The sequence below is a fragment of the Centruroides sculpturatus genome, unplaced genomic scaffold (assembly GCF_000671375.1).
Source record: "Centruroides sculpturatus isolate CEXI.00-Female unplaced genomic scaffold, Cexi_2.0 scaffold191, whole genome shotgun sequence".
NCBI classification, from domain to species: Eukaryota; Metazoa; Arthropoda; class Arachnida; order Scorpiones; family Buthidae; genus Centruroides; species Centruroides sculpturatus.
Genome location: NW_019384365.1, coordinates 415,996 through 520,002, shown reverse-complemented (window position 1 = coordinate 520,002; position 104,007 = coordinate 415,996). Strand labels below are relative to the sequence as shown.

Sequence of the window (104,007 nt, the reverse complement as noted above, 5' to 3'; positions counted from 1 at the left end):
TTTATTATATATATATATATATATATATATATAATGTGCTACAATTGGTATGAGATAATTAAATAAACTAATTATATCCGAAAAATAATACAATTCCTACGTAAAAATGCGATTTTATTGCTTATTTTTTTTCTAATTTTTATTTATATTTATTTATAACTTAGTTTTTTCACTGTAAACTCGAATTTAATTAAATAGATTGCATGATGTGAGCTTGTATAAACAATTTGAAAGTTCTTCTAGTAAAATTATTTTTCTTCGAACATAAAGAAAAATTGAATCTATCCATGCTTTCAACTAAATCTATAAAAGGAAAATTTACGTAAATTATATAAAGTCATTTCGAATTTCGTAAATATAAATAAACATAAGTTGGGGTTAAATTTGAAAATATTATTTAAAAATAAATAAATTAGAAAATACAACTACATAAAATACGTTTTTTTATAATTTTTATATACAGTAAAACTTGTCTAAAAGGGAAACCTGCCAAAACGAATAAAATTCGGTATCGTGCGATTCCAATTTACATCGGTTTTACTGTATAGTACGTACGTAAACACGCTTATGTTTACAATATATATTTTAAATTGGACTTACAATTAATTTCTAATGTTTTATTGATAAATTATATATATTAATAAAGAATTTATTAACAACGAGTATTATTTATTGTCACATCGTCACAATTCTTGACTTCAATTTTTAATCATATTTTAAAATTATTTAATCTAATTTATATGCTCTCGATTTTAGTAGTGTCTTGCTGTTTATCATACTTTTCCTGTTAACAACGGAGTCATGCCGGTTATCTATCTAATTCCGTTTTGAAGAAAATATTTGAATTAAAATAACGTGACTCCTGGTTAAAGTCGGAAGTATATGTATATTTTATTGGGGCCTCCTGCCCCTATTCTTTCTACACCTGGTCTCAATTTTTATCTGTCTCATCCCGTTCTTGAGATTAACGAAGGACAGACAGACATTCAGACGGACGCCAGTGGGAATTTATAGGTCTGCAATTTGAAAATTGCAATCCGAAAAGAATTTGGATAACGATAGTAATTCATTTCCTTAACAAGTATTTAATACATTGAGCCCTCGTTTAGTGTATACAATATTAAATATATTGTTATTGGAATTAATAATTTTCTCTTAGCTCCATATTTTAAATACAATAAAACCTCTAAACAACGGCCACTGACGCGAATTTAAATTTAAAAAAATGGCCGTTCTTTGGAGGTTTCTTTGCATTTTCGTTCACAGAAAAGAACGTTTCTAAACGAATGGCCGTTTTTGGAGGTTCGACTGTTCTATGATTTCCTCTTAATATACAGGTATATTAAAATATTGCTGTAGTTATTACTAATGTAATATTGTTTGCAAAAAAGAAACTTTCTAATTAAAAAAAATTTGCTTATGTTATAAATGTATTTAAAAGTTTTATTTCGTTTAAACTTTTGAAATATATTAAAAGATAAAAGTAAATATGCTTAAGCTATTATAGATACGTTTAAACTGAGAAAAAAAGTAAATGTGATGATTATGTTAATTAAAATAATTTAGTTAATTGAATAGAAAAATTTTCGTTTACAATGTTCTGTTTGCAACTTCGAATATTATATTACACGCTTTTAATAAAAATAATATAATTGATATAATAACTTACAAACGTTTAAAAAATATACTAAAATGGTTAAATATTGGGAAAAAAAAACAATTTAAAATATATTATATTATATGTCTTATATCACAGAAAATCTTTTGCATTAAATAATTTTAAGCATAGAAAAAAAAAATAAAAATATCAAGCAAACAGCATTTATACTATCGAATATCATAATAAACTACTTATAAAATCAAATCAAATTTTTATGTAATTTTAAGTAAAAATTAGAGTAAAATATTTTAAAAATAAAAATTAAACAGTTAAAGGAGTGAGTTTTGCTGTTACTTAATGAATAACATCTACATAAAATTCTTGTGTAACGTTAACTTTATAATACAAGCTTGAATGTATAAATTTTTATTTTTTAAATTTATTTAGTTAAATTAGTTTAGAAAAAGATAACATTTAAATTACCGAAAAAAAGATAAAAATACAAAAAATATTGGAGGAAATTGCGTGAAAAGTTAAAAGAAAGTTGTAGATGTAGAAAAATATATATATATATACGAAATGTAAAAAGTTTCAAAAATGTCAGAGAGCATAGAAGTGTAAAGATCGTAAGTTGCAAGCATGAAAAAGTATAGAAAANGATGTAATTATCATAATTAGTGGCAATCTACCCTAAATTTAACATTTGATTTGTCTTGCCACGATTATTGAAATCTTTTCAAAAATATCTAGAAAATGCTGATTAGTACAATGTACAAAAAGTAAAAGATGATAATTCAATACATTAGCTAATAACACATTCTTTCCCTAAATAAATTGAGGTTTTTTTCCTTTAATTAAACAGACTTTGTACGATTAATTTGATTAATTTATTCTCTTTGGTTTCTCTCGAGAATGAGTCGTTACTTGGGAATTTTTTCTTGAATTTTTTTTAAATTTTATGAGTAGTGTTGATTCCATATATACGAAATGTAAAAAGTTTCAAAAATGTCAGAGAGCATAGAAGTGTAAAGATCGTAAGTTGCAAGCATGAAAAAGTATAGAAAAGGAAAGTATATACACATTTCAAGCGTGGATGTATATAACAAGTTAGAGAGTGCATGTTTGTTGTGTAGCACAAAATAGACGAGTTCGGTACAGCAAACAGTCCGAAATAATAACTTCAGACTAGAATATTATTATTTTTTTACGGTATAATAACTACGATATAAACTAAAATTCTTCAATTAAATAAATAAAAAAAATATATATATAGTTTCTAGCCAAAATAAATCACTAAATTTAAAAGAAAGTAAACAAATTTAATCGTTTTTTATAGTATAAATGAATTATAAAATATCTGGTAAAAATGGATATAAGTTTGAAACATAAGAAAGAAAAATCTCTGGATATAAGTTGCAAGAGTGAAGAGATATGAAAAATCAGTTTGGAGAATAAGTAAAAAATATAAATCACGAAGAGTAAAAGTTGCATTGATGGAAAAAAACTATATGAAAATATATGTTGCCGGTGGAAAAATGTCAGATATAAAAAGAATAAGTTGCAAGCATAAAAATATAAGATATTTACATTGTGAGGAATATGTCTGAAGTCATGAAAATGGAAATATGAAAAAAAAATTATATAAGAGTTGATAAATAAAATATTAATTTATTATTATAAAAAATATACAAGAGCTAATGAAAATTATTTATAAAAAAATCCAGAAATTAATTGTAAATAATTTAATAATTATTATATGTTAGAGGGTTATATTTTAAAGTTAAAAAATTTAAAAACTTCTCAAAATAACAACGAGAATAATAACTAAATATTCTTAAATTATGAGATTTTACATAGACTACAACTTTCTTCTAAAAAGGAACCATATTTGTTAATTTAATATTATAATTTTAATTCAGAAATTTATATAAAAAATTAATTTATTTAAAAAAGTGTAATCCTAGACGGATATTTAGGAAGAATAAAAACAAGAAAAAGAGATAAAGAAATCAATTTAAATATATTCCAAAAATAGAAAGGGATTAACGAATTGACCCAATTCAAAGCGCCATTTTGGTAATATGAAAGATAAAATCAATGTAACATCGCACCTTGGCTGGTATGCGACAAGAAGAGAAAAATAGCAGGAAAAAAAACCGTGTAGATGTTTTTATTCGCATCAAGTTAGCAACTTTGCCTCTCTGGTATCCCGAGACTTGCTCTTAGAAACTTATTGATCAGCCGAGCCCGAAGCAATATCGGTCTACACTGACTGAGTACAGCTCATTTCTTCCTTGAGCGTTCTCTGCTCTGAATCACTTCAATTTCCTGTCATGTTGTAGTAGGAAAATTTGACTGCGCGAATTAGAAGTCAGCTTGAAACTCACTACATTATCGGATAAATTGTTGTAGCCTTGTCTGCCGCCAAAAAGTATCGAAACTGAAAGTTTTGACGTGTGCACTTCTAAACTGCAGATAAGATTTCTATCCATTTTCGCATAGATTATTTATGATCACCTTGATGTTTTATCTGATTGATTGAAGTGCTGATTCCTGCTGTTGATTTTAATCTTGTCCGCCGGATATTCTGGATGGTGATATATGCATCTATTTTTAATCTGGCTGAAAAATAACTCGCCTTTCTTCGCTTCCTTCGGTTTATTTTAAAAATTTAATTTATTTTACTTAGAACAATATATATAATGCGGCTAAGAACTGTTGCTGAATTTATAATACTCTTAACGATGTGTATATGTATCATCTATCTTAAGAGCAATTAAAATATCTATAATTCTTCTGTTAATAGCATTCGAAAATTTAAGTAGATTGCCCCATTTTTAAAATGGCGTAAGTCTGATGAAAGTTTTCTGAATTATTAAATACCCATTAAAAATATTATATTCGAGCTAATAAAATTCTCTAGAAGAAAACTATTAAAGAAATAGTTCAATGCCAATTTACAGTTTGCTACTAAAGTATAATGGATTTTATTGCATTCCATCATTTCTTCCAAGTGGTTTGTTTCTATCGAGCTTTTCAATTACTACCAAGAGAACAATCGCAATTTCACACTTGTTACTAAGATAGTTTTGCTCACCGCTAACCAATAACTTTCAATATTATTTTCCTGGACTACGATCATTAATAATAATAACATAGATAAAATTTATGTTACTCGTTACTGTAATTCAGAATCTGGTTTTAGTTCGACATAGCGATAGTTCAAATAATGTTCAAAAAAATTCGCTATCAAGTTTGAAACTGGCCAAGTTTTCGCTTCGATGATTTATAAAGCAATCATTATCAAGTATATTTTTTCAGTAAGATGGTTAACATCACGGAGATGTCGAGGAATAAAGCAATTTCTTGCCATTGTCAAAAACATACTTCTATACCAAGTGTCAAGTATCAACACCAAGTATTGACAAGTAAAGTTTTTGTCAGTAGAGATTTCTGAAGTTTTCCAGATAAGAGAAATATCTATTGATAAAATTTCACTCTCCACTACTACAGCAAAGCGCTTGTTATTCTAAAATGATGAGGTATCGAACCAATTACATCGAATTTATTCCCCTAGAAGCATAGTTATTATCAATTTTGATCACAAAGCTTTTTTTTAATCATTGCTTCCATCTCTTATCTATACTTAGAGCAATAGCTGTTCAATATAAAATTATCGATTTACTGACAAATTAGAGATTTTATTAATTATGTAAAAATGTTAAAGCGCTATCGCAGCTTGAAAAGTTAATAAAAATGAATTTTTTAATGTGATAATGAAAGATTCACTTAAAAGTGGATTTGGGATATTATCCAAGAGTGTAATAATCGTTAGATTGATGTAATTATCATAATTAGTGGCAATCTACCCTAAATTTAACATTTGATTTGTCTTGCCACGATTATTGAAATCTTTTCAAAAATATCTAGAAAATGCTGATTAGTACAATGTACAAAAAGTAAAAGATGATAATTCAATACATTAGCTAATAACACATTCTTTCCCTAAATAAATTGAGGTTTTTTTCCTTTAATTAAACAGACTTTGTACGATTAATTTGATTAATTTATTCTCTTTGGTTTCTCTCGAGAATGAGTCGTTACTTGGGAATTTTTTCTTGAATTTTTTTTAATTTTATGAGTAGTGTTGATTCCTTGATGAAGTACGTTTTTATTCAAAACCGTTTGTTGAATCTGAACCATTTCTCGTGTAAATTATTTTTTAAATTTGTATAAAGAAAAATATTTTTATTATTATGTTCTATTTTCAGTATTTTTAAAAAGCAAATGTGTTAATTGAAACAAGTAATAGATGGTTTTTGTTCTAATAACTCTAGAATTTCGGTATGGAATGAAAGAAAATGAATTTTACTTAACATTTCTTAATGGATCTCATTGAATTTTTCTTTTTGAATTGTACAAATGTACAAAAGTCATAAAATTGCTGGCTAAAATAGTAACTACGTTTAATTTCTATAGAAGTTGCTTTTGATAACAATGAAAGCTTAATATTATCAATTCTTTTATGAAAATACATTTAAAAAATAATAAATAGCTGTGAGTTAATTAAATTATTTATTATTTTCTTAATTATATAAAACTTAAAATTGAAAAAATTCAATTAATTGCTGAAATAATTCATAGTTTTATTAAATGGTTATGTCTAGATAATTAAGAAATGTATGAATTATACTTTTCGCTGGTCATATTTAGTAGAAAATTTAGAATCCCCTTCGTAAGATATTTGAAATTAAAATTAGAAATTTTAAAAATTCTGTTTTTAGAATGAAATAATTTAAAATTAATTTTTTAACACATTCAAGATAATTATATTTCTTACTCTGTATTCAAAGAAATAAATATGTAAAGCTATTACAGAGAATAATTTAAAATTCTTAGAAGAAAATTTAATTGTTTGAATATATAATGCTTTCTAACATTAAAACTTTATATTATTCAAGTTCTCTACTCTTTATATTGTTCATTCTCTATTTTTAAAGTAGCAATATAATAATTCTTTATATAAAGACAATCGATATAAAATTTTCCTTCTATATACAATTTGATTTAGAAACTTCGTGGATTGAAACAAAACTAAGATTTGAAAACTTATTTCTATAAAAATAGATATAAAATTAAATTTTAAATACAATTTTTTTCATTATAAAGATTTTTAAAAAGATTCTTTTAAAATAAATGATTAAGAGGTACTAGATTGAAAATTTTCTTCATAGAAAATTTTCAATGTAGTTCCTCTTAATCTTTCTTGTTTGTAATGGAACCAAAAATAAAGTGAGAAAAAGAAATTGATAATCCGGGATGGCATCTTTAAAAGGAATCAAGGAGACACATCACTGAATGCATTTCAAGTAAAGTTTTGTACTGGTGCTTATTCCCTTTATTCCTAGTGGCAGGTGTCCATTTCTAGTATGCAGTTTGAAGAGAAATCTTTGTTACTTCTATACAAGTACAATATCCCCGTTTAGGACCAGATGCCTTCCTTCTTCGAGTTTCTGTATTCGTATGATGCTTCTGGTTACAGCCGTAAAAGCAGAATAGAATTCAACTCCACCCACGGTGATGTGCAACCGTTCCAGTTCATGGTATCGGAGATACGGTATATGAATATTTAATTCGTAGCCCGAGCACGATCACAATGCCGGATTGAGTGTCAACACGTGATTAACAATGGGTGTGATCGCGGCGCATCGACTCTGATGCACTTTGGCATAACATGGCTTATTACGGAAGAATGGTGTGTTTTGGTAATGAGAAAGAATTAATATTCTTCGGCGTAGATTAGCAAATTTTTTCTTCATTATTCTGATTAAAATGCTTATAAATCATGACTTTTTATAGACAAGAAACAAAATTTCTATTGGTTAAACTAAACTGAAACAAGTTTACTCGTGCGAAAAACTTTTCTTATCAGCTAAATCTATCAGTAATTCTCCTATTAGTGCTTGTTTTAGTAGTAATCTTTATAATATCCCTTGTGTTTTGTTATATCATAAACTTTCTATTATTGCTTATATTGCAGTAATAACAATAGCATATATAAAATTTACTTGTATTCTCGGTTACTTATGTTCGTAACTTTGCCTATTTATCCTATTATTTAATAATAATAATAATACTGCTATGTTATAGGATATAGTATTTAGTAACAATAATTGATAACTATGATGTATAATTCGGTAATAATGTAGAAGTTACGTCATTAATCGGATTATTTCAGAGTCTCTTACTTCTTTCTCTTCATATAATTTTTATTTATTTTTTTTTTATAAATTTAGAAACTTAAATTGAGTAATATTAGGTTATACGAGTAGTTTTTTTATTATTAAAATTTTTATACTTCAGCAATTTATATCAATTTATTATTATATATAAACATTATTTTTCATATATTTTTAATTAATGGTATTGTTTAGTGTGTATTTATATGTATAAACATTATCAGCTGATTATATGATGCTGCGTAAGAATCTTCCTTATCTTAATCCACAAAGTTTTTATTATTATAAAAACTAAATGTTTTTTTAAAATAAATTTTGTTATAAACGTTAAACTTTTGTAATCTTTTCTAAGCAAAAATCGCGTTGTACCTATTATTCCAGTGTAAATTATTTAAAAAATGAGACATAATTTATTAAGATTGTCATCTAAATGGTTGCTTCTCGGATTTATAACTTTGTAGCAAATGTAAAACATCTACTTTTGGGAAATTATTACGTAAAACAAACAAAATATAAAACTATTTAATTTAATAATTTAGTATAATGTTCTCTTTGCCTGCTGCAGATTCATAACATAGCCAAAAAAAAGTTCTTGGAAAACTATTAAGAGTTCTTAAACTTCATTTTTCGGTTACTTTTCCGTTATCTTAAAGATTGAAGGATAGATTAAAAATCGAGTAAAACCTTAAGAAGAGTTTAAAAAATGCATTGTGTTACTTAAAATAATTTCAAAATTAAATAAGTGGAAATTTCAGGAGAGGTCATTATATTTAGAGGCAAACGATTATCATGTCAGCTGCAAGAAATAAGGTTGCCGCCTTTGAATCCATTAGCAACCTTCATCAGATGGTTTAGCACACTCAATAACTGACATTTGCACGGAATGAAGGCTCGTCTATATAATGGACGATGATTTCGTCTAATTACATTATTTTAATTAGATATCAACCTTGTGATGTTTGTGTATACAGCTCTTTTATGTTTAAGTGCTGCTGATACATCTTATCAACAAGGTCCATCACTCAAAATGCAATAAACTTAGTCGAGATTTTTACTAAATGTTATTTTTCTAATTTATAAATCGTTATGAGTGATTAAATCTGTCTGTGCAATGCCACTGATCGTCAGAGATTAGGTAAAGAAGTTTCTGTAATTAGAATTCGTTTCTCAACTTTTTTCTCGCGTGTTTACTGCTTAAAAAATTAATTTGCTCCATTGGCTACGTGCGTTTTTATTTTCTTACCAGCCTAATATTAAATGAATGTAAAGGTTGAAGAAGTCAAAGTGATGAACGTTTCTCAACTTCTTATTTCCTTTCTTGATTTACGTTAATTTCTTTAATTTAAATATTTAAAATTTAAAATTTTGATATTTCTTCTTACGTGTTGCATCTTTTACTTCTATTATTTTGAGATTTTATGGAAAAAAATTGCAAATGTTTATACTATTGTAGCGATAAAAGCATTGTTAAAGGTAAACAAATGTGAAAATTAAATTTAATTTTAGCTAAATTTCTTAATACAATTGAATTTATTTATTAGAAACTAATGTAATTTTATTCCTTTAATAGTATTAAAACTATAAATTTCATTTACAAAGAATAATCAATACTTTTTTAGAAGTTTTTAAGCATACTTTTCTGTAGTAGAATCCTTTACTAAAAGCTGAAAACTTATTTTTCTTATCAAATTATAAAAGCGAACATTACAAAAACATATTTTCTATAATTATTTTTATATATTAAAAAGTTTCCTCGTTTAAAGTTTAAATTATAACATACAGCATATCAATGGAATTAGTAAACATCTCGAATGATTACATTTTTAGTATTAACCATTGTTGGTCATGTCTGCACTAGAAATTGAAGGGGAAAAAATTGAGAAAAAAAATGCAAGAGGAGTATTGAAATTCAGATTTTTCTATGTAAAACTTCCAGTTCATGCTTGTTAAGAATATAGTAAAAATTTCTTATTTTAAAGTCGCTATTGATAAAAGAAATACAACTCCCAATGTAGGTTTCTTTATAGGAAAAAGTTTTCTTTGCATTTTCCGGTTTCTTTAATGGTATCAGCTTTAAAATCTTGTTTCCATGATTGATTTCTTGGTCTCTAAGAAGTACACTACTCATACTTAGTCAATAACTTAAGAAATACTTTGGATTGTGCAAGTTTCTTCTTCAATAATAATACCAGTTTTTACTTGTATAACGATAAAAATTCTTGGTTTAATAAATTTACAACGATTTTTATACAAGAGGAATTTTTGTAAAAGAGATAATTGGATTACATTTGTTAAGTTGTCCTTTTGTTTATCGTAATAAAAGTATTTTTAACAAATTTTAACAAAACTTCTTTCCTGCAAGAGTGGACAGGCTAATATTGTTAAGTCAACATTGTTTTATTTCCTTTTCTCCTACTTGACTTATCAACTAAGTAGCAAAACATATTTGACTTGTGTAAACTCGTTTTATCAAAGAATTTACGCTAACGAAATTTTTCAAATGTGATTTACCTTTCTCGTAATTTTTTTTGTAAATCGGGCCAAAGTGAACTTCCTATTTTCCTTTCCAAACTCGTACATTGCTACCAATTAGCGTGTGCAACAGTATTTTTATTAATTTGTATATACGAAATGCTTATAAATCCTTATCGAAATAAGGTTTCCTTTATTTTGATATCTTTATTTGAACCCTTATTTCATATATCAAATTGACTAAAATTTTTCAGTAAAGTTTATCATTTAATATTAATTAAATTCCTACAGGATAAAACGGTAAATAACTATAAACGTTAGACAAATATAAATTTATTTATGAGTCATTTATTGAGAAATTCTCTTATGGGCTTGTCTAAGAATCAAAATTTATAAATTAAAATTTGCATTAAATGTTTTTTTTGGACTATTCTCTTGAGAAAAATCATGTAATAATAGATAAATTCGCATTTTAAACTTTCAAACAGGAGTATAAGGCTGTCAACATGCAGATCTTAGAAATACGTAAAGTGTAAATCAATAAGAGTGAGACAGTGCATTTAAAATGGAACAATGATTGAAAGTGCAAATAAATTCAAATTTTTCTTTTATTTTCTACTACTCTTTCCTTCCTTTTTTTTCAATTTTCAAAGACTAGAATCTTAATGAATGCAGCAACTTTTAAAAGAATATATTTGGAGCTAGCGTTAAATGATGTCAAATTATTCGAGTAAAAAAATAAAAACTTTCTAAAAGGAAGCCAAATTTCTCTTTTCATAAATTAAAAGTTTTACTGGGTCTTTTATGCGGTTTTATTGGATCAAAGATACAAATGATAACAACTTGTGTAATGTTGATTATTGTAAAGATCTTCAATCAGCAATTTCCTCAGAGCATCTTTATTGAAATATCGAACAATGAAGAAGTACAGACAAAGAACGAATACACAGTAATGATTTCTCTTGATTATTACTGAAGAAGAATTATCGATATAAGCCTTTCACTTATTTTCTTGATTATCCTTATTGATTTAACTCATTACAAAAGATATATTTTTTCCTCATATCATTTTTTAAATGTTTTATTTAATTCTAATTATCGTACAATGTCAGTATGCACAGTTTTATTACTTTCGAACTTTTAATGTTATTATACTGTACTGTACTGTACATGCCTATAAATCGATAATTATAATAAGGGAGATTTATCTTCTAATTAATAATTAAATAAGTATTTTTGAAGAATTATTGAAGAAATTGATGCATTAAGAATAATTTAATAACAAGAATAAGTTTGAATTAAATTATACCCAGTTATTAAATTATTCTTAATGCTCTCGTATAACTAATCTGTTCGTGTCTTTAATTAATGTACTTCGGTTTTCCCTCTCCACTTTCTCTACTTTGTTAGTCTTTATCTTATAAATATTAATATTTTAATGCTATTTCTCTGTATTATATAAATTTGTAAGACATTATTTATCAATTTTTTGATTTTTTTTTCTTTTTTTTAATACTTGTCTTTTTGCTTGTCTCATTTATTAATTCACTTTTATTGATCTGTTACAGTTTATCTCCTCTTTACATTTCTTTGTTTTCCTTGTTGCTCATCATCTTCATTTATTTTATTTCATTTACTCTAATTTTTCTTTTTAGTATTTGACACCAAACTATTGTTTTCGAATAAACTGACAGTGAATTGACTTTTGTTTTTTTCTTTTAAGTCTACATTCTGTTTACTCCTCCTCTAACCATACATATCTATGTTCATTTTTGTTTACTTTACAAGATGAGTTTTTTACGTTTTCCTGACTTTATACACTCAGATTTTTTGTTGTTTTTCCTTTTGTTCCTTTGTTTTTCTTTCTTAATCATTCAATTTTATTGCCATCATTATTAAATGAACCAAGAAATATTTTATCCATTTTCTGTTTCTATATCTTTCTCCCTCGATATTATGTTTTAGTTTTAAACATTTCTCGTTTATTTTCTTAATATGTTTATATGTTTACTAACGTTTCCGCTCTTAACTCATTTCTACATTTTAACTCCTTTCATTTAATGCTTAATGGAAGTCGAAAAATAAAAATGCCAACTCATTAACATTATTTCTTCTCTTCGAGAAGTTTTAACTTTTAAATATCAATGGGATTAAAGTAGCACTTGTCTTATATTTATCTAGAAATGGGTAAACACGTCAAGAACGAAACTAATCAGTTCTAAATTTAGAAATTATAGAATATTACTTTCATAAAATAATACATTAAATGATAATTATTAGTATTTAAACAAAATCCCATATCCATAAATACATCATTTCATAAATGATTCGTTAAATCAAAAGTATGTGAATTAATGTTTATTTATGGCATAAATCATTTCTTTTGTGCCATTTTTAATTTATTTCACGTATTCAACAAGCTTAAATTCATTAGAATTAATAATTTTCTAGCAAATGAAGATAGGAAAAAAACGAAAGTTTGTTTGTCTGTCTGTCTCCTTATTTACCGTACTTAATGAATATTCAAACTTCATCTCTCATTTAACTCTTTATTATTACTATAAAATTGTTAGTTAATTTGTACGTGATTGCACTTTTAAACTAATTTTATTAAGTAGTTTAATTTGACTTCTTCAAAATCTTATTTCAATAATTTTACATAACACAGAATGAATAATTAGTTAATGTAATATTATTCGAGTTTCTAGTTTCGGCGTTACGTATCTTGAAAATTTCAAATTTATAACGTGTAAAACAATAATTGAAAGTGGAAATTAGTATAGATCCGTCTGAAATTACATTTACACAATTGTTTTATCTTTTGTTTTCATTTTTTTATCTTCTCTTTGAAAGTGAATTGCCAAATATTTCGTATCTTTTAACTTGTGCTATCGATTATTTAGCTAGCTAAAATAAAAATTACATATATAAAAATATAGATCTGTATACATATCTCATTGCAAATTAAGGTTAATCAGTTATTTAATTATTACTCTTGTGATTTACATAGGAAATATAGTAAAATAACCGAAAATAAAAGAAAAATTCTATAGTTTACACGAATATATATGATAAAACGTCGAAAATAAACACGATATTCTTTAGAAATTATAGAGAAAACAGCTTAGGTAGTTCTCTACAAACTGTATAAGATGTAAAATGAAAGACGTTTTAATGGCGATCGAGAAAAGAAGAGAGAAAGCGGAAATAATCTTATCTCTAACTTGTTTTTACTTCTTAAATCATTACCAGAGCAACCGTATGCTTGTTAAAATGGATTTCAGCTCTTAAATAGATCGTAAACACTATAAATATTTACTGTAATTTCTTAAAATAATTCTGTTTTTCCACGTCTACGAGATAACGTTGCATAATGCAGTATATTGTGCAGAAAATACCATATATCTTTAAATATCATTTACGTTAATTGCTAAAGAGAATGTATATTTATAATAAAATTGATTTTATATGCAGAATATTAATCTAAACCGAAAATCGAACTCGGACTCTTGTTGAATATCGAACGACGTCGTGTCGCTCGATTTTCCGTTTACAAGTATCCAATATTATTGACATTTATGTTATGTATATAAGCAAATAAAATCTTAAGTTTAGAATATTTTTGTTTCAATATATAGCTAAATGTAAAATCCTTACAATTTTTAAAGTATTGATTTATCCGAGTAAAGTTAAATGATTCGATATTGTTTATTCATTCGTATAAAATGTAGGAAAATGTCTATTGTTTAGAACCGTGATTCAAATTGCATATTTTCATTAAAATATATTAAATGAAAAAGAAGGACTTTGAACTTTACATTCACAAAATGGATTTAGCATTAATATTTTATGAAGAAACCAAACGAATTTTCAAAATTGCTGCTGAAAAATTAACTTTAAATCAAGCATATTTTAAAGACTTTTACTAGTATTCAGTAGTCTTATCTTTTATTTAATTCGCTGCTCTTTAAATAAATTATAACTAGTTGCATAGTAGATTCCATTAAAAATTAGCAAAGATTGTTTTGCCTTTCTATAATACGACAACAAGAACAAATAGTCTCATTTATATAATAATTTTCTATGATTAAAGCATGTATATTTTTAAATTATTTAATAACATAAATAAATTTCATGATATATTAAACTTTGTTAATGCGGTCCATCAGTTTTCATGAATCATTCAGTGCTTTTTTCCTACGTAAGTAAAGGTCAAAGCCCAGAAGACCATACTCGTTTCATCATCAATGTTCATTAAAGTCACTATATTCCATTATTCTCCCATCTCTAAACGATAGAAGAATAATGGAATATGGTTGATTATAATGGAATGGATAGCGATACCTCATAGTTAAGTTGTCACAATAAGTAAAGAATCTTCAAGAAAATTTCTAACAAAAAAGTTTTTGTACGAGATACTCTCTTTTTCTATCAGTCTTTTAAGAATTGAGGAAATCTGCAGAGTCTAGTATGGAGCATCGGTAATGAGATAGAAGAAAAATCTTCTGTAATGCTTTAGAATGCTGCAAACGTGATAGTCCTGTCGCTGTCATGCGGGAGTTTCTACTACTACATGTGCATTCGTGACAGACTTACCAATACGTTGAAAAACCGAGAAACTGCTTTATACCATCATATCCATGGAAAGATACAGAATATGGGTTAGAAAAGGAGTTATTTAAGGTTGAACTGATCTGAAAAACGTTTCCTTTCAAACCTACAACCAATTTCAATTATAATTCTTTCTTTTAATGGAAGAAATCGCAAGAAGAATTTTAGAAAGAGGAATTGATACTTTTCTTTACTAGAAAAATTTTCTTTTCTGGGGGTTATTAACACGGTGTCAAAAGGATTTCTTTCAGGATCGATGGAAAGTAATTAAATGTCATTACTCTTGATAGTTTCGACTTTGCAAAATTGAATTGGATTATTAGACTCTGCAACAGCTTTTTGGTTTATTTGCAAATTTTATTATTGAACCAGTCGTTTTTTATTTATTTTTGGCATATCTACTTATACGTCAGGATTGTTTCACAAAGAAAATTGCTTGTAATAAAATAATTTTTTTCGAAATTTATAGACCTCGAGTTTCAATAAGAGAAATTACATCTATTATATCGAAATAAGGTTTGTTATTTTTTAAAAATTAAAAAGTTATGTTGTACGAAACAAATAATCTAACAGTAATTAATTCAAGAAAAGGTAATTTATAGAAAGAAAGCATAGCGAGAAGGTTTAAAAAAATAAATAAATAAATTGCATATCTTGTCGCGGGCGATAAGATAAGCAATTAGTGAAAGCGAATTATTTCATTTTTCCTTATTTACAATACATTAAATAAATTCTTTCATATCATCTAAATTTTTAACATAAACGCAGGCATCTTATTAATTTTTTTTTTTCGTTTATTAATCTTAAAAATCATCGAGAAAATGCAAGTTTTGCTCAAAGCGAAACTCAACTTACAGGTAATCTTTGTATAATAAGCCAAAACAAAAGTGAGAAAAAAGTAATTATAAACAATCAGCATCCGTGACTGTTAACGTGACAAGTTAATTTTATTCATTTTTCTAACGTTACGCATTGAATAATCTACAAGTTCATAATGATTTGCGAAAGAGAAACAAATGAGACTTGTTCACTTCTTCCTAACTTCCTAATGACGTGCAATTTTTCATCGTGCCAAAATTGTTCCTTTTATTGTTGAAGAAAGAAAAAAAATATAAAGGGGAAAGAGAAAAAGAAATCGAAAAGAAAAGTAGACTGAATGTTCCACAATTAAAATTCCTTACAGATAATGCTTTCTTTCCAGACTATATATATGTATTTTTTTCTAGTTTTGTATTAGTTGTGTCGTATAGTATTCCACGTTATCTCGTTATAAATGCATTATACACGAATATATACATGTCGAACCGAGTGAAAAAATGTAAAAAAGAAAGAAATTCACAAAAATGCAACAGGATCAGAAATATTCCACGACTCTTTTGCAACCATCTAAATGTTGTATTGGATAACATGATAAGAAAAATAGCTTGGGGTGAGATTGTAAATAGATATCCGATCAGCAGTTGTAAAATTTGCAAGCAGAATAATGATTTTTTTATTATAAAATTAAAATATAAATTAAATGAATTTCTGTAGAATAATCCTGGCTGTTAAATTTACAAAACTCGATTTGCTTTAGTAATATAAATCGCATATAAACTGTATGAGTCATTTTTTTAATAAGTGGAATTGTTAGAAATTTGTCGAAATTGATCGTATCGTTTGAAGTGTATTAAATGTTAAAATTCTGTATATATTTATATATATTTAATCCTGAAAATGTAACGCTCTAGTGAATTTACTCCGCCCAAAATGATTTTAGAAAGATTATCGTTGCCGCTGGAATTCAAATTGCATTTCGTCTTCGTCGATTATTATTTAATGAAGGATATATACCATGTGTATTAACTAGATAATTAGATAATGGTAAATATAACTTACTAAATTTAATTCGTATCCAGTAATGTCTATCTTATTTAGTTTGAATCATTTGCATTTATTATCTAACTCGTACATTCTATAAACCGTTACATAACAGACTTTATGTAAGTTTTCTTGGTTTAAAATCGTGTAAATTTCTCCCCTAAATTAATTTATTTAAGTAAAAATTTAGTCAAATTCCTATCATTATAAGCTATATGTAACATTTAGTTAAAGATCGCTGTCATATAAACTAACAGATCATTAATATTTCGAAACCTATATCGATAATTTGCCAACTAAATTGTCTAACTGTACAGATGAACAGATCGCTGCAAAGATAAATTGCTTAATGCTTATGACATCGATATAACGTCACTATTAGGTAAATCCGATCCTTTAAATGAAAGAAAAATTCTTCTCAAAAAGAGGAATTCGACCGAACTTAGAAGAATTTTATTTTATGAAAAGAGTTTCTTATAAAGATTCAGAAATCGATTGATGGATAGCTTGCAAGCCAGTTAAGCAAAGGATTGTGGCGTGCAAAGCGAACTTTTACAAGGAACATTTCTATGCATTATCCAATATTGTCCGGAAGACTTTAAGAGGAGGGAAAAAAAATAGATTGATATATCTCTTCAACCTCGTAAAAAAGCAACGAAATTTTTTTACATGAAGAGAAATTAAAAGTTTTAAATCTTTAATAATTACTTGGAAAGTCTTCGCATTAAAATATAAAATTCTTCAGAGGAGAAATTAATTAGAACGTCAAAACAAGTAAAAGGAAAAATGAAGTAGCATTTATTATTTATATATTTTTATTTTTATTTTTTCGTTTTTTATGATTTTAATAGTTTAGAAAGTGTAAGATTAAGTGATAGTTAAGAAAGTGTAGATTTTTATATCTTTTGTCAGTTGCATATGGTTAAAATTAGTCGAATGCTTTTTTTTATATTTGCAAACTAATGGCATTGTATCATTTTATATACAGGCAAAAAAATGTCGTAGTTTTTTATTTTTTTATTTTTTGCTATATAAGTTATACTTAGAACTTATCCTGATCGATTATACAGATAACTCTCTACTCTAGATTATCCTGATTGATTTACTGATGGCTTATACTGATATGTTACACCACTGCACTGATAAGTTGTATTACAGATTGGCTTGATTACAACTGTGTAAATCTACATTTTGCCGTGTAATCTATATTAGTTTACAAAATTATATTGTGCATTTAAATATACTAAGCTTGATTATTAATAAAACTTTATATATTTAGAAGAGTTTAATGTGTAGATAAACAATTTGTGCTTGTTAATGCGGAGCTTAGAAGACTTGTTAAGAGGAAAAGCCTACATTTAGCGAATTTAATTTATAAGGTGGTATTAAATGCATAATGCATGAAAATAATTTGACAATTTTAAACAAAATCTTAAATATTTAAGGTAGTGTATTATATAAATGTTTTAAATTAATTTAAATGTTATATATTTTATATATTTTTTTGTAATTATTAAAATTGATTGACTTTTTATTAATTATTAACACGAGGAAAAAATCACTAAAATAATAGAACCCGCTATAATGAATAACGTATAAAATTTATCAGCCAACCGCTAGTTATTTTACTTATATACAATGTACCGAAATTAAATTTTAACAATGTAATCCAAAGTGGAAAAGTTCGATTCACCACATTTCCAACTTGATATTAATTATTAATTTATATATTTAATAAAATTCTATTCTAATCCTAATTCTTATACAAGACATAATTCTAAATTTGTGAAGTCGATGAGTTGTCACAAATAAAATGTCAATCCTTATTACAGAGGTTGGCATGTGGAGACAAAGAGCAGCGAATTATGAAGAGGAATGACATCTGGGACGAGGGATAGCTTTTACTCTCGCATTCTGTATAATTGGGCAGTTTTAGATGCCACCTTGAGACATCTGTGTCGCGATAACTGAACAGTTGCTACTACACAAACATTTATTTCATTCAAAATCTTCCCGACGGGAAAACTAGATAGTGAAATGTGTCTTGACAGTTCTAAATTTTACTGTTTTGCGTATTACAAATTAAAACAATCTCTTGATTTTATATAATTCCATCTTTCTTTCATTTGTTATAATTTCCTTTTAATAAACATTTAATAAAATTAATCAAATTTTAATTGTCTTACGGAATATATTAATAAATAAAATATGAATTATTTTCATTTCAGTTTAGTTTCTTTCCTGTTTTAGGTGATTTTTCAATCATATAAATTAATATAATCGTTATATTTAAACAGATTTATTGTTAAATAAGCATGAAGCTGTAAATAAAGATAATATGCACATATATACACTCATAGATCTATAACATTATATATTTTTACTCGTACACGTAAGTATATAATGTGTAATGCATATATAGATCAGTGATAACGATGGATGAAATTAACTATTTTTTTTATAAACAAAAATATATTTAAAGATGAATTGAATTTCGAAAAATATTTTATTTATTGATTTATTAATACAAGATACCACACATTAAGACTACATGGCTGACTACAGATTCGCTCATAAGAGTTAGACATTGCTCTCGGTGGAATAGTTCAGATGGAGAGAAATGGAAACGATGACCGAATCCGCACTTTCTATGATAAAATTATCATAAAAATACGGAAAAGTTTTAAGTTTTGAATTCGGATCCTCGTGTTGTCAAGCTGATACTTTACAATACAAATCCTTTATTCCAGAATTTTGTGTAATTTTATTGTAATTAAGATTGTACTGTACTGTACATGTCTAATCAATCTTCCTTCAAATTTTTGGTTTAACGTGTCATATAAGATTATCTATAGTCAGATAATTTTATTTATTTATTTATTTATTAACATCATATTTAAGCAAACTCAGAATATTTGTATAGTGGTATAGTTTGTCCACACCACTATACAAATAATCTGATCCATATTCAAATAATCACTATCCATAGAAAGTAGACAAAATTAAAATAAGAAACATAAACGATGCTTTATCAAATACTATATGAAAAAGTATATAAAATCTGTAAAATGTTAATGAAGATTAATTAAAGAACAATTATATTTTTTGATTTATTTCCACTCTGTAAGCACTAAGAGGGCTTTTTTCAAATCTATCATGGGTTCGAATAGCCACACAATGTGTTTGTGGGGACGGACAGTCGGGTGATGAGGGACGGAATCCTATATGTCCGGAACAGAGCACCTCCCGAAAAATTCATGAGGTTTCTCAACCGCCTGGATTCGATTCCGGATCCCCCAGAGCGGTAAGCGAATGCCTTAATCACCTTTGTCATCCAGCCTATAAAGTTATACTGCTTTGAAACGACAGTGGAAATGAAAGCACTACTACTACATTGATTTTATTTCTCTCCAATTATGAATATTGCATAGGCTTATATGTGCTTATTTCCTGAAACTTTCCAGTTATTCTGTTCATTAATAACTTACTTTATGTATATTTATATAGATTTATTTTGTTAGATTATATCTAATTCATGTATCTATCGCAGAACTTTCTTGGATATAATGCACACAAGTCTAAGAATAAATAATTATAAATAATGCAATAAAAATATGAATATTAAAAAAATATAAAACTTTATTCATAAAATTTTAATATTGTGTTTTGAACAGCGAAAGAATAGCGTTTCAATAAATATAAACAGTTCACGAATCAATATTATTATTTTGAATTATAGAAAAAGTTTTATATTAAAATGTTTTTCAATAGTTATATCGGCCTTCTTATAATGCATAACCTTAAGTTATTAATATTTTAATAATTTAATATAAAACATTTTCTATAAATAATATAAGATAACTTCTGTTGTAACCTGTTTTACCTGATATTAAACTGAAGCTCAATTGTGTAAATAAAAATATTTTATGATATATAATAAAATATTAAAAATATTAATCTATATATGTTTGTTGAAGAAACTGGAGCAGAACTATTATACAAATAGAAAACTCATATATTCATAACGTTTTGAATTGTATAGCTTATACACAGCAGTATTACCTAAGTGCGTTTATGTATGTATTTATGCATGTGTATAATATGTATTTAATATACTGTACGTATATATAGGAGTAGGATTATTCAAGAGTCGAGAGGGTCATATTCAGATGTCCGATTTATGATGATGTTTAAATATGCCATATATATCTATACTTAGGCCTATAAATGAGAATGTTTGTTTGTTTGTTCGCTATATACTGCTTGGCCGTTCGACCAATTGTTACGAAACTCGACAGTTACGTTAACATACCCCTAACTTAAACAATGCCGTACATCCCCCACTGAAATATTGATTGGATTTCTATTATTAATCCTAACATATTTAAACAATATTATAGCTTTATCTGAAACAATTGCAACAATTCGGAATATTGTCAGAAAATTTTTTAGTAATACTGTGCACTGTAATCTATATCTATAAATGAGGATGTTTGTTTGTTTATTATATGCCCTATATTATTACTTTGATGAGTAGCACATAGCACGCACCTCTGTGTAGTCGAAATTGCTGCACGGGTCATAGGTTTGCACATAGCCAGCGGGCTGGCCACATAGTTTCTCGAGTATTCTTCACGTTAGTAACATCAAAATATGGACCAGTTTCCCCATAAAACTCCTTTCGGGAGGCATCCCCCTCAGCAGATCGCCACATGTCGTGTTGCCGTAACCAAATAAACCAAACTAATTGCAATAATTTATGTATAAACTTGCTATTTACGAGGACATACCTCCACGTAGTTATTGGGCATTCTAATAATTATCTTTAAATGGGTTTTACCACTTACATTTTTTAAATTTACAATTAATAACGCCGGGTGTAACAATTACTTCGAAAGGTACAGTACTTTATAAACCCGAGCGAAGCCGGGCGTAACAGCTAGTATAGCTAGTATATATATATATATCATATACAGTGTAAACTCGATTATCCAAACTTAATGGGACCAAGACTCTTCCTGATGAACCAAATTTCGGATAATCCAGAAAACCCGTGTTTGTTTCGAGAAACTTTAAATGCACAGTACAGCACTGTGCATTTAAAGTTTCATAAACTACAAATATTGTGATGAAATTACAGTATTTAAAAATAAACTAATTTACTCAAAAGCTAACATAATTCCATGTATATGTGACCTACTTTCACGGCGCTTCAATCGACAGATAACGTAATAATTTCCAGTTAACGTGAAAAGTTTGTCTCTTTGTATTATACTTTATGTTATGTACTGTACTGTACAATGCTACACGTTCTAGCTTTTTTTTTTTAACCGTTTCGGATAACGGATTTTCTACTATATATTGATTAAGATTAAAATATTTTATATTTTAATGGGCTATAAGCACTCATTTACCGTAAGTTTAACTGTAAAGTAAATATGTAGTACAGTACATTAATAACGTTGCGAAATAATATCTTAGTACTGTATTGATTTACATATACTTATATATACAGTGAAACCTGCTAATGTGACAACTAAACGGAAGTGGTCATCTTACACAGGTGGCCACCTTATGCAGGTGGTCACATTAGCAAGTTTCATTGTACTTCTTTGACATGAAAATATAAATATTTAAAGAATTTCAAGCGCAACAATTATTGAAATAAATAACTAGTGTTGCGTACGGTACATAATTATATTTTTACGATTGAAAATGTAAATTATACCTTCATTTTCCTGATAGTTATAGAATATTCATTAAGAAATATGTTATACGAGTATTTCCAGCTTATATAAATTATATAAATTTTGTATATAAATTATTTATATAAATTATGTAGGCTATATATTATGAAATTTACATATTATATTAGAGCGAAATTAATAGGATTAAATAGCCAAATTAACTAGAACTACAAGTAAATATTTAGAGCCATTTGGCTAAATTATTGTTATATTAATGTAACTAGGAAGGTCATTAATTTTTTCCATCATTAAATATTAAAGTTATATTATATAATAATACAATAAGTAATATTTATTAATATTTAATTCAATTTTTAATTTATAATTAACAAAATAGTTGCATATTACACTGATTTAATTGCATTAATAGTAAATACTGTAACTGGAGTTGAGTGGTTTTTATGTATAGAAACTAATAATTAATTCATTAATCGTGTTCAAGAGCATGCTGTTCAGCAATAAGAGCTTCTTTAATTTATTTAATGGCATTTCATTATTGGACTGCAATTTGAAAAAATGTAGACCTATAAATTCTCACTGTCGTCCGTCCATCCGCCCGTCCGTCTGTCTATCCTTAATCTCAAGAACGAAGTTAGATAGATGAAAGCTAAGTCCAAATATAGACAGACACCTTAGAGGCAGAAAACCCGATTAACTATATATAAACTTTCGCTGAAAACCAGAAGTTACATTATTTCAATTGAAAATTTTTTCCCTAAAAGGTGTTCGATAGATAACCGGCACGACTCTATTGTTAAAGGAAAAGTATGATGTACAGGGGCAAGCCACTAGTAATTTGAGGTGGAGAGCATATATTTTAAATTAAACAAATTAAAAATATAATTAAAAATTGCAGCCTGGCATTGTGACGATGTCACAATGAATAATTGCTCGTTAATAACTCAAAAATATTGATTTTTTTAAAATTATAACGATATCAAGACGTTATTTACTTAAGCTACAGTATTTTGAACTTGATAATCAAAGCACATGGGCAAAAAACTCGTACGCTATTTTCAATCACTTCGAAGATAGTTCTATTTCTGTAAATTTCGTTGAAGTTCACATGGGACTTCTAGAAAATGTACTTTTTAAGACAGGATTTCAAATGCTTCTATCGCTTTTATAACTGAAAAAAGTCGGCTTCTTTTAAGAATTTTGTTGAAATACTTCACCGTTCTTCCAATTTCATATAGTTCTACTTCATATAACAACAATTTAATATTACTAAAGTTTTCTTATGTAAGAAAATTATAAATGCATAGTAAATATAACCCTATACGTATATATATATTTATTATATATATATATATATATGTTGTGGATATTTTTAGAAGTAAATTATTATATATATATGTTGTGGATATTTTTAGAAGTAAAATGGAAAGAGGAAAAACTAACTTGCACTACGAATTTGTATTCTCAAATTGCAAATATCCGAATGACATAAATAAAGATATCGAATGTCAAAAGCTTTAGGCAAATACTTTTCTAAAACCAAACATTTTTAATGTTTAGAAGGGAATTACTACAAATTTAATTAAAACACCCAAGTCATACCACAATGAATAATTATGGATAATTTGATAGAATTCAAATAAGTTTTATTAAACAGCATCGATTTGTTTTTCACTTTAGAAAAAGTATGTAACAAAGAATAAAATCAAGAAGTTATTTGACCTTTGTAAATTGAACCTTCTAATCAATAAAATAGCATTTTTAGAGAATTGTAAATTTGTAAATCTACCCCATTAAATTTCATCTCTAGAAAGCATTTAAAAAAAGGGCACAATTTTACATTTTCTCCTCATATTCTTGCACTTGCATGTTCAGCAAAAAACGTCTTACAACTCGTGTTTCCTCAAATTCCAGTATAGAAATAACTTAGTTATCCTATTTCAAATATGGTATATTGTTACACCTAGCACATTTTTGCTAAAATAGCTAGAAAATCGAGTGGGATGTATTTTATTCTACTCGTTACGATTATTCGAAAAGCAAAAGTTCAACTTTCCTTTACAAGATTATTTTTTCCTGTGAGTAAGAATTTTCTAAGACATGATTTATGTAAGTTTGACAGTTAAATTTAAAAAAATATATATATATATGCAAATATTAGGAAAATATGTTTTAATTATAATTATTTTAAATCAATTTTAAGCGTGTATAGTTTAGTAGAGAATTTTTTTAGTAAATATTTGATGTTTATACNCTTACCTACGGGGTTCGAATCGATTACCCCAGTCACTTATCTTCTATATAAATGGCATTTATACCTTTAATATCCTGTTATTTACGTTTTCGGTCAGATTATGTCATCAACAATCGAAAAATAATAGTTGAAAAGTTTTCGTTTTTCTAAAAAATTAAATTTATTGTAATTTTTTTTATTTTTTCTTTTATCAAGTGCCTGAGATAGAACCAGAATTCTCTCAAGAAATACCAAATGTTACTGTAGCTGTAGGTAGAGATGCTAAACTTCCTTGCCACGTCGATAATCTAGGTACCTACAGGGTAAGTACAATGTCCGGAAATGTCATTGTATTGCTCTACCTTAGCTAATTGCTATCGAACAAATTTTGCTAAAGTTCAGCTAAATTGATTATCGAGTTTCAAAAAGATGGAAAACATAAACTCAATTTAAAAATTTTCTACTGCACACACACAAAAAAAAATGTTTTAATTAAAATTTTTAAAATTACCCTAAACGACCCGGAATGAATTCTATTGTTCTCGAAACAATTCCACTTTTTTTTAATTCTTAAATAAAATTAAATAAAATAAATTAATAATTACATTGAAAATAATATCGTATTTATATAAAATTAAGATTTGAAGTCGAATAATTAAATTGGATTTTAGGTAATTTTTTTAAATATAAAGTATGAAAAAAAAGTTTTAATTATAATTTAATTATAATAATATAATTAGTATGCAGTAAAGTTTCGATTATCCGGTTTACGATTATCCAGCTTTCCGAATTATAAAGGATTTTAATTTATTTTATGATAGACACTTTTAAAAAGTACTTTTGATTTAACTCGTCCAGTTAAGAACTGCGTGCAAGCATCCAGGATGTTCATCCTTCTCTAAACAGAGATTTGTTTCCATGAAATCGCATGTTCATCATATACGTTCCCGTACGGTTGAATATAACTGAATGGAGATTTTTATAAGTTTTTTTTATATTTTATTATTGATCGTATATAACAATATATTTTTAAATACAGCTCACAAATTAAACACGATTATGCTTTACCCACCAGCTCGAGTTTAGGCTGGATAACCGAGATTTCATTGTGTATAAACAGTTCATAAATTAATAAGAACAATATTGCAAAATTTAGCAATTTATTTTTCTGTTAATTTCGTAAAAAAATACATTAAAATTGTTAAATAGAAGTAAAGAATAATCATACTGAATTTCGCTTACAATTATTACAATTAAAATATAATTTTAACACCGTCCTTTACTTACCGTTTGATTATTTGCCCTATAAATTCCTTACTAATGCTATAAATTTTAATTATCTTCAGTAGGAATTGTATGATTTAGTAGAAAGCTTTGATATTTATAACGATCTTCCGATAGCAGTTCTTCTAATTTTACATAATAGATCTAACTTTATGATACCTTTATATTATGTATAGTGTTAATATCATTATATTATGAATAATGCATTAGCATCGTAAAGTGTGCAACAGACTATTAAGCCATAATATCATAATTTTCTAAATAGTATTAATTCTTATATTAGTAATATAATAGCATCAAAACTCTGACGATCGTTTCAAATTTTAAGTTTATTGAGTTTGTGCTATTATATTAGTAATATAATTTATTCTTATTGCTTTCCATTATTAAGGTTTAAGTCAGAACATTATCAGAATCTTTATTGAGTTGAAAATATTTATATAGACAGTATTATACCTTTAACATTGCTGAAATTTTGATTCTTCAAAGTAATTCTAATCGATAATGCTATAAAAGTATCATTAAAATAGCAAAGAAACTTATATGCACAGTAAAACCTGTCTAAAACGGAAGCTGAATAAAGCAAAAACCTGTCGAAACGGAAAAATATCTTCAAAACGGAGCGATTTAGAAAACCTGTTTATTTTCGGCTCCTTTTTACGCAGGTTTTACTGTATAAATTAAATTAAATTTATTTTTAATTTAAATTATATTACGTTAAAAATAATTTACATGATAAAATGAATAATAAATTTAGCATGTAACACTACACTAACTATTAAAATAATTTATTAATTTAATTTGTATAAGTTATTTAAAGAACTTTTAACTTATTAACGAAACAAAATTATAATTAAAATTTTTATTTTAAACTATATCCTGTTATAAATAGTATTTTCAGCAAAAAACCTTTTTTTTTATTTAGACAGAAGTTTTTAAATTTAATATTAGAAAAAATAAATAAATAAAAATTTTTACGATTGTTATGTTCATATGGAGTAGAAACATTGAGAGTCGAGATTGTTTTATTTGAATATTTTCTACGAAGAATTTATATTGTTTTTTACAACGATGACATTAAAAATATGAATCGGGATCCTTTTCTCTTATAAAAATTTTAATGAAATTTTTAAATTTCGTATTCCGCATAAAGACAATCATATTTTTTTTATTACTTAGATTAAATTATGGCCGACTTTCAAACAGGATTGAAAATAAAAACCTTGAAATTCAACATTTATATCTAAAAGAAATATAGAAAACCTTCCAAATAATATATATAGACCCCATATATATGAATTATTTTGGGAATTTTTATAAGAAATGCTACCCTAGCAACATCATTTGGCATTAAATAAGAGTACCATACATGTGAGACGTATAAATCTTTTAAAATCCAGAATAAAAATATTTTTGCTTTAATAAACTTTTAACATTTAGAAACTTTTATAATTGATATTTTATTTTTCATCAGTGTATTATTTTGTAAGAATCTAATAGCTTAATTCTTATAATTAATAAACTTCATAGCAAAATTAACCATTATAAACTGAGAAAATCGATATAAATTTGTTTAAAACTATAGTAGCATTATATTTTAATAAATTAAATTTTAATTTTAAAACTTGTACACACATTCATTATGAATAGCTCTACAGATTCGCAAGAGAATGGTTTCCTTTAAGATTAAAACAAAATGTTACTATTATACTATTGTAAATAATTAATTATAATGGTAAATATACTGTTTAAATAAAAGGTTAAATATAGTTTTATAATTATTTTTAATCTATTCAATGTGAATGTTATGTATAATACGTTAATACTAAAATACAGAAAGGGACAGTAATGGTTTCGTAGTAGAGGTAGTAAAGTGGATAAAAAGTTTGTGAGGGAGTGTACGTCTGTTGGACTGTTTGATTTGTTTCTAGTATGGAGAGAATATATGTGGACGCAACAAATCATATAAGAATGACTACATCAAGACAGCAGCATTTGCCTGCGAATATTTGTTTTCGGAACAATACTTGTGTTGCTGTACCATCCATCTATTTCAAAACTCTTCTCTGTTCCAGCTGATGTCATTGACATTTAGAGTGTCGGAATTCTCTAAAGATTTACGACATCTCTTCTGGTCAATGCCTTATTTTTTTCCCCTTTCTTTGTGCCATTGAATTTTTCGTTCTGTTGCTAAAACGTTTCTGCTTCTTACGAGTTGCTCCTTTTGTCGTCTTTTTTTCTTACCTACGGGGTTCGAATCGATTACCCCAGTCACTTATCTTCTATATAAATGGCATTTATACCTTTAATATCCTGTTATTTACGTTTTCGGTCAGATTATGTCATCAACAATCGAAAAATAATAGTTAATTAAAAGATTTCTATAATTTATTTCTTTGTTATTACTCTCTTGCAACTTTTTCTTTGGGGTTAATAATCTAATTAAATTTACTTTTATGCGAATTTATGCATAATTTGTCACTTATTTACTTGAAAAATAACTGTGTCGTAAAGAAAAATACTGTTTTTTTCGGATTTTAATCGTTATATTTTATTACTCTGTAGATAATAGATAAATTTTGACACTTTTATTGCTAATGTTCCAAACATATCTTCTATAGTTCTATCGAAAAAGGAGACAATAAATTCCTCTCTCAACTTTATATCAACAGGATTGCTTTTCAAATAATTACGACAAATTTTTTCTGCAGCTAACCAATAGCGAAATTTCTTAAGAAAAATTACATACAATAGTTAATATTAACATAATTGAAATAAAATTTACTATTGGCTAAACATTTTTAAATTTCGAAGGCCTATTCGCTATTTATAATCACGTGTCTACGGAAATTGAATTTGCATAATCTGATTGGCTCGTCGTAATCATGTGACGAATTTTTAACGATTCAAACGAGTAAATTTAATTAAACGTTTTTACAGAATTTCGCATAAATTATAAACGAAGTAAAATTCTATTGTTTAACAAAATTAATTAAATACAAGTCGAAATTATTTAAATTTTCAAATATATAAGATTATGGAAAGGTAACAAATGGGTTTCATATTCAAAAATCGAATAACAAAGCGATTAGATGCTAATAATAGTGACAAGAAGAACGATAAAAATTTGAATTTGAAACTTCGGCTTATAGATTAGATGGGGGAGAAAATTACGTGACACGTTGAGTTCGTTTAAAATTTACAAACTTCAATTCATTAGGACCACCACGTGACAGGTGCAAATCGTATTTTTAAAATTTGAAGATCGATGCAATATTTTCCTGTCCAGCAAGGACACCATTAACATCAAATATCATTCATTTTGCACGTTTGGTGCTTAAAATATCGAACGACGAAGCCGTAAACCTGAACGTTGANTATGAAAAAAAGTTTTAATTATAATTTAATTATAATAATATAATTAGTATGCAGTAAAGTTTCGATTATCCGGTTTACGATTATCCAGCTTTCCGAATTATAAAGGATTTTAATTTATTTTATGATAGACACTTTTAAAAAGTACTTTTGATTTAACTCGTCCAGTTAAGAACTGCGTGCAAGCATCCAGGATGTTCATCCTTCTCTAAACAGAGATTTGTTTCCATGAAATCGCATGTTCATCATATACGTTCCCGTACGGTTGATTATAACTGAATGGAGATTTTTATAAGTTTTTTTTATATTTTATTATTGATCGTATATAACAATATATTTTTAAATACAGCTCACAAATTAAACACGATTATGCTTTACCCACCAGCTCGAGTTTAGGCTGGATAACCGAGATTTCATTGTGTATAAACAGTTCATAAATTAATAAGAACAATATTGCAAAATTTAGCAATTTATTTTTCTGTTAATTTCGTAAAAAATATATTAAAATTGTTAAATAGAAGTAAAGAATAATCATACTGAATTTCGCTTACAATTATTACAATTAAAATATAATTTTAACACCGTCCTTTACTTACCGTTTGATTATTTGCCCTATAAATTCCTTACTAATGCTATAAATTTTAATTATCTTCAGTAGGAATTGTATGATTTAGTAGAAAGCTTTGATATTTATAACGATCTTCCGATAGCAGTTCTTCTAATTTTACATAATAGATCTAACTTTATGATACCTTTATATTATGTATAGTGTTAATATCATTATATTATGAATAATGCATTAGCATCGTAAAGTGTGCAACAGACTATTAAGCCATAATATCATAATTTTCTAAATAGTATTAATTCTTATATTAGTAATATAATAGCATCAAAACTCTGACGATCGTTTCAAATTTTAAGTTTATTGAGTTTGTGCTATTATATTAGTAATATAATTTATTCTTATTGCTTTCCATTATTAAGGTTTAAGTCAGAACATTATCAGAATCTTTATTGAGTTGAAAATATTTATATAGACAGTATTATACCTTTAACATTGCTGAAATTTTGATTCTTCAAAGTAATTCTAATCGATAATGCTATAAAAGTATCATTAAAATAGCAAAGAAACTTATATGCACAGTAAAACCTGTCTAAAACGGAAGCTGAATAAAGCAAAAACCTGTCGAAACGGAAAAATATCTTCAAAACGGAGCGATTTAGAAAACCTGTTTATTTTCGGCTCCTTTTTACGCAGGTTTTACTGTATNTAACAATGTAATCCAAAGTGGAAAAGTTCGATTCACCACATTTCCAACTTGATATTAATTATTAATTTATATATTTAATAAAATTCTATTCTAATCCTAATTCTTATACAAGACATAATTCTAAATTTGTGAAGTCGATGAGTTGTCACAAATAAAATGTCAATCCTTATTACAGAGGTTGGCATGTGGAGACAAAGAGCAGCGAATTATGAAGAGGAATGACATCTGGGACGAGGGATAGCTTTTACTCTCGCATTCTGTATAATTGGGCAGTTTTAGATGCCACCTTGAGACATCTGTGTCGCGATAACTGAACAGTTGCTACTACACAAACATTTATTTCATTCAAAATCTTCCCGACGGGAAAACTAGATAGTGAAATGTGTCTTGACAGTTCTAAATTTTACTGTTTTGCGTATTACAAATTAAAACAATCTCTTGATTTTATATAATTCCATCTTTCTTTCATTTGTTATAATTTCCTTTTAATAAACATTTAATAAAATTAATCAAATTTTAATTGTCTTACGGAATATATTAATAAATAAAATATGAATTATTTTCATTTCAGTTTAGTTTCTTTCCTGTTTTAGGTGATTTTTCAATCATATAAATTAATATAATCGTTATATTTAAACAGATTTATTGTTAAATAAGCATGAAGCTGTAAATAAAGATAATATGCACATATATACACTCATAGATCTATAACATTATATATTTTTACTCGTACACGTAAGTATATAATGTGTAATGCATATATAGATCAGTGATAACGATGGATGAAATTAACTATTTTTTTTATAAACAAAAATATATTTAAAGATGAATTGAATTTCGAAAAATATTTTATTTATTGATTTATTAATACAAGATACCACACATTAAGACTACATGGCTGACTACAGATTCGCTCATAAGAGTTAGACATTGCTCTCGGTGGAATAGTTCAGATGGAGAGAAATGGAAACGATGACCGAATCCGCACTTTCTATGATAAAATTATCATAAAAATACGGAAAAGTTTTAAGTTTTGAATTCGGATCCTCGTGTTGTCAAGCTGATACTTTACAATACAAATCCTTTATTCCAGAATTTTGTGTAATTTTATTGTAATTAAGATTGTACTGTACTGTACATGTCTAATCAATCTTCCTTCAAATTTTTGGTTTAACGTGTCATATAAGATTATAGTCAGATAATTTTATTTATTTATTTATTTATTAACATCATATTTAAGCAAACTCAGAATATTTGTATAGTGGTATAGTTTGTCCACACCACTATACAAATAATCTGATCCATATTCAAATAATCACTATCCATAGAAAGTAGACAAAATTAAAATAAGAAACATAAACGATGCTTTATCAAATACTATATGAAAAAGTATATAAAATCTGTAAAATGTTAATGAAGATTAATTAAAGAACAATTATATTTTTTGATTTATTTCCACTCTGTAAGCACTAAGAGGGCTTTTTTCAAATCTATCATGGGTTCGAATAGCCACACAATGTGTTTGTGGGGACGGACAGTCGGGTGATGAGGGACGGAATCCTATATGTCCGGAACAGAGCACCTCCCGAAAAATTCATGAGGTTTCTCAACCGCCTGGATTCGATTCCGGATCCCCCAGAGCGGTAAGCGAATGCCTTAATCACCTTTGTCATCCAGCCTATAAAGTTATACTGCTTTGAAACGACAGTGGAAATGAAAGCACTACTACTACATTGATTTTATTTCTCTCCAATTATGAATATTGCATAGGCTTATATGTGCTTATTTCCTGAAACTTTCCAGTTATTCTGTTCATTAATAACTTACTTTATATATATTTATATAGATTTATTTTGTTAGATTATATCTAATTCATGTATCTATCGCAGAACTTTCTTGGATATAATGCACACAAGTCTAAGAATAAATAATTATAAATAATTCAATAAAAATATGAATATTAAAAAAATATAAAACTTTATTCATAAAATTTTAATATTGTGTTTTGAACAGCGAAAGAATAGCGTTTCAATAAATATAAACAGTTCACGAATCAATATTATTATTTTGAATTATAGAAAAAGTTTTATATTAAAATGTTTTTCAATAGTTATATCGGCCTTCTTATAATGCATAACCTTAAGTTATTAATATTTTAATAATTTAATATAAAACATTTTCTATAAATAATATAAGATAACTTCTGTTGTAACCTGTTTTACCTGATATTAAACTGAAGCTCAATTGTGTAAATAAAAATATTTTATGATATATAATAAAATATTAAAAATATTAATCTATATATGTTTGTTGAAGAAACTGGAGCAGAACTATTATACAAATAGAAAACTCATATATTCATAACGTTTTGAATTGTATAGCTTATACACAGCAGTATTACCTAAGTGCGTTTATGTATGTATTTATGCATGTGTATAATATGTATGTAATGTACTGTACGTATATATAGGAGTAGGATTATTCAAGAGTCGAGAGGGTCATATTCAGATGTCCGATTTATGATGATGTTTAAATATGCCATATATATCTATACTTAGGCCTATAAATGAGAATGTTTGTTTGTTTGTTCGCTATATACTGCTTGGCCGTTCGACCAATTGTTACGAAACTCGACAGTTACGTTAACATACCCCTAACTTAAATAATGTCGTAAAATCTGAAATATTGATTGGATTTCTATTATTAATCCTAACATATTTAAACAATATTATAGCTTTATCTGAAACAATTGCAACAATTCGGAATATTGTCAGAAAATTTTTTAGTAATACTGTGCACTGTAATCTATATCTATAAATGAGGATGTTTGTTTGTTTATTATATGCCCTATATTATTACTTTGATGAGTAGCACATAGCACGCACCTCTGTGTAGTCGAAATTGCTGCACGGGTCATAGGTTTGCACATAGCCAGCGGGCTGGCCACATAGTTTCTCGAGTATTCTTCACGTTAGTAACATCAAAATATGGACCAGTTTCCCCATAAAACTCCTTTCGGGAGGCATCCCCCTCAGCAGATCGCCACATGTCGTGTTGCCGTAACCAAATAAACCAAAATAATTGCAATAATTTATGTATAAACTTGCTATTTACGAGGACATACCTCCACGTAGTTATTGGGCATTCTAATAATTATCTTTAAATGGGTTTTACCACTTACATTTTTTAAATTTACGATTAATAACGCCGGGTGTAACAATTACTTCGAAAGGTACAGTACTTTATAAACCCGAGCGAAGCCGGGCGTAACAGATAGTATAGCTAGTATATATACATATCATATACAGTGTAAACTCGATTATCCAAACTTAATGGGACCAAGACTCTTCCTGATGAACCAAATTTCGGATAATCCAGAAAACCCGTGTTTGTTTCGAGTACAGTACAGTACTGTGCATTCAAAGTTTCATAAACTACAAATATTGTGATGAAATTACAGTATTTAAAAATAAACTAATTTACTCAAAAGCTAACATAATTCCATGTATATGTGACCTACTTTCACGGCGCTTCAATCGACAGATAACGTAATAATTTCCAGTTAACGTGAAAAGTTTGTCTCTTTGTATTATACTTTATGTTATGTACTGTACTGTACAATGCTACACGTTCTAGCTTTTTTTTTTTAACCGTTTCGGATAACGGATTTTCTACTATATATTGATTAAGATTAAAATATTTTATATTTTAATGGGCTATAAGCACTCATTTACCGTAAGTTTAACTGTAAAGTAAATATGTAGTACAGTACATTAATAACGTTGCGAAATAATATCTTAGTACTGTATTGATTTACATATACTTATATATACAGTGAAACCTGCTAATGTGACAACTAAACGGAAGTGGTCATCTTACACAGGTGGCCACCTTATGCAGGTGGTCACATTAGCAAGTTTCATTGTACTTCTTTGACATGAAAATATAAATATTTAAAGAATTTCAAGCGCAACAATTATTGAAATAAATAACTAGTGTTGCGTACGGTACATAATTAAATTTTTACGATTGAAAATGTAAATTATACCTTTATTTTCCTGATAGTTATAGAATATTCATTAAGAAATATGTTATATGAGTATTTCCAGCTTATATGAATTATGTAGGCTATATATTATGAAATTTACATATTATATTAGAGCGAAATTAATAGGATTAAATAGCCAAATTAACTAGAACTACAAGTAAATATTTAGAGCCATTTGGCTAAATTATTGTTATATTAATGTAACTAGGAAGGTCATTAATTTTTTCAATCATTAAATATTAAAGTAATATTATATAATAATACAATAAGTAATATTTATTAATATTTAAATCAATTTTTAATTTATAATTAACAAAATGGTTGCATATTACACTGATTTAATTGCATTAATAGTAAATACTGACTGGAGTTGAGTGGTTTTTATGTATAGAAACTAATAATTAATTCATTAATCGTGTTCAAGAGCATGCTGTTCAGCAATAAGAGCTTCTTTAATTTATTTAATGACATTTCATTATTGAACTGCAATTTGAAAAAATGTAGACCTATAAATTCCCACTGTCGTCCGTCCATCCGCCCGTCCGTCTGTCTATCCTTAATCTCAAGAACGAAGTTAGATAGATGAAAGCTAAGTCCAAATATAGACAGACACCTTAGAGGCAGAAAACCCGATTAACTATATATAAACTTTCGCTGAAAACCAGAAGTTACATTATTTCAATTGAAAATTTTTTCCCTAAAAGGTGTTCGATAGATAACCGGCACGACTCTATTGTTAAAGGAAAAGTATGATGTACAGGGGCAAGCCACTAGTAATTTGAGGTGGAGAGCATATATTTTAAATTAAATAAATTAAAAATATAATTAAAAATTGCAGCCTGGCATTGTGACGATGTCACAATGAATAATTGCTCGTTAATAACTCAAAAATATTGATTTTTTTAAAATTATAACGATATCAAGACGTTATTTACTTAAGCTACAGTATTTTGAACTTGATAATCAAAGCACATGGGCAAAAAACTCGTACGCTATTTTCAATCACTTCGAAGATAGTTCTATTTCTGTAAATTTCGTTGAAGTTCACATGGGACTTCTAGAAAATGTACTTTTTAAGACAGGATTTCAAATGCTTCTATCGCTTTTATAACTGAAAAAAGTCGGCTTCTTTTAAGAATTTTGTTGAAATACTTCACCGTTCTTCCAATTTCATATAGTTCTACTTCATATAACAACAATTTAATATTACTAAAGTTTTCTTATGTAAGAAAATTATAAATGCATAGTAAATATAACCCTATACGTATATATATATTTATTATATATATATATATATGTTGTGGATATTTTTAGAAGTAAATTATTATATATATATGTTGTGGATATTTTTAGAAGTAAAATGGAAAGAGGAAAAACTAACTTGCACTACGAATTTGTATTCTCAAATTGCAAATATCCGAATGACATAAATAAAGATATCGAATGTCAAAAGCTTTAGGCAAATACTTTTCTAAAACCAAACATTTTTAATGTTTAGAAGGGAATTACTACAAATTTAATTAAAACACCCAAGTCATACCACAATGAATAATTATGGATAATTTGATAGAATTCAAATAAGTTTTATTAAACAGCATCGATTTGTTTTTCACTTTAGAAAAAGTATGTAACAAAGAATAAAATCAAGAAGTTATTTGACCTTTGTAAATTGAACCTTCTAATCAATAAAATAGCATTTTTAGAGAATTGTAAATTTGTAAATCTACCCCATTAAATTTCATCTCTAGAAAGCATTTAAAAAAAGGGCACAATTTTACATTTTCTCCTCATATTCTTGCACTTGCATGTTCAGCAAAAAACGTCTTACAACTCGTGTTTCCTCAAATTCCAGTATAGAAATAACTTAGTTATCCTATTTCAAATATGGTATATTGTTACACCTAGCACATTTTTGCTAAAATAGCTAGAAAATCGAGTGGGATGTATTTTATTCTACTCGTTACGATTATTCGAAAAGCAAAAGTTCAACTTTCCTTTACAAGATTATTTTTTCCTGTGAGTAAGAATTTTCTAAGACATGATTTATGTAAGTTTGACAGTTAAATTTAAAAAAATATATATATAAATCGATTTTTACATGTTTTGTATACTCAAATTATATCCTTAATAATATAATTAATATATCAATATTTTTCTTACTAATTACAATTAAATGACTTTATATTTAATTTTTAATCAAGTTAATTGTTATTATAGAGTATATATACAGTAATTTATTTTATTTAAACCAATAACTGCTGTTGTTAGACGAAAAATATTGTCAATAATTATCATTAAAAATGATAAACAACTGATTTTTTTAAATTAAAAATAATAACAATCGATAATGATTCTTCTAAAAATGATAAACAACTGATTTTTTTAAATTAAAAATAATAACAATTCTTCTGAAAAGTTTTCGTTTTTCTAAAAAATTAAATTTATTGTAATTTTTTTTATTTTTTCTTTTATCAAGTGCCTGAGATAGAACCAGAATTCTCTCAAGAAATACCAAATGTTACTGTAGCTGTAGGTAGAGATGCTAAACTTCCTTGCCACGTCGATAATCTAGGTACCTACAGGGTAAGTACAATGTCCGGAAATGTCATTGTATTGCTCTACCTTAGCTAATTGCTATCGAACAAATTTTGCTAAAGTTCAGCTAAATTGATTATCGAGTTTCAAAAAGATGGAAAACATAAACTCAATTTAAAAATTTTCTACTGCACACACACAAAAAAAAATGTTTTAATTAAAATTTTTAAAATTACCCTAAACGACCCGGAATGAATTCTATTGTTCTCGAAACAATTCCACTTTTTTTTAATTCTTAAATAAAATTAAATAAAATAAATTAATAATTACATTGAAAATAATATCGTATTTATATAAAATTAAGATTTGAAGTCGAATAATTAAATTGGATTTTAGGTAATTTTTTTAAATATAAAGTATGAAAAAAAGTTTTAATTATAATTTAATTATAATAATATAATTAGTATGCAGTAAAGTTTCGATTATCCGGTTTACGATTATCCAGCTTTCCGAATTATAAAGGATTTTAATTTATTTTATGATAGACACTTTTAAAAAGTACTTTTGATTTAACTCGTCCAGTTAAGAACTGCGTGCAAGCATCCAGGATGTTCATCCTTCTCTAAACAGAGATTTGTTTCCATGAAATCGCATGTTCATCATATACGTTCCCGTACGGTTGATTATAACTGAATGGAGATTTTTATAAGTTTTTTTTATATTTTATTATTGATCGTATATAACAATATATTTTTAAATACAGCTCACAAATTAAACACGATTATGCTTTACCCACCAGCTCGAGTTTAGGCTGGATAACCGAGATTTCATTGTGTATAAACAGTTCATAAATTAATAAGAACAATATTGCAAAATTTAGCAATTTATTTTTCTGTTAATTTCGTAAAAAATATATTAAAATTGTTAAATAGAAGTAAAGAATAATCATACTGAATTTCGCTTACAATTATTACAATTAAAATATAATTTTAACACCGTCCTTTACTTACCGTTTGATTATTTGCCCTATAAATTCCTTACTAATGCTATAAATTTTAATTATCTTCAGTAGGAATTGTATGATTTAGTAGAAAGCTTTGATATTTATAACGATCTTCCGATAGCAGTTCTTCTAATTTTACATAATAGATCTAACTTTATGATACCTTTATATTATGTATAGTGTTAATATCATTATATTATGAATAATGCATTAGCATCGTAAAGTGTGCAACAGACTATTAAGCCATAATATCATAATTTTCTAAATAGTATTAATTCTTATATTAGTAATATAATAGCATCAAAACTCTGACGATCGTTTCAAATTTTAAGTTTATTGAGTTTGTGCTATTATATTAGTAATATAATTTATTCTTATTGCTTTCCATTATTAAGGTTTAAGTCAGAACATTATCAGAATCTTTATTGAGTTGAAAATATTTATATAGACAGTATTATACCTTTAACATTGCTGAAATTTTGATTCTTCAAAGTAATTCTAATCGATAATGCTATAAAAGTATCATTAAAATAGCAAAGAAACTTATATGCACAGTAAAACCTGTCTAAAACGGAAGCTGAATAAAGCAAAAACCTGTCGAAACGGAAAAATATCTTCAAAACGGAGCGATTTAGAAAACCTGTTTATTTTCGGCTCCTTTTTACGCAGGTTTTACTGTATAAATTAAATTAAATTTATTTTTAATTTAAATTATATTACGTTAAAAATAATTTACATGATAAAATGAATAATAAATTTAGCATGTAACACTACACTAACTATTAAAATAATTTATTAATTTAATTTGTATAAGTTATTTAAAGAACTTTTAACTTATTAACGAAACAAAATTAGAATTAAAATTTTTATTTTAAACTATATCCTGTTATAAATAGTATTTTCAGCAAAAAACCTTTTTTTTTATTTAGACAGAAGTTTTTAAATTTAATATTAGAAAAAATAAATAAATAAAAATTTTTACGATTGTTATGTTCATATGGAGTAGAAACATTGAGAGTCGAGATTGTTTTATTTGAATATTTTCTACGAAGAATTTATATTGTTTTTTACAACGATGACATTAAAAATATGAATCGGGATCCTTTTCTCTTATAAAAATTTTAATGAAATTTTTAAATTTCGTATTCCGCATAAAGACAATCATATTTTTTTTATTACTTAGATTAAATTATGGCCGACTTTCAAACAGGATTGAAAATAAAAACCTTGAAATTCAACATTTATATCTAAAAGAAATATAGAAAACCTTCCAAATAATATATATAGACCCCATATATATGAATTATTTTGGGAATTTTTATAAGAAATGCTACCCTAGCAACATCATTTGGCATTAAATAAGAGTACCATACATGTGAGACGTATAAATCTTTTAAAATCCAGAATAAAAATATCTTTGCTTTAATAAACTTTTAACATTTAGAAACTTTTATAATTGATATTTTATTTTTCATCAGTGTATTATTTTGTAAGAATCTAATAGCTTAATTCTTATAATTAATAAACTTCATAGCAAAATTAACCATTATAAACTGAGAAAATCGATATAAATTTGTTTAAAACTATAGTAGCATTATATTTTAATAAATTAAATTTTAATTTTAAAACTTGTACACACAATCATTATGAATAGCTCTACAGATTCGCAAGAGAATGGTTTCCTTTAAGATTAAAACAAAATGTTACTATTATACTATTGTAAATAATTAATTATAATGGTAAATATACTGTTTAAATAAAAGGTTAAATATAGTTTTATAATTATTTTTAATCTATTCAATGTGAATGTTATGTATAATACGTTAATACTAAAATACAGAAAGGGACAGTAATGGTTTCGTAGTAGAGGTAGTAAAGTGGATAAAAAGTTTGTGAGGGAGTGTACGTCTGTTGGACTGTTTGATTTGTTTCTAGTATGGAGAGAATATATGTGGACGCAACAAATCATATAAGAATGACTACATCAAGACAGCAGCATTTGCCTGCGAATATTTGTTTTCGGAACAATACTTGTGTTGCTGTACCATCCATCTATTTCAAAACTCTTCTCTGTTCCAGCTGATGTCATTGACATTTAGAGTGTCGGAATTCTCTAAAGATTTACGACATCTCTTCTGGTCAATGCCTTATTTTTTTCCCCTTTCTTTGTGCCATTGAATTTTTCGTTCTGTTGCTAAAACGTTTCTGCTTCTTACGAGTTGCTCCTTTTGTCGTCTTTTTTTCTTACCTACGGGGTTCGAATCGATTACCCCAGTCACTTATCTTCTATATAAATGGCATTTATACCTTTAATATCCTGTTATTTACGTTTTCGGTCAGATTATGTCATCAACAATCGAAAAATAATAGTTAATTAAAAGATTTCTATAATTTATTTCTTTGTTATTACTCTCTTGCAACTTTTTCTTTGGGTTAATAATCTAATTAAATTTACTTTTATGCGAATTTATGCATAATTTGTCACTTATTTACTTGAAAAATAACTGTGTCGTAAAGAAAAATACTGTTTTTTTCGGATTTTAATCGTTATATTTTATTACTCTGTAGATAATAGATAAATTTTGACACTTTTATTGCTAATGTTCCAAACATATCTTCTATAGTTCTATCGAAAAAGGAGACAATAAATTCCTCTCTCAACTTTATATCAACAGGATTGCTTTTCAAATAATTACGACAAATTTTTTCTGCAGCTAACCAATAGCGAAATTTCTTAAGAAAAATTACATACAATAGTTAATATTAACATAATTGAAATAAAATTTACTATTGGCTAAACATTTTTAAATTTCGAAGGCCTATTCGCTATTTATAATCACGTGTCTACGGAAATTGAATTTGCATAATCTGATTGGCTCGTCGTAATCATGTGACGAATTTTTAACGATTCAAACGAGTAAATTTAATTAAACGTTTTTACAGAATTTCGCATAAATTATAAACGAAGTAAAATTCTATTGTTTAACAAAATTAATTAAATACAAGTCGAAATTATTTAAATTTTCAAATATATAAGATTATGGAAAGGTAACAAATGGGTTTCATATTCAAAAATCGAATAACAAAGCGATTAGATGCTAATAATAGTGACAAGAAGAACGATAAAAATTTGAATTTGAAACTTCGGCTTATAGATTAGATGGGGGAGAAAATTACGTGACACGTTGAGTTCGTTTAAAATTTACAAACTTCAATTCATTAGGACCACCACGTGACAGGTGCAAATCGTATTTTTAAAATTTGAAGATCGATGCAATATTTTCCTGTCCAGCAAGGACACCATTAACATCAAATATCATTCATTTTGCACGTTTGGTGCTTAAAATATCGAACGACGAAGCCGTAAACCTGAACGTTGAACCTTGTTACGTATAGAGTAACGTGTTTGCTTTCTTATAAATACGTAAACACGTGTGACAACGTTAACATGAATAAAACAGTACGAATATAAGGGCACAAGCCACCAATCCAGCAATGATAAATGAGTGCTAATTATTTATAAATAGAATAATGCATGTGTGTAAGATGTAAACACGAATAAATGACGTAAATCGAGGTTCAAATAATATGTAAGCACTCAAAGGAATATAATCATTTATGTATTTTATAAAATATTCATTTCTTAAAAATGCATTTTTAATTACAATATTTCGGTTGTTTTCGTAGAAAAATAAACAGTAAAATGATTGATTATGAGAGGAAAGATGCATTTTTCAATGAATAAATCTCAGTTTGGATGGTTATTATATAAGTAGGATAAATGGGTCGATTAGTGAACACACACAGATATTTAAAGGGGAGAATGGACGAATCCTGAATAGATCTCGATAAATGCTTTCCTTCTACATCATTAAATAACTATTTTTTAAGGAAAATATTAAATGTAATATATATATATATATATATATAAGTTAGATGAAAGATATAATTAATTAAATAAAGTATTCATAAATTTTCCTTTTTATTATTAAAATAAATAGGGGAAAAACGTAATTTTAATGCAAAAACTCTGTAAAAATTATTAATATTATGTAAAAAATCATTAGATATAGTTTACTATTATCTAGTTAAATGAATTTAAAATTTCGTATATTTTCTATTTTAAATTAATTAACAATGCAAGGATATTTAATTTATGTTAATCAAGCTCTTTAATTTTTTTAAAATTACTTTCACATCTAAATACGTAAATTAGATGCTATTGTAATACAATAAATTAAAACAAAATTTGAAATTTAAATATATAATTGTTACATTAATACGGATAAAATAAATAATCGAGTTTTAAATTCAAAATTGAATTTATTAACCAATGAGCTCAAACTTTGACACGACTCATTGTTATCAATTAGTCAATTAGTTATAACATTAAGTCGCTTCGTTAACCAATTAAACTGCGATATTTAAATTTAAATTGTACAGCGTGAATTTTGTCATAAAATGATAAAACGATTCGATTTTTTTTTTGTTTTTTTAAAGAAACTAAAAGAAACAGGAGTAATTTTAATAATAAATTGATAAAGTAGATTGTATGTAAGACGTAAACAATGTGAATCTATTTAAATAGCAAACCATTTATCTTCCACGACTACTTATTGGTAGTGACTTGGTCCGTAATATTTGCCATCTATAGCTTGTGTAATGAATATCTCACTATCGTTCGGTAAGTATTAAGAAGAGCCGCAGTGGGTAGAGAAGGATTGAGAATCATCACGGAAAGACCATTATATCAGTTCTATTGAGCTGCAAGGATAAAGGATGACATGATGCCTATCTGCTAACCTTCCTATGATGACAGTAAATGGAGTAATCAGAGTTTCTGCTTGATATTGTGATTTACTAACACTGTAATTCCACCAACTTTATATATATGATAATCAGTTATCAGGAAAATTATTTCTTCTCGGTTTCAATACGTGTTCGTGAGACCGCGAATGTTATTTTCATAGTTGATAGATTTAAATTTAAATTTTAATTTTTCACGCCATTGATTGGATAAATAACACAATTGACTCGCGTTACGATCTTGTAACTGATATTTCTTCGCTGGTTTCTTTTTTTTCCAATTTATAGCATGAAATAAAAGAAACGCTTTAAGATAACATTTTTATGCATAAATCATGTTTATTTACAAGACAGAAATTATAATTTTCTTTCGTATTTAGGGGAAAATATAATGTAAAATGCTAGCAATTTCTATGTTAATGTTTCATAACCAAAAATATGCAAGTAATGCATTTAACAGTACACAGCCCTGAGAATTATAAATGGCAGAATATAGTTATAACAGTGATTACTTAACAAGTGAATTTGTGCAGAACAAATAAGCTCGTGTTTACCAAACATGAAAAGAAAAAGAAAAAAAAAAAATAGATTAAATTTACTTATTCATTTATCCTATTCCGTGTTTTCTCCATTTAAATTTAAAACTAACCTCTGCCATCGCAACCTTACTATTGAACATAAACACCAGTAGTAAATTTAAACTCATCTTTTTCATTTCGAGACCTCATTGGTTAGCAGAGGTCACGTGGGCAAAATTTCACTTTCAAGCTCTTTTTCAATGTCCCGTGTAACATCGACGTCTATAAATATTAAAGAAGCAGAAAGACACTATCCTGTCATCTTTACTTCTATCATCTCGAGGAAGGGAAAGAAACAAAAAGTAAAAAAATACATGTTTACTACAGATGGACTTTTCGCCAGAATGACCCAAAAAAAACTAAAATAAAAAAAAGTCCCTATACACATCCCAAAGGATCACGATTCGGTTTTGTTTCTCTTCTTTTTCCGTGTGTATGATACTTAATCACGAAAAAATGAAAAAGAAAATGAAAACAGGTCAACCATATTGTAAAAGTTGTCATTAGAAACGAAAAATATCATATCACTGACAACATTCGGAAATGAAAAAGAAAAGAAAATTTTCTGCAGCGGAATTAACTATATCTGTATCCTTTCACTATCCACCTATTCACGTAAGAGTAGCAGTCACTCTTAAGAGATATACGATATATCCCCGTATTATAATTAAAAGTTTTGAACGAGTGTTTTTGCTGTCTTCTACCTGTGATTACATTACCTTAATTAGATCTGTTTTAGCCTCTTAGAATTGCTACAAATTCTTAAGCATTTGCTTTAATCAAACAAATTACCTCGGGGATCCATTTTCTAAATTTATCCCCTACAACATCGTCTTGCTTCGTGTTTTCTACGTCTATTTAAATTTTTAACTCACTTTTTACTTAAAAATATTTAAATAATTGTAACTTTTTTGTATATTTGTCTATATTTATAATGAATGGATGTAAAAAGGAAGAGAATAATAAGAAAAATATTTAATTTTTCAAGATATTATACAGAAAAAATTAAACTTTGTAAGTACGCCACAAGTGGCTCGAAGCTTTGAGAGCATCACAAAAAAAATAAAAATAAGAGAAATTAAACGTATTTTTTGATTAATCTAGCATTTAAAAAATGAACGTTAAGTGCATTGTAAAGAATAAGTCATTGGAAGAAACGTTTAAAGGGGGGTAAATGGTTATTTTCATAAAGACAATAGCGAGTAATAATCAATGAGTAAGAAAAATCCCAACTGCTGAGGATGCACTGGGTGTTTAAAATACCACACTTAACAGAATCTTGGAGGAAGAGAATAAGAAAAGAAGAGATGTACCCAAGTGAAAAAATTCTTTTGACCTAAATGCGTTTTAAAGTGAAAGAAATATTAGCTGTAATTATGTTTAGAGAAAAGGAAAAAAGAATGGAGAATGCAGTAAATGCGTCAGCTTAATTGTTAAAAGTAACGTCGGCCATGTTCACAGTATACTAATTAATTCAATCACATATTTAGAAGGACAGTAGAAAAGTCCTAATTACTGAGTATCGTCTATCCAACAACAGAAGAGAATAGTATTGTATCCAGTTTATTAATTATGTGGTAGAATGTTAACTTTATCTCACAAATTGCACCGAAAATCTATAATCTGTTAAGTTTTTTCAGCAAATCTACTTGAAGGTGTATAGTACCTCTTTTTTTTTATTCCTTTACGATTTATGAAGCGGAATAGGTCATAGAGATCTGGAATCGATTTTTTTTATTTGTATTTGTCGCTATATTTGATTCCTTATCGCTTAAAATATCAATTTACCTCAGGTTGCATTAGAGAATTATGAGATAAGAAGCCATATTTTCGTGAAAGAAGATTATAGCTAATAAGATCAATAAGTGTCGGTAGATCGTGATAACTTTAAACATATTTGGCTGATTTAAGTGAAATTTGAAGTAATTAAAACTAGAATTCCAAGTTTCTACTTTTGCTAAATATAACATAAAGCCTGTTTTCTGGTTTACTCTGTTGTAGAGAATGAATTTACCATGGAGAAGGAACTCGAAGTATTGCATCTTACAAATATGTAGACATTCTGTTCAGAGACGTTTCTCTAGAGAATAAAGGGAATTTCTCGTTAATCAAAAATCTTCGGTTGTTTTTTTTTATTATGAAGTGGATTAGTTTTTATTCTATTTTTTTAAAAATTTAATTTACGTTAATTTTAACATTTTATATATTAAATGAAAAAAATTTTTAATTAAGTTTGTTAAATTAATTTGCTAATTTTTTAATTACTTAATTGTGGATGTCTCGAAAGTCGGTTAACCTCTAAATTACAATTTAAATATTTAATTATGTTTCCATCAAGTTTGTTAAAGAAAACACTAAACTTATTTTGTGTTTCATATTCACAAGATGAAAGATGAAACTTTTGGGCTACTTTATATTCCTTCAAATACTTAATTGTAAATATTCAGAATGTAATAAAATAATTTTTAGTAAATATTTTATATATTAGGCACAGAAATGTCAAAAGTATAAACACTTTTAAAGAGTAATTGATGTATAATCTGCACTTGCTTAAGATGTTTTCTATGGCCGATTTCTAGTAAACGTAACATCAGATAAACGTTAAACTTTTACAATATAAGGGGTATTTTGCATTGATATCCGGATAGTTTCCTTTTAAAAAGAAATATTCAATTATTGGAAGGTTCATTACTTCGATTCTAGAATAATGTATTCGGTAATTGGATTAGTTGGATGAACATTGGAAGAAGTCAAACACGTATTGATCATCTGATATCTTCTTTAATTTTCAAGTAGCTCAGTTTATGTTTAATTTTCATCTATGGTAATTCGATAATTTAATATTTTTGTTCTAGATTAATTCCGAAAAGTAAAATTATATCCTACACAGGACATTAGCCATTAAGCAGGCTACTTTTTTTTTTATACGTTGGAAAATATCGATTTTTATTCAAAGTTTTTTCTCCTATATTTTATTTTTTTATAATTTAGTAAGCTAATCTTTCTTTAAAAAATTATAAACTTAAAACAACAATTTTTAATTAAATCTTTCTCGTAAATTAAAGCTATAAAACATGAGGTAAATACAAAGAATTAATTGTCTTTACGAACAAAACTTATTATTTATTCTAGCTAAAAATACATTATTGAAGTTGATTTAGATCTGTTTTTGATGTTTTTAGAATGAAGTTAACTCTAGACAGACAAAACAAGGTGAATATTTTAAGAGTTTATTTACTTTATACTATTTTTCCTAAAGATAAAAGGGAAAAGTACCATTGCATTACTCATAATTTAATAAATTTTCTAGGAACCACTTTTTAATATATTAAAAAGTGATTCAAATCTTGCAGTAAAAAAGAGTAAAAAATCTTTAGGGATTAAAGGCAGAATTTACTCATTTTATATTAAATTTAGAATTTATATCTGTTAGAAAGCAATATTTTTTAAATTCCTACTGGAAAAGGTTTGAATATCCATCATATTTCTATAAATGATTGAAACTATTTTTTCTAATTCTAAAGGGAACGTGGTTTTTAAGCTTATAATCTATACGAAATGTAGATAATTTTTAAAAAAAATACTTGATAAATAATAATATTAAAGAGCTTACTTTGTATAATAGATTATGTAGATATGTTATTTGCATCTGTATCCGTAAGATAAAATTGTTAATTTTATTCTTCGTACGAAATTATTTACTCCATTCTACTTAGTTGCTGTTACTATAAAAGTCTAAATATAATTTATTCTACATTCTGTACAAATATAATTACTGTATATTAAAATTGAAAGTGATTTTTTCTTTTATATAAGGAACAAATCGCTGTTAACATAAAAACTGAAGAAATTATTGACTACAATTTGAAAAAATTGTAGGCCTATAAATTCCTTCTGTCGTCCGTTTGCTTGTCTGTCCGTTCTTCTTTAATTAATCTCGAGAACGGTGTTAGATAGATGAAGGTTGAGACCAGATATGGAAAGCATAGGGGCAGGATAACTCCGATTAACTTCCGGTCTAGATCGGAAGTCACGTGATTCCAATTCAAAAATTTTCCTCGGATCGGAGTTACATATAATAGATAACCAGCATAATTCTTTTATCATCAGAAAACGTATAATGTACAGTACAGTACAGGGGAAAGACGATATTAATTTTAGATTGAGAGCATATATTTTAAATTAAATAAATTAAAAATATGATTAAAAATTGCAGCCCGGCATTGTGATCATGTCAATCATTTTTGCTCGTTATTTATATAAAAATATCCTAGGAATCGTATTAATTCTTGTTATAGTTTCCCCGCGTATGAATCTAGAATATTGATTTATTTTTTCAAATGCTTATTTATCAAAGATAACAATAAGTAATTTCAAAGTCCTATTCATTCTTAAGAATTGTTTCGTGTACGTCATTAAGAGTTGTAAGTATTAGACATTTCTCTAATTTCTCTTGTTATAAACAATACACTCGCAACCCCCACAGTGAGCATTTACGTGATGAAGAAACATGAAAAGTAAGCATCAGACAGAAAATTGATTTTCTAAATAATGAATAGGAACTACATCGTGTCCAAATATTACCGAATGGAAAATTTATGTTATTCATTATATCCAATTTATAATTATAAGTGGTGTTATTTTACATGAAATTATCGTAATATCGAAGTGATTCATACTTACATATAAGGAGCATATTATAACATATTATGAGAGGTAAGAAACATCAAACGTATTATATTATTGTAGAAAATTAGATATATTTTACTAAACTTTATCCTCTAAGCTTATGAATTTAGAACAGAATTGTTTCGAAACAAATGTGCTAATTAATATTTATATATCTTACATTTAATGTGTTTTTCTGTAATAATATTAAGAATTTTAAGAAGAATTTTCCTTATAAATCGTCATGAAAACAAGAAAATTATTTGAGCATTCTTGATATTTGTAACTTGCTCGGAGACTGCCAATTTTACTCTTATCGAAATAGAGAAAAATCTTAAGGGAATAAACAACTTAAAATTTTCAAGACATTGGCACCTGGTCCATGTGATATGGTTCACATTAACGGCTCAATGAAACTCACACATCCGTACCCTTCTCGTACCGATGGAAGCTAATATGTGATCATTACATCCTGGTGACTGAGCAGAGAAGCAAATACCTCATCTCTCTAGTTGCTAGGCAACCGTGCACTACAATCATTCTGAACGCAATCGCTTATTTTACATACTCATTGCACAAAGTATCTTCCAAATTTCCTCAGTAATTGTTGTTAAGTAGAAAGTAGAAGCAACGAAAGGTTTTAATTCTTTAAACAACGTTTCTCAATGGAAGACAATAAATTTATCTTTTGAATTAGTTATTCATGCGAACATTTTTTCTTTCCTTTCGTTTATTGTATCTCTCCAAATATAATATAAGCATTTTCGAAATAACAAAACCATCCCTTCGTGCAGAGCCATCTGGAGGATGTTTTCCTTACTAATACTAATAAAACTTGATATTTTACTACACAAAATCGCATTATAATGCTATCGAGTGCTTTAAAAAAATCGAGAAAAATAATTTCTATTAGAAAAATTTTATTTTAATAATTAGATAAGATTAATATTCATTGAAATTTAAAAAAAAAGTATTAATTCGAAAGTAAATTTAAAAATGAAAGAAACGTTTTATTATTTAATAAATTACAGAAAAAAGTAATCTGTAATTAGAATTAACGACGTATTTTCTTGTCATATAAATAATTAATTTTTATAAATTATTTATACTTTATAATTTTCTAATTTTCTTGTAGATTTTTTATGTGTTTTTGTAAAGATGTAATTGTAAATAGTTTATTTTTTTCTTAAAAAACGTATTTACAAACAGAATTAACACGAGCAGAAATCTGCAAAGTGTAACTAAGTGAGCAAGATTTATATTAATTAAAATTACCCTGGTACCATTCTTTCTATATAATAAAAGGAACAAGTCTGGAAGGAAAAGGAATGCTAGAACTGACAAGTGTTTGTCAGCTACAGGAAGAAGTTGACGCAGTACATTGTCTTAGAGGGAAGATTGATGAGTTTTGCGAGATCATCCACAATAGAGTATGGTATCTGTTGTCTTCACTTCAAATCACACCAGCGTATATCAACACAAACTAAGCCGATTTTGAAAATCCCTTCACTTCATAACTTCTATGATAAGTTTAAGAACAAATCTAAATTTTAGAGAGTGCGAAATTGCTAGAAATTGTAGTAAACTATCGTTTAAATTTTTCCTCTACAGCATCAATTTAAATGCCAATAAACACTTCAACACGAATGGAATTAAATTGCAAGAATTGAAAAGAAGGGAGAAGCTCCTCCAGAATTCTTCAACTTTGTAAAAGATAAAAGTAAAAACGATTAGATTTTGATAAACATTAAAATAATAAAAAAAAATTTATCTGCGATACTACACTATGCTCGTGTAAATACGCATAATAAAAGTTTATCGATTAAAAATAAATAATAAATTTATATTTATAGTAACTCTTTACTTACATTTTTATACATAAATTATTCAAATGGAGGATTTGCATTTCAATAATCTTAAGAAAACAAGTAATTATTTAGGAATGATATTGTTTTTTCATAAAGGAATCACTATCTATTTTTCCATATTAGTAACCTAATCTGCCGCAATCATTTACCAGATCAAAGATTGATACCTTTAAAAGCATTCTATGTTCTCTACTTACCTAAATCTTGAGAACAATCTGTTTCTTTCACAAACTGCGCATGCTTTTATTTCTTTAGATTGTAAAGAAAAGAAGAGCTTCTTGTCATTCAAAACTCTATCTTGATTTGAGCCAAAGAAGAGCAGATGGAGAAAAAGTCGTCATTTTATCAAGTGTCCAATTCTGTTTTCCTCCTCTTCCCCCATCTTTTGTTGCTATGGTAACCATGAGTAAGAAAATATTACAGTGCAATGCCTCTGGATACTTCTTGACTTTGATTAACTAGATTTTTCTTACATATCGTAAGCTTTACCCGAAACTAAAGTGCCAGAGTAAACTTCATATGAGATTATGCGAAAATCCAAACTCTTAAGGCGATTTTTACTGATATACGTCTTTCCATATATATATATATTTTACGTTTAGAAAATTTTCCAAATTATAAATTTATTAACATAAAGTTTATTTAATAAAGAGTTTACTTTTTATTAGATTTATATTAATTCCTAGTTTAAAAACTTTATAATATTAAAGAAAAACAATTGGTTAAATTAAATATAATTATTTTAAATCAATTTTAAGCGTGTATAGTTTAGTAGAGAATTTTTTTAGTAAATATTTGATGTTTATACAAGATCTAAGATTAGAAATAGACGCGGATCAACCCCTCGTCTCTGTATTATCTACATACATAAATCTTTGTGTTAGCATCATTAAATTACTGAAACGTGTATCGAACATGTTAAGTCAGTTTATCAGTTTACACCGACGTTATTCATGTTAAGTAAGATTTATTCGAAAAAAATTAATATATAACTCGAAATAAACTAATTATGCAACGATATATAAATAAATCAATAATAAAATATAAGTTTACATCCATTATTAATTTTTTTCCAAGTAAACAGAAAATTTTCGTTTATATAATAATAATAAATTAAATATTTCATGTATTTTTTATACAAATTATTCATTAAAACACAACATTACGTTTTATTTCGGTATAATTTAATTAAATTGTTCATTTTTAAATAAATAAATAATTGACATCCGTGCATAAAAGTATTAAATCTTTTACATTTAAAATGATAAATTGATAATTAAATTTCTAAATTTAAATGATAGAAACGAATTCTTTAATTCTAGCATTTATTATTAATATTTTAATCGATATCTAGAAGTGTGTTGTGTCTTTATAATATTCCATCTGCATGCGATGTTAAAATATATATTAATAATTGTATTTTCTTTAAAGAAATATAATAAAATCTGATTATATTCTTCAATATTTAAAAAAAAAATTAATTAATTTTTTTCCTTTTGTTATTTCAATGTTTTAGTTTATTTTAACTGTAGACGTATCTAATTTATAATTAAAATTATTAATAAGTATCTGCTATGAAACGTGCAAAACCCATTTTTAACTTGAATTAAAATAAAAAAATGAAGATTTTATATTAAAATCAGCTTATTTAACTTAAATATCAATTTGATTAATTATTTATTGTTTATTACACATAAAAATCTGTCTAAAACGGAAAAAATTCAGTACTGATTCGGTTTACACAGGTTTAACTGTATAAAACTTGTAATTAAAACTAAATTAAAAAAAAAGTTTAAATAATTAAAATTTTTATTGTTATTTTTAGAATATTTTCTTCTTGATTATTGCAATATTTTGCAGGGTTTATTTCATGTTTAATAGCGCGTTAAAAACAAATAGAAAGGTCATTTTATCCCAAAACATCATAACGAAGTATTGATAATGCAATCATAGTAATGTTTGAAGCTTTTAGAAGAATCAACAATGTCTTCTTTACAGGTTCTCCTCTTGTTATTGGACTAGTTTTCTAGTTTGAGGATAAGAATATTCTTTTATATCTCAATATTTTGTTGCATAATCTGACGATTATAAAATATAAAACAAGCTGGCTATCCAAATATATTAAAACTAAACGAAACATCTTTACCAAATTTCCTCGTCATTTCCTTTTAATCGCATTAAACCCCCCCTGCCAATCGGACTTTATTTTCATTGCGACAATAATCTTGTCAATTTGACAATACTTTATTGACTTACTACCACACATAAAACTACAGAAAACACACTTTTGCCATTGGGGTATTAAAGTATTAAGATAAGATAAGAGTGGGTAGTAAAATAAAGACACCACAAACTATAAAATCCCGTATGTCACATTAAAACTGACCGCAGAGACGAGGATCTAATGACAAGAACAGAGACAGACAGGGGAAGGAAAAAAAAAAAGATTTAAAAGTATTACTGATTGATAGCAGCATGCTACTACAGCAACAACGCATGCTCATTGGGATGCACATGACATTAAACCCACGTCTTAATGTATAGAATATCAGTTAAAGTAGTTTGACGAAGTAGAGGATTGCTTTTATAGACAATGGACCCTCTACACGCTACTGGGCTCCGTTGGGATTTGTGGCCCTTAATCCCACAATTCCGCAAGAGGTAGCATAGATTGAACTCCACTTTCGTTATATCCCTAAGCTTAACTTCTTCCTCTACAATTCAACAGATATTAGACACTTTTACAATACCCCAAACTTCCAGGCAAAATATGGTAAAAATGAAAGAGGATTTAGAAATTTACAGCCCCACAATCTACTTCACTCCTACTTTTTTTTTCCTTTTTTAGTGTGTAGTTTAAAATTTGACAGTATTAAAGGAACCGGACTGTAATCTCTTGGATGCTTTGCTTTCTCGATAGTTTTGAATATCTTGCTCTTTACTTCTATAAATATGTGCATTGAAAATGTCGAATAGATCCTTTTTTCCTTCCCAATTTGTTTGAATTTTAAAGTTGAGAAGTTTGTTTATGGCTCAGTGGATTAGAATTTATGTCCTTTTTTTGCCCTTTAAGTTTCAGAATTTAGTCCGAATTTCCGAATTAATTTTAATTAAATTTTGTTTTACTATTAAATTTTAAGGTATTCTTCAATTAATATAGCATAGNAACATAGTTAAGTTCGTTTATCCGGTCATAAAGCTTCTAGATACTTTCATCATCTCTAATCCAAGTTCTTGTTTAATCTGTTGATAAACTAGAAACTTAGATTATAGGTGATGAATATAGATAATAAAACATTTTATTTAATAAAGTAGATAAGTATAACATGAATTTATATCCTTATATAATAGTATCTCGATAATTACATTAATATATTTAAATAATTATATGACTAGACCACTGTTTCCCAAACTTTTCGTATTACCACCCCCTTTTAGGGCATATATATATATGTATGTATGTATGTATATATATTTGTTTGTTTCAAATGAATTTTTCCCTTGCCTTCCAGCCCCCCTTCAATCTTCTATCACCCTCAATGGGGTAGATCCCACTTTGGAAATCAATATACTAGATGAATTATGGTAGATAAGTATAATTAAAAAGTATATGATAATTAAAAATGAGATAAGTATAATTAATAAAGAAAATCAGTCAATTTAATTAGTTTAATAAATTCAAATAATTAAATAACCTTCTGAGTGAGTAGACAATTAAATCTACATAAATAATATGTAGATTTTAAGTCTAAACAAATATTAATTATATTACTAAATTTATTTTAAACGACTCTGCTTACTTCACACATTCTAACAATCAAAAATCATTAATACTGTACGTAAGAATCTCAAAAAAGTCATTTATTTAGAAGGTTTTATAGTCTTAGATGGCAAAATTCCTTTAAATTGATTCTAGTTCGTCCAATTCACTAATTTATCTCCGAAGAAATATCGTGTTTTAAAATAAAAAAGATACAAAAAAATAAAGAGTAACCCCATCAATTAAGAAGGTTTTTTTACAGAAAATATTAAAGTTGTCCATTCATCCGAACTTATTCTTATCTTTTTCTGCGAGAAAAATAAGTACAAACCTACAGAAGGGACTTAACATCAGTTTGAGTAAAGCATACAAAGAAATTCGTGTGCTGAAAGGCAGCAGATGAGCAAATTGAATCAATTAATTTGTTCCGACATCCTTTCCACATCCTAAGGGGATGGAAAAGTTTACTTTTTTTTATTTTTTCTCTTTCTTCCCTTTTTGCTACTTAAAAAGTGAAGTTGAAAAAACCGTTTTTGTAACAAAAGAAACTAATCAACATTATCTTGATATTATAAAAATGAAATTTTGCATTATCTGGTTACATTCTTCGTTCCTATTTTTCAGAGAATCGAAAAACGACAATAGATTACCATATGATAAATTTGTGAAATTACTCGAATGTCTACTTGAATTATCGGGATCTTCGTGCATTAAAGGTTTAGGCGATCATTTGCAAAATATTTAGAAAAAGTAAATATTTAGAAAAATTAAAAGTAAAGTCTTTACTTTTTCTAAATATTTTTATATATATTTTACATGATTCAATTTAGATTAATTTATTTTTTTATTTTACATGATTCATTCTTAATTATAGATTAGAGAATTTTAATAAAACACAATTATTTGATTTAAAAATAAGCTCAGATCTTAAGATTGATTTTTAAAAATTAATCTTAGGATAAATATTCGAGCTTAGTTTTCAAATTTAGTTTCTAAGAAGTAAAGAAACAAAGTATTATTCGAATTATAGAAATTTAAGACATTTATTTAAATTAATTTTATCTCTTGAAATTGCATCTTACACTTTACCATTAACTCTTTTATTTAAAATATAATGTGGATATTTTTATCAATAATAAGCAAAATCTAATGTTTAAATTAAGGTGTAATTAACAATGCTATTAGGAGGGATGTAATTAACTAGTCTTATATTAAACAAGTCGTGTATTCTACTAGAATAGTTAATACTAACATTCAACACATATCTAAAGATGCAGATTAAGTTAAACACAGATTTTCATCTAGATCATTACTTGTTTAAATATTATGTTTACTATAATTTAAATCTTGTTTATTATTCTTAATTAGTTTGAATCATTAAAGAGGCTCATTCTTGCAGAAAAAAATCATAAGCTACGTCACATAATCGTTGATAAATTCCACTCCTATTCCAACCTTACATTTAAATTTAGTATAGAAAAGTTACTTTAAATAATATATATATATTTTTTATTTAGGTAGCATGGCTGCGGGTGGAGAGCAAAACAGTTTTGACCATCCATCGACACGTAATTACGAGGAACTACCGCATAAACCTCACACAGAGAGACCACAAACTTTGGATACTGCACATAAATAACGTTCGTGAGTCCGATAGAGGTGGTTACATGTGCCAGATCAACACGGTTCCCATGAAGAGTCAAGTTGGTTATCTGGATGTTGTCGGTAAGCTTCGATAAAATATGTCTCCATATAAACAATTTCGTGTAAAAAATTAGGAAAGTAATTAATTTATTATTTCTAAAGTTAACAACAATTTTTAGATTTATATATATATATATAACGGTTTAAAAATTAGTTTTCGTATCTCTAGAAGGGTTTTTAATAAAGAATAAAACATGATTTTGTTACTGTACTAGTAAAGGGATTCTTGAAACTGTAATTATATTGATAGACATTAACGTTGACTGTCAACATTAATTGTAATTAAAGGAAGAGTAACTAAACAATGTTAAGATTCCTTCCAGCAATATCCGAGAACTAATGAATTAACAATTATTTTTCTTTTTCGAGAAGAAAATTAGTTTAGTGTAAAAGTATCACTTTCCATTTTTTACCGTGATATTTTATAATATTTTTAGTCATTTTTATTAATTAGATAAACTTACACATTTTTGAAAAAAAATTTTTTTAAATAATTTTATTTGATTATTTTATTATAATTAATTTATAGGAGAATGTAGACAATGTCCTTGCATAAGAAACAAGTTTCGTGTGTATATTTTTTTATACTGATCCTCTGATCCGTTATTATTTTTTTTAATCCAATATAATTTTAGTCCGTAGGAAATAAATTCGAATATCATTATTTCTGGATGATTTGAAAGATATTTTAATTTTAATTCACTAAAAATTGGCTTAAATTTCGTTCATTCGAATGGGTCAAGTTTGTCTTTTCAAGCTCTCTAGTTGATAAGTATATACAGTTAAATTACTAAATAGCTATGTTTAAATGGCTAGATAACGGATTTAATATAGTTAAGTATGTTATTTGGTCGTTTTAATTCAGCTAACAACTAAGTTATAACATAGTTAAGTTCGTTTATCCGGTCATAAAGCTTCTAGATACTTTCATCATCTCTAATCCAAGTTCTTGTTTAATCTGTTGATAAACTAGAAACTTAGATTATAGGTGATGAATATAGATAATAAAACATTTTATTTAATAAAGTAGATAAGTATAACATGAATTTATATCCTTATATAATAGTATCTCGATAATTACATTAATATATTTAAATAATTATATGACTAGACCACTGTTTCCCAAACTTTTCGTATTACCACCCCCTTTTAGGGCATATATATATATGTATGTATGTATGTATATATATTTGTTTGTTTCAAATGAATTTTTCCCTTGCCTTCCAGCCCCCCTTCAATCTTCTATCACCCTCAATGGGGTAGATCCCACTTTGGAAATCAATATACTAGATGAATTATGGTAGATAAGTATAATTAAAAAGTATATGATAATTAAAAATGAGATAAGTATAATTAATAAAGAAAATCAGTCAATTTAATTAGTTTAATAAATTCAAATAATTAAATAACCTTCTGAGTGAGTAGACAATTAAATCTACATAAATAATATGTAGATTTTAAGTCTAAACAAATATTAATTATATTACTAAATTTATTTTAAACGACTCTGCTTACTTCACACATTCTAACAATCAAAAATCATTAATACTGTACGTAAGAATCTCAAAAAAGTCATTTATTTAGAAGGTTTTATAGTCTTAGATGGCAAAATTCCTTTAAATTGATTCTAGTTCGTCCAATTCACTAATTTATCTCCGAAGAAATATCGTGTTTTAAAATAAAAAAGATACAAAAAAATAAAGAGTAACCCCATCAATTAAGAAGGTTTTTTTACAGAAAATATTAAAGTTGTCCATTCATCCGAACTTATTCTTATCTTTTTCTGCGAGAAAAATAAGTACAAACCTACAGAAGGGACTTAACATCAGTTTGAGTAAAGCATACAAAGAAATTCGTGTGCTGAAAGGCAGCAGATGAGCAAATTGAATCAATTAATTTGTTCCGACATCCTTTCCACATCCTAAGGGGATGGAAAAGTTTACTTTTTTTTATTTTTTCTCTTTCTTCCCTTTTTGCTACTTAAAAAGTGAAGTTGAAAAAACCGTTTTTGTAACAAAAGAAACTAATCAACATTATCTTGATATTATAAAAATGAAATTTTGCATTATCTGGTTACATTCTTCGTTCCTATTTTTCAGAGAATCGAAAAACGACAATAGATTACCATATGATAAATTTGTGAAATTACTCGAATGTCTACTTGAATTATCGGGATCTTCGTGCATTAAAGGTTTAGGCGATCATTTGCAAAATATTTAGAAAAAGTAAATATTTAGAAAAATTAAAAGTAAAGTCTTTACTTTTTCTAAATATTTTTATATATATTTTACATGATTCAATTTAGATTAATTTATTTTTTTATTTTACATGATTCATTCTTAATTATAGATTAGAAATATCTTGTATCTTTTGTGGTATAAAATTTATAGAATGATATGTATCTTCTTCTATAGTGTTTTTATCTTTAAATTTAAAGTATTATCAGTACTAAGTTTTAATTGAGATTAATTTATTTTTTATAAAATAAGAAAATATTTTAATTTGTTGTGCTATTTTCTTTATTGTAATTAATAGGGTTTCTTGTAGCTTGCTTCTTGAAAGATTATTAATTAAGTAGATATAAAAGTAGAATGTTTGTTTTAAAATTAAATAAAGTTCTTGCTTATATGCACTAGAAAACATAAAGAAAACATTAGGAAAAAATAATGTTAGATCTGGTAGAAATCGAACATGCTTCTGTAACATGATGAATGTTTTGTCTATACGAGTTACACATACGCTGGTGAAACAGTTTGACCTCATGCTGGAAATAGTTCATTAAATCAAAAGATGATTTGTTTTGATATTAAACAATGTAGCATATGTAAATCTCAATGTACTAATTAGAAATTATCATAGAAAGAAATGAGGATCCAAAGAGTTTCTGTGAATAAATTATAGGTTTAGAGGGCTAAGGCAACGCAACACATGGACGATCTTCCAAGGAGGTGTCTTTGTATGAGAAACTGACTACTATTTAGATGTTAGACACGTGAAGAAAACTCGGAAAACTCTAGCCCATTGGAGAGGCGTGCACTAGAGATAAACCACCAATCTTTAATGGTTTATCCACTCCGCCATTGGTGGGCCTTTCTTTGAACGTTATGGTTTATATATTAAGATTTACAATTTCTGTTATTATTTCTTAACAAAGTCAATCAACTTAAAAATTCAATTTTTAACAATTGAAATTATATTGATGTTTAATAAAACATTATTTCGAATTTTGAAGTGTAATTCACGTATATAGTCCACATCAATGTTAATTTTTAAAACAAATTGCAAAATAAGTTATACGACAATTAAAAAACAATGTTATTTTAACTGCTATAAAATAAATACATTTTTTCTGTTTATTTTTCTTTTGTAATAATCATCTGATATAACAGGACCTTTGCCATAATTTCTGAAGATATAATCAATTTTTCTGGCGTATATTTTGAGTATTTATAAATAATTTCATTTTACAAGGAGAAAATTAAATGAAATTAAAAATTTATTAGGAAATTCTAAATCAACTAAAGAAATTAAAAAACTGATTTTAGATACGTAAAATGAATGCGAAATATTTTAAAATATTTTGTTTAATTTCAGGAAAAAGCGTTTTGATGCATGAATAATAATAAAATTTGGTTTTTTCAATAAATAAATTATAGTCCTAAAAGTTATATATCCTAAAAGAAAATATGTCAAGATTGATTTCAAAATTGTAATATAAATATATTCATTGACAAAAAAGTTACGCAAACAGATAGAATTGTCGACATACAACCATATCTCAGACACAGATGTGAATTATTACAGTTGTCATCCGACTGCACGGTAATGCCACCGAAGTGCCTTAAAATCGCTACTCTAGAATCCTATAAAAGATGCCCGCAGAGGCTCACTGTATTCATAATTTTTAGTGTACCTGTTGTTTAGAGGTCTTTGAACTTAGGCGTGCCTGCACGACTTAATCATGCCTGCATGGCTTAGTCAAAAACATCACACAAAGACCGCACCATTGAGCTGAAGAAGGCAAGATGGCCGTTTCTCCGAATTGCCCGCTATTTGGGCCGTTCTGGCCTGACTATGAGGAAGTGTTGGAGGCAGTGGATATGTTAGGGCAGACATACGTGGTGGGCAGGCTGTCGATGCCCCATATAAACCACTAGGAAAGATGATCGTGAGACAAGCACGAACAGCTGCAATGGCATTCATACAGAGACCACCATACAGTGATACAGAGACAGGCGGAAGCTTCGTTACAGAACCCTGTCTCTTCCCATATCATTAACAGGCGACTAGCAAAGGCGAATTTCCCTACATATTAGTACTCCAACATTAGGCTTCGATTATAATGGTGCCATAACAGAAGCATGGACTACTAAGAACGGGCTTTAGCAAGCGATATTGACGGCATAGCGTTACATTTAGGAAATTCTGCGCCCTCATGATTTGTCCTTTATGGTGGAAAGTCTACAAATTTCCATTTTTCAGTAATAAGTAACGTTCGGCCGCACCATCTAGGATTTCCACAAATGTGTCTGTTACGTTGTACACTTACTTGATCTGGTCGGTCTCCGGATTTATCACCCATTATGCATTTGTAATACCAGATGGGACGCCAACTTCGGCCATCTTAAAGTATAAGAGATCCGAAGTGGCAGTCATGAGTACAGTGGGTAAATCTATTGCAGGATAACATACGGTGCCTGTATATCGCCATACCTGATAGTATAGACACATGTATACAGGCAAGAGGAGGTTCTACAAGATACTAAAGACTTCATTAAATTGTACTGTTCATCCACAGAAAATTGTTTCTTTGTAATGATATTGTAATCACTTATTACCATGGTCATTAATGTTTGCACTAATAAAATTTTAACTGTAACTGCTTTTGTCAATGAGTGTAGAAAGATGCCCTTTTAATTATAGTGTAGGTGAAAGAATACATGATACTTCTTAGTCTATTTTATAAGTATTTTATTACTCTTAGTGCTCTCAGAGCGGAATGAAATTTATGGGTCCTTTANTCTAAAAATTACTAAGCTAGTCGAATATTTTTATTTTTTCGTACATTTTGATATTCAAGTTGCTCCATACTTGAAAGGGAGACATGTAAAAAATATTTTGCATGAAATTTAAATTCAGGATAAATTTTAAAATAATATAATAGTTATTATAAATGTAAAAATATATAAAATATTTGAGAAAATTTAGCGTATGACTCCCGTAATAATATTATAGTATATTTTTATATTGCTCCTGCATAAAAATAAATTATTATAAAACATAAAAACTTAAAGAATATACAGCATTAATGTCTGATAATTCAATTCCTGAATATCTAAAGTAAAATTTTTAAACGAATTGATGTTTTTTCCAATAACACGTGACAAGTACAGGGTGTCTCATAAATCTGGAATTATAGGAATTACGTTGATTTATGTTTATTCTTTTACGGGTAGAACATGGCGCTGAGTAAGAAGGAATGAATTAAATTTTATGATGCAGTCACTCCCTCAGCCAGAATCTAGATCTCTGTATGTGATTGGTAAAAAGTCAGGATGCATCCTGATAAACTTTTCAGCAATTTCTCGCTAACTGTGTGTCTCTGAACATCGAAATAATGAAAGATCTGCCTTACTCAGTGCCACAATAATGAAAGATAAACACAACTTCTATGGTTCCAGACTTAAAAACAACCTGTATATATATTACTAGAATTCGTCTGATAAAACATAATTCATTAAACGATTATTTTAAATATTATTACACAGCAAGTTATATTATAGGCAATATAATTTAAAGTTCAGATTAGATATAATTATGTTACTAATTTTACTTATTAATTTATGAAATGATCGAAATTCCGAAGTAAGAAAAACGTTTTAGTAAATTGCAATGTAAGCAAGGAAAAGATAAATCTGAAATGAATATGTACTAATTTCTATAAACATCATACCATAAATATGCTCAAATATATTTAAGCGAGACATATAAATAATAGAATTAGCCATTCTTTCATAGATGATTATTATGGTTTCCTTCTGTAAAGGGATAAAGAAAATATGCGAGTATGTAATAATAACATAACTAAAATGAAAATAATCCGATGGGAATTCACGTTTCTAATGAATATATGTTGATATAGAAAGAATTTATTCGGACAAACAGACTGATTAGTGGTTGATAGTCCTGAAGGGAAAGTAATCACATCGCACGAAACAAACATTAATAGTATAAGATCGAAATAGAACGGTTAAAAATAATTTCGGTTGACAGAAATGAAAATACTGTAAAGTAATAAACTGAAAACATTACGTCTCGTTATATTTACAGAATACTGATAAATTTTGAAATTTTTAATTGGCACGTTTGTATTAGTTTTATAAATTTATTTATTCTATTTTTCTTCTAAAATAATAAAGCAATTATAATTTAATAATTTGAATTCGTAAATCAAAAGCAGATTTACGAATTCAAATTATTAAATTATAGTAAAACAAGTTATTAAATTATAGTAAAATTATTAAATTATAGTAATTTAATAATTTGAATTCGTAAAAAAGTAGATTTACGAATTCGTAAATCAAAAGTAGATTTACGAATTCGTTTGTTCTAATATTCCTACCTAAATTTCTTAACTTTCTTATTCTTTAAGTCAGAAAAGTCACTGGCAAACTGAGATACAAGGGGATGAAGGGAAGATGGAAGTATGTGCGTGTGTGTGTGTATGTGTGTGCGCAGGTGTCCAGATAGGAAACTTTGTAAGTCGTTTGGCACTGATAACATTCTTCTATCAGAACACAGTGGTGCTTTGGATACAGTGAATCCTCAGAATTTTTAGTCTATTTTGTAAAAAAATCTAACAACAGGTTGCTTAACTTTTCCGGCAAAATTTGGGGAATCCATCTGTTACGATATTTTATTAAAAATAAATTATTATAAAACATAAAAACTTAAAGAATATACAGCATTAATGTCTGATAATTCAATTCCTGAATATCTAAAGTAAAATTTTTAAACGAATTGATGTTTTTTCCAATAACACGTGACAAGTACAGGGTGTCTCATAAATCTGGAATTATAGGAATTACGTTGATTTATGTTTATTCTTTTACGGGTAGAACATGGCGCTGAGTAAGAAGGAATGAATTAAATTTTATGATGCAGTCACTCCCTCAGCCAGAATCTAGATCTCTGTATGTGATTGGTAAAAAGTCAGGATGCATCCTGATAAACTTTTCAGCAATTTCTCGCTAACTGTGTGTCTCTGAACATCGAAATAATGAAAGATCTGCCTTACTCAGTGCCACAATAATGAAAGATAAACACAACTTCTATGGTTCCAGACTTAAAAACAACCTGTATATATATTACTAGAATTCGTCTGATAAAACATAATTCATTAAACGATTATTTTAAATATTATTACACAGCAAGTTATATTATAGGCAATATAATTTAAAGTTCAGATTAGATATAATTATGTTACTAATTTTACTTATTAATTTATGAAATGATCGAAATTCCGAAGTAAGAAAAACGTTTTAGTAAATTGCAATGTAAGCAAGGAAAAGATAAATCTGAAATGAATATGTACTAATTTCTATAAACATCATACCATAAATATGCTCAAATATATTTAAGCGAGACATATAAATAATAGAATTAGCCATTCTTTCATAGATGATTATTATGGTTTCCTTCTGTAAAGGGATAAAGAAAATATGCGAGTATGTAATAATAACATAACTAAAATGAAAATAATCCGATGGGAATTCACGTTTCTAATGAATATATGTTGATATAGAAAGAATTTATTCGGACAAACAGACTGATTAGTGGTTGATAGTCCTGAAGGGAAAGTAATCACATCGCACGAAACAAACATTAATAGTATAAGATCGAAATAGAACGGTTAAAAATAATTTCGGTTGACAGAAATGAAAATACTGTAAAGTAATAAACTGAAAACATTACGTCTCGTTATATTTACAGAATACTGATAAATTTTGAAATTTTTAATTGGCACGTTTGTATTAGTTTTATAAATTTATTTATTCTATTTTTCTTCTAAAATAATAAAGCAATTATAATTTAATAATTTGAATTCGTAAATCAAAAGCAGATTTACGAATTCAAATTATTAAATTATAGTAAAACAAGTTATTAAATTATAGTAAAATTATTAAATTATAGTAATTTAATAATTTGAATTCGTAAAAAAGTAGATTTACGAATTCGTAAATCAAAAGTAGATTTACGAATTCGTTTGTTCTAATATTCCTACCTAAATTTCTTAACTTTCTTATTCTTTAAGTCAGAAAAGTCACTGGCAAACTGAGATACAAGGGGATGAAGGGAAGATGGAAGTATGTGCGTGTGTGTGTGTATGTGTGTGCGCAGGTGTCCAGATAGGAAACTTTGTAAGTCGTTTGGCACTGATAACATTCTTCTATCAGAACACAGTGGTGCTTTGGATACAGTGAATCCTCAGAATTTTTAGTCTATTTTGTAAAAAAATCTAACAACAGGTTGCTTAACTTTTCCGGCAACGTTTTCTGGCGTCATCTGTTATTATATTTTATTAAAAGAAACTTTATATTTTTAACTATTATAAAACTGTAAAAGCTTAATTTTGAGGTCTGGGATGGGTTTTATAAAAAATTGTAAATACTTAGAACGAGTAAAATCGCTATTAAGTCCGACCCTACTCGAGATACACACGACACCTTTTATCTTCCCACTCCCTCGAACCACCAAATTTAATAGCGTCAATTCTCCTAATAAACAAACTTCCCTGCGAAATTTCAGAAACTTTCGACGAAAAGCACAGGAGTTATTAAGCTTCAAAGAGGGTGGACAAAATCGTGTCCTCCCAAGCACACTAACATCCATACGTAAAGAAAAAACTCCGAATTTTTTTGCATTTCTCGACGTTTTAAGGTATTCTGAGTCCAAAAACGTAAAAATCTTGGGGTCATTTTTTGACCGATCGTCATACTTTCTCTATGTTATATAGGCTCGTCATACTTTCTCTATGTTATATAGGCTATAACAGCCGGAAAAGTAAAAACGATATAAAGTTTTTTTTATGATAAATGATAAAATATGTATTTTTATTCTGTTTTTTTAATTTACTTACATATTTTCATGACTTTCGTAGAAAAGTGGTCTTATATTTGTAATTGATTTGGACCCAATCTCATCTTTCTTAGTCTCTGTTCGTTGATTTTATACTTTCTTTTTATTTTATTAATTTTATTTTATAATTTAAAGAAGAAACTATTATTAAGTTCCTCCAAGAACTCTAAGCTAACATTGAGATAAATTAAGAATGACGATAACGTGTAATTTCTGAGCTCGTATTAATATTAATAATTCTGTTTTTATATAGAAATTATAATATTATTTTATTTAAAATATTATTTTAAAAATTTTAAAGTTTAATTAAATTAAAAATAACTTCANTGTTAATTAGAAACGAAAATAATAATAATTAATTAAATTAGTTTACGATATTAATTTGATTGGAGGGATTAATTTGATTGAATCGACGATAGTTGTAAGATATTCTATACATAAAAATGCATCATATATGAATTTGTAGTTGCATTATTTATGATAAAATACTATTCAAAACAGCATATTTTGAAAGAAATAGGATAATTTTTCCGTCTGAGAACTAGAGCACATGGGATTCATATTTCTGGCAAAGACACTCAATAAAATTTTCCATTCTACTGATATATGACACGGAAAAAATTTTAAAGAAAAGTAAAAATGCATAGCACAAAGGACGACTCTAGATAATTACATCCGAATATAAAAAAAGACTCTCTAAGTTTTTGTTTATTATTTATTTCCTTTTACAAAAATACATAACTTGCATTAGTAAATAGTAAAATAATCTTACTAAAAATCCTTTATAAAAAAAATTCCATCCCATTTTAAAGCTTTTAAGATATTTTTTTAATGTTATATGAATCCATTTTAAAAAACATTTCTTTAATTTCTGTAGTTTTTTAATCACTTTTATACATAAGTCAACTAAATTTAATAACATATTTTTTCGTGTTCAGTCTAATGTCATTATTATTATTATTTTAATTTCTTTTTGAATTTTTCTATCATAAATCGCTATCAAAATAGGCTTTACTGTTGTATACAGGCATGAGTTTCTCGACAACAGCTGCGCATTTACATGAAACGTTAAATTATGTTGTTAAAACACGAACATTAATTGATGTCAGTTGATACTGATAATGCGAACATTAATGGACATTAACTAATTAAGATAGTACACGAGCATTAATGAACTATCAATTAAAACGACGGTAAAATCATGTTAAATAAAATAAATTAATGTGACATTTATTAGCATATACTGTTGCTGTTAGAATGAGGATTAATGTACATTAATTAATGATGCTAATTATTGAACATTAATGAACATTAAGTAATAATGAAGTACACGAAAACTTAATTAACATAAAAATGACTATAAAATGAGTTTTAAATCAGCAGAATTTGAAAATTTGCAGAATTTTTCCCTTTTTGTATGGCAATAATTATGATAGAGCGATGCTTCTTTATCATGAATCTGTGGATTGTAGTTGTTTAGCTTATATCTAAATCCCTATTCTGATTTTATATTTTAAATAGATATAAATAAAGCTCAGATATTCTTACAGAACCCTAAAATATTCTTTAAAAGTTTATTTTAGCCAAAATTCTGAATTTATATCTGATTATTCCTAAAGTTATATGGAAGCTCCAAATGTATGTTACACCAAAAAATCGAATCTTTCACTAACTTAAAAAAAAAGAACTTAAGAGATTATCTTCTTGAAGGTGCACCAATTCACGCTTTTACAATAGGACAACATAACTTAAAGCAATTATCTAAGATTAACGAGAATTTTCTACACTTTAATTAATCATGTAAGAAATTTAGCAACTTATCCAGCTTTTGTAGCCACTAATCTTACAACTGAATGATCCTAACCAGATTAAAATATTAAAACATAGTTAATCTGCTATTAATGACTTCCTGCTGATAATCGTTAAATAATAAAAGGAAGAAAAAGTTATAATTCTAGTTATTATAATAACTGTTATTATTGCTAGTTGTAAACTTACGAAGAGATTTTTAGATTCTTTTAGGAAAAGATACGATAAGCCGGCAATAAATGAAGACATAAAAGTAATTCAGAAAGGAATTGCTTAAATCGAAGCAAAATCCGTTTGTAATAAAAGAATTTTATTATCTTGTGCTTTTGTTATATATTTTAAACATGTTTTTAGAATGTGATGACTTATTTCTGTAATCTACTTCTACTTAAAGGGGATAGATTTCTCTTGAAAGAATATTCCATTTTTCAGTTGTTCCATTCGAATTTTTATTAATTAATTAATTATGAATTTTAAAATAAATTTTTATACTTTATTATGTTTATTTAATTCTATAATATATATTTAATATTTAATTAATGAAAATATTTAAATAATTGAGATAATTTATTATAAGATTAAAGTTAATCTATGATGTTTTGATACTTCTGATAGGCATTGTAGACGAAAAATAATAAAATAAAAAACATTTTATGCGACAAATGGCGACAGTATTAGTTGTTAGTGTGACCCATCAGTTAATTTAATCTGAAAAAACCTTACGTTTAATCCAAGAAACAATCCCTGCAATTAATCTTGGAAAAGATAAAAGGTATTTAGTTCTATATAATAAATGCCAAAGTACATCGACAATGGAAAAATCAATTATATAAAATATCGTAAAAGTAAATCTCATACTGGTCTACTTTTTGGTAGCATTCGATCTAAATCCATACAACTTTTTTTATGTTATGAGAAAATATAAATTATATGACTATATTTTAATATTTGTTTTTTTCTATGTTTAACAGTCAGGAAATATTTTAGTAAATACATAAAAAGAAAATTTAAACTCGGATGCTGAAGATACATGAATGCTTGGATACTGACTTATATTACTAAATTTGTTTCTGGTTTAAGCAAAAAATTCAATTCTGTAGAGCAAAAAACTCAATATTTCGTTTAAATATTGAAAGTTTTCTTTAAGAAAATAGTTATAGAATTTATATTGTAGAGTTACATAAAACGAATGATAACAATGAAACGTGTGCACAATAGAATACGAATGAAGTTCATTCAGGAGAAAATGAAAAATGTCATGTAAGGAATATATATCCAAAGTATTGAAAGAATTTGTCTTATGATAAAAATGAGACTTTGAAACTAATGTCATTGTATTTATACATCTACTAAAAGGCCTGTATTATGTATCCAAGTAAATCTATTTTTATAAAATATACTATAACAAAATATTCAGTCTTGTTTCACAGTTAAAAAGTGTATGGAATAATTTAATATAAAAATTTTCTTGTCAAAAATTTGTGAAAGAATTTCATTCAGATATTTTCAAAATTTCAATTTGTGATATTGAACTACGTTTGAATTTCAAGAATAGTTTATTTATAAGCTTGCAATATTACGAATTAAATATTTAACGAGCAAAAATGATTGTGACATCGTCACAATGTCGGGTTGCAATTTTTAATCATATTTTTAATTTAAAATATATGCTCTCGATTTCAACATAGTAATGTCTTGCCCCTGTAAATCACAATTTTCCTGTTAACAATAGAGTCATTCCGGTAACTCCGTTCTGGGAAAAATTTTTACTTGAAATTTTTGACTAGACTGAAAGTTCGTATATAGTTAATTAATCGGGACATTCTGCCCTAAGCTTTCCACATCTAGTCTCGAATTTCATCTATCTAACTTCGTTCTCAATATTAAGAAAGGACAGGCAAACAGACAGACGCTTGTGGGAATTTATAGGTCTACAATTTTTTAAATTACAGCCGAATTATTTCAGAAGTTGATATATATTAGATAATTCGTACAAAATTTTGGGGAATTCACAAATCAATTTGAAATTGAATAGAAAGTAAGCATGCGAGAAGTCTTACGAACTGTTAAATGTTTATTAACAACTAGATCATTAAATGTACAATGCAAGAAAATGAACCGTTCGTTATTGTTATACACTTATCAATGTACTGGTGTACAATAAAACAAAGATCTTTTGTTTTAAGAAGTACATAGAATTCTAAAGAGGATGTTTTAAATAACTTGTAATTTTATTTCGCTCACCTATCATTTAACTTGTTAATTAAATGTTAAATAAGAATTATAAATTACTTTGCTTTGTGTATTTAACGATTTAATGCTAATAAAGCGTTCTTTTTTTCCTCGTCCCAATAGAATATTCAATTTCAGAAAGAGATGTATTTAGATACGTAAACTAATAACGTAACTGAGACATATTCTTTGGAATATGCTGTAATCTTTCGCATATATTAGTTTTACTTGTTTTACTTTTAGTTAAAATACAGTAAAACCTGTCCAAAACGGAATTTGAATATAAAGGAAACCTGCCTAAACGGAAAAAAATTCTTCGGAACAGAATGATTTTTTTATGTTAAAGAAGAACCTGTTTAAAACGGATACCTGCCAAACAGGATAAAATATTCGGTACCGTGCGATTCCGGTTTACACAGGTTTTACTGTAGGCATTAAAACATTTATGCGATCTCAAAAAATTTTAATTTATTCTAATTACATGTATTTTGTTCACCAGTGGCCGAGTGGATAAAACCACTGAACACTGGAAGTTTACGCATTCATTAACGGGCTGTCCATGTGGAGTTTTCCGTGTTTTCTTCACGTGTCTAATACGTAATTAAGAGCCAATTTTCCAAATATTCACGTGCCTAACAGGTAAATAAAAGCCAGTTTCCCAAATCTCCATATACCTAACCTAGATAGGGGCAATTTCCCATAGAAACTTCTCCCGGGAGGCACCCTTTCTTGACAAATAGTCTGTGTGTTACGTAACCATGTCCCATCAATCCGAATCGAAATCTAAATTAAAAGTATTTTAAGTAATTTTACGTTTTATTTTTTATTGTTTATAAATGAATCCCTTATTATGAAAGTATTTTTATTACATCTTTAGCTTCAATTGATTGTAACTGAACAACAATTAATATAAAAGAAGTTTTTCAACCGAGATTAAATTCATACAATACAGTTAAATGTAAGCCTACAGAATATAAATAAAATAAACGATATAAATTAAATTTTATTTATTTTATTCTTCCTAAATATGTATGTAAACAAAAATTGATTTAATGATTTGAAATTATTTTACATTATAATCAGTAATTCTATTAATCTAATTGCCTTTAGTAAGAGATTTCTTGTAAATCTTAGAGGGAAAGATAATATATGAACAAATAAATAACAAAAGAAATAAATAAAAATACAAAATTTCGATTTTTTAGCTTCAGTTTTCTTGATAATTTATCTGAAACATCATGTGAACATCACGAAAAAAATGAATAAAAATCATTTGTAACAAATCATTAAAGATTTTTTCAGACAAAGATTTATTTTTAGTCTTATTCTATCACATAATCAATGAATTCATTTCTTTATTTTAAAATAATTTCGTTATTTTCCTTCATAAAATTAATATGAATCACGTTAAAAATTTACAACATTTTATAATTTAATAATTTGCATTAATTTTAAACTTTGGCTTAGAAAATTGATTATTAAACCTTTCGAAAGGATAAAAGTAAAGAAGTATAATAAAAATTATGCTTATTTCCGGACAAATTTATCACCATTTAAGATGTTTATGAGCGGTGATTTACAATGACAAAATTAGGCCATAAGAAAGTAAGCAACGTGTTAGAATGGCATCGTTTCAACACTATTGCTCATATTGTTAATAAAAATCCCCTTTTCTTCTGCTCAAAGATCTCATTTCAAAGTCATTGCGATTTAGAAGGTGAGAATTGATGCATCAAACGATAGCTGTAAATGAAGCGCTATAGTCATCATGTTCCAGTTAGCCTTTTCTCTCTTGTTAACAGTGTATTTACTTGGAAAAAAGCTACGTATAGTTCTTTGTAAGGTCAGGTTATATTTCGAAAGTTATCAGGCGTCCAGAAGAATAGAACAAAAGTCAATTTATCAATATTTTAGAAGAGTTGGCAAGATTTAATGATCTTTTCTTAGTGTAGACAAGAGACATTTGTCATGTAAAAAGAATGGTGAAAATTACAAAATGTATTTTCTCTGTCATTTCGATGAAATTTATTATTTCAATTGAAAACTGCAAATGTTCTTTAAAATATATTATTAAATGTATTTTTAATGAATTTATTTGGACAGAATAACATTAACATTTTAATTGATATTATTTTCTCTAGAAAAATATAATAAAAATTGCATAAAAGATTTGCATCCTGTATATTATATATTTAATTTTTTTAAATATTTATAAAATGTATTAAACTAATCTATTTTAAAGCTTATTAGAATTATTTATTTTTAATTAAAGCTTTAATAATCGAATATTCAATAATCGAAGAGCATTTTATTCACCCGTCTGATATTTTTAATACTGTAAATATGACCATTTATTTATTTTCAAATAGCTTGAGAAAGAATATCTTTTTAAAATTTTTGTTTAATAACGATTTTAATGATAATATATCGCTCAGTTTAAACACAATCTGCTAAAGAACATTGGTTTTAATGTTAGTTTTTTCGTCTTCACTATGCAAAACAGAATTTTTCATTTGAAACATTTCCATCATCATCACGCTTTCAAGCTGTAAACTGAAAATAGTTTACACGTGGACTGAATGATGTTGAGAGACTGCAATAAATTCTCTTTGGTTAAGAATAACGTAAATAAAAATGTCTAAAATTTACAGCAGAATTCTTATGAAAATAATCTAATGAACAGTTCTAAAATAATTAGAGATAAATTATATTCATTTCTAAGTTTTCATAAAACGAACTTTTAAAGATTCTCAATGAAAGGTATGGGTTTGGTTGATGAAATAAGACAATGCAACACGTGAGCAATCTGCCAAGAAGGGGGATTTTCTATGGAAACTGGCCTGTATTTAGACCAATAATTTGATTTTTAAAAACTTCGGCCATCAAATATGCTTTTTACAAGAATACGATTAAATTGTTCCTGTGTCAAGGGGAGGATCCACGGAAGCTACAGAGGCTTAAGTCGTCCCAATTGACACAAAACATTTATGACGGCAAATATAGTTTATCGCAATACAATCGTCTTGCACATATTAGTGAAAGGTCGTTATTAATTATTCAAATATTTAAAATTTTTGAGTTAGCCCTTTGGGTTCTTGTCGATCCGCCGTTGTCTATGTCGTTGATGTTCTTACACGAAATTTACATTAGATATGAATGGAACTCTAAAATCTGAAATATAATAAATTTAATCTTTTAGATTAATACTATTTTAATAAATTTTATAATCAGTCATATCAAAATAAGTTCATTTTAATTCGATAACCATTGTGTATAGTACTTACTCAAGGATTTATTTCCTTAGTACATAGAAAATACAGATTCCATTATTCTAGAGTTTACAGCATTACATGTAATATATCATTAGGATTTAAAATATATCCTATAATGCAGTTATCTTTAGTTATCGATAACATTATAATAGTTAAACGTCATTATGTATTTAGTCATTTCGATTAAAGTAATTAAATATGATGCAAATTCTTCCTGCCAAAGCATAAACGCTACATTTATTTAAATTATTCATGTTCAAAAATATATCAGCATTGAGCGAATCATTCATTATGTCTGAGTGGAGACGGTTATTAAGGATAACGGTTGAAGGATCCCAAGACCTTTCTGAATTTCCAATGCCCTCCTAATGGATAGAGGGTCAGCGTAGCGGAAGATCAGACAACCATTTGCGATCGATAAATATGCAATTTTCCTCCATCTTCTCATTATTCTGCTTTGATCTTAATTGATCACGTGATGAATTTTTTTTCCGAATATCCGATTGAAAGATTACTCGTTACTCTATTTATGAGGACCATAAGCATACGAACCCTTAGGGAAAGGATAATTTGCATCTTCAAAGCAAACTAAGTCGTTCTGTCCATTCTTGATTAAGTGACGTAATATTGTTTTACGTATCTCGCTTCTTGACATAGTAATAGCTAGAGGATTATTGTTCAATTACGTCACAGCTAGGTCAATGATATTTGTTCTGTTTCGTAACAGAATAGAAGGGTCGCGCGCTGTCGGGTTAAATCGATATGTCATCAGCGATAGTTTTATGACGTATAACGCATTGGATACGTCATAAATGCACAAGAAAACATTTTTACTAATTAACAAACTAATTGGATGATCAATAGAAAAGAATTTCCATCCTTAAAATTTGAATTTACTGTAAAAGGCCTATTCTGTTTAAGATATTGATACGTAGAATTATTAAAAGGATAGTGGAATATGTTCTTAAAATTCTAGTTTAAATCTGAAAAATAACATGTGAAGATAATGAAGGAATTGCTCTTCATTATATAATAGTTAGCATCAAGAATTGATCTTCATGATTATCTTACCACAGAAGAAAATAAATTAGTTTTCCTCAGTCATGCAGAAGTTATTATAAAGTTCTCCTCTAATAAATAGGATTTGCATCTGTCTTTAACGATATAATAGATTTATCTCAGTTTAAAAAAATCATCAAAAATGAATTATGAACGAAACAGTTTAAAATTATTGGCATTTAATGAATTATTTTTCCAAATGTCGTTATATCTTTAGTAATTGCTTATGACTCTGTTTATCAGTAAAATTTAAGTTAGTCACTTTCAAAATTTCTAAAATTCATAGAAATTGCCCTTTAATAAGGATAAATGAACTTTGCAAATCTCAGAAGAATTCCTGCACACCATTTCGTTGCAGTGATATGAGAAATTGTCAAAACACGAAATATTTACTATACAACCGAGATCAGTATTAGTAAAGGAGAAAATGTAAGTGATAAAATATTAAGAATTATATGCGTTAAACAAATTTTTAAAAATAATAATACCATACGATCATTCTACAATTATTTTACAGTAATAAATAAGGCGTGGATATAACTACAACCCTTTATTATAGATTTATATAGTGCACGATGTTTGTAACTCCAGTTTGAGCACCAGAATGAAAAATTGTAAGGATGAAATATTAAGAGACTGTGAGGCTATATAAAAAAGTTATTGAAATTGAAGACGTTTTATAGAGTTTTCAACCATATTTTATTGCAACCATCCACTTGCAACAAGTACCCTAGTAGTGTAACATAGCAATTGTGATCCGTAAGTTCGGCTCGAGTATTGCAACCAAATAAAAAGAAAATTATCAAAACATGAAGTATTAAGAGTCAGTGTTGCTCTTATAAAGAAGCTTTTGAAGTGCAGTAAGTATACCTGTTGCTTATCGATTGAATTTGCCTGCAATCCAAACTTTCATATTTGTTCTTCCAATTGATCTAATCTTCTATTGAATTGTCATCTAACCAATGTTTGCATTCATCAAAATACTTCCCCGATTTAATCTTACTGCGTAAATACATCAAAAGCTTTTCTTTTATATTAAAAAACAGTATTATTTTTTTTCAAAAAAAAATAAATAAAAATTCTCCATTTATTTCTAAACAAAAATTTCTCATTTAAAGTACACGTCCACAAAAGATGATGCCGTAAGAACATTTCTGTATAAGGAAATTTTAAATCTTATTTAAAAGAAAAAGGATTACTACATGTTTACAAGTCGATATTGTAAGCTATACATTTTTTGATGGATGGAAAAATTTTCAAAAAAGTAAAATTCTACACGAAACTTGCATCAATAATGTCTCTTCTTGTGTATTAAAATGCTAAGTAATAGCTGGAAGGAAAATTTTATATTAACAGCAATAATTAATCAGAAAATAGAATAAAAAAACGCAAAAAATTGAACAAGTATTTCTGGTTTCTCGAAATATTTTATCATTAAAAATATCGGGATAAGTTTTATTGAAAAAAAAATCCATTGAAAGTATCTCCTGAAGAAATTCAATAAAAAAAATTGTTTTTTTTTTACAATAACATGCTTCGATTTTTTGTTTTCAAAAATTGAAAATCAAATTCTTAAATTAATATTATCTATTATTTATACACGAGTTACTGTATATTCCTATATAAAATATTTTTCTGTGATGTTTATATTTGATAAAATATTCAGTGTATACATTGTAGATGTTTTCGTCTCTTGTGTGGAAGCAAAAATTGATCGATCTTATTGCACATTACAGTGATATTATAGCAATATATTATATATATTATAGCATATTTCTTTTATTCGCAAAGATTACTATACCTCCATTTTTGTATTCGATAAGGATCAAAAGAGTAAATCCTCTTGAGATTGGATCAATGAAGGGAATCATGGCCTAAATTGGGAATAAGGAAAATCTTATAATGATGATTAATGTACGACATGATTCGCATTAGACTAGTGTAAGAGAAGATGGGGGAAAGATAGTTTACTATTTTAAGTGGATATTGGCAGAATAATAACGAAGATATGTGAAAATTTAATATTACATGTCGTGTTTGTTTCGAATTGGGATAATAGATGAAATTTTACACATAAGTCTATGATAATTATAGACGTTGCTAATAATGAAGCTCGAGTAGAGAATATAAATAAATTTAAAAAAGTTTCAAAAAATGTTTGATATTTAAAATTTATTAAATAAAAATTAGAAATTTTTAAAAATTTTATCGATATTAGTTTAATGAAAAATGGACATAAAAGTAAAAAATAATAATTGACATGTTTTAATTAATTTCATGTTATTCTAGTAAATTGTTTTTATTTTTGGCAACTATTATCGGAAAAACTTCTATCCTCGTTAAAAGTTACGTAAATTTTTATTATTTGATGCAAAAATCGAGAATAATGTTTATATAATTCTTGGATTATAATCTAATAATATATGATATGATATGGGTTACAGATCATGGTACATTTTATATGTCTGTAGACATTTACCTTTGCAGACTCTCCAATGTATATTACAAAATGTTTTAAACAATAAAACTTAACAAAAATAAAAGTTTCTTCTTAATGCACAACTAATATATCAGAATAATGATTTGTAACAAATGTTTCGAGATCCCTATAATTGTGATAACAGGCCTCTCACTAAAGGTCTTTTATCACATTTATATACTTAAAGGTGTGAAAAATTCATAGCCAGATTGTTAATTCTGAAAACTATTTGTGCCTGGAGGCTGGATCAATAGGGATTCAGACTACTTCAAAAAAAGGGACAGTGTGTAGCGTGAGCTCAACGAGAGAAAATGTAGAAAATAAATCTGATCGAAAAGTTCTTGAAGTGTTGTCTATCTAAAGAATCAATTGTTGTAAATAGAAAGAACTGTAATTTGATATATTATATTATTATTTTTCAATATTATAATGAGAATAAACTCTAATATTTGCTATTCGTTTGCAAGAGGAACTCCTCAAAAGAGATATAACTCAAATTTATTGTTCATAATATCAAAGAAATATCCAAAATAAAAATAAAAAGTGCATAAATTTAATTGTTGAATCTCTTATTTACATGCTGTTTAAGGAATTTAAACACAAGCGGCACTTAATATATTTTTATTTTCTAACTTTATTAAGAAAACTTTTATGATGAGAAGAATAAAGTGGATAAATGTATATTGAGATGAAAAAGAAGTTCATCAAGAAGAAATGCAAAGGAGTTTATCACTGTGTACAATTCAAGAATATTCAACTTAAAAAAATAAAAAAGAGGAAAAATAAATTTATTGTATAAATTTAAGTTGTATAAATAAAATAATTTGCAATGGAGAAAAAAAGAATTATATTTTTTAATTATAAAAGCAACTTCATTTACATGTCGCATAATAAAGTGTATAACCTTTATTATCTATTTTATTATTAACTTTATTATTATTTTTCCGTTAAGTTGTTTTAGAAACATTCAGAAGTGAATTCAAGATGCCAGTAAAATCTCTTTTAAAATTCCAAACTCGTCTCGGAGATGTAAAGTTATTGCCTTGCTTTTAGGTTATTAAATAATTAGATCAACTTTCTTCTTTTGGTAATAAAATGTTTAATTAGGATTTTCATTTACACTTATTCTTTTTTAATTAATTAAGAAATTTACATTTTGTTATTGTTTATATGCAGTTATGGAATATACAGGACAAAAAGTAGAACAGAATTGTTTCACGTTTTTTATGGTAGCAATGCTGTGAATTATTGAAGACATCTCCATGATGGCGAACTTTCTATGATGAATTCTTCATCATAGAGAATGTTTAATTCATCTATGTTTACATTCTTGTGATTTACGTAACTGTTAGGATTGATAAAATAATAATAATACTTTTATTCAAATTATTATTATACGTTTTATTACTGCAATGAAGTCGTTTTATTAAAACAATTTTCCTTAAATGAGATTCATCTAGAAATTTACTCCTCTATTTACGCATAAAATGATATATGCTCCCATAATAAACCAGTAATCTTAGTAACTTTTAAGAATAAAAGTAAGAAAATAGACTTATTAACCTAGACATAAGCACATGGTTAGAATAGATTTTTTTTTGTTTTTTTTTTTTTGTTTGTTTCTCAAGAGGATCAGGAAGACATCATCCTGAAGTGAAGATGGGAAGTAATTGGTGCCAGGATTAACATTTCCCGTTTGGGATTAAACAACTTCAACCTTAACTTCTCTCTCAAGAGTTAACTTTCTATTGTTTCAGTGCCTCCGGATATTATCGATGCCGATAGCACTACGGATGTTCTAGTCAGAGAAGGATCCAATGTGACTCTCACCTGCAGAGCTACTGGCAATCCCCCTCCTACTGTTACATGGAGAAGGGAAGATGGACAACCGGTTGCAGTCGGTAACTGGCAAAGCACCAAACCTCAAGGTATATTTGTTATAAATGTGTAATATGTAATCTTAATACGAAAATCCAATCGTTACATACACAAATCCGTTTTATATTCTGAACATATTTCATGAATATTTATAAATTTATAATGAATAATCTCCTTCCATTTAAACGGCATAAACTTATGCCATTCAATACGTACCGGGGCTTTATAATTATTTATATTACATATTCTTTTAAGGATTAAATGATCAAACAATTCTTAATAGAATAGATATGTGCTTAATATTAATTAAGTACTCTTCAAAGGAATTAAATACTATTTTAATATATAATAATGGATAAATAAATAAATTTATTACATCTGTTAACATAAAATAAACTTCTGAAGAATTTAATAAAGCCATTTCGTAAGCTATATTATTTTTTAAATTTTTATAATAAAAAAATTTCTAATTAATAAATATATTTAGTTTCAACACTCATAACTTTTGAAGTAATTATATATTAAATTCTGCAAGGTTGGGCGGATCCTGTATGATGTTCTCTGTGTATAAACATGATTGGAAGGAACTACGACTAACTAACTATATATAACGTTTTCTCTTCTTCATTCTTCTTTAACTTTGGGTGGAGTTATTGTTTACTTTCAACGAAATTTAATTCTCTGAAAGAATTTTATTATAACTTTGACTTCGATTGTTTCTTTCTTTTCTAGAATTAGTCGCAAAATAAAATCAAAACATTCCTTTTACTTTTAGATGCATCTACACTGTACTAATATTTTTTATATTTTCTTTAAAAATTTTCCTATTTATCTAAAGATAATATTTGTTAGAGTAAACAAGCGCTAGTTTAATTATTTTTAAAAATTTTCATTTATATAAGACACTGTAGTTGTAACTAGAATGTAAATTCCCAGTAAAATATTTTAAAATAGAAAATTTTCTATAATTAAACAACGAATTTTATTTGAGTTTTGAACAAATTTTTTGGTTATATTTATAATAATAATTAATTTAAAATTTTAAAAATACTTTTAGACGCAACGTATGAAGGTGAAGAACTCAGTGTTACTAAAGTCAGTCGGTTGCATATGGGAGCATACCTGTGCATAGCATCAAACGACGTGCCACCTTCAGTTAGTAGAAGAATTCTTCTTCAGGTGCACTGTAAGTGAATTACTCTTACACGCTTCAACAATTTTTATTTTTATTTTTTTCATAGAAATTTGATATTTAGAACTTGCAACCTCTACTAATGAACATGTTCTCAGAGCGTGAAATTGTTTATTTATACGATGTAAATTCTGACAAATGTAAATAGTACAACTTTAAATCATGTCTTTTAAAATTTAAAATATGTTTTTCAGAAATGTGTAATGAATTAAACGACATAAATATTTAATAATTCAACATAGTTTCAGGAACTAAACATAAAAATACTTTAAATACATTCCAACCTCTCATTAATAATTAATATTCAGAGATTTACAAATTTAAATGTTGTTACATAAAAACCAATGTTGAAATGATCATTATAAAGCGTCAAATATAAAGAGCAGGAGAAGAAAAAATGTAATTTGGTGGGTTGAAAATGTTTATAAGTGTCTTAAATTGCCTTATTTTAGTAAAGTAACTACACGCTAATAGACTTACCTTATATTTACGAGCTTTAAATCCGCACTCTTCCACTAATTCTCACATAATGTATAATTGCTAGAGAGTTCACACCATCAAGAAAGAAAAACGAAAGCTCTTAAAGTTCTGCACCATTGCAGATCAGATACGGCAGAGGATGAAGATTAAAATGTTGTTTTTCTGAGGTAAATTTATTGACAGATTAATTAGCATCTTCGGAGTAGAAGGGCTTAATAACTTCACTACTCTCTCCTTTGTCACTCGGAATATAGAAAGACGACATCCATTTGTCATTCCTGGCCTTATATCCGGAGAAGTGACGCGAAGGACTTAATGATGATCAAAAACTATCGATAGGATGTAATCGCCACTTTTACTTTCGTGATAACCATCTAGATAGTAATTTACTTCTTCAAAACTTCGCCACAACATTGATCTCTTCTTCTGTTTTAAATTAGTTTTCATATTGATTTGCTTCTTTTTCAATATGGGCTGCATCGTTTGTTGCTTCTCGATAACTTTATCTACAAAAGGGTATTTCTAGTTAATTATAATTTTATAGATAAGATGTTTTTAAAAGGGACAATTTCCATGTAACGTTACTTACGAGATGCCAAATAGAATATTTCCTTCTTATACGTGGCAGAGTAAATTATTTTCGAAAGTTTCTATTGATTTACAGGGATTTATATATAATATTTCCCCTACTTTCGAGTCTTAACATATCAATAAATAAATTGCGTTATCGTGAAGAACATATAATGGCGGAAACTGTATATGGAATATAATGCATCAATGTTTGAAGAGATTCATTTTTGTTCAATAATATTCTTATAAACATGATATATTTGCAGTTCCACCCATGATATGGATTCCGAACCAACTCATAGGAGCTCCGAGTGGCTCAAATATCACGCTAGAATGTCATACAGAGGCATACCCCATGTCAATCAATTACTGGACCAAGGAAGATGGTGATATGCTCGTCACTAACGATAAATACTTAGCCATAATAAAAGATAAGACATATAAAGTTCATATGAAACTTATAATAAGAAATATTCAACAGGAAGATTTTGGAGTTTATAAATGCTACGCTAAAAATTCTTTAGGATCTACAGAAGGTTCTATAAGATTATATGGTAGGTATTGGATTTATAATTTGATTTTTTAATGGATGAAAATGAATTTAATAAATAAAATTAAATTTAAATTTCAGTAAAATTTGAAGATTTTATTAAAAATAAATCACTGTAATTTTATAAACATGAAATTTAACCATTTCTAAAGTGTTTTTGTGTTCAAACTGGGTGAATTTATCTCAATACAGTTTTTTAGGCTCTGTAAATTGACCATATAAATGGTTTTCCTGAAAATTATTGTTCTCTAGAAAGCATTCTTCTTGTAGGAAATTTTTCTAGTGTGTTTTTTTATGAAGCGACATTTCATTCCAAATTTCTAAATTTTTCTTCACAAACCTCATATATATTTTTTCTTTTAAAGCATAAAGTATTGTAAACTGATTACTGTTTTGTGCAAATGACAAAATAAAATTAATTTTGTGTTTCTCAATAGAAGAAATAATTTTTTTAATTTATAAATTTTTCCTGTCTTCTTAATTGAAATTAATTTTTACGTACCACGAAAGCACGCAAGTAGAGTTTATTCACGGTTCTACTTTATAATAATTTCAAAAGATTATCGAGTTATTTACTTTTATTATTATATACATTGCAGAAAATACAATTAAATATCCTTAAAAAAAAATATATATATATTTTATTATAAATTTTACTTTCAGAAATCCATGTTTCACCTCAACCAGGAAAAGAACCCTCCACTGCTAAAATTCAAAGTTTAGAAGGTAAGTCTGGTTTTTTTTAATGTTCTTATACAATTAATGTTGGAAGAAAGTTTCTTTTTGAATAAACAGTAAAATTTCGAGAGTTAAAAAAGAGAGAGAGAGTAAAAATTCGGTGCTTTGAAATTCACTTAGGGAGAAGGAACATTGAATGACAGAAGTTTTGAGTGGGTTGTTAAAAGTAATCAATTGTGGAGTAAAACTAGGAAGGGAGGAAACATTCTCAACTGATTGAAATTCATCAATTTATCTCGTTCATTATCTTCTACTATTTCGTTTTCTGTTATTTTTTTCTCTCTAACCGTTTTATGTCTGGTGTTGAAACTGTTCAAATCATTCCTTTGGATTCATTATGGAATCAACTTAATTAGGAATACTTTCTTTCTTTAAAAAAAAAAAAGGAGAAACTTTTGAGAAAATATATTTTTACTAATCTCATTTAATTTTAATGATGTACATAAATGAATTATATATAATGTACCCTTTTAATTTTTATAGATGATGCGAAATCGCCATTGCATCATCCGGCCTTGCAATCCACTTCTGGAAGAAGAGAAGGTAGGATTATCGTCTTTCATGTTATTTAGAAAAAAAAGTGGGTTTATTTATTTTAATTTTTATCATTTTTTCATAAAAACGATAATTTTTCAAATGTATACAAGTATATATTTAATGAAAAATGAATATTTTTTAAAAGTTTCTGTCTAATTTCTTAGCTGTATGGGTTAATATATCCACATTAATTATTAAAATTCTACTTAAAGTTTTTAATAAAAGGTTAAAAAAATTAATTAAACTTACGTAGATTAAAGTTTATTAAAAAATTTTATAATTTTAAAATCTCTTTATATTTTAAAATGAACAGGAGATTGTTATATTATTAAATTAATTAATTATTTAAAAATAAATTATATTAAGATACATACATTCATCTCTTTATATTTTCAAAGTTTCTCATTAATAAATAACGAATATTAATTAAGTTTCGCTTGAATATTAATTAAAAGTGAACTAAAACAAGATGTTTTCCTTCTCAGATAGCAGATTTGGTATGTCAGATGCCACAAAAGGGCAGAATCAACCTTTTAATCCACCCTTGCATAGACCTCTGGAAGAAAATGGTAAAACCTTTTAAAAAATTCTTTTATTAAAGAGGGGGAAAAAGTATATTAATTACATTATGAAGCATTTCAATAATTCTTGTAGTTTATTGTTTTCTTTCCTCAGGCAACAACTTCCAAACGAGCTTATACTTAGCTCCCTACTGTCCTTTGTATTCAACACCGGTAAATAACTTTAAAAAAAAGCACATTAATCTCGTACTTCTTCACTGATCCCTTGATTGATATGTCAACATTGTACAGGGGATTGTTTTAAAACTTTACTTTGCTCAAATGCTAGATTAACAGGATTTAGATACACTCAACTACTCAGTACTTATACTATATTTTTATAAAGGTTATCATTTTTTAAATTATAAAGAAAAAGAAACTACACACTTATATGACATCAATAAGGTTTTAAATCCAATAATAAAAAGATGGATTAAGCTATAAAATAATTTTAAATCACTTATTAATAAAAATATAAGCAAATGTTTATTTTGGCTAACATTCATTTAAATGTTCTATTTAAAATGTAGTGATAAAAAAATATTATTATTATTATTACTATTAATTTAATTGTTATCTTTTGAAATGGGTAAAAGAAATTTAATTTTTCTTTTAATTTTTATACTTTAATAATATATCAATTTAAAATCTAGTTAAAATTGTTATAATTAACTAAAGCTGGAATAATGTTATCTCTTGTTAGTCTTATTCTTTTATTATACAGATTTATTATATTTTGATAGTTTATGAAGTAAGAGAAATATAGAGGGCTTTCTGCCAATAAACAAAAACAAGACAGTGACAGGTTCATTACAACAGAATCACAAGTGACAGTTCTAGAAACTGTTATTAGTGCTACTCTGTTGATATATAACCTGATAATTATGTCAAAACACAAGACAATTTCTGAATCAAAATACAAAATAACATACAGTATATAATTTATTAAAGAATTTCCAATTTTGACAATTTATAAATAATTAACTATTTTTAAGCAATTTATTTTAAAAATTTTCTTATCTCTCTCCAGAGATGAATTTATCAGTTCTTAAAAAGTTCACAACTGAGGGGAACCACTATTATGGGAGGTCCCCACAAAACTGAATAATTTTCTTATAATTAAAAGAAAAAAGTATAAATAAGGCTCATTTATTTCCAATTTCATTTTATTCTATACTAACGTAGGCTATACTTAAGAGAGTAAGCCGACTTTAGTGAAAAAATCAATTTAATTCTTGTTTAAGTTAAAAAAAATTTAATATTTTTATAAAAAAGTAAATTATGGTTTTAGGTTATATACTGTTTTTTACAAAAGGACCCCACTAATAGGCAATAAGAAGGCTCTTTAAATCTTTAAATCCTCCTATATCTTCATTTGCATTAATGTAGATAGAGATCAAAGTATTCTGTATTCCTGTATTCTAATAATTAAAAAAAATATATTTACAAATCTACAATAAATTAAATAAATAAAAAAGTCACATTAAATATATATATACATATATATATATATATTATATTTCATAATAAAAGTGCTCCTTTTTGGCTTCTCATTCATGCAAAAGATATGATTTAATTAGTTTCATTATATTTAAATTAAATGTAATTATACAGTATAATTTATTTTAATATTTTATATTTAAAATTTATTTCTTTCTATGCTTTGTATCATTTCATTTCTTATAAGTATTTTTAAAAAATTAATTTAAAATTGAACAAAACTTGGACATTAATAATTTAACATCATACATTTGTAATGTGCTTGAAAAACTTAACTTTTAAAATTGTCATTTAGGTAGATAAAAGATCAAAAGATGTAAATTCATCCTTCCATAAAAAATTTTAATATTTAATAAATTTTTAAAAAATTTATTTTACATTCATTAAATTTCAAATTAGCTTTCTTTAATTAAAAAAAAACTGATTTTACGAAGTAAATTAAATCATAACATTTTATTTTGACAGTTATAATAAAAATTAAATGTTCAAATATATTTTATTTTCTATTTATAAACAGATAATACTATATTTAAATATATAAATATTTATGTCATTTGCAAGTAATAAAATAATTTAATAACTTTTTTTAAATAGAAAGAAAATCTCTCATTTTCTTCTCTCTTATCTCTATTGGAAAATACCAAGAAAAATAGCAAAAAACAAAAATTAAATTTTATTTAAAAAATTGAATTTTTAAATTATCTTAAATGTAATTAAGAAGCATATGTTTAATCTTTATTAAGAAGTAATTGTGTAATAATAGTTTTAACCATTTAAATCACAATCAATCCAGAAAACTGACTTGATAGAGGATTAGATATCACGTAACACACAAAATCCTTTGTGTATATCACGTGCTTAATGAAAAATTGGACCTATAATGGTCCTATTAAAACACATGGTCAGTTCTATAATGATTCATTATCTCTATGAAATTATTTTATTACAGGGTGTGGTAAAATTTATATCCATGTAACAAGTTATAAAAAACTTGCTTTATGTATTAGTTGCATATTAATAAATGTATTTTTTTTATTATTTCTAATTATAAATTCTTCTTAACTGTTAATATATATAATGAAACTCATGTTTCATTAATATATATATGTATATATATATATTTTTAATATTTTCTCTTTAATTTCAGGTACAAGTGAAAGTATCAATTGTAAAATATCTCCAGTATTTAGCATCTTAATTATTATTGAAATGTGGCTTTTAGGAACTTAAAAAAAAATTATAGTGTATTATGATTTTTACTCTGTAAAGAACTTTGTAAACCTGGACAGAGATAGCCTGGAGTGATACATCAGGGAATTTGGGGGAAGAGTTATAGGGGGATACATTTTGTTTATAATTATTTCCCCATTCTCTTGTGTATTAAAGGCAGAGAATGTCCCTTCTTTATAAAAAAAAAAAAATTAATAAAATAAAATATAAAATATATAGATATGTATGTGTCGAAGAATAGTTTTTTATGAAGGATATCTCTATATTGAAGTAGGAAAAACAAAAATCTTTTCAGTTTGCTGATTGTGATTTTAGAGTGTACTAGTTGAAGAATTCTGTTATGGATGACGCGCACAAGACTGAAATTTGTTGATTAAAAAATAAAAAAAGGAGGGCAGATAAGGTTTTCATTAAGAAAAAATAAATAAATAAATAAACAATTGTGATGTCCTGGNAAAAAACAAAAAAAAGAGAAAATTTTAATTTTAATCTCGTCCTCTGATGTATTAAAATCAGTTTTAAAAGTTTGGAAATCCCTAAAGGTTATAAGAGATAGAAAGCGATTAGTTTGAAAATGTTTAATGTTTTCTGTTAATTTTAAATATTTTTTAAATTTTTATAATAAAAAAATTTCTAATTAATAAACTATATTTAGTTTCAACACTCATAACTTTTGAAGTAATTATATATTAAATTCTGCAAGGTTGGGCGGATCCTGTATGATGTTCTCTGTGTATAAACATGATTGGAAGGAACTACGACTAACTAACTATATATAACGTTTTCTCTTCTTCATTCTTCTTTAACTTTGGGTGGAGTTATTGTTTACTTTCAACGAAATTTAATTCTCTGAAAGAATTTTATTATAACTTTGACTTCGATTGTTTCTTTCTTTTCTAGAATTAGTCGCAAAATAAAATCAAAACATTCCTTTTACTTTTAGATGCATCTACACTGTACTAATATTTTTTATATTTTCTTTAAAAATTTTCCTATTTATCTAAAGATAATATTTGTTAGAGTAAACAAGCGCTAGTTTAATTATCTTTAAAAATTTTCATTTATATAAGACACTGTAGTTGTAACTAGAATGTAAATTCCCAGTAAAATATTTTAAAATAGAAAATTTTCTATAATTAAACAACGAATTTTATTTGAGTTTTGAACAAATTTTTTGGTTATATTTATAATAATAATTAATTTAAAATTTTAAAAATACTTTTAGACGCAACGTATGAAGGTGAAGAACTCAGTGTTACTAAAGTCAGTCGGTTGCATATGGGAGCATACCTGTGCATAGCATCAAACGACGTGCCACCTTCAGTTAGTAGAAGAATTCTTCTTCAGGTGCACTGTAAGTGAATTACTCTTACACGCTTCAACAATTTTTATTTTTATTTTTTTCATAGAAATTTGATATTTAGAACTTGCAACCTCTACTAATGAACATGTTCTCAGAGCGTGAAATTGTTTATTTATACGATGTAAATTCTGACAAATGTAAATAGTACAACTTTAAATCATGTCTTTTAAAATTTAAAATATGTTTTTCAGAAATGTGTAATGAATTAAACGACATAAATATTTAATAATTCAACATAGTTTCAGGAACTAAACATAAAAATACTTTAAATACATTCCAACCTCTCATTAATAATTAATATTCAGAGATTTACAAATTTAAATGTTGTTACATAAAAACCAATGTTGAAATGATCATTATAAAGCGTCAAATATAAAGAGCAGGAGAAGAAAAAATGTAATTTGGTGGGTTGAAAATGTTTATAAGTGTCTTAAATTGCCTTATTTTAGTAAAGTAACTACACGCTAATAGACTTACCTTATATTTACGAGCTTTAAATCCGCACTCTTCCACTAATTCTCACATAATGTATAATTGCTAGAGAGTTCACACCATCAAGAAAGAAAAACGAAAGCTCTTAAAGTTCTGCACCATTGCAGATCAGATACGGCAGAGGATGAAGATTAAAATGTTGTTTTTCTGAGGTAAATTTATTGACAGATTAATTAGCATCTTCGGAGTAGAAGGGCTTAATAACTTCACTACTCTCTCCTTTGTCACTCGGAATATAGAAAGACGACATCCATTTGTCATTCCTGGCCTTATATCCGGAGAAGTGACGCGAAGGACTTAATGATGATCAAAAACTATCGATAGGATGTAATCGCCACTTTTACTTTCGTGATAACCATCTAGATAGTAATTTACTTCTTCAAAACTTCGCCACAACATTGATCTCTTCTTCTGTTTTAAATTAGTTTTCATATTGATTTGCTTCTTTTTCAATATGGGCTGCATCGTTTGTTGCTTCTCGATAACTTTATCTACAAAAGGGTATTTCTAGTTAATTATAATTTTATAGATAAGATGTTTTTAAAAGGGACAATTTCCATGTAACGTTACTTACGAGATGCCAAATAGAATATTTCCTTCTTATACGTGGCAGAGTAAATTATTTTCGAAAGTTTCTATTGATTTACAGGGATTTATATATAATATTTCCCCTACTTTCGAGTCTTAACATATCAATAAATAAATTGCGTTATCGTGAAGAACATTTAATGGCGGAAACTGTATATGGAATATAATGCATCAATGTTTGAAGAGATTCATTTTTGTTCAATAATATTCTTATAAACATGATATATTTGCAGTTCCACCCATGATATGGATTCCGAACCAACTCATAGGAGCTCCGAGTGGCTCAAATATCACGCTAGAATGTCATACAGAGGCATACCCCATGTCAATCAATTACTGGACCAAGGAAGATGGTGATATGCTCGTCACTAACGATAAATACTTAGCCATAATAAAAGATAAGACATATAAAGTTCATATGAAACTTATAATAAGAAATATTCAACAGGAAGATTTTGGAGTTTATAAATGCTACGCTAAAAATTCTTTAGGATCTACAGAAGGTTCTATAAGATTATATGGTAGGTATTGGATTTATAATTTGATTTTTTAATGGATGAAAATGAATTTAATAAATAAAATTAAATTTAAATTTCAGTAAAATTTGAAGATTTTATTAAAAATAAATCACTGTAATTTTATAAACATGAAATTTAACCATTTCTAAAGTGTTTTTGTGTTCAAACTGGGTGAATTTATCTCAATACAGTTTTTTAGGCTCTGTAAATTGACCATATAAATGGTTTTCCTGAAAATTATTGTTCTCTAGAAAGCATTCTTCTTGTAGGAAATTTTTCTAGAGTGTTTTTTTATGAAGCGACATTTCATTCCAAATTTCTAAATTTTTCTTCACAAACCTCATATATATTTTTTCTTTTAAAGCATAAAGTATTGTAAACTGATTACTGTTTTGTGCAAATGACAAAATAAAATTAATTTTGTGTTTCTCAATAGAAGAAATAATTTTTTAAATTTATAAATTTTTCCTGTCTTCTTAATTGAAATTAATTTTTACGTACCACGAAAGCACGCAAGTAGAGTTTATTCACGGTTCTACTTTATAATAATTTCAAAAGATTATCGAGTTATTTACTTTTATTATTATATACATTGCAGAAAATACAATTAAATATCCTTAAAAAAAAATATATATATATTTTATTATAAATTTTACTTTCAGAAATCCATGTTTCACCTCAACCAGGAAAAGAACCCTCCACTGCTAAAATTCAAAGTTTAGAAGGTAAGTCTGGTTTTTTTTAATGTTCTTATACAATTAATGTTGGAAGAAAGTTTCTTTTTGAATAAACAGTAAAATTTCGAGAGTTAAAAAAGAGAGAGAGAGTAAAAATTCGGTGCTTTGAAATTCACTTAGGGAGAAGGAACATTGAATGACAGAAGTTTTGAGTGGGTTGTTAAAAGTAATCAATTGTGGAGTAAAACTAGGAAGGGAGGAAACATTCTCAACTGATTGAAATTCATCAATTTATCTCGTTCATTATCTTCTACTATTTCGTTTTCTGTTATTTTTTTCTCTCTAACCGTTTTATGTCTGGTGTTGAAACTGTTCAAATCATTCCTTTGGATTCATTATGGAATCAACTTAATTAGGAATACTTTCTTTCTTTAAAAAAAAAAAAGGAGAAACTTTTGAGAAAATATATTTTTACTAATCTCATTTAATTTTAATGATGTACATAAATGAATTATATATAATGTACCCTTTTAATTTTTATAGATGATGCGAAATCGCCATTGCATCATCCGGCCTTGCAATCCACTTCTGGAAGAAGAGAAGGTAGGATTATCGTCTTTCATCTTATTTAGAAAAAAAAGTGGGTTTATTTATTTTAATTTTTATCATTTTTTCATAAAAACGATAATTTTTCAAATGTATACAAGTATATATTTAATGAAAAATGAATATTTTTTAAAAATTTTATTAGAAGTTGATTTTTTATCGATGTATTTTTACTGGAAATTTCGTATTGTTGCTTTATATCTTCCGTTGATATCTATAAGTTTTATTTTCTAAAGTGGTATGCCGATTTTTTAATAAAGATTTTTCGAATAAGAAGCGAATTGTATTTAAACTTAATTAAATACGTACTTTTATAACGATTTAATTATTTAACAAAGGGGGAAAATAATCAGCAATTGTTGCATGATTTTATACAATTTTTCTTAAGAAAAAACAATTTCTTAATCATCTGACCACTTCTAACGTCAGATACGGTCATTTATTTTCATTTATCTCTTTCCACATAATAACAACACTAAGCGGAAAATAACATCATAAAAAAACAATCTATCAATAACGGACATATATAGACGATCCATTGAGAATCTTTTAGTGAACTCTTCCCATCCTCATCGTATCTTCTTGGAGAATCTTGAAGGATGATCAGGTTTATGAATTCTGTGCCAATTTAGCAGAAAGCAATTTTGAAAAATAATATCCTATTGCCTAAAACTATTTATTGCAATGAGGATGTTTATGATTAAAAAGAGATATTTTTCTTTTAAGTTCTGTAGTAAATTTGTAAAGAATAATACTTTAAAATTACACATAAAATGGTCCGAAAGTTGGTTAATCATTGCAAACATAAGAAAATGGATATTTTTCAATAAATTTATTTCTAATTATTTCATATTTTTATTATGTTTTTATCTATTTTATAAAAGAAAAGCACATTATTATAAACTCAGGCTTATTTGATATTTTATATAAAGAAAAGCACACTGCATTTTATACAGAATCTTGAAACAGTCAAGCAACTTGCTTGACTTTTTGCGGTTAATCGCTTATTTCTACAATAAATATTGAAAATTGAAAATGACCACTTCCTTGGTCTTTACACAACTTTCCATCTAGGGCCGAATGAATAAAATCACTGAATCCTGGTAGTTGTCGCGGCTTCACCCCTGACCAACAGATTGTCCACGTGGAGTTTTCCGGGTTTTCTTCACGTGTCTAACACCTAAATAGAGACCAGTTTACCTTAGAAACTCTTCCCGGGAGCCACTTTTCTTGCGAAATCNAATGAACAGGAGATTGTTATATTATTAAATTAATTAATTATTTAAAAATAAATTATATTAAGATACATACATTCATCTCTTTATATTTTCAAAGTTTCTCATTAATAAATAACGAATATTAATTAAGTTTCGCTTGAATATTAATTAAAAGTGAACTAAAACAAGATGTTTTCCTTCTCAGATAGCAGATTTGGTATGTCAGATGCCACAAAAGGGCAGAATCAACCTTTTAATCCACCCTTGCATAGACCTCTGGAAGAAAATGGTAAAACCTTTTAAAAAATTCTTTTATTAAAGAGGGGGAAAAAGTATATTAATTACATTATGAAGCATTTCAATAATTCTTGTAGTTTATTGTTTTCTTTCCTCAGGCAACAACTTCCAAACGAGCTTATACTTAGCTCCCTACTGTCCTTTGTATTCAACACCGGTAAATAACTTTAAAAAAAAGCACATTAATCTCGTACTTCTTCACTGATCCCTTGATTGATATGTCAACATTGTACAGGGGATTGTTTTAAAACTTTACTTTGCTCAAATGCTAGATTAACAGGATTTAGATACACTCAACTACTCAGTACTTATACTATATTTTTATAAAGGTTATCATTTTTTAAATTATAAAGAAAAAGAAACTACACACTTATATGACATCAATAAGGTTTTAAATCCAATAATAAAAAGATGGATTAAGCTATAAAATAATTTTAAATCACTTATTAATAAAAATATAAGCAAATGTTTATTTTGGCTAACATTCATTTAAATGTTCTATTTAAAATGTAGTGATAAAAAAATATTATTATTATTATTACTATTAATTTAATTGTTATCTTTTGAAATGGGTAAAAGAAATTTAATTTTTCTTTTAATTTTTATACTTTAATAATATATCAATTTAAAATCTAGTTAAAATTGTTATAATTAACTAAAGCTGGAATAATGTTATCTCTTGTTAGTCTTATTCTTTTATTATACAGATTTATTATATTTTGATAGTTTATGAAGTAAGAGAAATATAGAGGGCTTTCTGCCAATAAACAAAAACAAGACAGTGACAGGTTCATTACAACAGAATCACAAGTGACAGTTCTAGAAACTGTTATTAGTGCTACTCTGTTGATATATAACCTGATAATTATGTCAAAACACAAGACAATTTCTGAATCAAAATACAAAATAACATACAGTATATAATTTATTAAAGAATTTCCAATTTTGACAATTTATAAATAATTAACTATTTTTAAGCAATTTATTTTAAAAATTTTCTTATCTCTCTCCAGAGATGAATTTATCAGTTCTTAAAAAGTTCACAACTGAGGGGAACCACTATTATGGGAGGTCCCCACAAAACTGAATAATTTTCTTATAATTAAAAGAAAAAAGTATAAATAAGGCTCATTTATTTCCAATTTCATTTTATTCTATACTAACGTAGGCTATACTTAAGAGAGTAAGCCGACTTTAGTGAAAAAATCAATTTAATTCTTGTTTAAGTTAAAAAAAATTTAATATTTTTATAAAAAAGTAAATTATGGTTTTAGGTTATATACTGTTTTTTACAAAAGGACCCCACTAATAGGCAATAAGAAGGCTCTTTAAATCTTTAAATCCTCCTATATCTTCATTTGCATTAATGTAGATAGAGATCAAAGTATTCTGTATTCCTGTATTCTAATAATTAAAAAAAATATATTTACAAATCTACAATAAATTAAATAAATAAAAAAGTCACATTAAATATATATATACATATATATATATATATTATATTTCATAATAAAAGTGCTCCTTTTTGGCTTCTCATTCATGCAAAAGATATGATTTAATTAGTTTCATTATATTTAAATTAAATGTAATTATACAGTATAATTTATTTTAATATTTTATATTTAAAATTTATTTCTTTCTATGCTTTGTATCATTTCATTTCTTATAAGTATTTTTAAAAAATTAATTTAAAATTGAACAAAACTTGGACATTAATAATTTAACATCATACATTTGTAATGTGCTTGAAAAACTTAACTTTTAAAATTGTCATTTAGGTAGATAAAAGATCAAAAGATGTAAATTCATCCTTCCATAAAAAATTTTAATATTTAATAAATTTTTAAAAAATTTATTTTACATTCATTAAATTTCAAATTAGCTTTCTTTAATTAAAAAAAAACTGATTTTACGAAGTAAATTAAATCATAACATTTTATTTTGACAGTTATAATAAAAATTAAATGTTCAAATATATTTTATTTTCTATTTATAAACAGATAATACTATATTTAAATATATAAATATTTATGTCATTTGCAAGTAATAAAATAATTTAATAACTTTTTTTAAATAGAAAGAAAATCTCTCATTTTCTTCTCTCTTATCTCTATTGGAAAATACCAAGAAAAATAGCAAAAAACAAAAATTAAATTTTATTTAAAAAATTGAATTTTTAAATTATCTTAAATGTAATTAAGAAGCATATGTTTAATCTTTATTAAGAAGTAATTGTGTAATAATAGTTTTAACCATTTAAATCACAATCAATCCAGAAAACTGACTTGATAGAGGATTAGATATCACGTAACACACAAAATCCTTTGTGTATATCACGTGCTTAATGAAAAATTGGACCTATAATGGTCCTATTAAAACACATGGTCAGTTCTATAATGATTCATTATCTCTATGAAATTATTTTATTACAGGGTGTGGTAAAATTTATATCCATGTAACAAGTTATAAAAAACTTGCTTTATGTATTAGTTGCATATTAATAAATGTATTTTTTTTATTATTTCTAATTATAAATTCTTCTTAACTGTTAATATATATAATGAAACTCATGTTTCATTAATATATATATGTATATATATATATTTTTAATATTTTCTCTTTAATTTCAGGTACAAGTGAAAGTATCAATTGTAAAATATCTCCAGTATTTAGCATCTTAATTATTATTGAAATGTGGCTTTTAGGAACTTAAAAAAAAATTATAGTGTATTATGATTTTTACTCTGTAAAGAACTTTGTAAACCTGGACAGAGATAGCCTGGAGTGATACATCAGGGAATTTGGGGGAAGAGTTATAGGGGGATACATTTTGTTTATAATTATTTCCCCATTCTCTTGTGTATTAAAGGCAGAGAATGTCCCTTCTTTATAAAAAAAAAAATTAATAAAATAAAATATAAAATATATAGATATGTATGTGTCGAAGAATAGTTTTTTATGAAGGATATCTCTATATTGAAGTAGGAAAAACAAAAATCTTTTCAGTTTGCTGATTGTGATTTTAGAGTGTACTAGTTGAAGAATTCTGTTATGGATGACGCGCACAAGACTGAAATTTGTTGATTAAAAAATAAAAAAAGGAGGGCAGATAAGGTTTTCATTAAGAAAAAATAAATAAATAAATAAACAATTGTGATGTCCTGGAGTTTGTTGGAAAAAATAAAAAAGAAGGGTGGTGAACCCTTTGAAATTCTTCACCTGCCAATTCGTTGTAAATTGCCATTCTGATTATAGAAATAAAGAAATTATTAAAAGAGTCTAAAAATTTTCATTTAAATGTTTTATAAATTTCTTCATGTTTTTAATTAGAAAATAATAATAATAATAATAAATTTACCAAAGTAAAATATACAGAGATTATTTTTAATTAATAGTAGCATTAAAACTGAAAAATTAAAAATAAATTATAATTAATAAAATGGAGCTTATCACACACAATTTATTTTGTATAATTAGCAAGTTTTAATTTTAGTTTTTAAATTCAAATTATAAAAACCTGATTGGATGATTTAAATTTAAAACGTGCTTTAGTGTCTCCATCTGTTGATTGAATTATCAGTTACAATTTAATTAATACGTTTCGTAATTACAATTAATTAAACAGCATTATAAATTACAAGTAATATATCGGAATTATAATTAATGATACGTTAGAAATTATGCTTAAATCTTTGCATAATTTATTTTTCTATTAAAAAAATATATATATTATTCGTTTGATTATAATTTTTTTCGGCACGATAATTTCTTAAAATATATTTTTATGTTTTATTTGAGTTATAGATTTAATTATTTATTCCTATATCATGTAATAATATGAAGATTTAATATTAAAAATAAAATATTACTTTATACTTTGGCTAAAAAAATAATTATAAAAGTAGCAAATTTCCTAACATTTTATTGTTTCATAATGAATTAGTATAGAATTTTCTGTATATTTAACAATATTTGTTATAATAGTTTATAATTTGGGCCTCTTTAGGGCCTCTCTCAAGCCATTAATGGCCCTAAAGAGGCCCTAGCATTATAAAAGGAGGATCTCTCGCTCCGAAATCCATAAATATATATGAAGAAATTCAATAAAACAACTAAAAAATAAGATTTTTTAAACCATTTATCAAAAGAAATTTTAATTTATATAACGTTTAATCACATTTTTTATATTTTGGGGGTCATTTATGTATAGGGATAAAATGGTTGCACTCTCATAGCTGAACCTTTTAATTATAAATGTAAAGATAATCATGGGAATTATTGTTTAATATTTAATATATATAAAGTAAACCAAACAAAAATACGTTATTTGTTTACACTCTGTTTACACGTTTATATAAAGACAAACAGATGATATCCTTGATAAACTAAGCATTAAATGCTACAACAAGGGAGAAATCACGTCTCAGTAATAAATAAAAACAGGAGGGAGGGGGAAAACATTATGTCTGTTGTCTATAAGAGAAAAATTGACAAATGAGAGAAGTAACGTATCCGAAATATTTAAAATATTAAGAGAAAATCAATGTTTTCTCGATCATTAAAACAAACAAACATCGGGAATTGCAAGGTTCCCTTACCAACAATTTCACCCAGCAATCTCTATAAATATTATATATATAATCGAATGAAATTTTTATTTATTTATTTTTTTAAGAAGGAATTTTTAGCATTAGATTGCCCGAAGCCAAACTTTAAAATATTACAAAATTCATCATGGCATCCAAACAGTTTGTTACTGGGATATTGATGTTGTTTTTAAATGTCTGAAAAATGTATTTTATACTTTCTTTCTGTCTTTAGCAATAGCCTAAAGGTTATAAAATCCGAGTTCATCATCCAATATATAAATACATACAATGTATAAGAAATTTATAACAATCAACAATTCTTCGAGGGGAGGAAAAAAGTAACGTAAAAAACACACCCAAAAAAAAACTCAATTACTTCAAAGCATTTTCATAGTATCATTCTCTTACTCGAAATTAATTAACTTCGGCAAATTACACCGCAGATGATTTACATGTCTTAAAAATGGGTTAAAGCTCTCTTCCGCCATGACAAGATTTCATAAAAGAGGAGGAAACAATTTTTTTTTTTTTAAATTTTGCTTTAAATATTAAATTATTAAATAGTTCCCAGGAGGAAGATATCTGTTATAGAAAGTAATCTAATTTTCGATAGGGGGGCATAAGGAATGTTCTGTACGAAGGGAGAAACTCTCTGCTCTTTCTCTTCAGACAAAACACAGGAAAATCGCAGATGACAAGGTATTAGTAATTAGACAGTAAATGGAATTGACGTTATCCCTCCATGCAAACGGATCCCGGGTACACCCTCGGCCCTTGAATATAGATTGCCTAATTATATACATAGGTGACATACGTGGTAATAAAGCGACATTAGTCACAGCTGCGTTACGTTTACGTCGTGTCACTGGTGACCATTTTAATATGATCAGATTTTAATAATTTACATCGACGTTTATTCGTCCCTTTTGGTAAAAGGAAAGAAACAAAAAACAAAAAAAAGAGAAAATTTTAATTTTAATCTCGTCCTCTGATGTATTAAAATCAGTTTTAAAAGTTTGGAAATCCCTAAAGGTTATAAGAGATAGAAAGCGATTAGTTTGAAAATGTTTAATGTTTTCTGTTAATTTTAAATATTTTTTAAATTCGTTTTTTTAAATTGTCTGGTATTATGTTATTTAATTAATAAATAAATAAAATCACGTGGAAGAGTATAAAACCGCACCCAAAGGGGAAAAAAATCTAAGATAGAAAACACGTGATTGGACCACTCAGTTATTACATAAAAGTATGATGTGATTAAAATAAACCGTTCTGTAGGATGAAAGTAAGTCCCATCAAAAGATATCTTTCATGTCGAGAGACATGGATTTTGATCCCACCTTAAGTCAAATATGTTTTTTCTATATCTTGATTTCGTTCTGGATAGATATGAGATTTATATACCAGGATTTGTACTTTGGATACCATTTGTCAGTTATAAAAATTTCGTAGTTACAAATTCTTAACTCTCTACAATCAATCATTTACTCAGATTTTGGATATGTTGACCAATGAATATAAATATGTGAATAGTAGAAAAATATATAAAATATTTTTTTAAAATTTTATTAGAAGTTGATTTTTTATCGATGTATTTTTACTGGAAATTTCGTATTGTTGCTTTATATCTTCCGTTGATATCTATAAGTTTTATTTTCTAAAGTGGTATGCCGATTTTTTAATAAAGATTTTTCGAGTAAGAAGCGAATTGTATTTAAACTTAATTAAATACGTACTTTTATAACGATTTAATTATTTAACAAAGGGGGAAAATAATCAGCAATTGTTGCATGATTTTATACAATTTTTCTTAAGAAAAAACAATTTCTTAATCATCTGACCACTTCTAACGTCAGATACGGTCATTTATTTTCATTTATCTCTTTCCACATAATAACAACACTAAGCGGAAAATAACATCATAAAAAAACAATCTATCAATAACGGACATATATAGACGATCCATTGAGAATCTTTTAGTGAACTCTTCCCATCCTCATCGTATCTTCTTGGAGAATCTTGAAGGATGATCAGGTTTATGAATTCTGTGCCAATTTAGCAGAAAGCAATTTTGAAAAATAATATCCTATTGCCTAAAACTATTTATTGCAATGAGGATGTTTATGATTAAAAAGAGATATTTTTCTTTTAAGTTCTGTAGTAAATTTGTAAAGAATAATACTTTAAAATTACACATAAAATGGTCCGAAAGTTGGTTAATCATTGCAAACATAAGAAAATGGATATTTTTCAATAAATTTATTTCTAATTATTTCATATTTTTATTATGTTTTTATCTATTTTATAAAAGAAAAGCACATTATTATAAACTCAGGCTTATTTGATATTTTATATAAAGAAAAGCACACTGCATTTTATACAGAATCTTGAAACAGTCAAGCAACTTGCTTGACTTTTTGCGGTTAATCGCTTATTTCTACAATAAATATTGAAAATTGAAAATGACCACTTCCTTGGTCTTTACACAACTTTCCATCTAGGGCCGAATGAATAAAATCACTGAATCCTGGTAGTTGTCGCGGCTTCACCCCTGACCAACAGATTGTCCACGTGGAGTTTTCCGGGTTTTCTTCACGTGTCTAACACCTAAATAGAGACCAGTTTACCTTAGAAACTCTTCCCGGGAGCCACTTTTCTTGGGAAATCGCCCATATGTTGGGTTGCCTTATTCCATCAATCTTATTTTTTACAGAGCCAAGCGCCTTTGATCATGTTTCGAGAAAAGCTTCATCAAGGTCTGCACTAAAAGAAGTTGAGCAAATGAGTGATGATGATTGTTGTATGCATAACCCTTCAAGTTACCTCCATGAAAAAGTCAAAGAACGAGCCTTAAATCTGTGTTTTCACAGGTCGCGTGACTTTTGAAAACCATGTATAATAATCAAATGTGTAGCAATCAAACTAAACTCAAAACATATCAAAATGTAATTACTATAAATTATTAAATGTTTATAAGTAAATATATTATTTTGCTCAAACATAGAATATATTCAACTTTTTAAATAAATATAATTTTATTCTAAAATAATTTAATCTACATAAATAATTTTTAATGCATCTATTATCCATATATTGTACATATCTGACGCTACGTAGAATATATTACTTTCTCTTACTATATCATTATAATAACAGGCTACCTTATAATATCAATATTCACAAGTCTAAATGTATAAATTATATGCCAAATATCAAAATTCATAAAAAAATAAATGATTGTCCGAATTAATAATTTTGAGCATCATCACTTTATATTCCTTAAATTCATGTCTTTCACAATTCAGTGTACAGTGTAATCAGTTTAAAGTTAATTAAATATTTAATTCGCTTTAAAGCAATGCAACACGAAGGCGATTTACCAAGGAAGATGTCTTTCGGGAAGACTTTCTATGGAGAAAATGGTCCTTTTTTACGTATTACATAAGTGGAGAAAACTCGAAAAACACCATGCGGACAGCCCGTTGGTGTTCACTTTTTCGGCTACACCGCATCTCTATCGTCGGCATTTATGAGCTGAACTGAAATAGGATTTTATATAAATTTCTGTTACCATTAATTAATGGAGTGATGTTTCAAATGTTATATAATTCGATAAAATTAGTTAAATAAATATTATCGCTCAAACTATATCATTATCCATCATTTTCTCACATCGTTGGTGGATGAAGCAAACGTTATATGAGGATCACTACACCCATCGAGCCAATTGGAATTGTCTAGCCAACTGATTTACTGAATACGTTCCTAACATAATGAAAAATTAAAGAATTATGCACTTCAATAGTAAAGAAAGATACTGGGAGAGAAAATTGAAGGTGTCGAGGGAGGATAGCTGTGACTGAAGCTCTTGAATGTTTATAATAAAACGTTTTCATTATAATCGAAATTCGGAAAGCAAGGTGTAAGTAAAAACAAGAAATATACGACAATTATAATGCATTATATTCAAAAACATTTAAGACCTTCCATGTAGCTTCACAGATAGTATAAATCATAACACATTTATCGTGTACTAAATATATGAAATTTTAACATTAGCAGTAATGTAGTGATTTCAAAAAGTTTTAGTGTAGTATCTGATATTATTAATATATTAAAAGTAGCAATAGATTTTGATACGGAATTATCCTTGTAGCGACATCTATAGGTATGTATATTGTATATACAGTGCCTAAATATACTTAAATTACATAGCGAAAATTGACGATTTTAGAACGTTTTCTACTGGCAACATTGCAATGACGTCATATTAAATCTGGAGCCTAATGCGGGATGCGTAGTTACATCAACTAGCTACAACACAACAGAGAGTGGCTGTGACCATGGTTACAGCGCTCTTGGTGCAACGACAGGTACTATCAACGATTTGAAATATTTCAGCTCGTTGCCTTTACACAACACAAATGACACGTCTCTTTGACTTAAAAGAAAATGGCGGACATGTATACGTCGCTTCAGCTATGTAGTATATTCTAGCTCGTTGATTTACACTCAATAGTGCAATGGGAGTCACGCTGATTGGTGGATCGATCCCGTCAAGCTATTGACAATTGACATCACTCATAAACTTAATTCTTCAGTTTAGTTGAAGTCACATAACAAAAGAAAACGTTTTGTTTAGTTTTTATTTTATTATAATTTGTTTATTTATTTAAAAAATTATGTTTATTTATTAATTTATGTACTTTATATAAATGTTTAATTTGTAACATTTAAAATAACTTTTAACTGTCGAAATTCTACAGTGCGATCGTAAAGTCCATCGCAGTGGGCAGGGAAACGGAAGGAACTTCCAGGAACGAAGTAATGATGTCACAGTAGACCGCACATTGAAACAGCTAAAGTAAGTTATGGCGTTACCACTCGGCGAGCCACGTGGGCGTGGCTCATGCTGAGGGTCTTCACTATCACATTGTATAAGTAAACGATTAATTTTCCCTAGTATCTCATTTGCTCGGAGCCGAGTTATGTTAAACAATGAGTAACATAATTCTGCAGATTTTAAGGTAATCTTCAAACTTTTTCGATAAGGTATGAATTCCGAAAGTTAATTTTTTAGTATAACCAAATTTCAAGAAAACAGATTCAAGTCGTTCAATGACATTATTCAGGTCATCTCCTCAAATAATCTACTGAATCTAAAATATATTCACTTGATTGGAATAACCCACATATATCCTTAGTCAATTATTTTGACAAAGTGAAGATAAATCTGTCGCACTTATTTTGAATGATGAGTTGGTAGACTCTGCTATTTGAGGATAAGCCATTGTCTTATTTCCTCTTCTACTTCTTTATCAATTCCAGGCCACCAGACTTTTGTTCTTAATCGTTGTTTTCTTCTTACCGCACCTTAATGAGTAGAATTTTTCAAAACTTTGAAGCGATTGGAATTCTTGTGCCACGAAGGAAGTTATTATTTCTTTGTGAGTAGAAAGTTCATTCCAAACGTGTTGATATTGCTGCTGAAAAATCGTGTAAGTCCTCTTCTATTCTATATCCTGAGAGAATCTGTGGAGATTTCGACTGTTAGTTATTGTCTTTTATTCCTTTGTCGTGTCATTGAAGGTTAAAGTGTGGAAACGACATAATTTACAACAGAATTGACGTAACGTATATTTTTCTCAGCAATGATTTATTCTATGTTAATTGAAATAAACTGTCTCCGATCAGTGGTGCGTCAGGCAAATTTATATTAGGGGGCCCCATGTACAGTGAGTTCTTTAGATATTTTTCTTTGGTGACATATTTTCTTATAAAAGATTTGTTTAAAGCCCCAGGTAATTGCTCCTTTTGCCCATAGGATAACGCGCCACTGTCTCCGATATACATGGTGTACTTTTTATCTTGAGACATTGAAATAACTTAATTGGATCTCATTATTTTGGAAAAAGGTGTAGACAAAAGTTGTTGGGTGTCGACCGAACAACTTTTGTCTATACCTTTTTCCAAAATAATGAGATCCAATTAAGTTATTTCAATGTCTCAAGATAAAAAAAAATACACCCTGTATATAAAACTTTTAATTTGGAAGGAGACTGTAAGCGCAATATGCTTGATTCTCTGGACGATCTGCTATGAGAAGAGATGGCTGCCGGAAGGATTTTCTAAGGAAAACTGAACCCTATTTAGCTGTTACAAACGTGAAGAAAATCCAGACAACTTCACGTGGTGAGCGTGAACCCACGACCAGTGTTCAGTGGTTTTATCCACTTGGCCACTGGTGACCTATTTAAGAGTTTGCTTGTAAGATTTTTGCACATTTCTCTTGTAGAAGTAAACTCTAATTGTTGGTAGCTTTAGTGTTTCTACCATTAATAACAGTCATTAGCAATTTGATGATTATTGTTTGTTTTATTATAATTCGTTGGAATCTAAGATTATGTATCAAAGTTTAACTTATAAAGAGCATCAGTGCGAGTGAAGAATAGGGATGAGGGACACTAAACCATCTCCTAAATTGCACTACATAAAATAAATTACGAGAATCTAAATCGAATTCAAACCCAGATCATTTGCGGAGTAAGATTTACCGTAACAAAATATAAGGGGATTATTTTTGGATAATCTCAGGCTGGTGAAGAATTAATTAATATAAAATCGCTTATTGAGAATTCGCATTGCTGAATAGCAGAATTTTATTTAAAGGTTATAAAGTTTTGCTTCAATGATTCATTTAATGATCGGATGCAATAAGTTCGCGAACTTTTTCAATTATTTCGGCCATTTAAACTATTGTTGGTCATTCTCACTATTTTTCATCTTCAAGATCCCGTCCCAAAATTTAACATTTTCTATCGATCTATTATTAATGACAATGGCGCTGATTTACACAATACGAAATTTCTAACACAAACTTCATGCTAATGATAAACGACACGTGAATGAGGTTGTAGAGTTGATCGATTGTTACCTATTCGTTGCATTCTATTCTATTTGCTTTTACCTGCTCGTAATAAATTCAGTTCTAAAATTTAATTGTAACCCTTTAGAACCTCTCTTGTGTAATTATGTTAAATATTTCAATAATTTTAGGTATTCCGTCAGTTAATTTCTGCCACTATCAATATGATATCTTTTGAGGATTATTCCTCGAAACTGAAATAACTTTAATTATTTAATTTAGAGTTTACTTTCCGGCTTTTATATATAACAGAGAAAAAGTATGGCGATCGGTCAATTGGACTAAGGGAATCTCGAAACGCCGAGATATGCAAAAAACTGTAGGGTTTTTTCTGTATGTATGAATGTTAGTGTGTATGTGTGTAGGGAGTAGGATTTTTTCACCCACTTTGAAGCTTAATAACACGTGTGCCTTTTGGCGAAAATTTCCGAAATTTTGCAGGAGAGTTTGAATATTAGGGACATTGATGCCATTAAATTTTGGTGGTTAAAGATCAACGGAGTGGGGAGATAGAAGAGGGGTTACATGTCTTATCGCCAATGGAGTCTGACTTAATGAAGGATTTTTATTCGTTAATAGCATTTACAATATTTTTTATAAAACTCATTTCTACCCTCATGTCAGGATAGGATCATATAAAAACACGATTCCCGTTCTTTTTAAACAAGTAACGGCCAAGAAAGACCATTGGATTTTGAATGCGTGGTCACTGATTGGTCGCCAGATCATCACACCACCAGCAGCAGACCTCCGACAGAGCAGCTAATGACTCATTGATCGAGGATCACACCACTCTATATATTTGCATAGTGCTACAACTGGTAACCGTTGATTTGGCGGCAGGGATCACACCACGCTGCATATTTGCATAGTGCTACTCCCGGTAATCGCTGATTGGTCGTTTAACCCGCAATCGACGGCTATAAAAGGGTTAAATTAATAGAAAGGTTGCGGCCGTCGTATTTAGCCAAAACGTGAACGGCGGACGGTCGATCTCCGCCATCCGGCAATTCTAGACGGTCGCTAATGGCGTTCGCTACATCAGCATGGCGAGTAGGAGACCGGTTTAAACTTCTTTTTTTTTTACAAGACTGTCTTGTTTATAAAATCGTACTGCCGTTTTATGTTACCAGCATAGAGGTATGAAGGAGTAATGTCGAGAGTTGATATTTGGCACAGAGTATTAGATGCCCAAATCATTTGCGCATAAAAATATCCAGACTCGCAAGTAGTCAGGGGACCGAGAACCGAGTCAAAATACAAAATGGCGACCCTCTTCTACAAACAGGCAAAACAGCCACCTCACCCCACCAAAGTCAGGTAGGGGAGAGTACCACCCACAGTTATTCTAAGAAGTGAACTCTGACCTTAGAAGAAACTACATGTTCAGTCCTATGTTAAATAAAATATATAATCTAATTTTGTAAATTTGGGAGTGCTTCAAATATGACGTTAAAACGGTTTTATGTCGTTACAAGTGAATTTTTTTTAACATTATCTAGTATAGTAAAATCGTAGGACCAATAAAAATTTGACGTTATATTAGGGTTGTCGTTACATCCGATAACGTTATAATCGGGTTAAACTGTACAGTCGACCCCCCTATAAGATCATAGATACGTTCCATTTTTTAGTAATCCGATTTCTTTCGAGTCGTTCCAATCACAGCCCGACACGTGTAAAGTTTACGGACTACGGCTGATTGAAAGGTTTTCTTCCATAAAATTAATCGATTCTAGACTAATCCGACTCAACATTTCCAAAATACGTATATATTTTTTGGGAATAATCCGTATAAACTACGCTATAAACAAAAAATTGTAGGATTACTTACCGAGTATGCACCATTTGACATTCAAAAATACTTGTGTATGTTCGTCGCGGAACAGCT

The 104,007-nt window shown here is 27.1% G+C and overlaps 1 protein-coding gene across 1 annotated transcript; it reads left to right on the top strand.

The window, feature by feature from the left end:
- Window positions 1-36,639: 36,639 nt before the first annotated feature.
- LOC111642341 (hemicentin-1-like) lies at window positions 36,640-90,933 on the top strand. The gene is made up of 17 exons (XM_023388679.1): window positions 36,640-36,745; window positions 37,175-37,281; window positions 55,434-55,641; window positions 77,367-77,537; window positions 78,545-78,673; window positions 79,996-80,283; window positions 80,943-81,005; window positions 81,501-81,560; window positions 82,040-82,123; window positions 82,209-82,288; window positions 84,209-84,266; window positions 86,070-86,198; window positions 87,521-87,808; window positions 88,468-88,530; window positions 89,026-89,085; window positions 90,511-90,594; window positions 90,680-90,933. The coding sequence occupies exons 1-17, from the start codon at window positions 36,640-36,642 to the stop codon at window positions 90,805-90,807; spliced, it is 2,106 nt and encodes a 701-aa protein (XP_023244447.1). The 3' UTR covers window positions 90,808-90,933.
- The last annotated feature ends 13,074 nt before the right edge of the window (window positions 90,934-104,007 follow it).

Excerpts from the sequence above, each read along its gene's own strand:
- LOC111642341 (XM_023388679.1), top strand. The coding sequence starts at position 36,640 with ATGTATTTTATTCTACTCGTTACGATTATTCGAAAAGCAAAAGTTCAA. Across the intron at positions 36,746-37,174 it reads TTTTCTAAGACATGATTTAT|TGCCTGAGATAGAACCAGAA; the intron begins GTAAGTTTGACA and ends TCTTTTATCAAG. Across the intron at positions 82,289-84,208 it reads GTCCTTTGTATTCAACACCG|AAAGAAAATCTCTCATTTTC; the intron begins GTAAATAACTTT and ends TTTTTTAAATAG.